Below are 144,179 nucleotides of genomic sequence, written 5' to 3'. Positions count from 1 at the left end.
CAGTGTAGGAGGCAAAACAGAGAGAGAGAAAACAGAAAGAGAAGAGAAAACGGCTAAAGGCCTGATGCATTCTTGCAGCTCTCATTAGGGAAAGACAGACAGAAACAGCAGGGTTAGGTAAATTGGGGGGGGGGGGGGGGGCTGAGAGTCAACAGGGCTCTAAGGTCCAAACTCAAAGCCTCCGGATGTTAACAGACACACACTCAGTTTCTGAAGAAATGCAATTCATTGCTGTATTATTTCTACAATAAATATGCTGGTAGAGTCAGCAGCTGCTTAGTTTAGCATAAATATCAGAAATGCTGGGAAAATGGCAAAAGCACAGACACTTTCTCTAAAGCTCAATGCTTGTGAAAATGTTGTGCTTTTATAGTATATATGGTTTATTCTGCAAGACTGGGAACTAGCGATTGAAACCATGAAATCCTTAGGTCAAAGGGTCAGCTTTGTACATTTCTGTATAACCAGATTTTTTTCTTGAACCAGTGTATAACATCCTACTTTGGCTCCAGCCCTTTAGGTCTAAAAAGCTGTCGGTTGCTGGGGAAAATTGGCCAACCCTCTATGAGTGGTTGCTGAAAGTTGATGACGGTTTCCACTCTGGAATTGATTGCTAAAGCCCCAGTCACGCTGGCCTAAAGACCAGTCTTTGACCATCTTGTAACCACTGGTTGCTAGGTAAAAAAATAGATTTTCCCTGACTTGTTTGTAGGTGGTTGATGGAGGTTGCTTGTTGAGATTGGTCTGGGAGGGGGATATGGTGTTGTACTGAAAATGTCCATGTAATTGCTTTGGTCACTAGCATATTGCCATAGTCACTTGTAGTTTGCACTGAAGACAGTGACTTGTCTACAAACACTCACTTATGTTATGAAACCAGTTTCGCCCCGGTTCTTTTTATTCCTCGGGCATCCAGAGACGGCACCGGACTCAGTAGTCATTTTCACAAAAACCTTTATTCATCTTCATTCATCTTCAGTTAAGCATGCATCTTACATTTACAGATAAGGTGGAGAGTCTCCTGCAGAGCTTCAGTTCATCCTTTGTCATTTTTTTTTTTTTTTTTTTTAATAAATAGGACAGGGGGAATGAATGAGAGAAAGAGGGGGAGAGAAAGAAAGAAAACCAAAGGGGAGAAGAGACGGTGAGAAGGGGGGGGAAGAGAGAGAAGAAAAAAAAAAGAACTCCTGGGTCACCTGTATGGAGAAAAAAAAAAAAAAAAACAAACAAAAAAAACAAACAGAGGAGACAGCAAACAACAAAGAGCAACATAATAATAGAGAAAACAAAGCACCATCACAATAAACTAGCTAGTCATAGATATCAATATTTACTAAATAATAAACGATATTGTGCAGCACGCAAGATAGACAGCGCACAGTGTGCTTTGAGGCAGCAGCCAAGAAAGCTTTAGTCCGCGTCTGTGAATACCCATGTGTACACCTGTGTGCATACCTGTGTGGATCAGCATGCTTGCATTCCAAAGGTTTCTCCATGTAATGATCTGCTAGGGAGTGTGGGGGGGCCACAGCCCCGTCCTCCAGGGTGTGAAGTGGGTATGGAGGAGATCAAAACTCCAGACATCCAGAGGCCCCCAGAACACAAGAGACCATGGAAGACCAACAGAGGGGCAGCCGCGCCACTGTTCCAGTAAGAGCTGAGGAGAGTCCCAGATGAGGGCTCGCCCAGCAGCCGCGGAGCAGAAGTCAGGGGGAGTTGCAGTGACGCGCCCGTGAGCTCCGCCGGCAGCCAGCTGTGCCTGAGTGACCGAGCCCCAGGCCGAGAGGCCGGGGGCACCCCACCTCCAAAGGGGCCCGAGCGAGCCCCAGGCCCCAGGCCCCGACAAGCGGCCGCCAAGGAGTGAGCCGGTGTGTACCCGGACGCCCACCCCCAGACACAAAGAACCACCAACACACCGACACCTGAGGGAGTCCGCCACCGGCAGGGGAAGTGGTGGTGGGTGGAGATAGGCCTCCAAACCTTGGAGGGCCTGAGGTGTCCCCAGAGAGGTGGCGTCTGATACCCAACCTGACATATAGACACAGACATACAGGCACACACAGACACAAACATCCATTCCCACCCTCATGCTCTCATATGCACTCACTCCACACTCAACCAACGTGGAGACAGACATAAAGAGACGCTGTACACACGATCACACTCCCCAAGCGTACTCTACAAACCGGGTCTAGGTACCCTTGCCCCTGGAGGGGGGAATTGCACCCAGACCCAGGTGGTGTTACCCTTTTCCCTGCGGTGGGGAGAGGCAGACCATCCCGACTCCGCAGCAGCAGGGAGGCCCCACATCCCAGACCGCAGTCGGACGGCCAACTCCTCCTCCTAGCCCTCCCGCTCCAGCAGGCCGCAGAGAATGGGGGTGGGAGAAGACTCCAAACCTGAAGCTCTGCCATCACGTAATGTCGCATACTGCTGTTTCTGATGTCATTTAGGAAAAAAAAAAAAAAAAAAAAAAAAAGGAAAGTCTCCTGCAAACCTACTTGTAAGTTTATAACAATTATGAGTTTTTATTAAAGGTTCAAGCATCAGCATCAGCAATCCCCAACTGTAGCTTCCTGTCTCCTTTAATGACAGTGTCCATAAATTCCTTTCCCTCTAAACAATTACACACGTTCTTAGGCCTATAGCTAAACCAACTGAAACAGACAGACAAATCCTTCCCTATTCCTCCTATCTACTGCTGGACCCTCTTATCTAAGCAAATTTAACACATTGTATTCTAATAATTATTTTTCTTGTACTCACACTTAACAGTAGTCACCTTGTGAAGAGCACACGCAAACCGCGAATAGAGACGGTTCAACTTTAAAGTAAAAATGGTGCCTTTTGAAACATGCTTCAGTGATAAGGCTCTCTTAATCTTACCCTCTCTGCAACTTATTTCACTTGGCAACAACCAGCAACTTCCGGCAACCACTCACTAACCGGTAAGGGGAAACACATTTTACCTAAAGTCAGGTGGTTGCCGACCAGTCACTAGGCCTGTGTGGTTCAGGGTTAATAGCAATGGTAAGTGTAATTTGTTACTTTTTACAGAGCCTGGCTAGCTTAGCTAATATGTCTGTAATAAGTAACTGAAAATACATTGATATTAATAAAAATGGTAATAAATGAGCATGTTTATGTAAGTTTTAATTTGTTAGAAACCTGACTTCATGATGATACTTGAAGTACCACTTCTTTGGTGAAGAGGACTCCTTCGTAGAGGATAACGCATGGGTATGATCATCGTATCTTGAATCTGAAACTGCAGACACAAATTAAAATTTGCTTTCACAGCACATAAACACATACAAGTTCCTATGGCCAGTCTTTAGCCACATACATGGGAACACATGGGAAGAAGAATTCTGTTTAAGTCACCCGCAGTTAATGCAAAATACAAAAAATTTAAAAAAATTAAAATCATAAAATAATGTCCGTATTTTTGGGGGGCCATTAATAAGGTTTTTGTAAAATTTTGTATAATATTGGTAACATGACTCACTGAAAGTCTTTCAGCAATAAGAGCAGTCACGGCTTCAGAAATTGTGAAGGCTAAGCTGAGCTTTTAGAGGAAATAAAAGTACTCCAGCAGCACAGGCAATAGCTGCTGCAGACTGTGCATGTACAGTATAGGCTTTCAAGCTGTCATGACCCTTGTTCCCTCCAGCCCCTTAGCAGAATGTGACTAAAGATTATGGTGCTTGGAAGTAGCAGAGTGGCGCCACTGCATACTTGCAAATTGGGATTATTACAGAACACCCTCGGTGCGCTGAAATATAGATGAGGTGGATGAGCATTTTGGCACTCAGAGTTGGGTCAAGCAGCACCAGTCAAGCAGCTCCTGTGATGCTCAAATGTAATGACATGCACAAAAGCAATTTCTTTGTTTATGTAATGCTGGGAGCTGATTATCAGAAGCAGAGTGACCTACGTTTTTTTTTCCAGGGTTGCAATTTGCATATATTATCACTGAAAACAACAACAACATAGGAATAGACATAAGAGCAGAGAAGCAGAAAAACCCCAACACATTCCTCTCTTGGTCCAAGAGTACAAAAGCAGAAGAAAGTTCAACATTACTGAAGCAAATGTATGGCTTGTATAAGAAAGAAGCATGAACAAGACTTGCTGCCTTTCACATCCACTTTAGCAAATCACTGTGACGGCGGCTGATAAAGAGGAATGGAATGTAGCGTGAGAGCTGAGGGATGAGGGACAGGAAGTTAAAAAGCCAGAAAACATAAACAAAAATTTCCTGCTTCTAATGTTTGCTGAACTAAGTGAAACTGCTGAATTTGTCAAATAGGCATATTAGATTAATAATTCAAGGCGGCTGGTAGACTGGATGTTTGGAGGATGGTGTCAGGAGGTGACAGGGGAGCCACGTTACAGGCTGGAGTGGATGTCAATGACGCATTGAAGGGAATAGCTTCTGTGTGTGTGTGAGGGAGAGACAAAGGAGGAAACACATGAGACTTGTTTGGTGAGAACATGAGACACATATAGTGAAGAAGGGGTTGTGTGCTTGTGAGATTGAGGAGCATGCACAAACACAGAAATACCCACACTTGCAGAGGGACTCACACACAGAGTTTTCAAGATTTATTAGCATATCTCACTCACTACGGATTGGGAAGCTAACTCTGTGTGCAAACCATCCCCACCCCTACCATTCTGTTTGATGTTGATGTGGACTCACGTTTTCTCTCATCCATAAACCAATAAAGTCTTAAATCCCAACAAATCCGGGGACTGTTATCGACCAGTGGACCCAATGCTACACTTCCTGGGCGAGATATAGAGATGTGAGGAAGAACAAAAAGCACCAAAGGAGAGAAGCAGAGGGCTAATTTGATCTCTACCGGTGATTTCCTGGAGAGGTGAACAGCTAAATTCTGTGATGGCGAGGAGTAGGTAGAAGTTAGGAGGATGCTTGCGTGGAATGAAAAACCCAAGCATAACTGCTTATGTTAACAAAATACATCTAAAAGCATTTTATAGTCTCATAACTTTTCTAGATAGCTGACTCATAGCTGACTTACAGTAGACACTTTCATCCGGTCCGGCCGCCATGTGGAATAATGGCAATGGGTTGGTCAAGGTTAGCCGCCCATGTCAACTAAAAGTGACTCAAATATAACAACTATGCCACATCTCTGACAAATGGTGCCCATGTTTGTTTTGTTATTATTGGGCAAAAATCACTGATAACCACATGAGCCACTTCAGGGTGACATCCAGATTATATATTGCAGAGTGCACTGCATGCTAAAAACACTCCCCATTATATTTGGGAGTTTCAGACCATATTTGCTATTTTACACGTGGGCCATTTGCGACTTACATCAAATCATTGCCTACATGCACTATCTGGGCTTAATGGCTTTAGTAATTTTGTAGCAACTTCAGTAAAATTGTCATGTATTGTATCTGCCAATTTGCCTGCATACAGATGCTGTGCTTTATCGTCTGTAGCGTCTCATCACATTCACATACACATCTTCCACAAAATGAATTGAATACAACTGCCACCTTCTTAGATGAAAATGTTCATCAGTATGCTGCTGATGTGCTGGACTTTACAAAAAGTTGTAGGTGTTTTGATGCCCATTATACACAGGTGAACTGCATCCATCTCAAAGAAAATTATTCTGAACTCGGTTTCACCTTACAACATTTATAGTGGTTGAGAGATGAATACACAAGTCAGAGGTTATCAAACTTTTTGAGGTATTTTGAGGAAGTTTTAATTGTGAATGTTTTGTGTCTTCTTGATATAAAGCAGAAACCAATTAGTCTCTCTTTTATCTGTGGACAAGTGATAGTGATCATAAATCATCATTAAAAGATCACATCTGAAAACTCATTTCAAGTATGTTTTCATTTTGCCTAATTATACCTCTCATTAGAACTGTGTATATACCCTCAGATTGGACCTGATCTCTCTCACACTACTTCTATTTACAAGAAGAAGAAAAAGCAACACAGGTACAGTAAATTAATAAATCAGAGCCAGTATAGATACAACACTAGACCTTGTTAAACCAAAGTATAATCAAAATTAACAAAATTAATTTGTTTTACAGTGTGTTTTATGATCTATGGTCAAAAAGTCTTTCAAATGAAGACATACTGACTATTTATTCCTACTGTGTGAAATCTCTGTAAGCAGTCCTATGATCGCAAAGAGGAATGTTTCCACATTAGAAGCCATTGTGAAGCAGGCTAACAGATATATAGACACACCAAAGAAATCAATGTGAACAATAGATTGCAGTGTCTCAAAGTCACGTAAAGTCAAGCCTGCTTCCAGAGACAATGGGTAACTGCAGCCACAAGATGGCAGTAAATTACTGAATGGAAGCAAGCAGACAATAGGAGATGACTAGATGAACTAACTTTGACTGTGGTAGGTTTTACTTCATGTTTTAGATTTCACATTTTTGATTTCAGAGGGCAAGCACTGCTTGCCTTGATTGCCCCAGTGAAGAGGCATGAGAGTTAGGGGTGGAGTATGCAGCATCCTCTAGGGCTGACAAAAGGCATTTTCTTACCACTTGGCTTGGTAAAGTGGCCTGGACCTGGCACATATCACAACTGTTACTGGGTGGTCAAGTACTGTGCATCCTAGAACAATTAACATTCCTTCACAGGTTCAACTGATAGGTCTTTGTTTTTGCTAGACAATATTATCATCCTATTTATAATCAGAATAAATTATGCATACATCTTGCTAACCTACTTAGCTAGTCTTGATGCATTCTCAATCATCCAGGAAAGTAAATCTCCAAAAGTTGATTCTGTTCATCTGGACGTAGCGTTTTGTGGGAGAAACGTTTCGTTACTCATCCAAGTGACTTCTTCAGTCTCAGCTGACTGCAGGTTTCCCCAAATCTTATAAACAGTATATTTGCATAATGACTGAAACCAGCCCACTGAAGGAACAATGGACTGGGAGGGCAGTTCCTTAATCTTAATTATGCAAATTATGCAAAATTTATAAGATTGGGGAAACCTGCAGTCAGCTGAGACTGAAGAAGTCATTTGGATGAGTGACGAAACGTTTCTCCCACAAAACGCTACGTCCAGATGAACAGAATCAACTTTTGGAGAACTACTTAGCTAGTCACTTCTAACCTCAGATCATAACTCTCTAGCTTGATCAGTCATACCTAGTCTAAAAAAAGAATCCAACAGGGTCAAAACAGTCAAAATACCAATTCAAGGCTTTAAAAGTTCTGCATAGGTATACATTTATCTAACTTGCACACACTATTTCTCTAGTATTGTGCAAGCTGCCTCACAAGGTTTATTAGCACTTAAGCCATTCGTAAATTGTAACACCTGTGCTTTTCTTTGTGGCTTTCCTTTCCTTTTGAATAGCAAACTAACAGCTATTGGGAGTCAACTGCATGCCCTGGCAAACATCCAGTGAAGTTATTAATTTTATTGGTACCTTTATCTTTTATTCATATCCACAAAATCACTTTGGAAGTCCACCAGGCTTGCTCATTATCAGTAATGTAAAGAGCTGCAGTGTATGTCTAATTTGAATTCAGGCCACCAAGCCTAACTAAATAATGGGGAAAATGTCTTTAGATATATATGGATTTTCAAGACTGAAACCTATTTCTAGAGTCTCAAAGGAGGTAAACTATGGACAAAGTTCACATGAGAAACATCTAAAAAAAAACCCCAAACATATATTCTCATTTGGATATATCTCAGCTAAAAAGAAGGGCTGCAGTATGGTGCAAGGTGTGGATGAAGTGTATTTAATGTGTCAGTCGAGGTGCTACCATGCAGGGAAGATTTAGGAAAGATGTATATGTGAATTATTTAAAAAACACACAGAAATACACACTTATTAAAACTAGATAGCTGTCAAGTGTCCAATGCAGTAAGTCAAAGGCAAAGGAGGATTTCAAACATTCCTCCATAATCCCTCTTAATCCAAACACTAACATAACAGTAGGAAGTTCAGTCTAATTGAGAAAAGGATGAAAGCCAAGGAGATCCTGTGTGGGAAAAGATATCTGGATTAATTGGTATTGTAGTGCTTATGTATCTGTGTGTGTTTGATTGTTCAGCTGTTTGTATGGGGTGTGTCTGTGTAACAGTGTATACGCGTAGACCTGTGTTTGTGTATTTGACAGGATAATTGTTACCGTATTATATCCCTATGTGTGGAGCCGCCACCTCATCAGTGAACGTTCAGTCATAAGAAGCATGTTTGATTGGATTTTCTTGTTTTAATCACTCTGCCTCTATTTTTGCTTATGGTAGCGGTAATTACAAGGATGGATTAAATTTAAATGGCAACATGTTAAAGGCATGCAATCACCGCCATGAGCACCGTAAACACAGAGGGATCTAGAGGCATCGTTTAAAATGGAAAACAACACACGCTTGCATGCACGTGTGCACAGATCAACTACAACACTGAAACTGCTTGTTGTTGTGGATGGCACATATCAAAGTAAAACCCAGATGAACTTCAGGATCAAAGTTTCCCAACAAAGATTTCATTGTAATAGGATGCTCTACTGATGCACTGAGCATTTCTCCTTCACTCATCTTTTTCACTCTCTGTATTTCTCTTTCCTCTCTTCTTTTACCCTAACTCCAGCTGGTCTTGGCAGGTGGCCACTCCTCTTTCAGCATGGTTCAATCAGAGGTTTCTTCCTGTTAACAGAGAGCTCTTCCTTCCCACTTTCACCAAGTCCTTGCTCATAGGGTAAAAATTTCTCTCCTGTGTTGTTCCATCATAACAATGTTCCAGGATCAATATTCCAACTGACCAATCATGTTGTCCGAGCATTCAGTTAGCATTAGCCAAAAAGTTAGCTGATGCTATTAAAAGCTATCACTATCAAACCTCAGTAATGTAAATCTGACAAACAGGAAACTTAACTTGGTAATATAGTTATGATATTGTATAAATTAATAAAGAACAAACCTGAAATGCTTTCAATTTGTTCTAGAAGAGCATTTTATAGAAACATTTTAATCCTTTTTTTCTTGTTCCTCCACATTTCAAAGATACAGTCCCGATCAAAAGTTTAAGACCACTTGAAAAATGGCAAAAAATCCTGTTTTGCATGGTTGGATCTTAACAAGGTTCCAAGTAGAGCTTCAACGTGCAACAAGAAGAATTGGGAGTGAGACAAAACATGCAATTTATTGAAAACAACGCTTAAACTGTAACAGGTTGTTTTACAGCTGAGCCAACAATGCAAAATAGGATTATTTGAGTTTTCATTGGTCTTAAACTTTTAATTGGGAATGTATGACATCAGAACAATGTGACTGATAAATTGCAATGTTGATCCTGGATAAACATGATGATGATGCAGGACCAACAGCTACATGGGGATATCAGATAGACCACTTATAGGGAGTCATGTGATTGTTGGGCTTCTTTATAATACTGTGGTCTCTTTGGCTTACAACATAAAGTGCTTTGATGTGACTGCTGTTATGAATTGGCACTATATAAATAGAACTGAATTAAACTGAATTGAATACAAACATATGGACATTTGCTTTGGCCATCAAGGTGTTATAAAGAGTCCTTAAGCAATTACTTTTACACAGCTCACAGTGGATTCATGTCAAATTCATAAGCTTGTTGATTTCAAGCAAAGTTACAAGTGATGAATTATCATCATAAAAACATAATAACAAGTAATGACTGATATAGTGTTTTAAACAGATTATCCAAATAGCATTAATGTGGTCACTTTGATTGATGGACTAGCTACTTTGAAGTCTTTCAGACACATTTGTCTTTCAGACATTTGTCCTTGGTGATTTAATATAAATTGCCAACAAAATAGCAAATATAAGAGTGAAACCATGCATGAAGATTTGTGGATTACAAAATGAAAAGCAGGCTAACTTGTAGGCTTGATATTAAGTACAGCGTTTCCCTGGGGTGTATGTCCTTATTATTCCCATTGCTCCCCATGCTTTCTACATGTTCCCATTGACTCAGGCTCTACTACTTTTACTGTTGATAAATGTGACTGACTGAGCAAGTACATTAGGTCTGACCTTCTTTCATCCTTCTCAGAGAAGGATGAAAGAGGCGCTTTCAACGATGCGCGGCAAGACAGCAGCCGTCAGTTTAGTGTGTTGTTAGTGTGCATCTTGGGCGTTAATGTTCCCTACAGTTTATTGCTTAGTGAAATGGCTCCATTAATGTCAAAAGCCACAATAATGGTAGGCAGATGGGCTGCCATGTGCTAAAACCAGCTAAAGGTGTTGAATGACTGATAGACACGAAGTCAAAATGTCTACCTGGCTTTATATGTGTGTGCCTTTTTGTACACATAAAGCCTTCATGTGTGTGTCTTCTTAATATAATTAAGCGTGTTAACACTGTGTGTGTGTGTGTGTGTGTGTGTGTGTGTGTGTGTGTGTGTGTGTGTGTGTGTGTGTGTGTGTGTGTGTATGAGACCATATGTGCGTCCTGAGGGATGGTAGGCAGTTTTGAGACGTGCTCACCTCGATTCAGCTGTTACACTCTGCCGCTCCTTGGGGGACACACTAGTGAAGGCAGAGTGCTGTGATGACAGTGCGAAATGGCCACCATGCTACAAATAGCTTTGCTTGGCAAAAGAAACTTTAAGTTAGTTAGCAGTGGCCTGAAGGAACGCTGAACTTGATGTGAAATATATCTGCCTCTGCAACTGCAGCATGCTGATGAAAAAAAGAGAGAAACAAGGCACAATGCTGTTTGTGAGAAATGATGTGACTTCTGAGACTGCTGACACTGATACTTAGGATCATAAGGGTATCTACCCATATGGAAAAGAAATAGTAAAAACTTATATGTGATTACTCATGAAAGTGGCCACTTTCTCATTACTTTCATACATTGTTTTAGTAAGTATCCAAAACATACAAGTTTCATTATATAATTTTACAAGGGATCTTATATCTGTTTTCACTCCTATATGCTTTTCATACAAGTTTCACACAAGACAGATACAAACTTTATAAGATTTATAAATATCTTTTCCATATGGGTATCTATCTAGATATAAGTATTTACACAAACACACATATACTCTATCTACCCTCTTCCCTAACAATAGTCCAGCTGTGGCTCAGGAGGTTGGGCAGTTTGTCTCCCAATTATATGGTTGGTGGATTGATTCCCCAGCTACTATCCTTGAGCAATACAAGGAACCCCCAGTTTTCCTTGATGTATCCATGGAGTGTGCAGGTATAGAAAAAAGTGCTTGTATGAATGCAGGAGGCTGGGTGACTGAGGCTTGTAACAAAAAGCAGTATATATATGTACAAGTATTTAACATGCACATCTATATCTTCATCATGGTAAATGGACTGATTCTTATATCCCGGAGTACTCAAAGCACTGTTTACAACATGCCACATTCACCCAATCACACAAGCACTTTCTCTATATGTAGTGCTTTCTAACTACATTCATACTCCGACCGATGCATCGGAGAGTATCTTGCCCAAGAATACTTGACTTGCAGACTGGAGGATCCAGGGATCAAGCCACCAACCTTCCGATCAGTAGGTGACCTGCTCTACCTCCTGAGCTACAGCCACCCGAAGACAGTGCAACATCGGTGCTCAATAAGTAAATAAAACATGACTCCTGCAACTAACTCTAGCTGAGTCCAAGAATTAAAATCATAGAACTGAAAATTAGTGGAACAAGTTGAGTTGAAACTGAGATATTTTATGTAATAAAGATCTTGTGCAGATACATGCTGCAGTTAGTGATCACATTTCAACACAGGAGCTACTACATACTGTAGACTAATTTGAGTACTTGATTCAATTCATTTCAAATCAGTTAGATTTTATTTATATGGCGCCTCATCACCTCAAGGCGCTTTATATTGTATGGTAAAGATCCTACAACAATACAGAGAAAAACCCCACAATCAGAAGACCGCATGCTAGCAAGTCCTTGGTGACAGTGGGAAGAAACCTCTAGCAGAACCAGGCTCAGGTAGGGGCAGCCATCTGGGGGTGAGGGGAAGGAGACAGGATAAAAGACACGCTGTGGACACTTAAAGTTTGACTTGTCGAGCTGTCTGACAGTACCTTAAATGGTAAAGTGATCATATAATTCAAGCCTCACAGGAAACACTGTGGGTTTTACCTCTGAAACTGATGCACAGGCGTCAGTATAGCAACACTTTGAAAAGCTTTCTTCTAGTTCTGGGAGTTTATGTGTCCATTAATGTGTGAAAATGCTGCTTAGCTCCAATGGCTATTCAACAGGTGGCCGGTCTTTGCGACTGAGCTAACTTTAACATATAGCTTTGGTTTTGTGATCACAGGAATCGCAGGAGGCCGGGGCCAGATTTGCACATCAGATGGGCACAAATTCTGCACGACTGTGGTATTTAGGTGCAGCGGTAGTTTCAATGATCCAGCATACCCCTCGTCTGGGATGCCTTCCAAGCTTTAACGAATTCTGGTTTTCATTTGAAATATTTGCCCTCGTTACGCTGCAATTAAAGTGGATGTTTCTCAGTTTCGTGCAGCTGCTTCGATTCATTGTCTCGGACTCACAAACATCGCTCTCGGTGCAACTCTGACACGTACGGAGATCTGCAGCCAGGCGGGCGCAGGTGCTCCTTATTGTCCTGATGAAACACTGCTGTCTCCGTGCGCCTCGCAGCCACTACGTTCACATCCTGTGTGCTGGTAAATAACAGCACTCAGACATTTTTAGTCAGCAGGTGGCTAGTTGAAACAATCTTCCTTCTTCACTTTGAAAGAGAGTGGGAGTCCAGTTGGTGGTGGTGCGAAGAACAGTATTGTGGGTAAATGTCACAGAGAGCCTTCTGTTCCATATCTGACTAAGTGAACGAAGGAGAAAAAAAACACTTTGTGTTGGCTATGACAAAACAGGCAGATAGAAAGAGCTGCTGATGAGTAGGACAACAAGCTGACTTAACAAACACATACCTGCAACTGCTGATTGTTTAGTGGGAAACATCTTTTTAGGGAAAATAGACTCCTGCCTCTTGCCTTAAGCATCATTCCATACTGTACAGTATGTCCCCTCTGTGCTGTGAGCACATGCAGAAGGCACACTGAGGACTCATCCAACCAGTGACTGTTGCAGACATATGGCTCACTTCCTGTTTTTGTGTCTAGTGCTGCACTCATGTCATGTGGGATGGAGGGCAGACATGGAAAGTTTCTCATGTTCACAACTTGCAAGCGCTGTTATGTTAGAATTATGCGCAGAAGTTGGCAGTGTGCTGATCCCAGGTCAGCTGGCACTTTGTTATCGCTCTGTAGTTACACTGCTCCACGACTATGCTCATCTCTATGCTTTTTCCTGTCAGAGGTTGACTTTAAAACAGCAACAGCGGGTTTAATAACTTGAAGTATGGACTTGAAACAGCGAGGTGATTTGACCTTTTAAAAATGACCAGCAAGAGGAAAAAAACAGGTTTATCAGCGCTGCTAAAATGTTCACTACTGCAACTGCGGTGCCTGTAATACAATTAAAAGACTGAAATGAAAATTTGTACGTTGTGTTGACTTATCTTAATATAAGAAATGTTAAGAATTCATCTAGAGAATGGGTGCTTTATGAAAAATAGCCTTGGTCCACTCCATCATTATGTTTATGGTCGTGCCCTTTCTGTCTTTCATTCTGCTTGTCTTCTCTCGCTCATGATATCTAACGCCAGCTTCTCAAACACTCATCACTTATTTATTTCTTCTTTTTAGCCCTCAGCCTTTATAACTGTGTATAGTTGGGAAGGGGGTTGGGAAGCGTATCTGTAACCGGAAGGTCGCCGGTTCGATCCCTGGGCTTTCTGTCCTGGTCGTTGTGTCCTTGGGCAAGACACTTTACCCTACTTGCCTACTGGTGATGGCCAGAGGGGCTGATGGCGCGATATGGCAGCCTCGCTTCTGTCAGTCTGCCCCAGGGCAGCTGTGGCTACAACTGTAGCTGCCTCCACCAGTGTATGAATGCGAGAGTGAATGAATAGTGGCATTGTAAAGCGCTTTGGGTGCCTTGAAAAGCGCTATATAAATCCAATCCATTATTATTCTGAGTCTCAGAGCAAGGTCAGATTAGAGATATGGTCAGTGCATCAGATTAGGCTACTAACCGAACGTTCAAAAATATTGCATTTTGTGGGACTGATTGACCACACGTTGCTCCCTTTCATGACTCTTGAGATATGGATGGAGATTCAAAGGAAAGGAATCAAAAGAGTATTCCTCTTTAGCTTTGCCACATTTACAGCTGTACAAAGCTGAGCGGCAGTCGACTGTTAGCGGAGCCTCTCTTTTCACATTGGTCAGCTTCACAGAAGTGACAGATCTGTCACATGACCCCAAAAGACTCGAACTTGCTAGTCTTTCTGTTGGGAAGTGTCCCAGATTCAGCATCGGTTTTCATCCCATTATGACACACCGGTCAAAATAAACAAAACGTAGTCTTTTCCGACCTAAACTAAAATCCCACATTGTCTGTGTCAGTCTATAAGTTGGATGATACTACATATTCTGAACCCAGCATTAGTTTAACTCTGTTGCTCATGTTCAAGATCAGTAGTGACCCAGCCTGATCCTCTGTCAGCCCAGCTTCATCTGACCCCAGCCCGTCTGCTCCACACTCGGCATGCCCCTGTGTGCTCTCATCCCCGACTTGCCAATCTGCTCCCTCAGCCAGTCTGTTCTTCATCCAGCTAACCCCTGCCAGTTACCATCTCCCTGTTGCCCCCTGTTCCATCTCTGACTTTCAGCCACGACATCACTCAGCAATTAGCTGACACAAAACACGATCAGATCTTGTCTGATCTGATTTTTACGGTGTACCCATGCACAAATCCATGCATTAATCTTAGTCTAAAGAAGTACTTTTGGTTTCTGTAGAAGTGCAAAGCTTGCCTGGAAACCAGACATCTGCACTTTGAAACCCAGAATTTTACAAAATTACAAAATCAGTGCATGAAGCACAGACGCAGCAGAAGTCAGGGGAGCACTTGAGGTGCATGTTGCACACATGAAGACCATAAGTGGGTGCAAAAAAACATGACAGTACAGACGCAGTGTAGCTGCCAGCTGAATGCTAATTTTGGCCCATCCTCTCTACTGTTATTAGACTTCCCTTTTAGATAGAACTTACAGCTAGGGCTGGATCCGGTGACCCCGAATTCTCACTTAGGCATAGGCTGCTGGGGGCTTCCCATCGTGCACTGAGTATTTCCTGTTCACTCTCAGTGTGTTTGTACACCACTCTGAATTTACTCATTAGTCATGGAGGATTCCTGCCCCTCCCTGAGCCTGGTTCTGCTGAAGGTTTCTACTTGTTAAAAGGGAGTTTTTCTTTTCAGCTGTCGCCAAGTGATGGCATACAGGGGTCTTCTCTGTATTATTGTAGGATTTTTACTTTGAGATGACTCTTGCTGTGATTTGGGACTATATAAACAAAACTACATTTAATTGAACTGAATGTCCCCCCCACTGCACCCCACTGATACTCTTTCATTAGAAACTTCATACTGATACTTCATACTTATACTGATACTATACTTATGTACTTGTATACTGAGCCACATCTCTAAGTCCAACTTACGGCTAGACGATGAGGCAGAGAGTTTTTTAAAAAAAACAACAACTTTTGACTTAACTACCCCACAATTATGCTTTGGACAGAGAAACCAAAAACAAGCCGGTGACGAGGCAACACCTCCATACCTAGAACCACACCGTCGGCACGGCTGCGAAGTTTGACAGTTGAATTAGAGCACACTCTAGTTTAATACCGGTTTTGTCAGCTGTCTGGCAACAGCACAGCACCTTTGAGACTTTGGAAAAATCTCGACGTCTCGCTCCCTGACTTACCAGCAGGGCACATGTCACAAAGGTTTAAAAATAATTCTTTTTAGTATACTCTATGGACTGCTTCAAGTGAGTCATTTGGGTTCAAAAACGTTTCTCTGGAACTTGAATGAGAAAACGGCAGCTTTTAGTTCAGGAAGGAAGACAATTATCATTTTAATTTTCTCATCACACCCGGTCTCCACCTCTCAAATATTACCCACAGAACTCACTAAGTTACGTGCACGTACACCACTGTCGACCATGATTAGCCAAGCTGGCACACTTCTTTACTGTCTTTGCTATCGTTGCTGCTTCACTGCTCCACCATCGGGGTCTCTCGCAGACTTTCATTGCCGTGACTGCGGGGTAGACATGTAATAAGGCCAAATGTGACATATCTTTTAAGGTGTATCAAAGCATTTTCATGTTGAATTTGAGGAGCTGCGGTCAATCAAGCAGTGCGCAGGCCATTCTGTACTACTGTGTCTCATCTGATATCAGAGAAATAAGAAAACAAGGAATATGAGTAACATTATTTATGGCATTAATGCAACAGTTGGGATACATCTGTGACCGGTCAAACTGAGTGGGTGAAACCAAACAGTCGCATTAAATAAAGCGAATCGTGCTCATTTTTGACCCCAGTGATTTGTAGAACCATCAAAACACGCCTCGGCTTGGTGAGCGAGCGAGGAGCGCTGATCCCGGCCAGCTCTCCCAGTCTGTCTCACTGGCTGCAGGCCCAGAGGGCAGGACACAGGAATAGATGGGCCTGTCGCCGCTTCTCTGCTGCCCAGATGGCTCGCGCTGTCAGCGGGCCCACCGCCATAATGGGTGGCACCCTGACGTCAGGCCATGATTCGATACGCCAAGTTTCATTTGCTCCTTCCCCCCAACACCTGTGGACAGCGTGGAGAAATGAAGTGGTGGCGATACTGGAGCCCGGCCAAGTGTGTGCATCTCTGTTCTCGTACTCGTCTCCTTTTCCGAGCCAAGTCTCATACTTGCAGCAGGAGGATGCAAGTAGGCTGATAATTTACATTAAATACACCAGGTTTAATGATATTGCACCATCTTCTGAGCACGTTATTGTCATTCAGTTGTAGATGTTCACATCTACATTCATGGGCTGCTGTGGACACAATTTGCACAGCAACAGTGAAACAAATTATTCTATGTGGCCTGAAATCTTACATCAACTCTACATTTCCCATCAGCTCACTGGTAAGTGTTGATTCACAGAAAGGAGAATGAATGTTGGGAATAAACCTGTTTCTACAATAAAAATAAAACATAATTTTTTCCCAGATTTATGAGGTTCTCGCTGGACGTAGAGAAAAAGCCTTTTTATGTATGTTTGTGTGTGTTAGAGCCCTGCCTTCAGTTCAGGAGATGAGGCTCAAGGTGAGGAAGGAGGGGATGACGTTTTATCCAGATGCCGGTCACATTGTCTCTTTCCTTCACGCTTTTGCTTTGGTGGTGAAGAGCACCCTTATCAGGTGATAAAGCACCACGTGAATGCTTATGACTTCTCTTCTCTTCTGCCTTTGGCAATAATATATATGTGGCCATCTTTATCCAAATACATGAAATGCCATTAAGTGGATCCACAACCTGAAACCGGCTCATATCTATTTTTAATTAATTAATTTTAAGTTTATGGAAGACATGAGTTTGTTAAAAATGTAATTACACCCTAATCAATGTATATTTACTCTCAAACCCAAAACGTTAGTAGCTGTCTCTTTAAAGCTGCTGAGTTATGTGGTTAAACTGGAGCTTCTGGGTAATACGTAGCTGTTTCTAATGAAAAGGTTCCTTCCTGGGAGCAGAGCAGACGTGACCAGATGTTTAATTCAAACAAACCGCTTTCTTTTAAGCTAATAATCATATCACACAATTATCAGGACGTATGCCACAACCAGACAAATCCTTTTAGAGAGCAATTCTCAGTCTGGGTCTAATTTTTGATAAAACTCTCAGTGCTCTCATTGTTTACAGCACAAATCTCCCATTTACTGCAAGTCCCTTCAGACTTGCGCATGAAGTAATTTTAGAGAGCCAAACAACGTGGATTTAAGTCCTCGAGTATTATAATTCAGAAGATTTGTGTTGTGAAATTAGTTTTTTTCATTACAACAATAGGAATGAGAGCCCTATCTATGGGAGCATGTAATTTAACTGCCTCGGCTGTCACCGCTTTGAGCGTAAGAACTGTGATGAAGGGTGCCGAGCTGAATGTCGTTTCTTTGCTTTGCCGACTGGTTGCTTCACCTAATGCTCTGTCTGCTTTGTAATTTTCCTCGCGCATCCAACAGCACGGAGGACGGCCAAATTATTCTTGCCACCATGTAATGATCACTTCTTGGATTCCATTAGGACCCAAAATATAAAATAACCTGGTGATTTATTGTTCTCACTTTTGAAATGTCAGCCCCACCCCTCCATTTCACGCTGTCACCCTGCATGTAAGATTCTCACGGGTGTTGGAAAGCAAGTGACCCATGACCCGCGTCCTCTACGCCCACTTCTGATATGCTTTCGTGTGAGAAAAACAGTGTTGTGGAAAAGGCTTCAATGAGCGTGTAGTCTGTTTTATAGGTACGTGTGTGTTTCTTTTCTACACCTGTAAGCGTTCCAAGACACTGTGACAGCACTTTACATCAAGAAACAGGAACTAGCTTTCATCTGTCACTCTGTCACAGTAAAACAAATGTGTAGGAACTGAGCAGGAAGCACATTTGTACACAAAGCTGCCATCCTATGGGAACTTTGTGTGTCTGTGTAAAAGTCTTTATATTATTTCAAAGAAATGACACTGAGCAACAAAAAAGCAATAAAAGTATTGGACTAAAAGCTTTGTGTGAGGAATGTTTGGAATATTTGACTAGAATTCCACTTACGTTTGAGGTGTCTGTACTTTCATGTGAAAATACCACATTTTAGCACAATCCCTGCTGACGTGGTATGTCTATGATCCCCCGGATTTGAGATTAAACTACAAAATGATGGATTACAATCATCATTATTCACCTTTCCCTTTGAGCCAGGCATGGTTCTGCTTTGTGGAAAGGTTAAAAATGGGTATTTATGTGAAAATGGTACTCTTAAATACTGGATCAGTGTACATCACAAAAACATGGATTACATTTTGCCATGAGGGGTATTTTAAAGTAACATGGCATAGGGGTTTATAACATCCCTTAATCTTGTTTATACATTATATGGCCAAAAGTTTTTACTTGACTTTACATCGAATTTAGGGGTTTATTTAGAGCATCCACTATTAAATATTCCACAGTTCACTGTTAGTGGTTTGATAACAAAGTGGAAGCAATTGGGAACGACAGCAACTTAGCCATGAAATTGTAGGTCATGTAAAATTACAGAGCGGAAACAGCAGATGCTGAGGCGTGTAGTGCGCAGAGATCACCGACTTTCTGCAAAGTCAATTGCTACAGACCTCCAAACTTCATGTGGCCGTCAGATTAGCACAAGAACAGTGTGTATCGCTGAGCAGCTGGATCTGAGCCGTAGAATGCATTGGTGTGAAGCACGCTGACATGTCCTCTGGAGTGGCTTCTTTGTCTGGCAAACCAATGGATGAGTCTGGGTTTGGCGATTGCTAGGGGAACAATACTTCTCAGACTGCATAGGGCCATGTGTAAAGTTTGGTGGAGGAGGATTATGGTGTGGGGTTGTTTTCAGGAGTTGGGCTCAGCCGCTTAGCTACAGTGAAAGGAACTCTTAATGCTTCAGCATAGCAAGACATTTTGGACAATTTCATACTCCACACTTGGTGGGAACACTTTGGGGATGGCGCTTTCCCACCTTCCCAACATGACCAGTTCACAAACAAAGGCCCATAAAGACGTAGATGAGCAAGTTCGGTGTGGAAGGACTTGACTGGCCTGCGCAGAGTCCTGACTTCAACCCGACAGAACACTAGATGTAAAAAATGTTGTCGCTCAAGCTCATATGCGTGGTTTTCCACCTTGTCACACAATCATGACGTCTGTTTTTCAGCAGTAACAGATTCTAATATTTACTCAAAAAGAATTTGAACAGTCGATATGTCTGATACATTTTCATGTGAATCGAGGCGTTGCTTGATCATGTCGCCCTGGGTCTCTATTTTCTTCCATGTCATAAATAACCAGTCCTCGAGGCGGGTTCAATCTCACATCAATCAGACCGCCCGAAATGGACATTCATTTGCTCCGACCTGAACGGCACGATTGTGCTCATGCAGAGACCCTGCAGAGCCGTGGCTCTCAACCTGCGGGGAAGGCACACCTGGTGGCGCATAGAGCCGCCGCAGGGGGTTGCATGGACGACCAGCAGAGAAGCAAACTTTAATGAAAAGGAGTACAAGGAAAATAAACAAGACTTTGCTGATGGTATTGTGCTGACCTTTCCTTCGCTAAAGTTTAACTTTTCATCCCTTTGTTCCGCTTTCTTTTTTATTGATTGATTAAAAATGTGCAACTGTTTGCAGGTCATATTGGATGAAGTTTTGCTGGAGAGGAAGAAGAATAGTCATCAATATATTCTGAGGTGGTTCATGTATTCAGTCTCAGTTAGGCCTGCACAGTCTGAGGAATATCTTGAATGCTGGATTGAATTGGTCAGTGCTGTAATCAAAGTTTGTTCATAGCTGTACAACTCCAAGGTTTTTGTGGATTAAAAGGTAAGAAAAGTGTTTCTTAGAATGTGTTTCAGGCAGTGATGGCGATAAAAATACGATATAGCCGCACCAATCTCAGTCGCTATAAAGAAGCTGGTGTTTTCTAAAGGTGATGGACATCCTGTGTCTTCACTGATTATTGGAGAAGTTCTTATCAAAAGTGTTCTTTTGATTATGATATAAATTTTCTGCTTTATGACTTCCTCTGGAGGTTCTCAGAATATCCTCAATTTGCTCTGAAGAGTTGCCAAGTAACATCCTCTGTCCCTCAAAGATGTGCATGCTGAGAACGTCACCAGGTGGCGTCCAGCTGAGATGTTCTCAGAAAATCAAAACACTAGCTGAGACGTTCCCTTTTGGATTAGTGCGCAGATAGCACCTGCTTCCTGCTGTCCAACTCCATCATGGGGCAAATTTAACCAACATTGCTTCTAGACTGAACCTAGATCTGCTTTAGTGAACCATTGCTTAAACGTTACAGTTTTATAGGAGTATACATTCAGCGCCCACTTTATTAGGGACACATTGTTAGTCCAAGTTGGACCCCTTCTTGCCCTCTGAACTGCCTTTATTCTTTGTTTCATCCATGCAACAAGGTGCTGTAAACATTCTTCAGAGGTTTTGGTCCATGATGACACAATAGCGTTGCACAGTTGATGCAGATTTGTCAGCTGCACATCCAGATGTGAATATTATGTTCCACTGTATTCCAAAGGTGGATTGAGGTCTGATAACTGTGGAGGCCATCAGAGTCCAGTGATTGGAGCTTTGTCACATGGTACATTATCCTGCTCGTAGCAGCCAGGACAAAATGAGGAAACTGCAGTCATAAAGGGATGGATATTGTCAATAATAGTACTTGGGTAGGCTGTGGGTTTTAATCCACGCTCACTTGGTATGAAGGAGCTCAAAGTGTGTAAAGAAAATATCCCCCACACCCTTTCACCACTAGCACCAGCCTGAATGTTGATGTAAGGCAGGTTGGAGCCATGCTTTTATATTGTTTACACAAAACTCTGACCCTACCATCCAAATGTTGCACAAGAAATCCAGACTCATCAGACCAGTTAATGTTTTCCAGTCTGCTGTTGTTCGATATTTGTAAACTTGCGCAAAACGCATATTACAAAGTCAATCTAATAAGAGGGAGCCCTCAGCGCCAACTACATATATTTTTAATTTTGCATAAGATACTGGGATATTTATAATTGGAGCTATTTTGTTCTTTTTGTAACTTTGTAATATTTTGTATGATTTAATTTAGTTACTTACTGTTCTGTCTTGTAGCAACTGTGAGGACATAATTTCCTAAGGGGTTAATAAAGTATTCTGATTCTGAGCTAAGAGTGACATCCGATGTGGTCTTCTGCTGTTGCAGCCCATATGTTCCGCATTCAGAGATGCTCTTGTGCATACTTTGTTTGTAATGAGTGCTTATTTGCATTCCTATCAGGTTGAAACAGTATGGCTGCTCACTACATTTTCTCTTTTTCAGACCATTCTCTAGAAACCCTAGAGATGGTTGTGTCCATTCCAATCCCAGTAGATCAACATCTGGTACCATCTGGGTCAACTACCATGCCACATTCAAAACTACTTAATTATCTTTCTTCCTCTTTCTGAATAAATGGAATTTAAGTTTGCAGGTCGTGTTGACCATGTTGACGTGGCTAAATGCACTGAGTTGTCGCCATGTGATTGGCTGATATTAGGACTTGAACACGTGTAACAAAGTAGCCATCGACTGTGCACCTTTAAAATGTTTTCTACGTGTACTATTTCTACTTCCTAAAAAGAAAAATACGACTTGTTTACGAAAAGAAACTGGCCTATCTTGGTTATAAAAGTCTAAAATATAAGAGGAGGAGTTCAGAGATGGCTCAACGTTGTTTCCTGGGAGCGGATTTCAGAAGTGTCCAAAGTTCTTGTATAATACAAATTAACACTACATCTCACTGCCGTTTAGACACATGCATGAGAAATTGTTTGTGTGAGCTGAGCTTGTAAAGTGGTAACGGCTACAAATGAATGAACACACAAAAAAAATAAATCACAGAGTTAGTCACTGTTAGAGAAAAATCAACATTTATTATAAAAATACAATTGGCTGTCACAGTAATATTGTTCAGTATGGTCATTCGTTAGAATTCAACACAGGAACAAGTCAAAGTTGTGTAATGCCATCCCCCAACACATACATATATATATATACACACACACACGCACACATTTATGGAAGAAACATGCACAAAAACAAAATTTAGACACACATCCTCAAAACAGATAAAAGAACAAAGTGGCTGAGCTCGTCTACCGGGGAGGATATAAAAATAGATAAGGACATAAGGTTCCTTCTCAGACAGGAAATGAAGGAGATGGACTCAGTCGTCTTTCACACATCACACTCATTATCCATTCCTCTCAGATGCCGCCTCCTCCCTCTATCGCACGCCGACTTTTTGGAAAAGAGACCGAATCCGTCAGTGTGAAATGAGGTCAGTGATCACATCGCCGATGGAAAATCACCTACAGTACCCACCAGACCAGGGCCGAACACGAACGAACACACACACACACACACACACACACACACACACACACACACACACACACACACGAGGAGTAAGTAGACTTTCTCTCCGACACTTGCAGTCTCTCTCCGAGACACACACAGATGTGTTGCTAAATGGTTGCCATGACAACTCTGTTAGGTTCCCAGTCGGTCAGGGAGAGTGTGAGAGTCTGTGTGTGGAAAGTGTAATTGAGTAGAGTGATTTAGGGCTCACAAAGAAAGTCATTTAGTTTCAGAAACGTCCATTTTAAAAGACAATTCCAGGACCGTTGGCTCCCAAATAAGCCTGCAGGGAGTCGAGCGTTAACGCTGTGACTAAACGGTCAGGAAATACTGTCCTCCTCCTCCCGCGGACACACCGCAGCACCGTCACATCATCGGTCTGACACCTCCTTAAGTTTGGCTTTCATCGGACAATTGCACTTCATTTCTTTATTTACGTCTCCGGGTCTGGTTTGCTGCGCAGACGCTGACGTGTGCGGATTAAAGCGAACTAGGTGTGCTTGAAGTGTGAGCTGCCGCATCCTAAATTTCGACTCAAGCTCCAGCCTAATGATGAAATATTTTCATCTGAGCCGCATCACAGCGTGAGAAAAATCACAGTCAGTTTGATCTATGCTTCAATAAAATCGTAACTGGGAGCCACGGGTGGATATTGCAGCACTCGCACTACAGAGTCATTCATGGGTAATATGAAGCAATCTTAAATTTTTCGAGAGATTCTGATTAAATCACGAGTTATTATAGAAACTATTTATGGTCCCAATTCCTTTGCCATCCAATTTATTTACATTGTGTAATCACCTATTCATTTAGATTCCCTTGTTAGTGGCAGGTCCACCATTCCACCACGCTAGGCTTTAAATTGCCTTCATGAGCACATGAAGTAGCGCAGCGTGTAATCTGTACAGACGTATGAATATGAATGCGAATATGCAGAGTGGAGCTTTAATGTCCACTCCCATCTGAGCAGGTTTCGGTTGCAAGTTAGCATGTCTGTGGCGAGCTTATGCTGGAATTAAAAATGAAAATCAAGCTTCAATCTAAATTCTGCATTTGTAAACAACGACTACAGCATGAAACATGAAGTCCTGGCCAGGACATCTTCTTTGTTTGGCAGTTTTTCCATTTTATCACACAGATATCAACCTCGCTGTTTACTTTCTCTCCAAACCTGAGCCAGAGCTGCAGCTCAACTGTATAAATGTTCAAACATGGGCAAGTCTGTTTTTTTTTTATTCTAAGGTGGTCACATGGTGGTGTATTTGTTTACTGTGCCAATGAAAAACCAGTAAGCTTAAAACTAGTCTTAGTTAAAAGTAAGATTGTCAGTTTTGTTGTAGTTGACAATGATAAAGAACAATCTGTGAGGTCAGCTTATATTAAAAGACTCTTGATAACTGTTAAAAAGAGGGAGGGGGGGGGGGGGCTACAAACAAAGAGATGACAGATGTACAACATTAAACAGAAAACACATACACACATCATAAGGTGATGTTAAAGATTGCATAGGATGTCCAAAAAAGGCTTCAGACTGCAGGAAGAGCAAAGAAGACAATTTAGGAACATTAAAAGGAAAATTCCAACTTTTCACAATTTTGAACTGATTACATTAAAGAAACAAGAGCTGAGGTGGACCTTTCCCCCCCTCAGTCTCATCCTTTTTACATACTCTTGTTGTGTCCTACATCTCCCATCATGCCTCTGGAATGTTCCAAAGGGAAACTGAGCAAACAAAGCCCAAGCCCGCTTCACTGTTTTAAGTTGGAATCTTCTTTTAAAAATGGAAAACTCTGGATGTGCTCAAAGTCACACACATAACACATGCACTGGACCGCACAGACAGACTGAGCTAGTGCCTGAGGATGTGATGCTACTTCAGATACAGGAGGACTGCACTTGTCAATAGAAGAACCCACGAGTCTTAAAACACATTCAAAGATCTGTGTGGCGCTTTTAGGAGAGTGGGAAGCACAGATAACATCTAACCCTCCAAGAGATGCTTGCAAGAAAACATTCAGTCGAGACAACATAAACTGGAAGATTCTGTACACGTGACTACCTGTGACTGACATTTTTGCTGGCTTTGAATTCACTGCTTTTCTTCTCATAACTATTTAAATTATGTTGTTTTCACTTTGATGAAATTAACAGAGTTTTTGATGATTCAGTCGTTGGAGAACCCAAATCTGGGTCTGGTAGACCATAAGAATAAATCTCCTGTCTGATTAGAACAAGTGATCTCATAATACTGTAGCACGTTGCAACAATGTGCTGAATGTAAAATATACTAGTCGGTTAACAAAACACCCAGCTTCATCGTTGTTTGAGTGTTCGCTCAGGCCTGCAGGAGTTTCTTGAGGTCCTCGTCTAAGCCTCGAGCCCTCAGCTGCTCCAGGCTGTAGTAGCGATGGATGACGTTGTCTGCAGTCACTACCACCACCCTGACTCCGTGGGTGTCCTCTCCCAGCTGGCAGCCGATGGCCGAGCTTACGACCATGTCCAGGCCACCGTGGCAGCCCCCGGCGTTACGGTGATAATGACCGGAGAAAACCGCCTTCACCCCTGCAGCGAGGAGGGACAGAGAGGTAGTGGTGAATGGTACGGGACGCTGAATTTACAATAAATTGGAGGCAGAACAATATTAGATTTTTCAGGCTGATACTGAATTATGAATTTCTATTTAGATTTTTAAAAACATTTTTCTATGATATGGTGAAAAACAATTACAAATATTTCACAGCTTTTAGAGTTTTATTGGCAAATAAATCACATTTATCCAAAGAGTCACTATTTACAGCCTCGATCCTTCTTCTTCATAACTTTTACAATTCTCTGTGGGATGCAGAACGTTAGCTTCTGGGTCAAATTCTAGATTAACCAATCCTGCCTTATCAGTGCTTGAAGTAGATCAGTTTGTGGGCTTCTGCCTGCCCACCTGCTTTCTGGGGATTGACTACAGATTTGATTAAGATCTGGAAAGTTTTCTGGCCATGGATGCAAAATGGAGCCACTTGGTTATCTCCTTTGCGTTGTGACAAGGTGCTCCATCATGCTGGAAAATGCACAGATTGTCACCAAATCACTGCTGGATGGCTGGTAGAAGATTGTCTTTGAGGGCATATTTAGCATGGTCAATCCTTAACAAGCACAAGCAGCCAAATGTGTCATGAGCGTCGATCACTGAAAAGGCAGGAATAGGGTGGCATCATTTAGGTCTATGATATATATATATATTTTAAAGTCACTGTTTAATAGCTTCCCAGCATTGTATTTTATATACCACTTAGCAACATCTCTTGACTGATTGCTTGCTACTTTTTTTAGCTTCCTCTCTGGCCTGTGTGCTGCAGATGCCTTCAGTTGCTGCTTGTTTCTGGGTCTTTCTACATTCAGTTTTGTTTTTAATAACTGAAAAAGATGCTCTATTGCGTTGAAATCATGCGAATGACTTGGCCTTCATAAACTCTTTGGGTTGCTTTTGCAGTATGCGTTCATAGTGCAGTGCTAGCTGGGTTTTTTCAGGACTGTGGAGGCTCTCATGTGTTTTCTGGAAACATTTGATCTAGTCTTCTTGTTCTTGAGTGTAACCAGTGGTTTGCACCTAGATATAAACCCTTTGTATTTGCATTTCTGACAGTGTCTCTTGGCTAGTTATTGTGAATAGATTTTTCTTAACCAACGACAAAATTCTGCGATCATCCACTGTAGTTGCATGATCAAACAAACAAACAAAAAAGCAAGGGAATAAAAGCAGAATAATCTAAAAGGTGAGATGAATCGGGTAAAGAATCAGTGATGGACAGCAGGAAAAAAGGGGCAAAAAAGGAAAAATATGATATGATGTAAAGACTCAAAACTGGAAATTTACAAAGGGAGGAAGGAAATGAGAGAAAGGAACAGACGGAAAAGCAAACTGTGGAAGCTTCCACTTGTCACATAGGAAACTTTCATTAGGGTGGTTACGATTTTCAATTTGATTTCAATTACAAACAGCATCATTATATAGAATGGTGAGGGTTTGGCTTGGCCCTGCGGCAGTCATGCTGTGTCACTTCAGTTGAAATGAATGCACACTTAAAATGGCATGCCAAACAAGCCTCAGTTTGAATGAGGGGTGCAAGATAAGTTGTTTTTCTGTGTGAAGGTTGTATTTGTCTACAAATTTGTTTCTCGTTTGTGGGGAGAAACAATTGTACTTTTAAGCAAGCTCCTCTCATTTCTGGCCAATTTTCACTTGAGCGAGGGGTAAACACAAGGTCAGAATGTGAATTTGAGGGGGAGAATTTTAGATAAGAAAAGATAAGGTGACACTTGTCACTGGATTAATGCTTTAATATTAGGATATAATAAGGTCCAATACAGTAGGTACCCAAATTTTTAGACATTTCCAAAAATATTTAAGCTACAGTTCTATAACGAATAAAGACTCAGAATGAATACTGGCTTAACGTGAGCAAAAAGTAATTATTTTTGGTCAGGGGACCAGCGGTAATTGGATTATTGATTCAAAAACTCTTAAAAGGTTGTAAGTGGATCCCAAATGTAGTATTCACATTTGAAATCTGCTCTCAGTACAAGTGAAAAAGTCTATCCTTAGGCTTAAAAAAAACAACAGAAATCCACCAGAGAAAACAGAGAAGATTAGGAGTGGTCACATTAACAATACAGTACATTCTAAGAAAACAAAATGCTGGATGGCCGTGGACAAACACAGTGGCGTATGATCAAAAATGATCACAACATGGAGCTCAGAAAGGACATATTAGATGCTGCCCATGCCAACCAGTCGCCAACCAGTCACCAATCAGTCTCTAGATGTATGTGACACCAGCCTAAGATCAAGGATCAAGGAAAGTATGAAGACTCCATGGAGTGGCTTACAATGGCAACCATAAATCGTCATCTGTAAAACACTGAGAAGCAAGTGTGACGACTTTGGTATTTGTGGTTTCCAAAGGGAATCTGTCAAAAGTTTATAATCGATGATGTGGTACAAACTATAAAAACTGTTTCCAAGGACACAAGCAGCTTTAGAGTTATACAGTCTGCTCAGATTAAGCAAACGCAGCTAAGGTGATTAGAGATGCTCCATAGTAACAGTGCACAGTGATCTAAAGCGAAAGCAACACAGGAGTTGCAGGAAACATTCTGTCAGGGTCAAATCAATCACTTCATCACATTTTGCTAAGTGACACAAAACTAGTTGCCTGTGAAGAAGCCTCAAAGTACTCAAAACTAATTTGTGGTCAAGTTAATAGGTGAAATTAAACTTTAAAATGGGGGACTGTGAAAAAAACCATGGTTGTAAATCCTGAATGTTTCACTCAATACTTCAAACCCCTGAATTAATTTTCTGGAGCTAAATGTACTTGTGTTTGCAAGTTGCACACGTACGTGTAGGTGAGAGGGAGGGTTGAAATTAGTTTACAGCCGCCTTTTGGCAGAAAACGCGAGCTGCTCTATTTTCCAATGGCAAGTGTTTCCATGGAGGGAAGTCTGGCTGCTCGCTGCCTCATCTCTGGAGAGACACCCGGCCAAAAAAAATAATGAAAACTGGCAACAAAAGAGGATAAATTTCAGCCTGTTCATGAGAAAGACATCGGTCTGTCTCAGAAATCTGCACAACAAAGACAAGGAAGATCCCTCCCAGAAAGCTCTCATGTATCCACCGCTGATACTACTTCGATGTCAGCACCGTGAAATTGCCCTGAATCATCAAGTCCGCCATTCTGCATAATCAAACAGCAGCAGAATACAAATGTGACCTAAATATGTATTAATATTCGGAGCTGTGAGAGGACAGCGGTTGCACATTATGGACCATTAAATAATTAATCTGCCGTAGATGAGAATGGATGATTTAAGGCTTGTATGGGTGTATGCCTGGGCTAAATTCATTTCCAATAAAAACCTGGAGCAGCGTCGTGTGTGTCCAACCCTTCAGTGACTTGTGGGTGGGCCTGCAGCTACATCGTCATGGACCACACAGATTCATTGAATGTGTGTATATCTGTGTGCCCAGGAATACCAGCCTTCATGTAACCTTGCCACTTCTCGAGGTGACCGACTAACTGAGCAGGCTCAGAACTGTCTAGTCCTGTGTTTGCAAATGTGTGTGTCCTTGTTATTTTATTTAATGTGTTTTACATAAGAGCTGAAAGGCCATAAATGCCCTCTCTGACTGTAGGGCAAAGCATGTACTCATTATTCTGTATGATTATCAGTATGTGTGTGCTCTGTGCTGAAGGCTTCCCATGCTAGTGTTTTTATATCTATCCCACAAGAAATTATACAGTTCATCTACATTTATTCAGACCCCATGAATGACAACAAAGCGAAGAAGTGACAGAAGTGTGAACCAGGGGAAATGTTTGATTGCATCACCTGATGACTCAGTTATCGAGGCCGACTGTGGAAATTCTGGATTTGCTACAGTATCCACATGAGAGATGCGACTTCTTCATCACCTCAGAAAAAAAAGACTTTAGAAAGATGAGATGGTGGGAGGAAGACGCTAAGACGACAATAGTGAAGAAGTGAGAGACGAGGATTAATCCTGTAATAATAATGACGAATGAACCAGCGGGAGAAAGCAGGGAAGAAAAAAAAAATCTTTTTGAAGCTGAAATGGTTTCTCTGAACCTCCTCTGAAACTTCCAAAGATACCATGATTAATGCTGCTAAATAAAGTGTGTGGGAGCGTGTAAGTGTGCATATGTACATGTGTCAGTGCGTCTGAGTTCTGTCGCCACATCGCTGATGATCCGTATCCCACACATGCCGCAAAACACCACGCAGCAGCAGTGCGCTTCCTTCACATGTATGTGAAACATTTGTGATATATTAATATAGTGATGTTCTGTAGTCCACATTACTATTAGAAAAGCCATTTTTTACAAAAGCTATAGTAAGACCATTGTAGAGGCATTAAACCTTAGTAAAAGTTAGATGACTGATTCATGACTGATTTATGTTACATTGTACCGTATTTTCCGCACTATAAAGTCACGCTTAAAATCGACAGAGCGCCTTATAATCCGGTGCGCCTTATGTATGAATTCTGGTTGTGCTTACTGACCTTGAACTGATTGTATGTGGTACACGGAACTAAAAAAATCTGTCAAAAAATGTTCTAGTACGACTTTGGAAAGCTACGAAGCCGCACCGCTTGATGGATTGTCGGAGCATTACGGCTACCGTAGTCAGGACCCTCTTGGACTCGGAGTAATCTGGGTCCAAAACGCTAACTTTCTTCCACTCGATAAAAGTTAACGCGAGGGTTTCTGATGGTTAGTGAGAAATGCAATCACATGGCAGGATGCTGTAAACGGACCAAACTTCAGTCAGGAGAACACCTGAGATAATCCATGAACAATACGAGGAAGCCTCAAGAGAATTCAACATTAATGAATCAATGGTACGGAAGTGGAGGAAGCAAGAAGAATCAGTTGAATAACATTTGACTTTTGTTTCGATTAACCTCAAATCCGAACTCTTTCATGGCATGCATTTTTAAATTCTATTTGCTATTTGCTATTTGGGCTGTTTGGGACCTGAAGAATTACCAGATTTTTTTTTTTACCTAATTTTTGTTTTTGAGAAAAATGAGATGAGGACATTCGTTGTAAATTTCGATAGAACAGTGGCAGTAAAGCGTACTCGTAGAGCAAAATCTTATATTTTGGTCTAGACAACCCAGAATGTGATTTCTACATATGTGGACGCCAGGTCGTAGGAGGTTAATGCGCCCTATAATCTGATGCGCCTTGTGTATGAAAACAGACCTGTTCATAGACAGTGGGCCTCATGGTCCAAAAAATACAGCAGTCAAAAACATTACATTTAGAATGTACAGCGGTGGTCAGTCTGTTTCTGCTCCTGTTTGCTCCAGAGTCCAGAGATCTGCCCTGGAATTTTCCCTATTTATGTAAGCTGTTTACCTCAGCTGTTGTCATGGTCCTGGGTCGTTGACCCAGCGTTTTGTGTTTTGTGATTATTTCCCTCTGTTCTAGTTATTCTGTGTCCTCCCCCCTTGTGTCCGGTTCGGGTCCTAGATTTCCTGTTTTGTTCTGAAAGTCTGTGTCTGTTGTCATTGTGTTCAGCTTGTCTCCTCCGGTCCTCATGTGTATTAGGTTCAGCTGTTCTTCCCTCCTGTGTGTGATTACCTGATTACCTTGTGTGTGTATATTTAGTGGGTGTCGGTCTGTGTTCGTTGTCGGCTCGTCTGCGTTCTATGGTGTTCCGTTCCTGTCTCTGCGTCTCTCTGCCCCGCACCCCTTTTGTATGGTCTCAGGTTTGTCATTTAGTTCTCCCAGTTTAGGTTTCTTCAGTTGTTTTGTCATACCTCACTGCCTGTTTTTGCCACTCCACCACTTGTAAATAAACATCACTCGAATCATCAGTCACTGCCGCATTTTGGGTCCTCCTTTTCCTCCAACACCACACGGCTCACCCCGCCAGCCGTGACAGTACGAGCCGACCACAAGATGGATCTAGCAGCTTTGTCTGGAGAGAGCGACCTCGCACGCATCCAACGCCTGATGGACTGGGTAACCCACACCACCAACGCAAGGGCAAAAGTGGTGGGGTTAAAAGCCATCGAGGCAATCCTGGAAGGAAATCCCTACCTCTGCCAGCTTAAGGGAGTTTCAGGCTTAATTTGCAACCTGCATAAAGCCCGGGGGGTGGTGCGAGCTCGGGAATCCACAGACTTTGTCCAGCAGCAGCGGACTACGGCCGCCCCGGAACAGTCACGTCAGCTTCTCCCGCCGGAGGTTTTGCCCGGCCCGCCGGAGGTTTTGCCCGGGAGGAAGCGACGATCGCGCCGTCGGCGCGTCACCCTACAGCCGGAGATTAGGACTTCAGAACTGCCGGCTGTGTTGAGTGAGAAGGACCCTTTTTCTGTTTTGGACTGTGGAACAGTTTATCCAGGGGCTTTGTTTGGTTCAGCAGACGACAAGGAGAACTGTTTGTTGCCTGTTCATTCTCCTGCTGAGCTGTCTTTAGCTCGTTTAGCTGCACAGCCGCAAGCTCGTTTAGCTGCACAGCCGCATTCAACTCGGCCTCCGGTATCCCCGCTAGCCCAGTCATCCATGCAGTCTCCGTCTTCACAGACTCCCTCTGTACGGGAGGCTGCGTCTGTGCCTCCCATTTTGGACTCTTTTTCTAGTACGTATTATTTGCAGAGAGACAAACACGTTAAAAATGCAATCGTTCCTCAACAGCTGGCTAGTTTAGAGACTGTTACTTGCTCCAGGGCCTCACCAGAGGTTAAATTACAGCCCTCAGCTGACTCTGGACCCCTGGAGGCTAAGAACCCAGCTGAGGACTGCACCCGGCTGTGGCTACCTGAGCAGGGTCGGTGCTCCGCGCAGCTGCAGTCCGTTTTGTCCCTGCCAGAGGCCCGTGCGCCTGCTGGTTCCGACCCGTTCCTGCCAGAGGCTCGTGCGCCTGCTGGTTCCGCCCTGTGTGTTCCAGGGGCCCCGGTGCCCACTGGTCCAGAGACTGTTTTCGCTGGAGGGCCCGAGGAGCCCGTCCGGCCTCCTGCCTCGCCAGCTGGAGGGCCCGAGGAGCCCGTCCGGCCTCCTGCCTCGCCAGCTGGAGGTTCAGGGGAACCTAGCCAGCTTCCTGCCTCGCCAGCTGGAGGTTCAGGGGAACCTAGCCAGCTTCCTGCCTCATCAGCTGGAGGGCCCGAGGAGCCCGTCCAGCCGCCTGCTGCATCATCCGCTTCTGCCTCGCCTGGTCCGGCCTCTGCATCATCCGCTTCTGCCTCGCCTGGTCCGGCCTCTGCATCATCCGCTTCTGCCTCGCCTGGTCCGGCCTCTGCATCATCCGCCTCGCCTGGTCCGGCCTCTGCTTCTGCCTCGCCTGGTCCTGCGGGGGCCACGCCACCATCGGGTCCCGGACTGCCGCCTCGACATCAGCGGTCGTCTGCTGGGCCGCTAGTCGGGCATCATCGTCGATATGGACGACCTCCCAGACGCTGCCGCTGCCTGCCGCGCGGCCGGCCTCCAGACTTGTGGCGCCGTTGCCGTCCGCCTGAACTGTTTCCTCGTCGCCGCCGTTGCCGTCCGCACGGTCGGCCGCCTGAACGGTTTCCCCGTCGCCGCCGCGTGCACGGTCGGCCCCCTGAACGGTTTCCGTTTCACCACCACTGCCCAAAAGCCGACCACCGCGGTCGGCTTTTGGGTCTGTGTCGCCTACGTGGCCGGCCTCAGAAGAGGAATTGGCCTGGACTTCTGAGTTGTCAGCCTCCGGGCCGGCCTCCTGAACTGTGTTTTGTTCTCGTACTCCAGCATGTGTGTTTTCGTTTTGGACAATTCCCTTGGTTCGCTGGAGCTTGTTTTTGTTCGGTGTTGGTCCCTCCGTCCTGGTCCCCCGCCGCCCGCCCTGGGTTGGTCGTCCGTTTTTTGTTTTGGGCTGTCGGGAGCCAGCCCTTGGAGGGGGGGGTACTGTCATGGTCCTGGGTCGTTGACCCAGCGTTTTGTGTTTTGTGATTATTTCCCTCTGTTCTAGTTATTCTGTGTCCTCCCCCCTTGTGTCCGGTTCGGGTCCTAGATTTCCTGTTTTGTTCTGAAAGTCTGTGTCTGTTGTCATTGTGTTCAGCTTGTCTCCTCCGGTCCTCATGTGTATTAGGTTCAGCTGTTCTTCCCTCCTGTGTGTGATTACCTGATTACCTTGTGTGTGTATATTTAGTGGGTGTTGGTCTGTGTTCGTTGTCGGCTCGTCTGCGTTCTATGGTGTTCCGTTCCTGTCTCTGCGTCTCTCTGCCCCGCACCCCTTTTGTATGGTCTCAGGTTTGTCATTTAGTTCTCCCAGTTTAGGTTTCTTCAGTTGTTTTGTCATGTCTCACTGCCTGTTTTTGCCACTCCACCACTTGTAAATAAACATCACTCGAATCATCAGTCACTGCCGCATTTTGGGTCCTCCTTTTCCTCCAACACCACACGGCTCACCCCGCCAGCCGTGACAGCTGTGAATGCAGAGTGATAGGAGTGCACTATTATTTAGTCTGGAGGAGGATGTAAAACTCTGAGACACGGTTCAATGAGTCAGAGAAGCTAACCAATGACAATACTGAGGTGAGTTATTGAGGATATGCTGAACTGTTGGTAAGCTGTTATTGCTGCTGTTAGCTACTGTTAGCTGTTAATAGCTGATATTAGTGAGATTATCTTTGAAGTGGATCTGAAATTGTTGGACACTAGGGCTGGGCGATATGGCCTAAAATCCATATCGCGATATAATTTGAAGCACGTGCGGTAACGATATATATCGTGATATATTCTTTTCTTCTGTATAACGCATTTTCCACACTATAAGGGACACTTAAAATCCTTTAATTTTCTCAAAAATCGAGAGTGTGCCTTATGTATGAATTCTGGTTGTGCTTACTGACCTCGAACCGATTTTGGCAGAAATCTGTTAAAAATGTTTTAGTACAACTTTGGTAAGCCGCACTGCTTGATGGATTGTCAGAGCATTACGGCTGCCGTAGTGAGGAGCTTCGCGGAGCAATCTGGGTCCAAAACTCCGTTCGCTTCAGGTCCCAAAGTCAAACAAACACTGAGAGTTAAAAACGGTCGAAATTCTTTTATCTTTAATTAAATCATCAGCGTTGCTGCTTTATCGGGTGCAGCAATCAAGTTTAACATCCTGGCATCCATGAAAATAGAATTTATTAAATTTAACGGAGTTACAAGTTAACAGGACATTAGCTCGCTAGTTTACACGTAAACATGACATACCATGTTCTGACAGAAATTTTTGAAACTAATTAAAACGTACAGCTCTGCTATCACTTCCAACATAAATGAAGACAGAAAACTAAACAGCAGTGGCGTTTGCAGGGTTACTGAAGTTTGACTACTTGGTATATAATTTTGTGCTACGTGACTGCTAGCGACACAGCTATGTTAGCATAACATTAGCACAGTGAAGCTGGAGGATGAACGCCAAATTTTTTCCACTCGATAAAAGTTAACGTGAGGGATTCTGGTGGTTAGGGACAAATGCAATCGCATAGCAGGATGCTATACACGGGCCAAACTTCAGTCAGGAGAACAACTGAGATTATTCATCCACAATACGAGGTTAGTCATTAATATACTGCAACAACATGGGAATAGAACAGATGTGAGAGAATTCAACATTAATGAATCAATGTTACGGAAGTGGAGGAAGCGCAGTTTTTGGCTTTCCCCATATTTCAAAAGTGCTTCATCTCTTTGCTATGACTGTCGTCCGGCATAATTTGCAGATGATAATGGTTGTAGCTGCTGCGATGCTTTCGACCAAAACAGTCGCAGCTTGATGACATCATCAACACGCGCTATCGCGGTAGAGTGATATAGTCAAAATCTATCGTTGGCCAAATTTATATCGTTTATATTGCCCACCCCTATTGGATACTGTTTGCTCTAATGCTTAATGAATAAACGCTCAAAAGATGTGAGAATGTAATCAAACTGTTTATCAGAGGGAAACTGTGATTTTTAGAAAACTCAAGCCTAACATTAGCTGGCACAATATTAGCTTATAAACAGCTGTTGTTGTCAGCTATCTGGAGACGGGAGGGTCACGTGTCTAATCTGCTGACAATAAGTCATTCTAACAATATCTGGAATAAATGAGCACATGTCTGCAGGTTTTTGTGTATTATAGGCCTGCCTTCATTTTTGGAGATGAGGCTTGAGGTGTAGAAGGAAGAGAATGAGATTTTTATTAAGATGCCAATTTCTTTGGTGAAGGGAATCAATCCCATCTGAGATGATAAAACATAGGTATGATCCTTCATATCTTGAGTGTGAAGGTGCAGACACAAATTTAAATGTACCTCAACAGCATGCAAACACTCATAACTTCTCTTCTCCTCCACCTTTTGGTTTACTACATGTGGCCACAGACATAACACAATTAGTCAAAGGAGATGTCTTTCCCCGCCACTTTATTCAAATATGGTTGGGAAACATGGTAGCTGCCACAAACCGGTGCCGACTCCTATGTATTTGTATTTGTCATTTTAACTTTATAAGAATGCATCAACTTGCTGGATTATGTAAATGCAGACTACCCCATGTATATTTGTGAATAGTATTTTCTTTTCTATTTTTCTATTAAAAAATCTCAGAAATGATTGACTTTAAGGTCCTACTCACATTTGCTCTGTGCCAAAGCCCAATTTTACTCCTAACCCTAAAGCTTCCCAAGTGTGCTTCATTTTAGATTATCGCTCCTTATTATTACACTCTGCTTTTTTTAGTGTTGCATTTGTGGTGACGTATCAATTATTTAACACAGTTTTATTATTCTCATCTAAAACCATTTTCAGTCTCTGTCGGATCCGCTTCTCTTGAGATTTTACCATGTCGATGGTAAAATTTGTTTGCCTCACGCGTTCATTAAGCAACTGATGCTGTGCCCTCTGGAGGATTTTTGTTGCCCGGAAGCCTTAACTGAAGAGCTCATTTGCAGACCCTTAGGAGTACTCCTGTTTTGTCGGCATCTGAGGCTGAATCTCAGGTGGTTCCTGTAGTCCGCCGTAAGACGGCGGACTACAGGAACTACAGGACTACAGGCAACGGGCAAGACACTTCACCCGTTGCCTACTGGTGGTGGTCAGAGGGCCCGGTGGCGCCAGTGTCCGGCAGCCTCGCCTCTGTCAGTGCGCCCCAGGGTGGCTGTGGCTACAATGTAGCTTGCCATCACCAGTGTGTGAATGTGTGCGTGAATGGGTGGATGACTGGATATGTAAAGCGCTTTGGGGTCCTTAGGGACTAGTAAAGCGCTATATAAATACAGGCCATTTACCATTTACGTGCTGTTTGCTCATACTGACGTACAACCTTTAGGCAGTCCTCGCCAAAGTGGGTTAAAACGTCTTGATGCATTCTCAATCATCCAGGAAAGTAAATCTCCAAAAGTTGATTCTGTTCATCTGGACAGGGAGCACCTTTAAGACCGATTGTCTGCATGATCGACTCTGTCACCTATAACATCTCCAAGTTTCTGGCTTTGATCCTCAACCCGCTGGTGGGCAGCTCTGAACACCACATCCAGAACATCCTGGATTTTGTTGAGAAGGTGAGAGATGTCATTATGGAGGCAGATGAAACCATGGTCTCGTACGACGTTACATCTCTCTTCACTTGCATCCCAGTCACGGAAGCGTTGGAGGTAGTCCGTAAGAGATTACAGGATGACACCAACCTCAGCAACAGGACCACTCTCAGCATCGACCAAGTGTGTTTGCTTTTGGAACTGTGTCTTCATTCCACCTACTTCACATACAAGGGTCAGATCTACAGGCAGAAACATGGGTGTGCCATGGGCTCCCCAGTTTCACCCATCGTGGCCAATCTGTACATGGAAGAAGTGGAAAAGAGGGCTTTGCTATCCTACCCTGGAACACCACCAAGCTATTGGTTCAGATATGTGGATGACACCTGGGTGAAAATCAAATCTCAGGACGTACCACATTTCACGGATCACATTAACTCAGTGGACCGACACATCAAATTCACCAGGGAGGATATGAAAAGTGGCAGGTTAGCCTTCTTAGGCTGTGAGATTTCCATCAGTAATGGGGGACATCTAAAAGCTGACGTGTAACGTAAACCTACACATACGGATCAGTATCTAAGGTTTGACTCTCATCATCCACTGGAGCACAAACTGGGTGTCATCAGGACGCTACAACACAGAGCGAACACCATCCCCACTGACACAGCGGCCAGTGAGGCAGAAGAACAGCACATCAAGAAGGCCCTGAGTAAATGTGGTTATCCCAGCTGGACTTTTGTCAAAGCTGGAAAGGCACCTAAAGAAAGCTCCAGCCGATCCATGAGAGAAGAACAACCGCTGCCCAAGTGAAAACCTGTAGTGATCCCATATGTGTCAGGAGTATCGGAGCAGTTGAGACACATTTTTTCTAATCACTGGGTCCCTGTGGCTTTTAAACCCCAAAACACGCTGCGCCAAAAATTGGTCCACCCCAAGCATTGGGTCCCCCGACACAAACAGAGTAACATAGTGTACGCTGTTAAGTGCCAGGAGGATTGCCAGGATTTATACATCGGGGAAACCAAACAACCTTTGGCGAAGCGGATGGCACAACACAGAAGAGCTACCTCGTCAGGCCAGGACTCTGCAGTCTATTTACACCTACAGGCCAGTGGACACTCTTTCAATGATGAGGATGTACACATCTTGGACAGGGAGGAACGCTGGTTTGAGCGCGGAGTCAAGGAGGCCATTTACGTGAAAAGGGAAAGACCATCTCTGAATTGAGGAGGGGGGCTAAGGGTACATCTTTCGCCATCTTACAATGCTGTGATTGCAGCCATTCCCCAACTCTCTGTGAATGGTACTCATGGCCATTGATCAATGGTCAATGGTCATGAGAATTTGCATAATTAAGATTAAGGAACTGACCTCCCAGCCCATTGTTCCTTCAGTGGGCTGGTTTCAGTCATTATGCAAATTATAAGATTTGGGGAAACCTGCAGTCAGCTGAGACTGAAGAAGTCACTTGGATGAGTGACGAAATGTTTCTCTCACAAAACGCTACGACCAGATGAACAGAATCAACTTTTGGAGATTTACTTTCCTGGATGATTGAGAATGCATCAAGACAGTTCTCAGTAATGCGTCATGGAGGCTACTGAGGCTAGATGCATATCTTGTTCTAGTCCAACTAAAGCACTCCTGAGAATCCCTTTAAACTGGTCAGGGTACGGTTAAGTGGTGACACTGATTAAGCAAAGTGGGCTCTGGAGGTCAAATGAGATTGACCGTGGTATGGATCACCCAGTCCGAGTCGCTTAGATCAAGTCTCACACTGAAACACACAAGTCTTTTTGCACGACGATCAGACCTCTTTTAGGACACCAACATACAACAGGCTCTTTTTTAAAAGCTGAGACTAAAAAAAAGCTGTTTTTTAATAGCTGAGATTTGATGTGAAGTGGTCCAATAGAAAACATGGATGTTTTGGAAATGGATCAGCCTACCCTGTGGGATTGTTCCAGTGGCTTTCACAGAGGAAAACCAATTTCATAGAAACAATTTAGATAAGCCCCAGTCACCTACCCTGACCCGAATTCGTTTGAGTGTACCCCTTTCACAGAACTATCATTATGCGGTTTTAGAAGTCAAAGACTCCATTCGGGCCCTTGTTTGCTAAAAAACACTCAGAGAAAAAGATGGCCTGTCTGAGACAGAAAAGCATCTTCAATCTCTAAAAGACTATCTGTATGAATAAAAGATAAATAACTGGGGAAAAAAAATAGAATAAAGGCGTTGAGAAAATGTCTCTGTAATGCAGTCAGAGGATGAAGCTGACCTTTGAAATTGTCTGTCAAAAAGTGAATGTCTGGAAGGTGGGAAAAAAAACAAAAACAATTTAACCACTTCAGGATTGAGTTGAAGGGCATGACGTTCCCATTTAGCACCAGCAACAGCAGTGAAATTAGCAGTGGAGACACAAATTCACAGCTAAGTTAGCAGCTTTTCAAGAATGTACTGAAGTTGCAGTCATATCAACCATTTAAGCCGATTTAGACATACACAGCTATGGTACTATTATCTGTTTTTTCAGAAATACAACTAAAAACTTGGTTGAAATGCTCTCTGTGGTATGATTAACAATTAATGGCACTAAATATCATGCTTCAAGCTAAATGCTAGTTAACATTTGCCAATAAAGGTTTTGTTTGTTTTTTTCTGTATTTTTGTACTTGCAGGCTGGGTTATGAAATGGTAATGGCGCTAGATGAAAAGTTAAGCTTTTTTATTTCAAATTCTTTAAAAATAGTTCACAAGATTCCTTTCATATAAACCATTCATTCTGCTTCGTTACCCAATCATTCATCCCACTGGTATAAAACATGTTAACCAATAAACTAAACATCACCAATAAGTCATAGTAGTGAGTAGTAGTTCTGTCCTGACACAACCTGTCTGAATTCCTCCTTCAGTCACTGACTATCAAGCAGTTTTCACATTTGAACTTCAGACAATTTTGGAAGCAGGAAATAGTCTGCTTCAGACATATTCACACTACTGTAAATAATATGTGTAGTTTAGGAGACTACTTGGATAAAGCTTCGGGAAGCACCACACACGATGCCCATCCATTAGTGGGTAAATGCACTGAACTATTAGCTGTACAACCAGCCCTCAAACTGAGGTTTGATATACTAGGAAACTGACAAGTTAAAGCTGGCAAATGTCCAATCTGACTGAGAGAAAGGTTTAGGGCTATGGTGTACATGTGGCAACAGTTTCTTCTACCACTATGAGTGTGTTATGTCTCAACTACCAGTCCTGATTTAAACCTTAATTATACTCTGTCGCTGACACATCCACGGAGAGCTGGGAAACCATGACCGACTAGTCATTCCTATTAAACTTTGAAGTTCATTGCCTGGGGTGCATGTGTAGCTGTTGAATTGTAAAATAAAGTCTCCGTGGATGAGAGTGCACGGTCAGGCAGGAACATGGATATGTGCAGGAACGCTCATGCTTGCTGTCCCATGATGAAATTTACACTCCTCAGACCTTAGTGTACTTGTGGATTTGGTAGGCAATAGTGTTCATGAACTACCCTTGTACAACTTGCCTCACATGCCTTTTTCTTAGTGATCAAAGCCAACAAGACAAGCCGTTTTCAATTCATGTCTGACCAACCCTACATGTTGATTTCAAGTGCTTTTAAGTTGAAGATAAATTAACTTCTTTAGAACTTTCTTGAAGACGTGCTACCTGCTGCGATTGCATTATAATTGATAATGGTGTCATAGGCCACCACTATTATAGGTTTAATAACGCCCTATCCAGGTGGACATAGAAAGCCTTTCATCCTTTCTGAAACCATCTCTCTTTTATTTTTTGAGACAACCATGACCTATATGACTGCAAACCTACACAGATAAAAAGATAAAAATGATAGATTGAATAGTCTCTACAACGGCCAAATAGGAGCTCCACATAATGCCTGAAAACATACTCCAGAAATGGAAGCTACAGTGTTTCAAATCTCCAGCAATGAATTTACAGGCAGTCTTAAAAAAATAACACAGCAGTTGATTTCATGAATTGTCCACCTTCAACCAGAATGGGGATGCCATAGCAAACAAGAGCCGCAATCCTCTGCTGTAATAAAAACTGGAGAGCTTTTGAACTTCCAGACACTGCATTTGGCTACTGCTGTCTCCAGGATAATGACAGCTGGCACTCTTCTGAGCAAATGGTCTTGATTTGACAATGACAAAATACAATGCGCTACTGATTCCACTTCCTTTCACTCCAATCAAAGTTGCGTATCACCTTCTGTTGATTGTTATCCGAAGTGCCTCGAAGTTAAATTGGCGTGGGTGGCCTGGTAGGATGTAAACCCTTAGCTGGTGCCATGGCTCTAGGCATTGAGATATATTGGGAACAAAAATCCTCCTTCTTCCACTGACAATACCACACTAAACCCATTCAGCCACAAATAGAACATAAAACTGTGCTCAGTCGAATTGTCTTGAGTTTCCCGTGAAGCTATATGGTGACAGGAAGAGCAGTAAGCATTCAAAGGATGTTAAATAGCAGTATTGCATTTACTATAGGAACATTAGGTCCAATTTCACCACTTTTTTTTTTGTCTGTTTGCCATGCTTTGCTGCATTCTTTCCTTCTCTTGCTAAGTGGGTGCCCTCATGAAAACACAGGCTCTTTGTGCTGATAATTTCAAGTCTTGTCTCGGTCTCTGTGGAAATCCCATTTACCTGTCAGTCTTCAAACAGCACCACGTCTTTTGTGCTTTTCTTTGTGATAAAGACTCCCGTGTGGAGACTGGACTCTGGTTTGACAGACGGAGGTGGGGAGTGTGGGGAGGATGGGGGGAGACAGAGAGGTGGGGGATGGACTGTGCAGGAAATGCTCAGAGTAAGCAGCCGGAGTGATGAAAACATATTGAATGCAAATTTGAAGGGGTTGCAGAAAAATGCACAGGAAGGAGACTGGAATTCCAATATGCACTGTATTTTGTGCTATGACTCGTCTATGCTGTAATCACCTGAGCTACTTATTTGGTTAGATCCATCTGAATATTCTGAAGAGCCTTGTGCTTTTAAAATGTTAATAAGATGCTGACCGCGTAATAATGGAATAAAAGAGGTAAAGAAACATCAGTGCACACTAATTAGGTTTGATGTTTATGATCTTTCTATCAATCGCTCCTCCTCTTCATCCCCTTCTTGCTTTCCATCATCTCCCTTTCATCTCTTGATCACTGGTTATTTGCAGGTTACAAGATTGGATTCGCTAATTGCGAGCCAAGTTCCCATTTGCCACTCAATCGCCTCCCATTGGTTAAAACCTCCAAGAGAATCATTTTTCTTCCAACCTTTCTCCCATTTCTCCTTCGTTCTCTTTTGACACAAACTCCGAATGTAGTTCTGAACAAAGCTGTCATCTGCACATCTGTGAGAATGGCAATGCGTAGGAGTGAACATCCAACATGCGCGCTTGTATTGAAGGGCGGTTGTCATTAAAGTGCAGGTCTGGGAAATAATTCATCATGAAACAGAAGCTGTTGATAATTTGCATGACAGAGGGATACAAAATGATGTAGCATGGAGAAGCATCTTACAGCTCTGGTTCCCCATAAATCACTCTGAGCCATTAGTCACCACGAAGCATCCCCTTCCCTGTGTCCTCCAGCTACACACTGGCACGGGATTAAAACAAAACAAGAAAAAGAACACGCAAACGCATGCAAGGAAGAAGAAAACTTGTGGTGAATGAAAGAGAATGCAATAAACAAAGGTTTGATGAACAGCATGATTAGAGACAAGACATTTGGGTTTGCTGATGTATCTACATTTTCAATTGGACACCATCAGCTAAAGCTCCCAGGTGTCCTCCCTGACACAACCACAGAGGAGAGTGTAGACCTGGTGACACTGGAGGCACGCAGTCACCATTAATCAGCGATTGCTGTTATACATGCAATGTGTGTGACAATCGATCCTGGTTCCTGGTTAGAAACTGATGGCAAACCTCTGTGACTCTATCCTACCCCCGTCACTCAAGAGCCAATCGACAGCCAAAAAACAAGAGAACGTCTTGTTTTGCATTGCTGCGCTGGTGCAGTTTTTCCTCCCATTATCACCAAGTGTGATTGTTGGGGTTTCAATGTATTGTTGTAGAGTTATTACCGGACAAATAAAGCCCTTAAAGGTGACGGTGTTTGGGAGTTTGTGGTACAGAAATAAAACTGAATTAAACTGAACTGAAACTGTGCACATAAAATTATAACCTGCTGGGCAAAAAGGGTTTTAAATGGCTTTTGGGGCAAATTTAACCTGTAAGAGATTTGACCGAGTCTATAAGTGCAGTTTCTATGACCCAAGTGCATGCATTCACCCATCCATCTATATTCCCTATTAACTGCTTGCCCCAATTCAGTGGGGATGGAGTCTATCCCACCTCTCTTAGGGCAAAAGGAAGGTAGGGCACACCCTTAATAGGTAGCTAGTCTATCACAGGGTGAACACAGACAGCTTCAGATTAGGTGCAGGAATTGCTAAATGGTTGATGAAAGTCACTTGAAAGACTTTGATGCTGCCAATTCTCAAGGAGGGAGAGCAATAACTTAATAAAATAAAACCCAAACTTGAAAAAAAAAATCAGCTACCAACAGTGGACGCAGCCAGCCGTTATTTGTTCAACCGTCCATTGTCATTAACTGTAACTTTTGCATCTGTGTGTGTATATATATATATATATATATATATGAATGATAGAGCCCAGAACATGATATTTTGAACTCACTTTGAAAAGTTAACAGAACAATTGATGAACATATTTGATTATTGAGGCGTAGCAGAGAGAGGTGTTTTTTCTCCTGTCCTCCTGATTCCAGAACCACAGCAAAACCACGGAGGGGTTGGCGAGAATCCAGGAACCAACCACCAGAAAGGGGAACTCAAAAGAAGCACAGAGCACAGAGAAACCTCTCAGAAAATTTGTTGTTTAGGTTGTATAGAAGATTAAAAGCTCGTTAGACAGAGGTTATAATGTGAGTATAAAAGTAATGAAGAGTAATGAGAGGGACTTTAGTAATAGTTTGCAGGATTTCTATGTTATGTAAATTGCCCAAACACAGTGTTCAGGCCGGATATGCTCTACCCGTTAAAGGGGGAGAAGAAACCAGGAGTAAGTTTTAAAGAGGAAATGGGTTAACTCTATAGAGGCCGTTTCCAAAGATTGACAAAAATAATCTAGGACCTTTTACCAGAAAAAGCTAATTATATCTGTTTTTAGTTCACAGTAGTTATTGAGGAAGTCAGTTAATTAGGTTAACTAATTTTATTAGCTAAAAGGGGGAAATAAACATATATTCTTAATGCTTATTTTCTGTTTATATTGTTTTATAGAGCCCAGTGTAGGAAAACGCCCTTGTGAGTTAGAATGTAGGCCAAAAGTCACAGAGTAGACTGCACGTCTTGTGCAGAAACAGGAAGTATAGAAAAGCGGAACTAAGTAATCTGTGTGTCGGTGTGACGCAGTGCAGAAATATATATACGGATTTAGCTGGCAAGAATTCAGACCTGAGCGTGTGTGTTCGTGTGTTCAGGCCTCCATTTCTGGAAATGTAAAATAAAGATTATTTTATGAGCTTGACCACTCTGAGTCCAGTCTTTCTCTGTCACCAAAAGAATTCAAAAGAATGGAATTTAATAGTGGGAACTCACTTCCCACAGCTTCACAGAGCAGCAGCACTGGGGTGACATGAAAGCCTATGGTAGCTCAGCACAAATAATCAGTGCTAAACACAATTTTTAGCTGAAGCGTCCACTGGCAAGTCAAAAGAGTCTGCCCTTTATTAGTAGTTCTACCATTCACTATGCTATTAGCACTACCTTTCCTGGATTCTGTTTCAGTGCAGTAGTACCTGAAATGATACATCTTGACCTATGCAGCCCTGGTATTCATTCTGAAATCCCAGTGCTACATCCTTAACAACTTCCACCTTTGGATGCGTTAGAAAAAGAGACAAAGACAGACTAAGAGAGCAAGAAACAGAAAAAGCAGAGCATTACTCAGGCTCATGATTAAAACAATGGGGTTAAAGGCTTAACCATGCCCTCTTATCAAATTCCCAGTGGGTGATAAATGTGTCTTCACTTTTGAACAGAGTAAAACCCTTGCTGATAAAGACAACCAACGGCAAGAGAGAGAGACTGTGAAAGACAGAGAGGCTATGCAGAGCAATACACTGCTTATCTTTGCTTCTAATTACCTATTGTACAACTCTTCAGCCGCTAGTAATGCTGGGAATTCCAATGAAATTCTGTATTTTAATTTTGTTGGGTTATTTTTTCCCCCTCTACACGTAAACAGGTTTGGAGGTGAAAGGCAGCAGAGAAGTGTGTCTGTACATTCATCCATCCCAGTGTGTAAGTGAGCTCATCCTTAATGTAGAATATAAACCTTGCAGGAGGAGAGAGAAGAAGGAGAGCAAAGAAATCTAATTACAGTACTCCATCTATAAGGAGAGGCGAGGCTGAGAGCACTGCTGGGATTTTGATACTCCACTTGCCGCTGAAAAGTAGACAACAGACCCCGGCGATGGGAATTCAATCTTCTCTGAGGAGTTTCTGGGTGTGCGTAAAACCTGTTTTCTCTAAATTCAACATCCTCGATGAGTGTAAAAGCCTACAATTTTTGCATGTCTTTCTTTCTCTACTTGCAGTATCTAATTCTGTCTGCGCTGGATTTATGTACTGTGGAAAAAAGGAAAAAAGAAAGAAAAAGAAGCAAAAGTGAGGTACTTTGACATAGTGTACAGATACACAGACCACACTTAAAGATATACAGATATGCAGACATCAATGAACATACTGATACTAGTCCAAAATGAACAGTAAGGTTAAATTAAGGTATTAAGTATTTAGGCCCCTGCTTGTCCTAAACATGATGTGCATATAAAACTTATACTAATGATCACAAAGTAATGCTTATTAGCCAAAAGCTGAGGCTCCAGACTACTCTAAGATATTTCACTGTTTTTGGTATCTTGGCTGTGTGAGCAGATATCCCTAATATGAACATCTCATGCAAATGGAGAGTGTTAGGTCTAAACATTTAAACTCAGAAGGTTAGTGTTCTCCAGTTCCGATTTGCTGTGCATTTTTCACAGTTTTACCATGGCTTGGCAAGTAGCTGCCAAGTGTTTGCAGTCAACTTGGCATATTTGATGAAAACTACTCGTAACTGTGGCAACCTACTAGCAACCGAAGCAAATGTACAGTACCGTTTACCTTTTTGCGATCAGCAACCACTCCCCAGCTGGAATACAAACTTCTTTGACCAGTGATTACCAAGAGGTCCACTGACTAGTCTCTAGGCCTACATTGATAGGGGTTTAGCAATCGAATTTACAGTGGCTGGCAGCAATTTCCAGCAACCAGTTTGCAACCAATCGCTGGTTAACATTTGTCCCTAGTGACCGGTGGTTGTCAGATGGTCAATGACCAGTCCAGAAACCTTTATGGGTTAAGTCTAAAGGAGTTGCCTCATAGTTTTAAGGTTTTGCCCAATTACTACCAATGAACTGAAACTAAATCGTAGTGAAAAGGTGTTCAACCAGGTATGCCATAATAGAAGATAAAAACATAAGAGCAGTGTGTCCAACTTGTTTTGTTTCATAATTTTAATGAAAAGTCTCCAAAGCCACAAAAACCTCCAGACTTAATTTATCTGTACTTTTGAAATGACTATGTTGCAAAACTCCAAACATATTAAATAGAGAGAGTGAGCTCACATTTAAATGCATGATTTAATATTAACCAAATCACTGTAAAAATCACAAACCATAGTAATTGCTTATGCAATTAAAAACAGGAATTTCTCAATACTAGTCCAGAGGGCGTCATCACTGAGACAGGGTATCATTAATACGAGCTGGAACGCACTTAACAGTTCCCAGTGTGGAACTCCTCGCTCTGATGAGCCAGAAGAAGACTAATTGGTGCTGCACCTTTCCCATGTGCATCTGTGCTGCTGAGATAACGTATAGATACTTAATGTACAATATGTCACGCATAGAAAAACAAACCACTGCACACTAATTTATATGCATAAATCACACACATACACAGACACACAAACTGTGCCGAAAATAAAAAATAGTTGCTCAACAACCACAAGCACACATGTTCTGTGAGATGACGAAGCGGGGAGAAAGACGACAAAAAGCTCTAAAATCTATTAAATGAGATTCTTTGTCTGCAGGGGACTATAATCGCTCTTTCCATCATATGCTACTGAGTGGTTTGGGGGCTGCAGAAAACACAGCGGCAGCAATAACAACATCACAAGTGCTGAACCCAGCAGACGCCACAAAAAGACGCCTTTGGAGTGGTCGGAGAAATCTGTTACACACAGCAATGTGTGCTTTTAAGGAGTGAGCTGATGCCAAAGAGACCTTTGTCTAACATCCAGTGATCCTATTACAAGGCCTGTAGTTCAGAATTACAAGAAGGGAGAAAGAGAGAGAGAAAAAGCTGTCCAAGTCAACATCTTCATTCTTGCCAAACTGCTATTTGGCTCAAATATGAACTTGGAACTCCCACCGTCCAAAGACATGCAGCTTGTGGGGATAGGTTAATTGGATAATTCAAATTGCCACTAGGTGTGAATGTGCGAGTTAATCTGAGTGTGAATGGTTGTCTGTCCCTATGTGTTAGCCCTGCGACAGACTGGCGACCTGTCCAGGGTGTACCCCGCCTCTCGCCCTATGACAGCTGGGATAGGCTCCGGCGCCCCCCGCGACCCTGAAAAGGATAAGCGGTAGCGAATGGATGGATGGATGGATGAATGGATGAACTTGGAAACAAGCACCCAAGAAGAATAACCTTAACTAAGAATATCCAAGTTTTCCAGCAAAGTTTATGTGTTACTAATACAATCAAACATCACTCATTAAAAGTTTTCCAGCTCTAAATAAAACATGCAATACTTCAGCTGCTTTCCTGTCTTCCAAGGCAAAGCTAGCTAGTCAGAGCTAGTTTCTTGCTAGAGCTAGCGAGTGCTGGCTCTAGCAAGAAACTCATCATTTCCAACTGCTCACTTAATGAAAATTTCAGAAGAAAAATGGCGTCCTTGCTTTCTGTGTCAAAGCTGAGCTGTACCTCAGTATAAATTCCTCAGAGAGAGCGAGAGAGAGGCATGGGAGAGAAGTGTGTTTTTTGTGTGTGTGTGTGCCTGAGGTTAATGATGCTGCCCTTTACTGTTATGACAGTAATGATCACCAGAGTGCAAAGCACATCTGGAAGCCTCAGATCACACAGTGTAGCAGTAAGGAAAAACCATAAGGGGAGGGGTAAGATGTGTTAATAACGCACTACAAAGAGGGGGGAAAAAACTGATCATAGCAGATCTACGTCAAAAAGAGACATAATTTATCACACAAGAGAGGAAACATGGCCCGTCAACTAACAGACAGGAAGAGTAGTAACACAGTTTCCCAAGCTCTCTTTTTTTCTTTTGTATGTGTTAATCATATAGTGTGATGATCTGACAGTCGTTTATATCCATTTTGAACTCGCTCCACTGGGGTGTTTAATTATTTGTTGGCCCTGCAGGAAATTTCCAACAGTTCACTCATTTTGAGGCAGAAATATCAAGTTCGCAAAATGCTACTAAATACTATTATGCTACTAAATATTTTATTAATAATATTTTAGTCGCTTGCTATAACGTGGTTCACCTTTCGTAGATTTTTTTTTTGTTTGTGTGCAATTTTGCATGCCTTTTGTTTTGTTTTTTTACAGTGCATTGTGTTCTGCATCCCAATTGGCTGTAGACCATTGTCAATCAATCAATCTCGTGCTGTGTCTCCTGTACAGTACAGAATGTGTTCAGCTTGTGAAATTTACATAAATCTTCAATCGCTAGCAGTGTGACTTTGAAGTGCTGCACTGTATGCTTGTAAGTTTTCTCCCCAACAAACACAACAATGTCGGCGAAATGTTTTGCACAGTCAAAGGACCCGTGGTAGCACCCAAAACGGTGGAGGAAGATGCTAACCATTGCACACAAAAAGTTGGGATTCTGGACATGCTAAAGGAAAGTAGAAGTTATTGTATTTTTCGGACCATAAGGTGCATTAAGCGAAACAAAACAGTCAGGTAAGTCAAACTTTACTCAACTCATTCTTCTTGCTTCTTCCACCTCCGTACCAGTGATTCATTAATGTTGAATTCTCTAGCAGCTGCTCTAGTCGCATGTTTTGGACCTAAAACAGGGTTTGATCTTTGGTTTCATTCTATAATACTGGGCTTATTTTTCTACAAAGGTTTGAAGTTTGAGTGTTTAAACAAGAATGAAAATTTTCATGCCTGTCTGAGAAAAGTGTATAAAGTGTTGTGAGGGGTTTTACAGCCTTAAAACATAATAATTTTAAAAACGAGGGACCACTATAATACTACATTGTTTTGCTTTTCCGTCCATCCATCTGTGGCTTGGGAACAACTCACTGTCCCCACCAGAAGAGCTGGAGAAGGTGGCCCAGGAGAGATGTGTTGGCTTCTCTCTTAGACTGCTGCTTCCACAACCCGAACCCAGACTAAGCAAACAATTTAAAAGTTTGTTAAAATAAATAATAAATCTATCCATCCATCCTCTTCCCCTTATCCTTATCGGGGTCATGTGGGGCTGGAGCCTATCCCAGCTGTCATAGGGCGAGAGGCGGGATGCACCCTGGACAGGTCGCCAGTCATCAATCAAATATAAAACAAGACTATTATAGGCACAGCTATGCGCAGTAAATGCTAACATTAGCTTTCTAACATGCTCACAACAGTAATGTTGATGTTTAGCTGGGATAATGTTGAAAATTCTGCCATCTGAACAATTGGAGCTCACTTAGACACTGTCCTCTTTCCAGTGCCTGTTATTTTCTGCCCTGGTAGTGACCCTAATGACTACAGTATCCATGACACAAATGCACAGTAGCAGCTCTATCACAAACTGACATGGAGCCTCAGTGATCACAGTCAGTCTCTTTTACAAGCATGCCTGCAGGACAGACTCCAGCAGACTCTAAGTACAGACATTACAGCATCAGTCACTTCTTGGAGGAAGGAGACCGTTAAAGTGAGAGAGATTAGAGGAGAGCAAAATGGAAAAAAGTGTGTTCTTCATCAATAACTGTCTAATTTCTATTATGAAAGAGTTGTTTTTTGCTAAATCCTCTGATTCCAATGTTGGGACTTATATTTTTTAGCACATCTATCAAGAACTAATAGAAATAATAACATGGCTATGTGTTTTCTTATCTTATAGTCAGAATGACTTAGAATCTTCATAAATATGTCAAAATGAAGGATATTTCTAAAGTACATCAAATCAAATCTCTCCATGTGAGCAGGAGAAAGAACACATTCACAGATATGTTCAGAGCAGAGATCGACTTAATTGTTATGCATACATTTATTTATTTATTTATTTATTTATTTAGGACAGTGCATGTTAATGAACATAAATGTAAAAAAAAAAAAATTACATGAATGTAAACATACCAGATTATAGTCAAGGGCTAATTTCCATCTGTTGTCCTCAAGCATAAAAAATAGACATAATAATTCATAAAAATTCATCATTCATTCATAATAAAAACTCCATCACCAAACGTACACATACGCACCATTCTGTTCCCAAATAAAACATTAAAACTATACAACTCATACATGATCACACACTTGATTTGTCCATAACCAGTTTTTAACCTTTGCCTTAAACAAATTGAGTGTAGAGCATTCTCTAATGGGTTGAGGAAGACCGTTCCACAGATGGCCTCCCTTGACAGAGAGGACGTTCTGCCCAAATGCTGTCCGTCTGTGGGGTATAAACAAGTCTCCTCGGATTGAAGCTCGAGTGGTCCTGTCTGAGCTTTCTTTATGCCTAATGAACTGCTTTAGTGGTGGTGGAGCAAGGGAGTGTAAGACTTTATACAGTGGGGCAAAAAAGTATTTAGTCAGCCACCGATTGTGCAAGTTCCCCCACCTAAAATGATGACAGAGGTCAGTAATTTGCACCAGAGGTACACTTCAACTGTGAGAGACAGAATGTGAAAAAAAAAAAATCCATGAATCCACATGGTAGGATTTGTAAAGAATTTATTCGTAAATCAGGGTGGAAAATAAGTATTTGGTCAATAACAAAAATACAACTCAATACTTTGTAACATAACCTTTGTTGGCAATAACAGAGGTCAAACGTTTACTATAGGTCTTTACCAGGTTTGCACACACAGTAGCTGGTATTTTGGCCCATTCCTCCATGCAGATCTTCTGGAGAGCAGTCATGTTTTGGGGCTGTCGCCGAGCAACACGGACTTTCAACTCCCGCCACAGATTTTCTATGGGGTTGAGGTCTGGAGACTGGCTAGGCCACTCCAGGACTTTCAAATGCTTCTTACGGAGCCACTCCTTTGTTGCCCGGGCGGTGTGTTTTGGATCATTGTCATGTTGGAAGACCCAGCCTCGTTTCATTTTCAAAGTTCTCACTGATGGAAGGAGGTTTTGGCTCAAAATCTCACGATACATGGCCCCATTTATTCTGTCCTTAACACGGATCAGTCGTCCTGTCCCCTTGGCAGAAAAACAGCCCCATAGCATGATGTTTCCACCCCCATGCTTCACAGTAGGTATGGTGTTCTTGGGATGCAACTCAGTATTCTTCGTCCTCCAAACACGACGAGTTGAGTTTATACCAAAAAGTTCTACTTTGGTTTCATCTGACCACATGACATTCTCCCAATCCTCTGCTGTATCATCCATGTGCTCTCTGGCAAACTTCAGACGGGCCTGGACATGCACTGGCTTCAGCAGGGGAACACGTCTGGCACTGCGGGATTTGATTCCCTGCCATTGTAGTGTGTTACTGATGGTGACCTTTGTTACTTTGGTCCCTGCTCTCTGCAGGTCATTCACCAGGTCCCCCCGTGTGGTTCTGGGATCTTTGCTCACCGTTCTCATGATCATTTTGACCCCACGGGATGAGATCTTGCGTGGAGCCCCAGATCGTGGGAGATTATCAGTGGTCTTGTATGTCTTCCATTTTCTGATGATTGCTCCCACAGTTGATTTTTTCACACCAAGCTGCTTGCCTATTGTAGATTCACTCTTCCCAGTCTGGTGCAGGTCTACAATACTTTTCCTGGTGTCCTTCGAAAGCTCTTTGGTCTTGGCCATGGCGGAGTTTGGAGTCTGACTGTTTGAGGCTGTGGACAGGTGTCTTTTATACAGATGATGGGTTCAAACAGGTGCCATTCATACAGGTAACGAGTGGGGGACAGAAAAGCGTCTTACAGAAGACGTTACAGGTCTGTGAGAGCCAGAGATTTTCCATGTTTGAGGTGACCAAATACTTATTTTCCACCCTAATTTACGAATAAATTCTTTACAAATCCTACCATGTGAATTCATGGATTTTCTTTTCACATTCTGTCTCTCACAGTTGAAGTGTACCTCTGGTGCAAATTACTGACCTCTGTCATCATTTTAGGTGGGGGAACTTGCACAATTGGTGGCTGACTAAATACTTTTTTGCCCCACTGTATATTAAACACACTCTTTTAAGTTTCACTAAGTTATTGAAGTTCAGTAATTTATGTTTTTTTTAACACATGACAGTGGTGGTGGGAAGTCGGTTTTTTGTCAAGTAGTTTTAAACTTCTTTTATAAATGTTTTCAATAGTTTTAAGTGTTGTTGGACAAGCAAGTGACCAGGACGTCAAACAATAGTCCGTATGAGAGATGATCATTGAGTAAAAATAAGTTTTTGCAACATTCATATTTAAATTATTACGTATATGATTAAAATTTCAATTGTTAAATTTAAGTACCTGGGACACTATTTATGTGACTCTTGAAGGATAATGTTGGGTCTAGAATGACCCCAAGATATTTAAATTCTGGAGCTAATTCAAGCGCTACTCCATCCAGGAATATGTTTGACTGCTTCAAGTTTAAGGGGCGTTTTGAAAACTACATACAGACAGTTTTTGAGGTGTTCAACATTAGGCATGAGTCCTCCAGCCAGCTATGCATTAATGCTAAAGCAGCTGTAAGATCTTTTGCCACCTGCTGGACACTATTTGCTTGCGTATATATAACTGCATCATCCGCATACATTTGAGTAAATATATTTGGACAGACTTCAGGTAAGTTATTGATAAAAAGAGAGAACAATAAGGGCCCAAGAACAGATCCTTGAGGAACCCCTGTATCACAGTCTAAATATGGAGATTTAACCCCATCTAACACCACACACTGTTTCCTGTGTGAGAGATATGAGGCAAACCACTGAAGAGCCTGACTGGAGATATTAAACTGAGTCAATCTGGACAACAATATCTGATGGTTTACAGAGTCGAAAGCCTTCTTCAGATCTAAAAATACAGCTCCAACACAGGGACGCTTGTCCAGCAAGCTCTTCAAGTTCTCCACTAACATACACAGGGCAGTATCTGAGGAGTGATGTGCCCGAAAGCAAAACTGCAACGGATGTAATGAGGTTTTCTAGGTGAGCAGTGAGGAGTTTAACCACCCACTTCTCAGCCATTTTAGATACGACCGGGAGTATGCTTATGGGGCGATAATTAGCAATGTCAGTCTTCACACCTGCTTTGAGAATTGGTGTAACTGCAGCAATTTTCCAATCTGTTGGAACAATGGAGTGTTTGAAAGACATATTCAAAACATGAGTTATTGGACGTACAAGCAAATCCATATGTTCCTTTAGGAAGTTTGTGTTAATACCATATACATCAAGTGCTTTTGATTGTTTTAAACCTGTAATTAGTTTAGCAACTTCAGTGTCTGAAATATGAGTGACGGTGAACAAATTTTGACCAACATCATTCACATTATCAGAGCATACGACTGAGTCAAAGCTCTGACTGATCTCCTTAACAGATGAAATAAAGAAAGTGTTTAAGTTACTGACAATAGATAGAGGCTCTCTAACAATAGAGTTATTTACATAAAGTTCAATTGTATTTTTGCTTTTGTTTGAATGACGGCCAAGTAATTTATTTAAGTGTTGCCAGATAATTTTACCATTACCTTTGGCTCTTTCAATTATATTTATAAAAAATTTTGCTTTGGCCTGTCTCAAACTTCTTGTTACTTTATTCCGCATTGAAGTAAATCTCTGTCTATCCAGAGTTAGACCTGTTTTCAGGAACTGCTTTAGTAATTGATCTCTTGTTTTCATTAAATTCTTGCACTCTTTGTTTAACCAGGGCAAATTAGATGTTGTCTTTATTTTTTGTCGACCTCTAATGGAGTATGTTGATATAACATATGCAGAATTATGGATCATCACTACACAATAAAGGCTCCCAGTTAACTGATGCTAATGCTTCTGCTACATTTTGTCGCTGACTTCTTGGTATGAATTCATAAAAGGATCTCCTATTAGATGAACTTTGAAAGTCATTCTTAACCCGTGATTTTATAAGTTTTCAAGAAAATAATATAAAATTGTGGTCTGAAATACCAGTGATAAAATTATAAGATTTAATAATTCGCTCGGGCTTATTACTGAAAACCAGATCTATTTTAGTTTTAGAGTGTCTTGTTATTCTTGTGGGTTGTTCAATGTGTTGAGTAAAGTTCAAAGTCTCCATTATGTCCTTGAGTGTTTTTCTGTCCTTTTCACAGTCCCAGTTGACATTAAAATCTCCCATTACAATTATTTCATTAGACTTATTATTTATAGCATGATATTTAAGTAATATCTGTAGTTGTTCATAAAAAATATTCTTTGCGGAAGGAGGGCGATATAAACAGATCAACGTAAATGACATTTCTGGGGAAAGAGTGATTTTAACAGAAATATGTTCTATTTCGACATCTATTGGTGAACTAAGTAAAGAGCAATCCAGGTGTTTTTTTACATACACAAGTATTCCTCCTCCTCTTGTTCCAATTCTATCCCTTCTGAATACTGTGTATTCTGGAAAGACAACCGCAGACTCAGAAGAAGAACTTGTGAGCCAAGATTCAGAGATACCCAAAATAGAAATATTGGAATTGCTTAGAATATGTTCCAGTTGCTCATGCTTTGGTAACATACTGCGAATGTTAATGTGTCCACATAGAAGCCCCTTTGGTTTATTTTTAGTGTCCCAGATTAGTTTAGCCTGATTAAATGTCTTGCAGATCTTTGTTCCTCTGTAAATTTTAATAGCAGGATTTCTTGTCCTTTTGTTGACAATGCTATGAGCATTTAATGATGAGAAACCCTTTACTGGAGACTGTAGTTTGGGTACAGCAGGTGGGGGCCCAGGCAGCCGAGATGGGGGCCCAGGCAGCCGAGATGGGGGCCCAGGCAGCCGCGTTGGGGGCCAAGGCAGCCGAGGTGGAGGCCCAGGAAGCCTAGGTGGAGGTCCGAGCAGCTGAGGTGTAGGCCCAGGCAGCCAAGATTGAAACCCAGGCAGCTGAGGTGGAGACCCAGGCAGCTGAGGTGGAGGCCCAGGCAGCTGAGGTGGAGGCCCAGGCAGCTGAGGTGGAGGCCCGAGCAGCTGAGGTGGAGGCCCAGGCAGCTGAGGTGGAGGCCCAGGCAGCTGAGGTGGAGACCCAGGCAGCCGAGGTGGAGACCCAGGCAGCCAAGATTGAAACCCAGGCAGCTGAGGTGGAGACCCAGGCAGCTGAGGTGGAGGCCCAGGCAGCTGAGGTGGAGGCCCAGGCAGCCCAGATTGAAACCCAGGCAGCCGAGGTGGAGGCCCGAGCAGCTGAGGTGAAAACCCAGCTAGCTGAAATGTAGGCCCAGGCAGCTGAAATGTAGGCCCAGGCAGCCGAGGTGGAGGCCCAGGCAGCCGAGGTGGAGGCCCAGGCAGCTGAAATGGAGGCCCAGGAAGCTGAAATGGAGGCCCAGGCAGGCCTAGGCTAACTAGGCTAATTAGTTGTAGCCAGTCCAAATCACTGATGTTTGAATTAGGTCCAGGATTTAGTTCTATATCACCAGCCAAAAGTAGCATCAGAACAAGTTTCAGAATCTCCAGCGACAGACGTGGTATATTTGATTGTTCATGTTTACCTGGGGGTGGTCTAGCATGACCACAATCCAAGAATCTTGTGAACAAAAGATGTTGACTCCATTTGGCTGGGAAAGTGGTATAATTATCCAGCTTTCTTGGACATGTCGAACTCCACAGAAGATAAAAATGTATAAAAACAAAAAGACAAGTTGATGTCAAGATCCAGGGGTTTTTAGATGGTTTTTTGGCAAACGCACAGGACCTGCCAAGCTGTGTGTCTGCACCCTAGCAGCCATCTTGTTCTCCAATCTGGAAAACCAGATTTTTTCGTTTTTTTTTTAGATCAGACACATATCTATAGTTCATCTTTCTTATACAACAATCTGACTTCAGACTGATTACTGAAAATACCCCTTGACACCCCTGACCTGAAAAATTCTCAGACAGCGCATTCATCTGAAGAAGGGAAAAAGGCTTATACTCATGATAAGAGTATAGATAAGAGTCAGAGGAAACATGGATACTGAGTATTCTTTGCCTTGCTGTAATAAAGGAGTATCACACATCGCACTTAAGCGCCTGAGAAAATCATACCATATATTTAAAAATCAGCACGTCTGCACGTCTGTTGTCAGTATGAATCTATGTGCTCGTAGTTCATGGAGCGCTTGCTCTGTATGTGGCCCGTGTTTATAATTGCTAGCAGGGCACAAGAGTGCGGGTAAGAAAAAGGGCACCAGCTCATTCTACAGCAATACCCTCCTGCTCATGATAAGAAAAAGCTTGTAGAGACTGCCCTTTAAAATTTTAAGCAGTGTTGCCCTGGAGGAGAGATCAATTATGAGAGAGAAGGGTCATCAGACCAAGACGGGCCAACATGGTTAAATATGTGCAGAAATAATGGATGGATAATGAAATTAAAACCATCCACCGTCTGTCACCTTGATGCATGATTGAAAAGCTCGGCACTGAGTGGTGGCTGCTGTCAGTCAGCAGCGCAAAGCTGGCTGACGCACCTTCGCTGAGATTCTGCCTAAAGACGTGTTGTCCTTGAGGGAGGGTTATTTTTTTCTTTTTTGCCCACTACTTTTGTATCGTTCTCTTATAAGCTTACAACAATGGATTGATTAAGGATTTATTCTCCTTATAGGAAGTGAATGGAATAATTAATTCAATTATGTCTGCATTGTGTGTGTGTGTGTGTGTGTGTGTGTGTGTGCCAACAGCTCTTCCTGAGGCTGCTGGATAATGACATATTAATCCTCTGGGCTGGGATCTTAACTGTGCTTCAGTGAGATATGCTTAAAATGAACAGGTTTAATAGGAATAGCAGCTAAGGCGTATTAAGACAAGAAACTTAAGACCACTCACATTGGCCTAAATCCATTATTCTAAAAGAAAAGAAAAGAACAAATAATAATGCTCTTATTTCAGAGCTGTGGAAGCCAGAGATGCTTGACATTTAAGATAGTAAAATTGATTTATCTATTCTGCGACTTCTAATTCTAACCAAATGCACAAACCTGAACTAGGCTGCCAATTTTTAACCAGAGGAAATCAGAAAACCCCCATAATTTTCTGTATTCTGGTCTCCTACCTGCTTTCTTGAACCTGTCCAGCAGGTTTTGCCTGACTGTCCTCTGCAGGTTGAAGTAGTCATCCTCTTCATCAGGACTCTTTAGGTACAGGGGAATGTGCTGAAATATCAGGATGTGTTTGGGTTTAGGTTCCTAAATGGAGACAGATGTGAGCGTTGATTACATCACGAGATCTCTAAAGACAGAAATTCAAATGATGTGCCCACATGGCTTAAAAAGGCTCAATCACGCTGGGGTCATGCCATCCTACCGTAGAAGAGGAGGAGGATGCTCTGCTCAGCTGCGCCTCCAGCCAGGCCTCCTGAGCCTCCCTCAGCTCAGGGCAGGCCGAGGCGTCGAAGAACAGCTGGGAGTTCAGAACCAGGCAGAGAACTCCGCCCACCTGAGACGGCAAAAGTGTGAGAAAAAGAAAACAAGAGAGGAAAACAACAACTTGAATTATTTCCCATTTCATCTGCCGTCCCTACACCCAATTTAATATTATATTCCTATAGATTATCCAAAACCTAACTGCTGAAAATAAAAATGTTGGTGAATGCGGTGTGGCAAAAACACTCCAACCATGCAGAATTTTAGCAAAATACCTCTGGCATGCATTTTAAACTACATGTATAAAACTCATTAGCCATGTCCCAAATTGCAAGGCCTTTAAGGAACCATATACTGTCCATATACTATGCATTCTGGTCTTATGTTAATAAGACTCTAAAAAAACTTTGCAATCCTAATTAGTAATGCTTTTAAGTTTACCAACTGTGTGCCCATGGCACCACATCAAAGTTTGTTATGTTACCAAGAAACAGTTGCTATAACTGAAATATGCATCATCACAAAGCTCCCTTGTACAACTTCTGGTAAAAGAGGTCTAAATGGCCACCATAAAAACTGGACCACACCGTGATATACATATATTTTTTAACTGCAATATCAAAGTACAGGGAAGTCTAATGCACAAAAGTAGTCTAAATGACATTAGCTATACATGCTGAGGAAAATAGAACCAAAACATATTTAATGTCACACACCAAAACAGGTGCAGGGTTTTTGGTCCTTTGCTATTCTTAATCCTGTGAGAGCAGAGATGGTGTTCGCAGGTACCCGTCATTATAATATTCCATTCATCCAACAACCACTGCTACAGGCTGCTACTACTAATTATGGTTTGTGTCTGCTTACCCAGAAGCTGAAATAGTCATCCCCCCACTCCCTGCAATACTGCTCCACTGTGCTGGGAGTGGGGGTGTTACCCAGGTCATGGTTTCCACTGACAAACACCAGAGGAATGGAGGGATCGGTCACCTTCAAGGCTGCCTTCAGATCTTTCTCCTGACCTTCTCTAAAGGGTGTACCTAAAGGAAGAATAACAGAAAACCTATTGTCAACATGGCATGTGTTACTGTCACACATATGATTAAAGGTAACATAAAACCAAACAATTTACGACCTGGACCTAAAAAAACAGATGTTTGATTAAGAAAAGCATTCTACTGTATGCGGGTGGAAATGAGCCAAAGACAGCCTAAAAGTGTGAATGAGGACAACGTGAGAGTGAGAGAGAGATTATATGGATGATGATGAGAGCGCTCAAAGGATGATGAATGCTCAGTACAGCTCGACTTCATATCACCATGGTTACTGACATGATTAGTGGTGCTCTGGCGGTATCCTCTCGGTCCACATGTTGCAGGCAACAGCTGTGTAGACCGCTTTCCAGATTCAGGTTTGTGAAGACATACGAGGCTATTTGCTTTAAATACACCTCCCCCCCCAAAAATTTTAAAAGTGCTATAAGCCTGGAGTTCACAAAAAGGGTAAACATCCAAAAATGGGTAATGTTCTGAGCCAAATTAATTCAATCCCAGAGTGTATAAAGGGCAGAGAATGGGTGACTCTCAAATCTATTTATAACTTTGAATTTATATCAAACAAACCCATCAGCCCCTGCTCTTGTGTTATCCCCGGTCCTCTCTCTCTCTTCCCTCTCATATTTCTTTTCATTTTTATTCATCTGAGTAATTATTTTACTGGCCTAGTTTTGGAGCAAATCTTTCCTCGGATATTTAGATAGGGCTCATTACATAAGAGCCTTTCCCCAAAGAACATCTTATTCGTGACAGTGGGAGAAAGTGTAGAGTTTAAGAAACATTAAAAGGGAAAACATGGACTGACGTTTATACAACGCTCTTCCAATCTTACTGACCACTTAAGGTGCTTTGTAGACTGCAAGTCACATATCGACTTAATCTACGCAACAAAAGCACGTTATCTACCCTCAACTACGGCTAATTTAGAGCTAATTAACCAAACATTAATATTTTCAGACTGTTTGAGGAGGTATTCAGAAAGGTGCCAGCCAGAGTTTGGACCATACGCTGTGAGGCAACAGTACTGCCACTGGACCACCATGCATCCTGGAGCTGTCACTTGGTACTCCTCTGCAGGTAAAGCTTCCAAACGTAAAATATCTAATATACTTGTTGTTCATGATCATGGAGTGAATAGTCCTTTTGGTTGGGCCCACTTTCATAACATCATTATAGTACCACTAGTAATACTTTCAGTTTTCTTTTCTTTTTGCGGACATGGTACTATTGACCGTGTAGTCAAATTACTTCTGAACTATTGAACAGCAACACCATGTCGCTGTGGATGAGTGCAGGTGGAGAGTTTGACATTTATTTGGAATTTAATGCTAAAATGAGTCCAAATTCAACTGTAGCCCACTGAGCTTCCTTGTAAGTATGATAGATTTTTATTCATTGTTACTCACCAAAACAAATGAGTTGTTAGTTTTGCTCCAAGATAGAATTTAATTGCCATCCTATAAGATATTCCACAACTATCACGAAAACAAGCAAAAAATTTAATTTGTGCGAAACACAAATGACATCAAAATAATTTAGTTCTGCATGAATAAAACTGCCTTACAAATTATCAATAAGTAGATAAGTGGTTTTTCTCTGATGCCAGCACAAACTCAAACTTGCTTTTTTCGTTCCCTGTTGACCTGATATTTTCAAGTATAATCCTGATGAAAGGAAATGACAGCTGAAGCCACAACAAAGCGGATTAATTATTTCACAATATTTGACCGCTGCCACAATTACATACAAACAAAGGCCGTCTCACTAATGAAGTTTAGATGAAAAACCGGGGGCGCAAAGATTGTTAGGCAACTGTTCCAGCTGATAGCACTCTCTGCAACTTTGCTGCTACAGACAGATTACAGTACCTGATTTTCTTCGTTTATTTACAAGTTTTAATTTGCATGAGGTCATTTTCTTTAGGATTGGCGAACGAGAATCAGTCTACTGTATATTTTAGCACCATGAATATGCCCCTTAGGAAGGTACCTGACCTTGTCAGCTGCTCCAGTGGATTTGCTCAGTGGAATAGCAAAACATGTTTATGCTTGACATCGCCTAAATGTGAATACATAATAGGTAATCAAGGGAGATTCCACATTAGATACAATTGATCTTTCCTCTGTGTGTGTGTGTTGATGTTGCATACTCTTATCTTCGATTACAAATGCCAAAAAACAGTTAGGACGCTTTACAAAATGTAAATAAAAACAATGTCATTCACAATAGATTATTCACAACACATCCAATGCAACTACATATTTAATCCCTGACATATCCTAATATAAGAAAAAGTGCAATTTCAACAGCAAGTCTCAGTTTTGCTACGTGACAAAGAAATGCTGCTGTAATAAACGAAAGAAATCTGTCAGCATGTCTTTTTGGGATTAAATTGTAGAAGATAAAAGGTGTAAATTTACAGAACAGGTTTTACCGTCAGAGATGCAAGCTTTTTATCTGAATGCTAATAGCAAGTCAGCTAGTCTCTCTCCTCTTAGACCAGAAGACGCGGTGTCCATGCTTTCCAGTTATCCGCTTTGCCTCGGTCCATTTTAAATGAGTTTGGATCTAGTCAAGACAGCAGTGTTTCTGGATCATTTTCACATAAAGCTTCTTCTTTGTATGATACAGCCTTAACCTGCATTTGTTGATGTTGCAGGAAACTGCTCACTGACTGAGCCTGCGCACAAGATCACGGGAATACACTTCTGATTTTCGACCCTGTCAATTATGCACAGAGATTTCTCCAGATTTTCAGAATCATTTGAGGACATTATGCTCTGTTGATGATGAGAGATTTCCTTCATTTGTAGATTCAGTTTTTCTCCAAAGTGGTGAACCTCTGCCCATGTTTACTTCAGAAAATCTCTGAGATGCTCTTTTTTTATACTCGATCATATGCTGACATGTTAACAGTTAAACCAATTAACTGTAAAATGTTCCTCCAGCTGTTCCTTTTTAGCAGCACTTACTTTTCCAGTCTTTTATTGCTCCTGTCCCAATGTTTTTCAGACGACTTGCTATTATTGATATTTTTCATGAAGCAGTAAAATGACTCAGTTTAACCATTTGACATGTTTTCTATGTTCCACTGTGAATAAAATCTGTGTTTGTGAGATTTGCAAATCATTCCATTCTGTTGTTATTTACATCTTGCGCAGTGTCCCAACATTTCTGGGACTGAAGTTCTATCGAGCACTTGAACAGGCTTGAAAATGTAAAACAACTGATAAAGTTTGTACAGCTAACTTTATAATTGAGTACTACTTCAAGTTTCCACCGCTGTTTTGGATTTATTCGACACTCGCGTCTGTCTGGAAACCTCATCTGTCATGCACGGTAGCAGATGCGAGAGTCGAAATCGGAAAAACGCACAGATTTATGAGGTGGTGCAGAAATGGAGGCTTTTTCCAAATATGTTGTAAAACATCCAGTGTCTCTGTGAGACCGGAGAGAACGACAACAATAGTCGAAAAATGTTGACGTCCTCTGCCCTTTGAGATTGACTGTCACGCTGTGCTCGACTACCCTATGCAACGTTCACACTTATCAAATGTACTGGATTTTGGGCTCAACAACAGCATCTAGCCACACTTACGTTTCTCCTGATAAATAAATGTGAATAAATAGCACTGGTTGCGACACACAGTGGCAGGGACGCTGTGCTGCCTTCTGCTTCCTCACACCACCACCTGCCTGCCCTCAATTACAGCCATCTGTTGACATAGTACAAGCATGAATCAACAATCTCTGTGACACAGCTCGAACCAATCCTCATCCAAGCCCCATCTGCATTTAAGATATCTTGCTCCAGCTAACAGTGATGTGTTGTGTGAGTGACTGCAGTAAGATAAGAGGCCCAGTGAAACAACTGCAGCTCGTTTGGATGAAGATGTGTTGCTGCACTTGAAAGGAAATTATTTTTAAGTCACAGATGGTTTTTTTCTGTCTGTAACAGCAAACAGGAACAACCACTGTGTCCTTCAATAGACCACAATCTCTCTCTCGGTTATTTAGTGTAAATCTTAATTTAGAATTATCTGGTTACATTAGCCGTGCATTACGTTCTTCTTCACTTCCCTTTTAATAGCACTATATGTAATTTGCCCAAATGGACGCATAAAATATGAAAGAAGTGGTTAAAGCAGATGTGTTGTGCATCACTAAATGAAATAAATGATAAGGATTTTTCATATATAAGAAATAGCGAGAAATTCCATTTCATACAAACATTTTTAACGCCAGCACTGTCTTGCCCTACTTTCCTCCCTGCAATATGCAGCACATGTAGGGTATACGCAAATAAAAACACAATGCTGCTCTCCACTCCCCGTGGGGCTCTAACTGAAAGGCCTTGTTCACTTAATGAGATTGCAACACTGATTCTTAAAACCTGACAGGAGACTTTGGCAGGTTCTCATTGAGCCTGTCCAACACTCTAAGCACTTCTCTCAATTTCCTTTAAAGACTGGCTGTCGAAGCTGCACTGAGTCCTCAGTGCCTGGGGTCTTGCTGTTGTATACATTTTCTACACTTGAACAACTGTATTTTGTGGCCTCTATATTTGTGACTAACTCAAGCATGCATCGACATGTTGTGCTTGTGCTGATGTGGCACTGGTGTTTGGCAAGATCTTAGTGAAGATGTTATATTAAATACTTCAGACAATCTCACAAACGCAAAATGAGGTAAATAGTGTTTAGTACAGTTGCCCAAGTACATATTGGCAACTGATACATCTGCCCTGTACAAACTATACTGTACTAATACTAGTCGACAGCCCCCTTAAATTTACACTCACAGGCTGATTTATTAGGTACACTTTGTTAGTACTGGATTGGACCAGTAAGGAAAGCCTTAATGCTTCGTGGCATAGATTCAACAAGGTTGCTGCAGATTTGTTGGTTGCGCAGCCACAAATTACATCCCAAAGGTCCTTTATTGGACTGAGATTTGGTGACTGTGAAGGCCATCCGTTTACAATGCCATGTTAAAGTGACTAGTTTAAGAAAAACTAAGCTTTGTGACATGGAATATTACCCTGCTGGAAACAACCATCAGAAGATGGGTACACTGTGGTCATAAAGTAAATCATGACCTTATTGTGTCTACATGCCTAAATGCATCGAGTTGTTTCCATGTCATTAGCTAATTAGATATTTGCATTTACAGGTGTTCCCAATAAAGTGGTTGTGAGGGTATTTTGAAAGTTTAGCTGCTGGTAACCAAGCTAACATTCAGCTGCCTCTCCAGAGCATCTCTCGTTACACCATTGAAAGCATCATGGATGGGACTCTAACTAAGCAGGCATGGACTGCTGCTTGTGATAATAGATCTGCTTCAAGCTGCAACACGGGTGGAGAACAGCTTCATAAGCAGGACAAATAGCTGCAGTCCAGAACCATGAAGCCGGACTCCATGAACACAAGTAAAGTTTTTTTGAGAAGCAGCCACAGTGAGTATTTTTACCATTAATTATGGCTGAGAAAAAATTCACAGAAAAACACTTTAAACTCCAAAACTTGTGAACTATCATCTGAAACATGCTGCGATTTCTTTGCTAAAGATAACCTCAAGAATTAATTTTCTACAGTTTCAATCATTTTTAAGCCTGCACTGGTTAAAGGTAACATTGTCTCTTCACGTTTTCTCTGTGCATTACAATTAGTGTGATTAGTTTGTTCTTCCAAAAGCGCAGACTCATCAGTACTAGTGACCTTACCTAATGCTGCCTTACCAAAAAAGATGAAGATGTGTAAAGCTTGCAACTGAACTCAACAGGTGGGATCACTGATGGACGTGTCTGAAATGAATTTCTTTGAAAGGGCAGCAGGCCTAAAAGTTATAAGATAGTATTAGGGACTGAGTGGAGCTCTCTGTCACCCAAAAAGCAGTCCCAGATCTGATTAAGACAACGTTATGCCTGAAACGCAGCAGCCAATGCAAAAACACAAAAGTGTTTATTGCTGTTCCGACCTTCAGGCCCAGAGGATTGGCTCACGGAAAGAATGTCTAGACTACTATATTTAATCACACTGCTACCATAATTTGGACTCGGATAAGGCACCAAAACCCTGTTTTTTTAATTATTTGGAGTCAATCAACTGGTGATTGAAATCAGCCAGATTCCACTTGATCCACTGTGAGGTCAGACTTTTACCACAAAACAGAATAAACTAACAATTAAGTCACCCAAGAAAACTGCAGTTAGTTAGGGCTGCTCGATTATGGCAAAAATGATAATCACGATTATTTTCACTGAAATTGAGATCGCGATTATTTGACGATATTTATTTAACCCTTTAAGACCTACTATAGAACCAAGTCCGCCAGAGCTTATATTATTTTTTTACATGTTGTAGTGCCATTTGTGGGAGCATTTCAAGTTGCTAAATAACTGTTATAGCCCATATTTTAATAATATGTATGCATTAAGTCCATAGTAACTACATTAATTGCAAAAAAGTGCAATAAATTACAAAAAAAATTGAAAATCGTTTTTTTTTTTTTTTTTTTTACATATATTTCTACTTGGAGAAATTTAAGAGGTTTATCCCTCAAAACTTTAAATACAAAAAAGTTGCAAAAAATAGTTTACAACAACAGGAAATTTATTTTGAGTGTCTTCATAGTTTTATTTTGGAGATACAGCAATTTTTATATACTGCAGGAAAAACAAAAAAAACAATCCTATGATGCAAATTTGCAAAGAAAACAGCAGGTGCATCAAAATAAACTATTTCCAGCAGTGCAAGCATCCCAGAAACTATTCAGAAAAGTCAAACATGACCAGTAGAGGTTTTTAAGGCCTACAAGTAAAAAACTACATTTCCGCGAAAATGACGTCACTTCCGGTTTCGGCCAGGAAATGGCGGACATGCGACAGTTCGCGCTGACGTTTGTTTCACTGTGGGAAGTGTTACGAACAGCTGATCGGATCGGCAAAGCGTGTTTCTGGAATATTATGTTTTTGTTCCTGCAAGCGCTTTTTATGCAATTTTTGCAAAGCTTTATGTGGAAGGAAACCGTGACCGAGGACAAGCTGATGGCATAAGATGTAAGTACAACTCCTCCGGTTTCATATGCAAAACAAATTATTGCGCTAGCTTACATGGTCCAGGTTCTACAGGGATTTAAAAATAGTTACACAAAACGGAGCATGCAGCTCTGACCGGATTTAAAGGGTTAACAATGACTTTAAAAAATAATATAAAATAGTGTGCAACACCACTGAAGTTTTTTTTTTTTTTTTTACCTCTCTTTTCAACCAACAGCAGTCACTCTCCTCTCCAAATAACTTCTGCTTAGCTTTCCGAGCTTCCCTCGGGTCCTCTTAATCAGCGGTCTCCAACCTTTTTTGCGCCACGGACCGGTTTATGCCCGACAATATTTTCACGGACCGGCCTTTAAGGTGTCGCGGATAAATGAGGGAGGGGCTAATAATCGGCTCAGTCATTTTTAATGATCGTTGAAAGCCCAGATCGTAATCGTGATTAAAATTCGATTAATTGAGCAGCCCTACAGTTAGTACACCTTTAGTTTCCACAAATACAGAGAGGGGACAGGGAAGTCCCAAGGCAACCTCTCCTTCACCTTTCAGAGTTTTGCACACAGGCGTGTACATGCGTACTTAAACATTTCTCCCTGCTGTATTATGCGTAACATCCTTCAAGAACCCCCAGAGACACAGCTTGAATCCTTTGTAGTGCTCATTAGGAGAGTGTCAAGTCCAGCATGTTTCTCTAATCTAATCAGCTCTATATCTGGCTCCCCCACCCCCACCACCTCCCTTTGCTGTCCCCACCCCCTCCTACTCTTTATCCTCTTCATTTGTCAGCTTTGAAAGTAAGTGAGAGAAAGACACGGGAAAGTGAAATTAAGCGAGGGAGAGGCGGCAATGGCAGACAGAAAATTAGGTGAGATTGAAGGAAGTCCTTGAGAAGAGAAAGCATCTCTTGGGGGTTTAGTTGGGATTGTGGAGGAGAGGAGACAGGGAATTAGAATCAAGGAACGTGCTATCAGTAAAGGTCTAGATGACATGATGAAGTTAGATGAGACACTTTCTACAACTTTTCGTTTTGGGGAATGGGTCGCTCCTTGTGGACCACTGCGATGAGACGCAAACAAATCCATCAGTCTGCCCAAGTCTTTGATAAGGAAGATCATTTGTTATACCAAGACATCACCACTTAGCCCGCAGTTTTCCTACAGTATAAATTTAAACCTGAAACTGACACTTACACCCACACACATACATTTCTTCCCTAACAATTACAAGACAGGACCTTTACACCCTCAACACACAGTTAATTCACATAGATGCTTCACACAGATTCATCAGAGGCAAGAATTAATCAGCATGTTTGCGTAAGTGTCAGACTTGCAAATGAAGGTTGTCAAAATAGGGTATGAGGCATGTTACCGCAGCGGTTTACTAAAGAGAGCAGACAGATAATAGAGGAAAGAGACCGAAAAGAAAAAGACACTGTGAGGAGCAACGGCGAAGAGAGATGAAATCTGTAGGAGCAGAAATACAGTTGCCAATTTCCTGTCGCCGACAGGCAGCGGTGTTGACAATGCCGGTTGACAGCCAGCTTCCCCTGGCCGCCACACATTCATTCTGTATTGTAAATAAACAGTTTAAGGGGAAATGTCAGCCGAGAGACGGAAGGAGCAGCTTCGGTTATAATACCTATTTCCCTCCTTCCTACCAATGCGGCGGCCCAGTTGCCAGCCGAGTGACAGACGTGGCGAGTAATGAGGATGGCACGCACAACCTGCTCTGCTGGTGCTGACAGTAACAGCAGCTGACGCCGCGGCGTTTAAAGGTCCCTGAGGTCTTTAGGTTTAAACCTGATGCTTACACTATTTACTGTACGACGACATGCGAAGTAGATCGCGCTTTGACCTCCAAATGCGACTGATCATAAGGGGAGATGGCAGGAACATGGAGACGAGTGTGTGTGTGTGTGTGTCGGGGGGGGGTAAACTGATGTGGACATGTTTTTGGTTTAAATGGTGCAGTCATGGGGATAATAAGGAGACTTGGATGCCTACAGCCAGACTCAGCTAGATGATAGTGGGAGACAGCTCCGGGAGGGTTCATGACTGTGGCTGTGCAGCTAAAATTGGTGGTCATTACGACCCAGAAAAAGAAAAAAAAAAAAAAAAAAAGATGGGGGGGGGGAAGAGTACCTCTGTGACTAAGCCAAACCACGTCTCTGCTGAATATGAATAGTTTGCTTCGAGTCAAATTTTAGAAAATGGGGAGCAGAAGGACATTTTACTAATGGCATACTGCTCCACATATAAATATTTTTATTGGCTTTAATATCTTACATGGTCTCCAGGATTAGGCAGAATAAAACTTTCATCACGATCCAATCAAACATGTCACCAGAGCCCAGAGAGAGAAAGAGCAAGAACATGCAGAGATGGAGGGAGACAGGTTTGCTTGCTGATTTCCCTTCCTGGAGGCCAGCCAGGCAGGTAGGCGCCACACTTTAGACCCCTAATTTTCATGCAAAGGTAGTCTGCATTGCTTAACGGCTTGCGGCGCTTTTTTGCATCAAGCATTAAACCTGCAGTGGGCTCTGTCAGCCCGTTCCTCATAACCTGTTGTAAAGTCAGACTGCACACTCAGAAAATCAAGAACACAGAGCCATCGTCTTCAGCTAAAGTGTAAATTTGATGTCTTTACCTTAAGAGTATAATAATTTGTTTTCTATTTAAAGGTTATGTGGTGTAAATCATCCTACGTTCTACTGAAACAGACAAGCAGAGGGGAGGACTGGACGCAGGACAAGTCAAACCTGGTGTCTCGGTATCAGACAAGGTGGGCAACACAGTGATTGTGGCGTTTCCACATTCAGGCATTTCTAATGTAACCAGCTTTTTTCAAATTCAGTTGCGATTCAGAAAGCATCAGGTGACAGGATTGGGGGGAACCAGCTGCCACTGTGGCAAACACACACACACACACTCACAGGTTTGCTGTGCTGCTTACAAGATAGCTACAATCTTTACCTCAGAGAATAGGACAGAGACAGAATCAAGTGCAGCCCATTCACATATACTGTTTATAGCCTAACAAACCTTCATTTGCAGCTAGCAGACTTCTACTGAATAATTCAACTAAAAAAATAAAAATAAAAAAAAAGTGAAAGAAAAATCTTCTCTTCCTGCAAATAGCTTGAAGGCACCCAGGTGTTTTTTATAGATAAATACTGCATGCTGTCACAGGGGGGTCTGATGTGTTCAAACTAGACTTCATGGGCAGAACTAACTTTCTTTCTTTTCTTTTGCCTTCAAGCTGCAAGAGTCGTAGCACCGCAACACAGCGGCATCTTTCTCGCACGGATTCCTTTAAATTGGGCGAGAATTTAAAGCCTGTCTGGTCTGATCGATAGCCGAAATCCTAATCAGCATCAGCATTGTGAGAACAGACAGAAACCTTCTGCTTTTCATAGATAAATATCAGCTACTGTCAAATGGGAATACGTTGTTTACAGACTCTGGCTGGGAAACAGAAGAAAGCTAATGCTCAAACCTACCTCAGTGAAAACTATTCTGAGGCTGAACAGTCCCAAAGCTGATGTTCTTCGTGGAATAAATGAATTAGAGCAGGGTTATCTCAATATATATGCGTTTACATTCAACATTTGCATAAATATCACAAAACTCTGTTTCTCTTGAAAACATCTAGAGCAGTGGACACAGATGTAAGGTGCTGCATGGGGTGGGTTTAAAACTCAAGACAAACTATGATATACATGTTCACTCACACATAACTAATAACCACACATGGGAAATGAGTCTGAATTTGAAAAAAACATGTCTGTTATATGCTTGGCAGTTGCCACTTTAATATTAGCAGAGACGCATACATGTGCTGATTTTTCAGGTCAGGTGAGCCCTGCACTCTTTGTGACCATGATTAACAGAAAAAGCATAACTGTTTTACCATTGTGACTGATGTATTTCATACTGGGTTAAAGGGACTTATCGGGGATGTCGAGGCTTCCCTCATATCATAAGTTAAAACCCACAGTGGGAGAAGTGTAAGTAGAGTCAGATCTGCCTGTTTCGTACAGTAACACCAGTCAAACATCAGACCGAAACGATATGTTCACAGTTTAGATCACAATGCAGCAGCTGTTTTAAACTGAGTAACATTTCAGCTTATAAAGGCAAATATAAGCACACAGTTTACATTATACAGAACTGTGAAAAAAAACCTTGAACTATCCCTCATTTCTTCACACTTTCTTCTGAGAGCCTGAGTTGCAATTTTTTTTAAAGTGGTCCTGAGCAATTGTTCTCCAGGCTTTCTGAAGGTCTTTCAGACCTTTTCCTTTGGACATTTGCTGCTTTTTCACTCATTTTCATTCCAATGAAATGATTGGTGAACCAATGCTGTAGGGCTGCTCAATTAATCGAATTTTAATCGAAATTACGATCTGGGCTTTCAACGATCATTAAAAAGGACTGAGCCGATTATTAGCACCTCCCTCGTGCTTTACTCTCGCGCTGCTCCGTGTGGCAAATCGAGCGCACCTCTCTGCGTTTCGAACAGGCATCACAACAATTAAGAGGAGCTAACAGAGGGAAGCTCGGAAAGCTAAGCAGAAGTTATTTGGAGAGGAGAGTGACTGCTGTTGGTTGAAAAGAGAGGTAAAAAAAACCCTTCAGTGGTGTGGAAACATTATGGGTTCGTGGAGTCAGACGTGGATCAAGTAGACATAGTGTGTAAACTTTGCTACGGTGTCGTAGCTGCACCACAGAGCAACACTGCAAAGTTCACTAAACATAGATATTTACATTTTTCATTTATTTTTTATATTGCAAACATTTGCACTGTTATCAGTATTTGCACACTATTTTATACTATTTTTTGACAATCTTTAAAGCCATTATTCAATACATTGTTATTGTTAAATAAATATCGTCAAATAATCGAGATCTCAATTTCAGTGAAAATAATCATGATTATCATTTTTGCCATAATCGAGCAGCCCTACAATGCTGTGTCCTCACATAACTGTGCAGAATCCTTATTTCTGACAGCCTTTCACAAAACATATTTCTTTGTCTCCCAAAGAATCCCAAAGTAGCTGAAAACATTGAATATGGAGCCTCTCAGCATGTTGTGCACATCCCTAAAAAACTCAGAAAACTGAAAAAGTGAAAAAGAAAAGGAAAAAGTGATACAACAGTGGGTGTCTACAACCATCTGTAAAACACAGTGGAGGCTCTGTCATGGTTTGGGGTTACGTTTCAGACAGTGGTGTTGAGAATCTTGTCAAAACAGAAAAGCACAGTGCACCATGAAATAGAATTAGCCAGCAGGGGGCGACTCTTGTGGGTACAATAAGAAAGTCTATGGGAAGACTTTCAAGAGCCCGTTTTTTATTACCTCAATAAGCACTTTATTGCAGAGTCGATCGTCTCAAACACTACTTTCAAATCCTACTAAATACAAAATGAGGTTCATTTTGTGGCTTATGGTTCCCAATAGTCAAAAAGGACAATAAAGCAGGGTATTAGTATTCAGTGTCCCTCAGTTGCCTAGTCGGATCCACCCCTTGTTCTTCACATCTGCTTCAAAGATGCCAAAATGGCAGATGTCTCACATCAACTTAGACCAAAACAGTCTAGACGGATCACTTACATCTTAACGAAGTCATTTAGTTTGTATTCTTTCCTCAACAAATACGTACAGAGAAAATTACCAAATGAAGTATGAAGCAAGCTGTATTGTTGAAATGCTGTTCAGTGCATGAAATCACAGCGTGTGGTTCTCAATAACATGCTGTTATCTGTAACCTGGGAAAGACATTTTGAACACTTTGAAATACGTGCAGCCTTTGAACAGGCTGGAGTGACATCCCAGATGCGATGGGATAGCACTCCCAGGACCGATACTGTATAATCTGGTCAGACCATAAGAGGCTAAGCGGAGCTAAATCTCATGCAGTTCGGCATCTGTGAGTTCACATTATGTCCCCAAACATTCGCAGATAATTGGCAGTCAGACTGGTTGATGCTGCTATCTTGTTTTTCCTGTCCATATGGCTGTACATCCACTGGGAACCTCTCATCGCTGCTGTGGCTTCCTTTTTTTCCCTCTTTTGGCTGTTGTGCTTTCGCTCAGTTAAGTTAAAAGTAATTTAGTGTTTAGCGAAAGGCGATGCACTTCAGAGTTTCATTACGAAGGAACAGCAGGAAGGACGCTCTGTGCTTTCCCTAAACACCTGTTGAAAAATCTCTGAATCCTTGAAAAATGACAAAGACTGCCCGGTAAAACTTTACCGTGTGAAAAACTGTCAAGCCTACCTCTTCATTTTTATAAAATATTACACCACTAACACAATCATTTAGTAACCTTGCAACATTTTTAAAGAACTGTAAATGTTTCTTTGTTGTGCTCTAACCCCTACCTGGCATGGCGTGGACCAAGTCGCCGCACAGCACCATGAATCTCGGCCTGGGTCTGAGTTGGTTAATGGCCTCCACGGCCTGCTTAGTGAGCTCCACTTCCTCAGCCCATTCTTCCCCCCCGCCGTCACAGTCGCCGTCCCTCCAGGCCTTCATAAGCCCAAGCTGGGGGTCTGCAGCTTGGATGAAGAAAAATGGTCCAGTCCATTTGTGCTCTGCGTCTAAAACGAAAACAGAATAAAGCTTCTTTTAGCTAAAAGACAATGCAGGTTAGACAGCTTTTAGGAGTGCCACTCTTTTGTCTTCCACTCAGGACACACTGCACAGCATGCCAAAACATGTAAGTTTGATGCTAACAACTCATGGGAATCAACTGCAAAAATACTATTTCATGCCTCTTAAACTGTTACCTCATGTATTATTTGCTGACTCAACTAAGAAATACAGAGCAAATTATGTGCTTTTGTGTTATGTCTGTTTTAAAAAAAAAAAAAAAAAATCTACTAACAGATCTTTGCGAAGTTGTCTGATTCATCCTTTGAGAATAGATGCTTTTTTTTAAATAACTGAGGATTCACAGAACAAATAAACAGAAAAACATTCCTGTGAAATTGGTCGAGACCAAGAACTGGACTGAAAATGAGTGAAAAAGCTGCCAACATCCAAAGAAAAACTTTGAAAGACCTTCATAAAGTCTGAAGAACTACTGCTCAATGACAACTTAAAAAAGAAATACAGGTAAGTCTGGCTCCTTGGAAGTAAATAAGTGAGGGGTGGTTTGAGATGCTTGCACAGCACTGTACATATATATATATATATATATATATATATATATATATATATATATATATATATATTAGGGGTGCAACGATACACAAAATTCACGGTTCGGTTCGATACTTTGGTGTCACGGTTCGATATTTTTTCGATACAAAAAAAAATGTTCATGCCTTTTTAATTTGTCATTTATTAAAATTATAAATATATATTTTAACACAAAAGTACAGTTTTTAAATTTAGCCCTAACCCTTGTGCGTGTTGTTTTTTAGCTCGTCATATTGCAGCCACAGAAATTCTTTTGTCCATGAAACCATAAAGCTGCACTTTCTTTTTGCCTTATAGTCTGATTTGTCATAACTTCTCCGTTTTGTGGTAAGCTTTTCTTTGGCTGTCACTTCTTCACCCTGACCTGTCTTATTTGGCTCAGCAGAACTAAAATATATATCTGTCTGTGAAGGTTCTCAATCATCCAGGTCATCGTAGTGAAATATATATCCTGCCGCACTCACATAAGCTCAGCGATTCTCTGCGCGATCAACCTCTCACATGTTTAAGCTGCGGGAGTGTATCCTCCACTTTGTTGCTTGAGTTCCATTAACCAAATACATTTGAGGCAGTAAACAGTCTGCAATACCCCTGAAGCTTAACTGAATCTACTTTTTCTTTTTGAGTAGTCTGTATCTGCAAACAATGACCTGCACTGTCTTGAACTAAATATCCATCTATCTGAACAGCCTACACTGGTTTACCTGGAAGCTTCAGCTGTTGCATCTAGAGGCAAAATGAGAAGACAAGCTGATAAATAAAAAACAAAAGTTTACATTTTTAATTGAATCCCCCCCCCCCACTAATTAATTTATTTATATATATATATATATATATATATATATATATATGCATGCACTAGAGCTGGGCGATATAAGATTTTTTTCATATCACGATGTTTTTTTCATTTCAGGCGATAACGATATCTATCACGATATAAGCCAAATAACTATATTTGTAAGATTTAAATGTGCCGTTGCTCACAAGTAAAATGTGAAATAATCAGCAGCTTGTTTTTATTTAAATATTTATTTCCCATAATAAGTTCAACAGGGTAGATGTACTTAAGGAACATGAGACTTTTTCAGATAAATAAAGGCAAATATTGCAAACTACACAAAAGGCAGCCGCTAAAGCGTTTAAGTTTCAAAATAGAACAAACGAAACAGACTAAATTGTCAATTCCACTTAGAAACAAAATATTAATTCTAAAAATAAATCTTAGTTTGTTTTACAGAAGAACAGACAAAACTGACTAACTTTTGTCAATATCAAATAAACTGAGAACTAAAAGGAAATTCTCAATCTCTCCTTGTTGTATAGCTGAGCTTTTCAAACAGTTTTAACAGTTACTTTAGTCTGACAAAAACCGAATGACGAATTAGCGCTTCCAGTCAGAGACTGAGGCTACGTCCACATGTACACGGGTGTTTTTGAAAACGAAGATTTTCCGTTTTCGTTTTAAAAAATAATCCCGTCCACACATAAAGGGAGAAATGAAGTGAAAACGCTGCTATGAACATGCCAAAGCAGCAGGTGGCGCTAGATTCCTAACCGTGCAGAAATGTTGGCCAATCAGAAGTCTAGAAGCCTCGGTGGGAAAAAGTAAACAAAGCTGGTGCATAGAAGCAGAACCGAGTCGTATGTGTGGAGGGACAGTAACTGTGTGTATATGTAAGCATTTAAACACTGCAGAGAGTAGAATTAACAGTATTGTAGAAATTAATTTCACCGAAACAATAACGTGGCGCACAGTGTGACGTCAAAAAATGCGCACACCTTTGACGCTGCGTTTTCTCCGTTTTTCTCGTCCACACGTAAATGCAAAAACGGAGTTTTCAAAAATATCCACCCTGGCCGGAGTTTTTAAAAATCTTCGTTTTCAGTGACCAAAAACGCCGTTTACGTGTGGACGAAAGGTGCAAACGCATAGAAAAATCTGCGTTTTCAAAAATACCCGGGTACGTGTGGACGTAGCGCATGCACCAGTTTATTGTATTTCCAGACTTGCTTTCGGCACAATTTACAGTGGACGCTACTCTGTTTTTTGTCAGACTTGAAATAGCCAAAATACCTTCACACTACGGAACTTCTGTGGCTCTTCCGTTCGACAATCTCTCCGGCATTGGAACCATCATCTGTTTTCTCTTCGGTAACCTTCGGTCACGCTCGGTTGATTTCTCTAGTCGGCACACTCATTTCCTCCATTACCCGGGCGGTACGGTGGCTGGCTGCTTCCCAAACAAATACACATGTGCGGCTTGGCACTTGTGCTGTACGTAACAAGTCACGTGACGTGACGCTGCGGCTGTGATTGGTTCGGCTCTGCGCTACTTAATTTGGATTGGCTGTTCTTTTTTTTTTTCTTTTTTTTTTAAGAGGACAAGAGCGGCGAGGTCTATCGCGATAGTTTAATTTTTCTATCGAGAAAAAGTTATATCGCGATACATATCGTTATCGTTCTATCGCCCAGCTCTAATATGCACTCAAATCGTTTTGCTATCTCCTGGGTATCAACTACTGGTTACATCTACAGTAAACATTGGTGTTTCTATACCAATAAACTACATGATGCTTTAAAAAAAATAAAAAATAAAAAAATGTAATGAGCAGAAACATTAAAGCTTCATGAATTAGGTGTGACCACAGCATTACTCATTTATCAGTGGAAGGCCTGCTGTGAAAACCTCATCATATTCATTCTTGGAATTGGCACAACACTTGATTAGTTAAAACCGACGTGGATCAGGATGTAGGACTGGGAATTAAACCTCGTCGGCGGGGAAGAGACGTACGTGCTCTCTCCCTGTGAGTAACCAATGCTAAATAATTAACAGCGAGATACACGTTAGAGGATGAATGGCAAAGAACAAGTGTTTTACATAATCCTGATATTACGCAACAGAAGGGCCCTACAATCTAGTCACTCTCAAATATTCATTTACAAGGCAAACAGTGCCCACCTTTCCATGAAAAGAGACAAGCAGACACTCAGTGAGGCTTGGCTGATGGTAATGACAAGGCGTGACATGAAGGACGCCCGCCAAAGTAATATGGAAACGGAGGCTCGCCATTTCCCCCGAATCAGACAGATACTAAGAGCAGGTGTAAACAACAGCTTTCTACTCCACTCGCCGAGTTTCCGGAGGACGTGGAAGCAGTACCACTGTAGTTATGCACTGCTCTGTCATCGTGGAGAGCCCGCATCTGCATTCTGCACAAATCCCCTCACTCTCACTCAGCGGGGGCTTGTAACTGTTCAGCATCCTGTGTTTAACATGCTCTCCATGTATCACTCTCCCAAATGAGTCGGCGATAATTCTGTCCTCCAGAGAAACTCGAGCGAAGATAAGAAAAGAAAGAGCAACAAAAAAGAAAAACAAAAACTGCCTTGCTCCTGGGAGGAAAACTCGTAAAATCTCAACAATGACGAACTCGGTGTAATTGACATTTATGACACATTTTGCTTTTATGATTATCATCATCATCAACTCGATTACTTTAGAATGCCTCGATCCAAACAAGCCCAGCCTTGATCTCAGCTTATACTACACAGCGAGTGCTGTTGATGAATTTTGAATTCAACCTGAGGCTGGCCATATTAATGTAACAAAATTTAGAAGCACCTAATATATCTTTTCCAGACTTTCAGCAATATATAGAACGCAATGCGAAAGTCTTAAGCAATCCCTAACGTCTTCATATTTTGCTCCCAATGAGCCAGACTTTTCTGGGTTTTTTTAAAAGTGGTCTTGAGCAACCGTTTGAGACTTTCAGCATTCAAAGTTGTGCTTTGGACAACTACAATACTACCATAGGCTGTTAGCTGGAATAGGCTGTAGGCTAAGTGGAATAACTTGAAGAGAATGGATCGAGAGAGGCACCAGCAGTTTGTTGCAAAAACCAAAAACCTATTAGCCAAAAACTTGGTATATGTTGGCATGGTGTGCAGTGTGCCCATACAAAACTTTGAGGAAACTGGAAAAAGGCCAAAAGTAGCAGACATTAAAAAAAAGACTATCTACAGCAGGGGTTTCAAACTCCAGTCCTCGAAGGCCGGTGTCCTGAAACTTTTCCATGTGTCCCTGCTGCAACACACCTGAATAAAATTAGCAAGTCATTAGCAAGACTCCATAGCACCTGACTGCATGCTGAGGTGGCAATTCAGCCATTTGATTCATGTTACAGCAGCTCATGAGTGAATGAACATGGTGCCTGATCTACAGCATGAACAGTATCCAAAAGAAACAAATCCAAGAATCCAAAAGAGCAAAAATCCAACAAAGATCTGACATGGGACCTAGCCCTTCAGTTCATCCATCTACTTCACTGAAGCCTCATCAGAAATAGTCTCTATTCAATGATGTTTGTCAAGAAGCCATTCCTAAGGAAGGGTGAGGTATGCCAAATTATACAAGAACTAGACTGAAAGTCTCTTACAACAGGTCTCGTGGAGTGATGAATCCAAGTTTGGTTCAAATCACCATCAACATGTACAGAGTTGGTAGGGAGAGACATAAAGCAGTGAGCATCATGGTTTGGGAATGCATTTCAGCCAGAGGTGTTTGTTTCTTGTCAAAACTGATGAATTATGAGTGCAGAAAAGCACCATCAGATTTCAATCCACCATGCAATACCATCTGGAAAGTGTCAGACTTCCAACAGCTTCATTTTTGAGCATGAGGATGATCTCAAACACACTGCCAAATATGGACTTTTAAGCTTGTTAGAATTGTACAAACTGTTTTCCTTATATACCATTTTCCCATGGATGTTTGCAGATGTTCCTTGCATAAAGATAAAGAAATGTGTGTGTCTCAAGACTTTTGCATAGTACCATTGCTTAAAAGCTGGGGGAAGGGAGCTAAGGCTTGTTTCAGACAGAGAGCAGTGAGGGGCCGCCACTGTTTGGATATGGAAATGAGCATAAAAGTCCTCCTTAAGTTTGGTGGAAAAAGCCTAATTTTATCTTAGCGGGCTGTGACAGTCTGTCAGCATTTTTACTTCTTGAGAGGATAAAGACTAAAGCTGCATTTTAAAGTGTAACTTGACCCCCAGCTCTGAGCCAAACACCACCCATTGCACAGTTTTGAAAAATCCTCAAAAGTTTGCAAGAGCAGGGAGAGGAGCTGTGGATGTGTGAGGCCGGGGGTACTCAGGGGCCACAGAAAAATGGAGAGTGACATAAAACAGCACATACTTTCTAATGATTTTTCCTCTCCTGAATCTCCCCCATACTAAATCTAAAGGGGATATTTAGTGTGGTGAAGGACCACGGTGTGGAATTAAATTGTGCCATTAGATCCAGCCCCTGTAATGCCCAAAGTCAGAGCTCACTCACTCTGGCTCTCTCTTCCTCTCAGGTATCAATAGAGTGATCTAACATCTCTAAATAAATAAAACCACTAAGTAGAAGGTTAGTAAAATGTGGAAGCCCCCTATTGATGATGATTTTATATTTGCATATGCAAAATGAAAGTACTTTCACTAAATTCCACTTAAGACCAGTGTATGGAGAAGGTGTGCCAGCCAATCCGGATTAGAGTGCATTGCTAGGTTACCATGTTTAAATAAGTTTGACAGAAATGTCAATATTGACACCGGCACTGAAATGTTTCAGTTGTTGGTACTTCTACCCGCTACCTCATTTCCCAAGGGGTCACCACAGTGAATAGATCTGCATGACTTGGCACAGATTTGTTTTACACAGGATGCCCTTCCTGACAAAACCCTCCCATTTATCCTGCACCACCCTCTCAGACTGTGTTTGCAATTCCTCCTGGTGTCAGACTGGGGATCTTCTGCATGCAAGGTGAATGTGTTAACCAGTACACCGTGGAGCCACCCACTGAAATGCTTCAGGTACACTTTTATAGCTGTGAACTAACCTCCTAAAACCAAAAACTTTCACATCTTTGAACTCATTGTTTGACAGAAAAGTTTTTAATTTTGCACCAGCTTTAAATATGCTTTGATGTGAATTTTGCTTCCTGAAAATATCAACTTTGGATGGGATATTCTTGGCAAAGGAAAAAGGCAAGTTCAATATGCAAACATATGTCCCTTAAAATGCTGGTCCTGCCCCTGAGTACTGAATAACTAACAGATACAAAAGATTTAACTGACCTCATTAAAATAAATAAATAAACCTTTTTATTAGATTCAGGACACTTTATAGTGAAAATGTTTTTACTCTGTGAAGCCAGGTATGTGTCTATTTGAATGGCATATTTTAAAAGAAAAGAAACTGGCAGTGCTCTCACACCCAGAGATAAGCAGCAGCCTTCTTGCAAAGTCAAACACCAATCGCGCTGATTTCGGCCACTGCGTGGACTCCACATAACAAAACTTATGACCATTTCAGATTAAAGTGAATGGGCTGCAAATAATAAAATACTGAAGATCTCAATTTTTGTCCCCCAGTTTCCTCATACTAGCCTGCTTCCAGCAGGGGGTGCTAAATAAAGTAAAACAAACAGGAGGGGCAGCAGCTCATAAACACATAGCTGTGGGCGCTGTGATCATGTTTTCAATATTTGAATATCTTAACGGCAGGACTACTTTGCCACTTAAGAGTAAACCATCTAAATCTAATACACCCCTCAGTTTCTTCCGAGGCACAGAAAACACTTTCGACTGAAAGAAGTCTGCCTAAACCTTCCAGGACAGGGCTTGATTTAGCTATAAATGAATGACTAATTAGAGACTGCAGCCGAAGTCAAGCATGGGTTTTATTTGTAAGTTGTGCATGAATGAATACTCAGCTCTGTAGCTCTTCTGCACCAGAGTTAGAAACAAATGCAAATCGAAATAGCCGCAACCCCTGTGTTTATGGATTGCCCCGATTTGATTCTTTGCAAGAACAAGATTGCCACGCTCCCTACTTTTAATTTTGTAAACACGAGCTAGCTAGCTAGCTAGCCACTCTGTCTTCCTGTGGTTGACAGTGTCAGCTTGTTGGTTAAAAGAAAGCTACGCAAACCTAAGTGACAGCTTTCCCTCTGTCAGAATATTAACCTGTCGCCACCAACAACCTGTGTCACCGGTGCTGCCAAGTTAGCTCACAGAAGTTGGCTAGCCGGCAGAGCTAAAGAAGCTAAAGGCAGTCAGTTACCTTCAGTGAGTCCGCTGAATGTCCGGTGTTTTGCCTTGAGAAAGATATTCTCACTCTCAGCCATAACACCCGCTTGGTTAAACCGTCTCCAGAGCAAACCGGCAGGTCCGAGTGGGATGGTTATGTAGCTGTTATGCTTCTCCTCAGCTGTTCCTGCGGCTAGCTAAACCCGAGACTCTCGGCGATCGACTAAACAGCCTTTTTGTGAGTGTGTATGTGATCGTCACTGCAGCGGCCCCCAGTGTGACTACCAGTTAAGGCAAGTACAAGCGAAAAAAAAGTCAGTTTAACAGGTTTTCCCGCAAACTTTTAAACCAGATACAACCTTCATGCTTACTGTTTAACTAGTTTCAACGACAAGAAAGAGAATTATGCTATCGTTTTAGCCACAACTCATCGTTTATAAATCAGAAAACAAAAGGGGGAAAAATCGATCAAGTCATCAAACATTCGCATCTTCTTCCGATAAACCTTTACAAAGCAAACATCTGCATCGTCCACACCATTACGTGTTTTAGCTGTGTGTGAGAATGGCAAAATAAGAAACCACACGAAAGAAGAACCTTGGACAGAGGTTAGAGTCTTTCAGAACCACGGAGAGAGCCACGTCCACCCGTCCTCCTCACCGCGCTGATTGTCTGCATACTTTAACACTAGCTGAATAAGGGCAAATCAAAGGTTTTTTTTCTTGCTTGCCAGACAGTTTGAATACATCGAAGGTCCTTTAGAAATCGGTTTTTTAACCAGAGAATGAATCATCAGAGGTGACAGAGGGGCTTGCATGTGGAAATATATTCGATTTTTATGATTTTTCATTGCACCTAACCTTTAATGAAGGCAGTTTTCACTTGAAACAGCATCTGTTTGAGATGAAAAAGAATTGCATTTGAAGAATTTACATAATCTAGTAGGAAACAAGTAATGGATGGATATTTTTTATTTTCATGTCTGGGTATCGGCTTTATCCATCTCCTGTGTCAGTAATTGGTAAAGTTAATAATTCGTTCATCCATTAATTAGTCATATTCATTCATTCATTCATTCAAATATATTGGAGTATCTAACTCATTATTCAGCCACCTTCCCCAATCAAACTTAAACCCCCAAACCTTCATCTAACAGCAGTATCTTCTGCACATAGACATAAACAAAAAACTTCCCAAAATGATCCCACAGCCCCACACACATGATCCACGAATCCAAGCAAAGCAAACACTACATTTGCATCCACTGATGCCATGTTCTCCTCCTGCCCTGCCCTGTCCGGTCGGGTCCATACACATCTAAATGAGAACATATGTTTAAAATAATATATAAAGGATAGATAGATAGATAGATAGATAGATAGATAGATAGATAGATAGATAGATAGATAGATAGATAGATAGATAGATAGATAGATAGATAGATAGATAGATAGATAGATAGATAGATAGATAGATAGATAGATAGAAGAAAATTACTTTGTGTTGCGCTTTGAGCGCCACAAAGAAAAGACTGGGAAACTCACTCTACAAGAGTCCGGGTGGATTAATATCCCTACAAGCCAAAACATTCATAACTTTATTTTTGTTTTGTGTTGTTTTTTGTTTGTTTGGTTGGTTGGTTGTTGTTTTTTTTTTGGAGGGGGGGGGGGGGTGTCTCTATTTTTTGGTAAATTATTGAATTTTCCCTTTTCCCGAAACAAATTCTCAGCTTTCTCTTGTTTCGCCTGGTTTATTGATACAAATTGTGAGGATTGTGCTCCGAGGCAGACAGATACGTACATTTTTCTTTTTAAAAAAATTTCATTTTATATTTTTCTGTTCCGAGCACCTTTGGCAAAAACCACAAGAGTGAGACATTTGCCTGTGGTGGAATATCACTCGTTACGGGGTTGTGTCTCTTGGTTATGGTCTTGATGGGCCAGATTGCTGTCTCCTATAGATGTCCCCTGGGATCTATAGGTGTTGTGTGGTTTTTTGTTTTTGTTGTTTCAAAATGTATCACCTGTTCTTAGAAGCTCTGCCAGCCGCTGCCTATTGTAACACATTAAGCTACTTGTGATTTCAGGATTTCTCCAACAATGGCAACCTACGACTGGAAGTATTAAAAAAAATGGGGCTCCCACGACTTTCCTCGCAGAGCGTAATAGTGATGTGCATAGACGCTTTTATCATAATATTTCACAATAAAGGCTCTCTCTCTCTCTCCCTCGGAGTCAGCCCTTGCAATCTCCCTCCCTCCCCCTGTTTTCCTCCTCCTCTCCGTTTGTGTGTGTGTGTGTGCGTGTGTGCGTGCACCAGGCTCTCCCACCCTCGGCTCTTCTATTCGCTCACTGCGCTCTCATCCTCGGTGCGGCTTGTGTCTCTGCCTACTCCCGTGCGTAAGTGCGCACAGACAGAGGAGTGAAGTGATGCACTCCCGAAAACGCAAAATCTGAGCCTGATAAAAAAGACAAAAACCTTTTGGGAAAGGCGTCTAAATGCGCACTCGCTGGAGAGGAGTTCAGTTAAGTCAAGTTTAATCCACATAGGGTTTTTTGTTTTGTTTGTGCTTTTTATTCCGCGCGTTTGTTTGTGGATAAAGATACGCGAGCAAAGATGTTCATCAGCGCGGATATTTCTGGACTTTTCGGCATATCATGACCGTGCGCCCTGTCCCCTCTCTTCAGGTCTTTTCGTTTCCGCGCGAAGTTGAACGGAGGAGAGAGCACAATGAGAGGGAAACACTTTCTCCCCTGCTTCTTGTTGCTCAAACTTATGGCTCTCGTGTGCAAGGCTGGCGGGATTCCAGGAGCGCTCGGGGGATTCGTAATGATCGCCACCTCGAACGGCTCCACGCCGGAGGAGAGCGTGTCCGAGCAGACCCCGCACACGGAGGAAAGGTGTCGGGGTTACTACGACGTGATGGGCCAGTATGACCCGCCGTTCATCTGCAAAACGGGCGTGTATTTGTACTGCTGCGGTACTTGTGGCTTCCGCTTCTGCTGCTCCATCAAGGAGTCGCGGCTCGACCAGGAAACCTGTACAAATTATGACACCCCGATGTGGATGAAGAGCGGGCAGACACCCTACAAGAAAACGAACAAGCCTCACGACAGCACCAAAGACAAGACGAACTTAATAGTTTACGTCATTTGTGGAGTAGTGGCGATTATGGCTCTTGTGGGGATTTTCACCAAGCTGGGGCTGGAAAAGGCGCACCGACCCCAGAGAGAGAATATGTATAGGTGGGTCTCTTTCTTTCTTGGTTTCTCTCTCTCTCTCTCTTCTATCTGTGTGTGTCTATCTCCCGCTTCCTCCCTCCCTCCCTCTCTGCCCGATTCTCTCGGTGCGCTTGTTTACAAAGAGACTTGCAGTAGTAGCCTACGCGCGCAATGATCTGGAGCGCGCAACGTGTGGACGTGTGCTTGTCGTCTTAACAGAGCACCCCACCACCACCACCACCACCACACACACACACAACACACATAAATTTATGAAATTAAATTAAAGAAAAAACTCAAACCCTTGACCTCTTCATTAGGGTGGGGGTCTCCTTGTCTCCCTTTAGTGGAAAGACTTACTGCAAAGTTGACCACCTTTGTCTTATGACAAACCCCTTTCTTCCCGATAAGAGTGCTCTTCTACAGGTTTGGGTCACTGAGTATCAAAATGATGTGTCTTAGGTTGTGATCTAGTCATAGAAAAGTCTAACTAAGTGTCGAGAAGCCAGACCAATGTTGTCCACAAATTAGAGGTTAGCTCATTTTGGTCTAGAGCAAAGACTTGGAGAGCGAAGAGCAAGCCAAGGCCAACATGCAAAAAGAACATCGAAGCTATTTTGGCTTCACGTGGTGGCCTTGGCATCACACTCAGTCTAAATTTTCCTTTAATTTGACACCTATCCGTGCCATAAAACATCATAGATGAACTTGTGCATGTTACACTTCACACACGTGGTTTCCGGGCAACAAGAGCAATGTATCGCATCTTCTGTTATTAAGAGTCTTTATGAACAGGAACTGATACCGCATATCCCTTCCACTCCAGTCTATCCATCTGTTGTGGCACAGCGTAACATTATGAGCTGCTCTCCTCTCATGTGAGGGGCGGAGGGGTGTCTTTCAGTAGAGTAAGGTGGCATTGCACTCCATTGTGTATCACTCTTGACTGGAGATCATTTGCTTGTTTTTACACCTTCATAGTGTTGCAATTCAGTAGGTGTGAGTGAATGTGCAATAATTACAGTAAAAATAAATAAATAAAAGGGAACAACTGAAAGGAAATCTTTTCCACTCATCGTGGAAACTAATTTTTCTGGTCAGCTGCACCTCATAATGTGAGGTGCAGCTGAAACGACAGTGTGCACCGGTACAGTCGAACTGAATAATTAAATTAGCCATGTCATGCACAGTTCCTCATGTCTGCACGCCTCATCCATCTCTCTGTCTGACAGGGTCGTCGCCAATGTGCTGCAGGGCGGGTGTCCAGGTGAGCAGTATCGCGGGGAAGAGGCCCTAGGGATGCATTCGCAGCACTATGTCGCCAGGGCCACAAACATCCGTGAGTTTTTTTTCTTTTTTTCTTCTGGCAGTTCTGGACAGCTCATTATTGGTTTTTGTGAACTGTGTGTATAAGTTAAAGCAGCATATGGAGGCGTGGGTGGAGTGCGTATGCGTGTCAGCAAATGCATTTTTTTTTTTTTTTTTAAAAAGCTGCTTATTTAAAGCGAGATTGAGTGGATGCCAGTTGGTGTCAGAGAGCCTCTGCGAAGTCATTCGGAGTGATGGAAGGATGTGAGAGTTTGGGATCAAGTGAGTCGTCGCAGCCTTGAAAGCAGCCTCGTATCTGGCCGATGGTGCAGAGTCGGAAAATCCATTTTTAAAAAAAAGAAAAAAGAAAAAGACACGACCATAAACGTTGAGAGAAAACGCACATCCCTGCAGGGCTTGTTCTGTGTTTTTTTTGTTTTTGTTTCAAATGACAGCACTGGCTTTTGTTTTATCTCACACTGGCCAGATATCCATCCATTTCATAACAGCCTAGAAAGAGAATACCTCCCTGTCTTTTCAGCCGTTATTCACCGTTTTATTTTGGTTCATGCCCACATGATATAATGAGAGAAAGAGGCAAGTGGAAGTGTGTGTGTAAGAGGAAGTAGTGGTGGTGGTTGTCTGTTTACATATGTGTGTGTGTGTGTGTGTGTGTAGGGATGGTATAATACAAAGCGTATGAATGCCATCTATTTCTTCTGTGTCCCGTGGGCTGCTACAGTATCAAGCTTATTTGCTTTTAGAACATCGAAGACCAAAGAGATGAATGTGCACAAAACCCGCACATTCGTACATAAATGCATGCAGGGCAGAGAGTACAGTAGATGACATATAACACATACAGGGACAGCACACAGCATTTGGGCTCACTTAAAAATTGCGTCACCTTTTTATGCCAAAACAAAGTAACAAATCTAGTCTGGTATTCAGCACAGAGACACAGAGTGACACAGAGTTCCCTCTGCCTCATTCTTATTATCTAGTTATACGCGAATGGCACCTTGTAGCATTATAACTGACTGGGAGCTGAAATCCTCACACATCCAGAAGCCTTGCCTTTTTGTGCATTTGCGTGCATCTCCATACTTTTGTGAGTCCAGAAAGACAATTTATTCCATCAAATTTGACATTTACACTTGATTTCTAAAGTTTTTACAAAAGTAAAAAAAGAGCCTCCTCTAGCAGCCTAAACCTGTTGCAGCAGGACTAAGAGAGGGTGCAGAGTCAATCGAGTCAGCCGTAACTAGAAGCTTTATCAAAAAAGACAGTAGTTTCAAGTCCAATCTTAAAAGTGGAGAGGGTGTCTAGTTCCCGAACCCAAGCTGGGAGCTGGTTCCACAACTCCCAGCTTGGGTTCTGGAAGCTGGTCCCACATAAGAGAGGCCTGCCTCCCGTTCTACTTTCTAATACTCTAAGTAAACCAGCACACTGAGAGAGAGGAGATCTATTGGGGTGATGCGGTACTATGAGTTGTTTAAGATAAAAGGGTGCTTGATTATTATTGAACACAGAGACAGCAGTATCCATACATTCCTAATTCACTCCTTTCTCTTTACATCTTTAAACGCGTGACACGTCACAGTTACAAATGACTGCTAATGAATCAGGACGTCCGCATCAAAGGCAGCGGTCAGGGGGTGCGAATGCCTGCATCTGTTTGGGAGAATGAGATAAATGCGCAATCCTGCAACGACAGGGTGACATAACCCCACTCAGCGTGAAGCGCTACACCCACAGATGCCATCAACATCGTGATGAGAACACATCTCATAGAAAAATGTGTGGAGAAAGAATTAAAAAAAAAAAAGGTTGCATTGATTTCTTTATTTAAAAAGAAAAGGGTCGTTTTTCGGGGGAGGGAGGTGGGAGTCCTAAAAGGGCTTCCATGAAAAGAGATGAATAACACTTTCAGTAGGTGTCAGGGTCCACTGGAGTCCTTTTTTTCTCCCTGTCCACACTGTGGGAGAGAAGAGATAGCTGGGTGGCCTATCACCTAAGTGGCCAGGAGGACACGGCTGTGAAATAGCGATTATTATTTGCAATGTGGAACCCGCTCCCCTTAACCTTCTAATCCTCTGGCTTGTGGGTAATCATGTGGAATGTTATTAACCTCCACGATCTGCCAGGACACCCCCCCCCCCCCCCCCACACACGACAACCACCTGATTGGTTTACGGACCCCTCCCTCAAACTTCCATAAGCATTGCAGTCGATTTATTAGGGTTGCAGGAATGGAGGTGAATTAGGTATGGATTTACTCAACGTGTTATTCTTATTTAAATGATTAACAGAAGATAAATAGATTGAAAAAGGGCAAGGCGATTTATCATTACAAGTGTCACTGTGAATGTGAAGGACAGATGGAGGGAAGAAGGAGAAGAAGAAGAGGAAGACTGAAGACAGTGGTAATTGCAATGTAAAGATAAGTACTCAGGTTAAAGGGACTGTCATGCACTCTGTGCACATGAAGCGAGTCTGCTCAAATATAGCGAAAGATTGTGCTGGAAAATCTATTTTAGTGCAAAAGCACTTATTGATTATAGCTTATGGCCAGATTGCCCTATTAATGGCATGATTGAACCTGGTCTGGCAGGTCTCCTTTGTTTATTTAACAGAAGAGAAATTCCTTTTTCCTGTGTGACAGCCAGAATGCCAGTTGTCTGTGAAGGAATCATTGATGACCGCCACTGCTGTATCATTTATAAGGTTCAGTCTATTTGAGGAATATCCCACACAAGTGTGAAACACCCAGAATCAATCAGCAACACACAAGTCCGGGGTTTCTGTTTATTATGTCCACCCCCAATCCTGCATATTAAAAATGGAGATTGAGGTTGCTTCTTGAACCAGAACCCACCAACCTATAAATTACCCAGATGGGCAGGTTTGTTGACTTTTTTTTCATCCCCCCGCAAAAAAAAAATAAAATAAAATAAATGGAGACTTTGTTTGAATCCTTAAAAGGCTCCTCTTGTAGCATCAAAGAGACAAAGAGGGGAGGGATGAGGAAAAAAGAGGGGAAAGTAAGGACAAGAAAGAGGAGAAAACCATAAAAAGGGACCTATTCATCTTTATGTTGTGTTTCCTCCTACTGAACATGAAATCCTGCTGTCTACATGAACAGATTTCCTTACCTGGATGATTGAGCGTGCGACGAGTCAAATGATCTCAGTGGCAACATCCAGACGTACAAAGGCAAAGATCACTGATGAATGACAGAGCTTTCTACTGGCCATGTTGTCTACATTTGACATAGTTGCGACCTTTGCTGTTCCACTTAATGAAGACGTTAGTTGTGAAGTTTTACCGTAAAACAGCAGCGATCCTTGTGACTTCTTTCTCTTGTCATTTGGGATAACACACTCAAGAGCTTTAGGTGGGCATCACTGTTGGTATTATTAAGATAAAGCACACACTCACACACAAACACAACATACATATCTCTCAGTATTCACAATGCAGCTCCCCATTTGCTGGCTTAATTACCTTCCCAGTAGTTATAATCTTTTCCTAAACATTCTGGAAGGATGAAGGATGAAATTTTAATAGGTAATTGCTTCTGAGATTGCACAGGCACGAGAAAAGACCCCCATCTGCAAAATGCTCCGGCTCCGCGTTGTGACTGTGAGTGTGTGTACGAGTTTGTGTGTGAGTGAATGAAGGTGCGCGCAGGCGTACAGTGTGTATGCAGGCAGCACGTAAATGTGTTTTTCAAGCGCTGCACAAGTCTGTCAAGAGGAGTCGTACGTATCCTTCGTTAAAAGTAGGTGACTGTGTGACCTTGTCTTCGCAGCTGTCATCCGAGCCTTCAGCATGTCACATCTGATTGCAGAGTGCCAGATCCGAAAGCAGAGCCTCAGCTAGTGAACCTACGTGCGGGCCGTAGAAACAAGCAAAGAGAGGCTGTGAAAGAGAAAATGACAGAGCTATAGGTAGTTATCTGTGAGGCGTCACTCCAGCTTGGGCTCCGTTTGAAGCTCAGCTTCTGTCCTTGTGTTCAAACAGGCGGGAAAAGCGCAGTCGAGGTTCCATCCCCGAGTTTGTCTTTTAGGCTCATAGCCGGCTGGAGTGACAGGAAAGCTTCCACTACATCTGCAGTTAGTTCTCTTTGATCCAAACCACTGAGTAAAAAATTGTCCCATTTTTAACTTGACTTTGCTCTGTCATACTCGCAGAAGCAAGTTTAGAGGATATTTTTATACGTACAATTAAATAAGAAGTTACCTATTTTTTTTTTGGCAATATGCTTTTTAACTTATTTCAGTTTGAAGATGGACTTGTTTTTCTGTTTCCAAAAAAGGAGTCTGCAGTGTGTTGGAGGTGTTGGACATCACAGGGGCTGAACTTTGTCACTGATTCTATTTTTATGGTAGGAACTGAGCTGTGGAGGGTGTCAGATTTGGTGAATCCTTCATGGATGAAGTGGTCTAGTCAGCTTCACCGAGTGAGGACTTCTAACTCGCACTGAGGTAGTTTTTGACCAAGTGTGTTGCTTGGAATGAGAATTAGCACCTCCAAGTCTGAGGCCATGGTTCTCAGTCAGAAAAGGGTGGAATGGCCACTCTAAGAACAAGGTCCAAAGTGGAGGAGTTTAAGTATAAGGATGCTGTACCTGTCTGTTGAGGTGAAGAGCGGTCGACCTACGTTCTGGCCGTCAGGGGCACCTCCTGGGTGAGCTGTTATGAGCATGTCCCACCCAGAGGAAGCCTTGGGACAGAACCAGAACACGCTGGAGAGAGATTATATCTCTCAGCTGGCTGGGGAGAGGGATCCAGACCTGTGTGAGCAGCAGAAAAAGGATGGATGGATAACTCTTTCTGTGAACATTAAACTAACCTTTTATGAATTTATAACTTAATTAAATTCATAAAAAAATCTCAAAAGCAACAAAAAACAAACACACAAACAAACCAAACAACTTTAAAAAAAGGAGCAAGCTACATTTTAATAAAATATGCTATTGCTAATTAGCTAGGTATCGCTAGGTAGCTATGTGCGTGCTCTATCCTTCTGCAGTCAACCACAAATTATAGTGCACAAATAAGCTATTTCATTTTTGTGTTGCTAAAATTAAGTATATTTTATATATATAAAAGTATTGTTTAACAAGCTTTGGTTGTAGTGGATTCTTTACTCTCTGGGCCAAGCTGCTAACTGTCTCCTAGCTTTAGTTTTATATTTAGTACATAGATCTGAGATTCCCGATATCATCCTGTCTCTTTAGCGTAAGCAGCTGTCACTGTGCTGACAGTTGTTTCTACCCAGGAAATTAAAGCTTGGCAACATCTGTTTACATCTGAGTCACCTACCTGTGAGGACAAACATGCCCTGTGTGATTTTTTGCATTTAGCTATTTTTGTCCTCTTTAGCGCTATAAATTTCAACACGTTTGAAGAAATCAAATTAGCTAGTCAAACCCTAATGCTGTGTCACATGGTAATCAGCAGAGCTGCATCTTCAGGCCCATTTGGATTCATCACTCATGTGTGCCGTTTGCCACTCGGGTTTATGGATGACTCATAGAGAAATGATAAGGCACAAATGTCTGCAATCTTTGGCACAGCTCCTCTTTTGCTGGCTGTCACATAAGACAAGCCTCTTCATGATACCTTGCATTAAGTGTGATTTAGGTGGTTTGAAAACCTCATTTGCAGCCTTGCTATGGGGTTTAATAAGGTTACAGAGACCAACAAACCAGAAGCAGAGAGAGCTCAGATTCTCAGAAAGTGCACAAGTGTCTCCTCCTCTTCCTCTCCAGGGCCTCATTCCTGCACCCTCTCGCTGCCTAATTATCTTAATGTGAGGCCCCTCAGCAGCCCTGGGACACCATTAGACTTCTGCTTATTAGGACTTGGGGGTGGTGGGGTGTCTCAAAGGCAGCAAGCATCGACCAAACAGTAGACACTGACTCAGAGGGAGGCCAGACAAAAAGGTGTCAACACTGACTGAGGAGGGAGACTGGGGCTGGAAGGAGAATAAAGGCAGAAAAGGTTTTAGAAACTGAGAAGATATGCAATGCAGAGAAGAAAGTGTATTTTTAACTTCTTTTATGAAATCCTAAAGAAGTAGCCGGTTAACCCTAAGCTGTATCACACTTCTCTTTACCGAGCACAAGCTTCTTTTGGAGACGGTAATTGGAGCGAGCGCTCGTTCTGCAGAGAGAAGAAAGCAAAAGCAACGTTTTGATAGGCAGTGAGAGTGTTTTAATTCATGCCACCCATCCCTGTTCATTGTGGTGTGATATAATAAAAAGCAAATTTAAAAATGGAGCGAGGGATGGAGAATATCTTAACGTCTAATCAGCCTAACACCACCACCCTCCAAAACCCATCCCTCTTTGCGAATATTAATCAGTTCATTTACTCTCAGGAAGTCACATCTTGCATTTGACAGGTAATTATGTCTGCGCCTGTGTGTTTGCGGGTGCGCGCATGTTCATGTCTGCGCTCACTCGCGTGTTCGTCACACGTCCTGTATTTGCATGTGGCGCTGTATGTCATAACCTGTGGTCAGCTTCGGCCCAGCAGCGAGTGCGATGAGGGATATTGCGTCCATCCATCTATTTCTCTCTCATTTACACAAGACTGTCTGTGATGATACAGCACTCGCGGGCGGCCGTGGGATATTCAGACAGGCTTCCAGGCTGCCTGTTTGAACAGGTGGTTTTCGCTGGTTTCTAATTAACTGCTACACTGACTCTTCCCAATCAACTCTTCGAATGAATCAGACAAACCTTTTGCAAATATTAGGATTATTTTCAGTTGGATTGATTTGAGTTAATTATTCATCAGGATAGGATAGGTGTAAACAGTTTCCAAACTGCTTTTTTTTTTTAACTTGGAAGGGATGCTTTAATCAGTGCGTGTATCTCGACTGCAAGCAGTGAAGCTACTGAGAAGATCGCTCTGTTCTTTGTAAAAATAACAAGCTTAAGGTCTGTCAGATTTACTGTGAAGCAAGCTGTACCACATGGTGGAATTACAAGTCTGTTTAGCTCCCCCCCTCCAACATGTTAACTGTGTTACGCTGAGTAAAATCCTCTGTAATCTGCTGCCATTTTCATCGTTTTTCTTAGTCTACAGTTTCTACCACTGTTGCTACTGTTGTAGTAAAAACAATAGAGCTCTAATCTTCTTTATTGCAAAAAAAACAAAACAATGAAAGAAAATATATTTAATAAAAGAAAAAAGCTAACCTAACCTAAACCCCACAAGAAATAATCCAAATAAATAAGAGAGAACTGTGTTTTCAAATCAGCATCCTTACACAAATTTAAATTCAGATCTCCTTGTTCAAAGTCTCAGGATTGATTGATGCCTGTTTTGTCTCTACGCTGTCTCGTTAGACGTGCCACCATTGAAACATACGTCATTTCGCTCATACGAGGTGTGATCAGAGGTGGCAAAAGTATAGACATTCTTTACTAAAGTATAAGTACTGCAGCTTTACTTAAGTTCGTGTGTTTTCACGGCTCGGCAGCGAGTCATGCTCGTTTTCTTTATTTCATGTTGTGGTTTTAGAAAAATGCGACAAACACATTTCAGACAAATCCGGGCTAGTGCGACAAACACACTAGCCCGGATAAATTTGAAAACAGCGTTCTTGTCTAAAAACGCTCCGTGTCCACACTATCGTTTTCAGTCATTTCCGAACAGTTGTTCATCCACACTGAAACGACTGAAAACGCTTAAGTTCCTGTATTGCGCATGCCTGAAACGTAAGACTATTCAACCTGCGTCATTTCTGTCTGCCGATTATTTACTTTCCGGCTCTTTGAAACGGGGCAAAATGTCGAGAAAAAGCAGCGAGTTTTTTAAATGGACTGACAATGAGGTGGAGTTGTTGCTGCGAGTAACAGAAAAGTACAAAGTTGCAAAAGCGAGTGAGAATTAAAGACTTTAAAGAAAAGCTATGTGGACATGGGTGTGACTTTGTGCTGACCATTGGGGGGGGGTGTCCAAGATCTCAGTCTAAATAATGATTAAACATGCAACTATTTTGCTGGTAATACCTGAAACAAGTAAAGAAAATCAACAGCCTGTTTATGCAAGATAATTCATAATTTTATTGAGGGGGTTATATTGGCTGGGTCTGATTATTGGGGGGGTCATAGCCCCCCTAACCCCCCTGGAAATGATGCCCCTGTATGTGGAGCGTGTACAAGCTGATATTAATCTTTAATAGGGCTGTTAAAAAAATGCGTCACTGTTTCCAAAAGCCTGCGGTTACGCTGTCCACACTGCGGCGCAAAAACGCCGTTTTCAAATGTATCCGCTTTGGAGAGCATTTTCCAAAAAGCTACGTTTTCCTTGACCAAAAACGTCATCTGGGTGTGGACGTAAGGCCAAAACTGAGAGAAAAAGATTTTTTTTTTAACGAAAATGTATTAGTGTGGACATGGCCTAAAACAGAAAACACGAGTCTTCATTCTGCACCTCTGGACCACTTTGAGCGCTGTTGATAGTTTTAGATCTACCTAAACTCTCACCAACATTGCAGACTCCTGTTCTGACCACAGACATAAAACATAGATGTAGCTTCAGGGCTGGAAAAATGAAAACAATGCAGAAGTTAAGAAGAACCTGCATTCCATCTGAAATCCACCACCATAGATGTGCAGTCCTGTTGAGGTCCTTGGGAATATGGGTTTCAGTTTGTAAACACTGAGTTTATTGGCTCATTCGCTTATTTTGGGTTGTATTTTATAAATCTTGGCCAAACTGTGATTCAGGAATGGATTTTACATTTATCGACAGATTTGTAGAACCTTCTGATCGCTAACTTATGCAGAGTTATTCAGTTAGGCAAAAGGACATGTTAAACTTGAAGTAATTAAAAGATCACTGAATTTAAAATCTTGATTATGGCTTGGTTATGATTATAATTAGTGCAGTCAGAGTACTCTTAAAAGGAAGTTTAGTGTGGTTCATCTGAAAAAATACAAATTAAAAAAAAAGGTTGGTACCACTGAAGTATGTCAGAGAATATTTACAGTATTGTAGGAACTGGCCATTCACTTCTTTCTGTGTACGTACCATGAAAGTCTTGGCTTTGAAAGAGAACAGTCTGTTTCCATGAACCGGCCAAAGCAGCAGATCACTTTACATGTCCCCAAAGTACCGGAGGCTCTTTTTTCTTTCTTATATACACACATGCATATGGAAACCAAAAGGCGCCCACACACGTAGAGCCTCCACACACACACACAATAATTCTGTTCCAGGCCTCAGTTTCACATGCCTGAGTTTTCACATGGCCCAGGGGCAGGCAGCACATTTGCTTGGCTGGCTGACTGATGCCACCAGCGTCACAGGCAGGGAAGGCTCTTGCTGATAGCACATTTGTGGCCCCCACCATTCAAAAACACCATTCAAACTCAGGGTTGCGGTCTCAGGGAAGCTAGCTCTACCTCTGTCTCTCTCTTTCGCCCGCAGGCATCAGTATGGTCTGGCTCGCTCACCAACCTAGCCCAAGGAGGTTAGGCCACATTGGCAAACTTCACGCTGTAAACCCTCCCATCCTCATACACACATATGGACACACAAGAAACAGTAACACACACAAACTCATGGACAAGCTTACAGCCCCCACCACCCCCCACCCATCCTGCTGGGCACTGGCCCATGGATAGGGGACATGTGGCTGGGCAAAATGCGTCACGATGCTGGGCTCTCAGTCCGACAGATCCTGTGCCTGTCTGCCTGCTTGCAAATTACCAGCCTGGAACGCCTCACAAAAACAGAGAAGGAGTTTTGTTTTCTACCCTTCTGATCGCCGCAATCGCCCTGCTCTCAGCCTCGCTCGGCTTCTGGCCACTGTTGCCTTTTCTTTTGGCATTACTTGTCTCTTATGGCAGTAGCTGGTTGTAGAAACAAGTTTCTTTTCTACTCCTGGTGTTGCTTCTGTGTGTATTTTCTACAAAAAATTCTACCAGAGAGCGGCAGAGGTTTGTCGATGTCTGAACCACTTTACGGTATATCCATCAGCGTTGGCAACCCCTGATAAATATGTTCCGATTGTTACACCACATCAGTGTTTTTTTGTCTTGTGAAATATTGGAGTCCACAGCTGAACAACAGCTCTCCTTCCTTGAAGGACTTAAACCTGGAGATGAAACTGTTTTTAGAAGCTTTTTCTTTCAGAAAAAGGTCAGATGTTGTCTTTATTTATTTTGCCCAGACTGGCGCTGTTGGAGAAACACAGTCAGAATTACCTCAGTGTCACAGAAAAGAGTCAAGGAGAGCACACTGATTGAATGCATTATACTACTACTAAGGCTTTCAATCAACTAAAAGTTTATCCTCGAAGAGGAAAAAGCATTAACTGTTATGCTGGATTGCAGCACTTCGGCATTAAAAGAATATTTTAGAGTGCTATAAAATTGGATATTCAAGCTTCCCAAGAAAATGCTTGCAGTATGATGTACCTATCCTGTGTTGGTCTGCATGCATCTTAAAAAAACACTCTTATTTCAACCACAGTATAGTTAAATACAGCTAAATAACTCATTATTGTTTAGGTGTGGAAGGGGAATTGACTTAAAAACAGTATGATGATGAGGAGCTGGGATGAGGTGGGTTGCACAGCAGCTTGCAGATGTAGCAGCAACGATGGACTGGATGAACAGCTGTAATGATGTAGCCTTGTATGAGATTAGTGACTTGAATGTGTAGAGATGTCAGCTGATGTGGTCTGGCTTGACTGGATGAACTAGCTCAGGGGTAGTCAACTCCAGGCCTCGAGTGCAGGTTTTAGATACCACCCTGGGTCAACACACCTGAATCAAATGATTAGTTCATTGTCAGGCCTCTGGAGAACTTCAAGAAATGCTGAGGAGGTGATTTAGCCATTTGAATCAGCTGTGTTGGATCAAGGACACATCTAAAACCTGCAGGACACCGGCCCTCGAGGCCTGGAGTTGCCCACCCCTGAACTACCTGAACACATGCTATGATCATCATGTGCAATATCAGTTTCAAAGCTGATAGTTTGGATTCCTTCTTTCCAACAACAGTCTTTGGTCGTTTGGTAGATCTGTATATCTAACACTTGCATTTGGATTGTTTTCCTTCATTTTCATTGACCGCTGTGATTTGTCTCATACATATTTGCAAATGGACCATTTCAGCATCTTCTCGTCAGATTCAGATCACAGGCATGACACTGTGTCTGCACACAAAGCAACTTAATGAGCTTTATAATCCCAACATGCCTTATCTTATTGGAAAATTAGTGAGCACACTGATTTAAGTGGCAGCCCAGTAACGTCTAATATACTCCAGCCTTCCTGTGATAAAGTATTCAGTTTATATTTAGTTCTGTCATGAGTAGAAATGAACTGCATGCAAATGCAATACTTTCCTTGATTGTCTGCCTGACAACCTAATCGTAGAAGTTTGCATGTCTTTCCACATAGGATAATTATCTCCAATTTCACAAGAAAGGTACTTTTTTTACTATACAGAAATGGAAATTGCACAAAGTTCTGCAGTGAGTGGAGGGATGTGACAGAAGCATAAAGGAGAGGAATCTAGAGGGAGACGCACCTTAGATGTCACTGTCAACCTCACCAACAGGCAGCGATTGAATCAGTCCTCCCAAGGAATCTTGGGAAATGGAAGCAGAGGGGATCTGAAAGTGCTTTCTTTCCTCTTTTTCTGATATGCAGAGCCTGCACAAGTGCGAAAGACTGAGCAGAAAGAGACAAATAAAGTAACAGAACAAAAACGAGAGGAGAAGAATGCAAGAGCAGAAGCAAAGATGAGAAAAGAATGAATGTGGTAAAAAAAGACAGCAAGACTGTAGTTGACAGCTGACGTGTGAGGAAATCTATATCTGAGACCATCGATCTTTTTAAGCCTTGCCTGGTATGAAAGTGGAAAGACACAGAGCAGATAGGATTCAGACAAAGCTCCCTACTGCACTTCACGTCCAAGAACACAATGGTAACATTTCTCTGTTGTGGCAATGTGGCTTCGGCGTTTTGACATTCATTTACTCCTGAATTGGTCGAAGTCCCCATTTGCTTTCGCATTGGCCATTTGGTTTCATGTCAAGTGTGAACAAACAGTATTGATGTCACTGCAAAGGGTTTATCAGACTTTTATAGCTTGCAGGTAGATGTTGAGGGCTCCCTCACTGGTGGTCAGTGAGAAAACTGTGATAATAACAATCATATTGGTAACACATAGGGGTTAATTTTCTGTCAGAAGTAATAGCTGAAGTGTTGGGTGGAGGGGGGGCATCCATTGGTTACTTAGCAACCTTTTGAAATAGGCATACTATCCATCCATCCATCCTCTTCTGCGTACCCTTTCAGGGTCGCGGGGGAGCTGGAGCCTATCCCAGCAAACTGGCAAACTAGAAAATACAGTGTTTTCCTGCATATGAACTCTTTAAAACTATACAAAATGAACTTTGTTCAGGGGCTTTCGAAGTTATAATCACCAAGTGCTAAAGTAGCCATCACATAAAAATGCAAACATTATTTCTAATGTGATTAATTTGGTGCTTTTTTACTGTTACATTCTGACATCTGTTATAATTGCCACAGTCAGGAAGGTTTAGTAAATTAGGATGGCTAAAAGTAAAAAACAAAGTTTCTTATTCTGTGCTGCTGCTATCATAATATAACATGACCTTCTGATGAAGGAAATTTACACTATTGCTGACTACATACAATGTTACCAGGGTACACCTTTTGCCTGGGGGGATGACTTTGAGAGCTTTGAGTGAATTATTTGAGATCATCAAATTTTGAAAAGGTCTCCTTGAAAAGAAGAGTGAAGTTAGCAACCCAAGGAAATCTTGTTTACTTGGAAAAATAACTATACCACTTTATAAATACTTTTGAAATAAGGAGAAATAATCTACTTTGAGAGGTGTGGAAAGAAAAAGGGTAAACAGAGCAGGACTATCCTTTATTGAATAAATACAAGTTGTAATTGTGAGTTGTCACAGTTTGCATTTTGCAAAAGGACAATATCTTTCTTTGCATGCATACATATCAAATAGGGCTGCCACAAACGATTATTTTGATAGTCGACTAGTCACCGATTATTTTTGCTCTTATATAACTATCATTAGCTTACAGCTTTAAGTGTTTAAGGTATATGCTTACTAAAAATAAAGACAAGATGATAGTTCATAAAATTTTAATGAAATTTGCAGATTGTTTCGGTGGAGTTTAATAAACGCAGCCGTCTGCTCCTTGCTATCTAAAATATAACAGGACACCGGAGTATATTCTCCAGCATCTCACACTTCTGATAATCAGTTGTCTACTTGACGTCTCCGAAAACGTCGGAGCGCTTTTGAAAATATGTGGTGTCTTCATAAACTGAGCAGATATTTGAGGTTTACACAGCTACATTCTCGCCTGAAAATATGTTAAACGTTTATTTTGTGACCCAGAAAGAATAATAAGAGTAACATTAAAACTAACTAGCTGCCGCCATTGTTGGAAACTAAGCAGGGCCGTGCTATGAATTCTGGGATAGGTTGGGCCTCGAAGCGACCCACCCTTCAAATCTGGGGGGAAAAGGGCGCATTTATCGGCCGCATTTGTCAGAGTCTTCGAATTTGGACAGTCTTTGTGGTGTTGCTGTAATGTAATCGGCCTACAAATAAGTGCACAGGAGGATGCAGTTCATAAATTTGGACACAGTTACGATACCGGACACTGCTTCTTCTTCTTCAGGGTTTAACAGCAGCTGGCATCCTTGTACATGCAGTGCTGCCATCTTCTGTTTCAGTCCGTTATTACACTCTTAAATCCTACTACTTATTCTTGTGTCTTTCGGGATCTTAAAGAGCTTCAAATGATGTGTCAACTATTAAATTAATCGTCGACAATTTTGATAGTCGACGTAATCGTGACTAGTCGACTAATCGTGGCAGCCCTAATATCAAGTCAATCCAGCTTTGACTTTTACAGCCTCTATAACATTAGGAGAAAACAGCAAAGACTTTCCTATTAGTGATACAGGGACAGGAAGGAGGGTCTTAAAATGTAACAATTTTGTATCAAATAAAAACTCTTAACTCTGAGGGACAGTTACAGAAACTTATATCATTTCGGAAATTTTTGGGAGGCCGTTGGTCCCATTTATGAAATTTGCTTTATTGGTAGTTTTGCATGTTGTAATCCTGATTGCTGGTTCCCCAAAAGTTGATTCTGTCCATCTGAACATAGCGCTTTCATTGAAAATCCATCTTGCAAACCTGATTCCTTAACTTTTCATCTCTCATGCAAGTGACAAAACATTTCTCCCACTTAAAACGCTACAAACAGATGGACAGAACAAACTTCCTGCCGAATCCTTACCTTATTTAGCACGGTGGCATGGTGGTTAGCACTGTTGCCGCACAGTGAGTTCTGATGGTGAGTTCAATTCCACCATCAGGCCAGGGTCTTTCTGTGTGGAGTTTGCATGTTCGTGTTTGTGTGGGTTCTTCCCGGGTACTCCGGCTTCCTCCCACATTCCAAAGACATGCAGTTAGTGGGGATAGGTTAATTAATTAATCTAAATTGCCCATAGGTGTGAATGTGAGTGTGAATGGTTGTTTGTCTCTGTGTGTTAGCCCTGTGACAGACTGGCGACCTGTCCAGGGTGTACCCCACCTCTCACCCTGTGACCGCTGGGATAGGCTCCAGTGCCCCCCGCGTCCCTGAAAAGGATAAGCGGAAGCGAACGGCTGGATGGATAGAAGCAGGTAGTTTTTCATTTTGCAAACCTGACAATGCAAGGGATTGAATTAATTCCATCATTATCATATAGTAACAATGTCACAACATGTTAAAGCATCAACCAATATCAACTTAACATCATGTTAATACCACAAATCAGTCTCTAAACATACTAATGCACAGATATATGATTTTACTGCTAGCAAGTTATCATTTTGTTATTAATATATTGCTATACTATTGTATCACATGTGCCTGAGCTTTATTTCTACATTATTGCCCCCAGTTTCTGTATCTTATTACCCAGTAATATACATTTTAATGTAATATCATTCAGCAATAGCCCCTGTTACTTGCATCATCAGTGGTTGCAACTTGGTTGCAGGGGAATTCAATGCGATAAGCCTGTGGGATTGTTACCTCAAGAAAACAAGTCTAAATAAATTAACCCAATTTCATTAGAAAACATGCTTACTTATCTCAAGGTAAAGGCATTAAAAAAACTGCAAGTGCAGCCATTCTTGACTTCAGCCGAAATCCCAGATTAATAAAAGAATTCATAAAATTGCCCAGCAGCTTTTGCATGGCTAGAGATGCGAAATATTAACTATGAAACCTGCATACCAAAAGGACTTTACGTAAGAAATATAGAGAAACTCAATTTAGAAAGCTAATATTCTTGCATTAACTTTCAATGGAGATACTGTGATAACATTTGTGGATATGGCGCGAGCCTAGATTATCTAACCGCATTATTTAGAAGGAAAACTTAAAGTGGTTACACCTGAAATGTTGGTAATAATTTACCATTGTATGGAAAAGTTGTGCAAGCGCTATTAAGGCAAATCTGTTAAGACTAGAAGAAAGTTTAACCAAGAATGTTTGTCCCAAATCCTTCCAAAATTCCTACCTTTAAATCATTGCCATCGGTGCCACACATGAATACTTTTTCTGTGATCAGAAAGGACACATGCAACATTTAAAAAGCACCTTTTATTATTATCTGACAGTAGTTAAAATAATACAAAAATAAGGCAATAAGAAAAATGGATAAAAGCACCCAGAGGTTTCTTTGCAAATCACGGAAGTATCGGAAGCAGTGACAGAGTGGCATTTGATTTAATTAATAAAAGTAGTAGAATATCGTTCAATTAATCTACTCTCACAGTAAAAGTTGGTACAGCTTTGTTTTCATGCATTAGTGAAATGTTACTAAGGTGAGAAGAAAAAGCAATCTTGGCGAGGAGACATGCATACTGGCATCTCTGTTAAAGTGAATTAGTAATGATTCAACCTCATGTGTGAATCACCACTAATAACTTAGATTTCACGCACGATACACGATGATGGAGAAACAGAAAAACAAAAAGTAACAACCTTTTGTTTTCATGTGATAACTGAATAATTTGTTATTGATTCAAGAAAACAAGCTTTATTATCTGCGATTGCAAGTCAAATTAAGTTGTTATCACGGAAAGTGGTGTTACCTGAAGACAAATGTAGAAATTAGCCAATCGTCACAAGATGGAAACACTAAAAAGTACTGAAAGAAAGGCCATTCTTAGCTTCTTATAAAACCCAATTCGACTCTTTATGCAGTCTTAAGTTGTCATTTTGTCCCTCAAGTCCAACTTACATCCTTGTCGGAAGGTCTCTGATTTTTCCCATTTTCTCTTTTTGTTGTCAAAGGGCACACGTGAATGCTGGGTGTGTTAGTGCGGCTTTACGCTCTTTGTAGTTTGGGTGGACCTAGACATTTCACTCTTCTGCCTGTCTGTGCGTCATGTTGTTTCAGCATCGTATTGAATTTCATCTAGCTGTACCTGAGTCACGGACTCCAGCTGTATGTTTGTATCGATTTTAATCTGCTCCCTCAATACATTCCCGCCACCAGCTACTTCCTCTTTCCTCATATCATACTTCTTCCTTTCTCATCCTCTCCCCCTCTCTGATTGTGTAGATTGTTTCACAGGGCCCTACCATGCTATAAGATCAAGAAGAAAGCCATAAATGATGTATAAGTCATTCCATGCAACAGTGCCCTCACAACAAATTAGATTTATGTATGAGGGCCTCCCTTGACCCAGAGTATCTATTTCCTGGTACTTTGCTAAATTACATTGCTTTTTACATTTATTTATTTATCTCTTTGGCCATTTCTACAAGAATTATTATGACCTTTAGCTAGTTTTTAACATCAACAAACTAAGCAACTGTGAGAACAAGTGCATATAAAACGTGATCTTGTGGTTCTCAGCTTTAGATTTAGGTTTAAACTGTCCCCCAGTAAGAAAATTGAGTCTGTAATATGGGTGTAATGTCATAAAAATATCTCAATTTAATCCAAAACACGATGTTTTTCCTCTCCCTAACTAATTAGGTTTGGTGCTCTAAACTGTAGTCCCAATGGCCCAACAAACAATATGATTGTTTAGTTGGAGGACTTGCTGAAACAGAGCAATGAGCTTGTTGTATGTGCTCGAATAAATAAAATAAATAAATAAAGCCATAGCTTGTGAGCTAATTACTTAAGACTGAATCATCTGTCTCTACTGACAAGCAAAAGAAAACATGCAAAAGTAATAAAAATGCTACAACCTCATTTATAGTTGATTCTGTCCCCACTGTTTGGAAGCCAGTCTCGGTTAGGCTAAGGAGCAATCTTCGGAGCTGAAAAATGAAGCCAATGTCATAGTCTTAAAGAGTACAGTTTCTCTAGGTGGCACTCTTGGCTGTTTCCAAAAGGGTGTCAATATCAGTAGATTTTAGTATATTATCAGTCCATTATTTGCACCAATTAGCATATATGTTTGCCCCTACAGTTTTTTACTGTAGCTTGCTAACCTAGCATGATGGGTTTAGCTAATAACTTAGCACTTCAATCTTTCATCCACATAACTTTAGTCTAAAAAAGCTCTTCAAAATGTAATCAAAAATAACCAAATGGAAAACCGTCAAATTGTTTTTATGTTTATTTCATAAGATTGGGGAAATTAAACCCAGCCATATGTAACCATAACTAGCTAACCATAACTCATCCTAGCTTCATCTTTTGTAACATAAAAATAAAAATATCATCTTTGTCATTACATGTATGTGATAAGCTCTAAGAACCATGCCGTGGCACCTGTTAGCTTAAACTGCAGTCTTGTACCACAAATTCCATTAAAGATCAATTATGACTGTCATTTATAAGCAAATCAGCCAGAGCAGGCAAACAGCTCAGCTAATATTAGCTCAATTAGCTAGTTGGCTGCAGCTATAATTTACAATTTTTCTTTCACTGTATACATTTTAGTGTTGTTATAAACCTTACAAACAAATAGGTTGTGAGGCAGTCCACAAAAATAAGAAAAAGAAACAAAGCAAAATGCAGGGGACGGCCTATCAGAGCTGCCCGTGTACATTATGACTTGCTGCTATATAAATAAAACTGGACTCAAATTAATAGCTGTTTGCAATGACAGTCGTAATTATCTTAAAAAACATGCTGCGCAGTACACATCTGCAGCCTGCCACATATGCAATAGTTCTAAAAAGAAGCTCAAAGACATACTGAAGCCTCCTTCATTGGCTCTGGCTGTACAGCCGGAGCAACCCAAGAGTGGAGGTTTTCATACCAAGTGGTTGCCTTATGATTAAATTTGCAGCATGTTTTAAAGTTTTATAGAATACTATTGGTTTGAATATCAATATACAGTCCGGAGACTACTGGCCTGCTTTTCCAACCACTAGTCTGGCTACCACCATTACCATCTCAGCATCAGCTCTGTCATGAATTATTTATCTTTTCTGATTGCATTTGCCAATGAACATCTCAGGTTTCTCCATCACCACGTCCACACTCCCACACTGTCTACCCATCTGTGTTTGATGGAATTCCTCGACTGCTTTATCCACGAGCGTGGCCACTGCGGCAACATTTGTTTATAGCGGCGCTTATTTATTTTTCTGGGATCATTTAGTAACAGCAGGCACAGGGCACACAAGTTGATGGAGGTAATAAGCAGGGGAGAGAGAAAGGAAGATGGAAGCCAGAGAGAGGGGGGAGAGAGAGAAAGACAGAGTGAAGCTAGCTAAACCATGTTTTTATGGAGGATAATTTTCCTCCCCAGAAGGCAGTGATTGGCATTAATTACCTAACAGGTGCTAACAGCGATGAATCTCATAATTAACCAGTTTAGATTTAGTTCATTTGGAAAGACATGAGAACGAGGCTGTGGGTGGAGACGAGAATGTGTGTGTGTGTGTGTGTGTGTGTGCGCGTGCTGTAGTGTGTCTGAATGCATAGGAAATAACAGAAGTGAGAGACAAAGTGAAAGATTATGCCAGCCAGACATATACAGGATAGAGGTACTTTAAATCTGCATGCGAGTGAATGGTGAGTGTCTGGTTGAAGTTTTCTGTTGCTTTGCAGGATTCATATTGCTGTTCTCATTTGATCCTCTGAACCACAAGCTGCAGTATTCTTGTTCACACCATTCTTATGTCAGTATATCAACAAATCAGTTGCACTTAAAAAGTCAAACTATTTCAAAGATGGAAGAATCAACAAGCCTGTTGCACTTTGCCATTTCCAACGTTCACTAGACTGAATTCTTACAGCAAATAACTGATCGAGAACTTAAATGTCCAGCAACATGATGTAACTACTGGAAGTCAGTTTGGAGACAAATTACTGCGACTATGCATAACAAGCTTGCATTCTTGTTGATTTGAAATGTGTGTTTCAAAGACAGGGACCAGGTATGTGACCACTTGCTGTTAGTTGCAGCCTTTAAAGTGACTTTGATGCATCAAGACAGCAATAAAATAGCAAAGAATTGGAGTTTCAGTTTGCAGGTCAGTTTGGCAATTATGTGGAATCTGTTTATGATAACATGACGATTAACTGTGACAAACGGGCAAAAATCACAAACCTGTTGCCGACTGCTACAAACCTATTGTCATCTACATTCACATGTAATACTTACAATTCAGCCAGAAAAAGCCAGAAAATTCAGAAATTCCTCCACAAATGGTGATTTAGTTGCTGCAGGACGGCACTTTACCTGCAATAGGTGTTATACAAGCATCCTTTTACATATGAATACAATCAGAATACAACCAGTTGAGTTCTGAATTGCAAAAAGAAGCGTTGCAGTTGCACTCATCAGCGAATACGAACTCAGATTGATTGCAGGGTGTTGGAAGTCTGAGTGTATATCAATTTTCAATTCTCTTTAAGAGTTATTGCAGTCAATCCAAGTAAGATGGTAGTGGTTTGAGGACCGGTTGTCTCTTACCAGAAAACCTTTAGTGCGACTTTACTTTACCGTGACTCAGCTGTAAGTAGACAGTGTTTGTTACTTATTGATCTGAAAGAAATAATGGCAACTAAATATCATTTTGTGAACCTTCTCTGCATCAGTGGAAGAGGCTTTCTGCCTCCTCTAGCTGGTTATATTTGTTGATTTTAGTGTTACACCTGTTATGAGCTTATCCTCCGTGATATATCACACCTGCAGGAGATCCAAATAGCCACCGAGAGAAATAAAAACACTGTCCAGTGAGGGTTTGGTATCTCAGTCCTGACCATTTGTTTCACTGGAAAGTGGACCCAGCACCAAGCAGAGTGTGAGGCAAAAAGGTCCCGATCTCAACATAGATGGCGCCCTTATTCTACAGTTATAGTTATAGTGCTTCCTAATGATGAGATAAAGCAAAAAACTTGCCTATTACCACTTTAAGCTGTATTTGTTATTCATGCATTATTTATATTGGAAGTCAGAATTTACTTGCAAAGCTTGCTGGACTGCATTTTATTTGATTAAGACTGCTAAGCAACAACTGCCACCCTATGCACAGGCGTCTTACGTGCTTTTAATGTGCTATTAGTTGAGACATTTAAGCTGATTGCAAAAGACTTTAAGTAGATTTGAATTGTTAATGAAAACCTCTGCAAACTCAAAGACTATTCTATAATATTATTTTGTAGCTTGCAGCCAACAATGAATTTACTACCATAGAATGTTGTTTTTTGCTTGCTGTGCATGCTGTTTCATGTTAGCATAGTCTACATTTTGTCAATGCTGTGCCTTTAGTTTTTGTGGATTTTTAGAGACGCCTTCAAATAAACCAGCAGCAAGAAAGCTACTTGTGCCTGCCTGTGCTTCATGGAAATATAAATCTAGCTGTACGTGTGTGTTACTTGTTGGAATGTGCAATCTCCCCATGAAAGTGATTGTCCCTTACATGCCTCAGGGCTAGTTTTGAAGGCCCTCTGGCAGTTCAGGCATTGCCTAGCAGGATAGGGGGCTGCATTTGAGGAGGGGTGGGTCACCCATATGGGGATTTCCTTATGACCCAATTATAACCCCCATGCTGTTACACAGAATCCATCTCTTGCCTGCCTGCCTTCCTGCTCTGCAGCATTCGTCAGGCAGATGGAAGTGTCTTTGTCTGCTCGCACCGGTTCCCTCACGCTCCCTGTTGCCAAGGCACAGAGTGGTGGAGAAGAGCCGACAGTTACACTGCCACTCTGCAGGATCATTGCCTTGCACATACCCTTGCATGAATGGCATCACATGGCATTCAGCGGATCCTTGTGCATGAAATAAAGGCACATGGAAGCGCGAAGGCATTCACGCGGAAAAATCCGCTTTAAACTGTTGCATAAATGGACACTCGCGAGTGCAAACACCCGTGTGACAAAAGAGCGCTCATTCGCTGGAGCAGATGTGCAATAGCATGTGCACGCTTACACTACGTCTAGCTGCACCCATCAATATACGCTGCTATTTCTGCTTTTCTTTGTACAGTTCTTACACAAAGACACAGTGACACACAGGCACATTTATACGCTGACAAAACACAATGACGCACACACACACACAGAGTACACTTTGCACCCTGCCAATGCTTGTGTTCCCTTGCTTACAAATGGAGCGAGGCAGCCGGTCTTCCTTCAGTAACCTACTTTTTCTCTCGCCTCTCCGTTTTCGCTTGGCTCTCTGAGGAAGTGTGGATGTCGTGCTTGGTTTGACTTCTTCGGCGCAGGCCATCGATAAGCTCTGCTTTTAGTTTGTGTTGCCAATAGCAGAATGTCACCGTGGCATCTTTGTGGATGAGGAGACGGGTCCTGCGGTGAAATGTGGGACTCACTTGTGGGCTAATATCCTCCCTCGGAGCAGGGAGATCCCTCAGGACCACTCCAAGCTTCCTGAAACAATATTCCTCACTTCGTAAATGTGACATCTTTAATAACTGTGAGGAGAAAGGTATCAGATGCCCTGGTAAGTACACAAGTGTAGAGGAAAGCATGCTGACTCGTTCCCTCTCTGTTTGAGCTGCTAAGACACAAAAAAGAAGCAGAGACGGGCAGATAAATACTCAGGATGCTTCTGACAACAGATGGACCGAGAGAGCAGAGGACTGTGAGAGGAGGAGGAGGATGAGGAGGCTCTCTTCGCAGTGAAAGAGAAGACAGATAAACAGGTACACAAATAAACAGGCGCATGGGTAAGAGTGTGTTGCCTACCATGTGCTGATATCAGACAGGCATATGGCCACAACACAGAGGCAGCGATAGAGAAGAGATCACTATAAACACCGAGGCTCTCAATCTGGCCCTGCAGCAGCCCTTTTTTAATTCTTTTGCTAAACTAATGCTACATGAACACTGCAGCATCCATTCACAGTGACTTTAAGGAAATTACGCTTCGACTACGCAGCCAAGTGCACGCACAAACCACAACATATCGCAGCCACGGCGAAGTGGAAGAGCTCCCCGTCACATTGCCCCCGGAGAGCAGAACAGACGGCAAAAATTTGTGTTTTTAGCTAGTGCGGGAAAGGGCCATGAGATGAAAGGCTATTATGCACCCTCGCGTTGATTCGCTCCATTATTCATACGTTGTCTTGTGGCTTTTTTTTTTTTTGCAGAACACATGCAAAACATGAAAAAGCTTTTTGGAAACTTCCGAAGGCCATAAAGTTCTGAGTCTGCGATCACAAGACACATTATATCTGTAGATTATGATTTTCAAGCGTTATTTTTTGTCCTTGATGTCTTTACTTTATTTGTTGAGCAAAAAAATCAAAGAAACACTTGCTAATATCACTCTGGGATGGATTAGACTGTGTGCAGTCCTTTTTTTTGTTTGAGTCAAACAATTACTGTCATGCTTTTCTCATCCCACTGCTGCTCGCTGCAGGAAATCTGCTCTGTGAGAGGAAAGCTGCCCTCTCCTCTGCCTTGTCTTCGCAGGCCAAGAAAAGTCCCACACAGCTGTGCTCTGATGCTTAAATCTGCCAGGGATTCAGCCCAAGGGCCAGGTGCAGCAGACTAAAGCTTTTAAACATAAAGCTTCTCTTTAGCAGAGCCAGTGGAACAGACTTTGGGTCAGAGACCGCAGGAGGAGGGGGGCTGAAATTTCAGAGGTTACACTTAATTAAACATTGTCAGCTTGCAAAACCTCGGTTCCTTTCTGTTTGCAGGATTAAGTGTTAAGGTGAGGAAAGTATCACGAATCAGCTACCAGCCTAACAACAATTAATATGTCTAGATTAAGGCCTTCATGATTGCAAAAGCTTTAACATAGATCTTACTGCCGTTATTCAGGGTGTTTTAGAGGCTTTTCTTTCTGTTTTGAATATATTCTAGTGATGTGTTTTCCTGTCTAATTTGACAATGAGAGAAATTAAACCTTAGTGAAAACCAGAGACCTCACCACAGCACAGATGGATGTGTTTTTTGTCAGACCTTCCTTGCCTCCATAATGTCAGCTTTTCTCAAAGTTTCACAGATTGTACTTTTTAGGTTTCAGAGAGAATTTAAGGTCAGGTTTCCTATGCGTGGGGATCAAGATGTGTAGTGAAGTATTAGTGGTGGAAAGGCGTAGATTTGTTTTATAGCTGCATATGTATTTGCAGGAGTTTTCCTTCTAGGCTGTGGGTTGAAATGTTTCTGGTAGCCACTTTACTAAAACCTTGCCTTTTTTCAGGACAACAAGTTGACAGTGAAACTATATTAATCACACAGAATCAAGTTCTTGTCAAACGTTTGAGAAATAGCTCACAACATAGATCTAATGTTCGTTTTAAACACAGCGGTCCTTACCTTTGAAAATAATCTCTCCTCTTCCTATCATGTCCTGTCTTTCTTACATTTTTGTCCATCTCTGAGTGTCGGACATTAATCTTTTTTTCTACTCCTGGGAAATACAGCAGCTTTACATTAGCTAGCAGACACATTCTATGACAATGAGTTTGTTCGGCTGATCATATTTGTTGAGCTATTTAAAAAGTTGGATTTGAAATTACCTGCTACTTAAAAAAGCAAAAAACCCTGCTCACTTTGTTTATGCTCACTTCTCTTCTGGCTAGCTAGATGCTGAAATACCGCAGACACAACTTTATTACATGTGCACGGTGAACATGGGAAGTGTTGAAGGTGTAAATAAGCCACAAGATGTCATTATTTTCTTATTACTGAGCAAGTATTTCCGTGTCATCAGTTACAGTGAGTGGTTTTGCAGTTTGAACTTGGATGGATGACTCAGTTACTGAAGCTCAAATCTACCTACAGGTACAAATAAACTAACCTGAATCTGAATTCATCCAAAAACAAACAAATATAAAATCCAGAGAACTTAACCTCTTAAGCCCCAACACCCCCTGATACGGGGGCAAAAGGCAGGAGATCAGCATGGGGCTTATTAAAAAGTCTCAGTTTGGCTGGCAGATTATTGCACCCTACAGTAATCAACTTTCATGTATATTTTTCCTTTTCTTTAATTGTACATGTTAGCTAACATATTGAAAAATATCATATATACCAACAATGTCATTCAGGAGTCAGTCTTTCCTTTGACTTTAACAAATATACAAGCATCACACGGCATGCAGAAAAAACATCAGGCGCTCTTTTAAATTGAAATGGTGTGGTTGCACAGCAACAGTAAATTTGTAAACAACTGAATAGTCAGAATCTATTGGTAAATAAATAAAGTTTTCTATTCTTCGACGCACAACCGTTACAAATACATTCCAGGGTCACGTGATCGATGTGTTTGCAGTAAAGCACCTCTTCTTTAGATGAATCCTGTAATCCCAGCTACCTGGATTCCTTCATTGAAGGTTGCCCCCACCTCCTGGACCCCATGCAACCACCTCGGTCCTTCAGTGTCACATTAGAGATTTTGCTCCAGCATAAGAAAAAATGGATTCTCCTTCAGCTGCCTCAGAAACATATCCTGAAAATCTATGCTCATACTGTATTGTTATTGTCAGACTGCAAATAACAAGCTGTGCATGCAAAGGTACTTGTAAGAATCTATTGATACCAATTTCATTATCTGTTCTTCTTATAGCACCATTGATTTCCCTACTGAGTCCCGATTGCCTTTCTCTGTATGGATTGTGGCCGCCTCATGCTTATTAGCCTTACTTAGTAAATCTGGCTCTTTAGTCTCAAGAGAAGCCTCAGGATCAGCATCAGGGTTATTTTTTCCAAACTTTGGAAAGTCAAAGCCTGAATCTTACTCCTTATGACAAGCGAACTGAACTTCATGTGTAAAAATCAATGAACTGCCCTTTAATTCTGCTGTAACCAAAGGCTCCGCAGTACAATACTGCACACTGGGCTTTTGCTACAATTATAAAACTAATCCCAGCTAAATATCACATTCCTTCAGTTTAATCGCATATCTTTTAATTTACTTTTGTCAACATAAATACCACAGCTGCTTGACAGATCCTTCCGAGCAACTGTTGGAAAGCAGTGTCATGTCTGTCTCTCTCTCGGTAGGTTCTGGGTCGGCACTGCTGACATGTTGTCGGAGTGTCAGCCCCCCATGGAGACGCACATCATTATCATCACCATCTTCCATTGCCTCCCTCCCGATCTGTCTGACTCTGTCTTGCTTTGTCTCTAACAGCGTGTTGCCCTCAGTTGATAGAGCGGCAGCCCCACTGCTGACTCATAACACCGCATGAGGGGGGTGAACGGTATGACCCCAGTAAGTCAAGGTGGCACTGCCAATCAGGAAGGCAAGAAAGACTCAGAGTGCTTGAAAAAGGAGACTCACGGGGGAAGAAAAGAAAGAAGTTAGAAGAAGTCAAACACAAAGGACACAAGAAGTTTTTAAAGGCTGACCTCTATTTGGCAAAAACATCAGAAAGAATCAGGGAAGATTTAGAAATGGAACACTTTTCAGTGAAAGACAGAAAATCATCGAGAAAACAAAAGATGTCATTGTGGATGCTCCATTTCCTTGAGTGGTGCTCCGTCATCATGATGAATAAGGGCTGCCTTTTGTCAACCATGTGCTTTAGTGGAGCAGGTATTTATTCCTTTGTTTACAACAAGAGCCTGTCTCCCTCTCTCCGTCTGTGGCCTGGTGACTGATGAGCCCTGTCACAGGGAGGAACACCCAGCCTGGAGCCACAGAAGATGACTGCCCGAGGCTCGTGTGACAAAAACCTGAACTCTAACAAAAAACAAGTAAAAAATGTTTTTTCTTTGATAGCCTTTCAGGAGGTGAGGAACCATGTGGGAAAAAATAAGACAGAAAAAAATGACAGACTGTTTTCGGGTTAAATTTGTTTTACCTGTTAGCACTAAATTGATTGTTTGAATCCACCACACCAATATTTTTCCCCTCTGATTTCACAGCTCAAGGTCTGTATGCCTCACCATACAGAATTTATTGACATTCTGTTCAATTCAATATTATACTGTAAGGTAAAGATGCTATAATAATACAGAGAAAATGCCAAAACGCAGACAATCCCGTGTGAGCAAGCACATAGTGACAGTAGGCAGGAAAAACTCCCTTTTAACAGGAAGAAACCTCCTGCACGACCAGGCTCAGGGAGTGGCAGCCCTCTGCAATGACCGATTGGGGGTGAGGGGAGGGAGACGGGGCAAAAGGCAAACTGTGGAAGAGACCAAGAGATCCAAAGTGGTGTATAGTGTATGATGGTGTGAAGAAACACTCACTGCATCATGAGAAGTACCCAGCAGACTAGGCCTGTTGCAGTGTTAGTAAGGGAGGGTTCAGAGTCACTTGATCCTGCCCTGATAATAAGCTTTATAGAAAAAGAAAGTTTTAAGCCTAATCTTTAAAGTAGAGAGGATGTCTGCATCATGAATCCAAACTGGGAGCTGGTTCCACAAATAAAGGGACAGAAAGCTGAAGGCTCTGCCTCCCAATCTACTATTAAATACCTCAGGAACCACAAGTAAGCCTGCATCACTTCTCATGATGCAGTGAGTGTTTCTTCACACCATCATACACTATACACCACTTTGGATCTCTTGGTCTCTTCCACAGTTTGCCTTTTGCCCCGTCTCCCTCCCCTCACCCCCAATCGGTCATTGAAGGGGGCTGCAACAGGGGCCAGCAATTGTTGTGCCACTAAAACTTAAGCATGCATGAGCATGACTGAATGACTGCAACACGACATTAGGACCAACAGTTGTTTCAGGAGAAATACTACACCGGAAGATCCTACTGGGGTTGCCTGTCATACTAATTAAAGCTTATTAAACTGTAACTGTCTACACAAAGCTAATGTACTGTTTGAGTTCTTGCTGATATGAAATTGCAGTTATTAGGCAGTACTCTGCAGCTTCTTTATATTCCAAACAATTTTTTTTCCCTTTTGTTTTCGACCCGGTGTTCTCCCAGACATCTGTCAGCACCCAGCGGTTGCAGAGGCCTTGTGGTTTTAAGCATCTGATAAGCTGATCTTTTTAATCTGGATGTGTTATTTTGCATTTCATTTGCTCACTTCTGTCCAAAGTAGACGTCACGATTCCGATTTCTTTAAGTATGCAGTGAAGTCTGTGGCGGTAACATGCCGGTACAAACGACTGGCCGCATCTGCCTGAATGCAGAGTGAAAATGTCTCACGGGACAGCGATGGCCATTATTTGAATTGCTGGATAATCTGTGTGGGATTAGCTCCCGCACAGATAACCTTTAAAACACAACTCAAGTGGACTGAGATAAGCAGCTATCAGAGTGACATCTTACTATAGATTCAGTGACTTTCTGTAACAATGTCCTGTGAGACTGCAGTCAATGCATTGTGCTTTGACAAGACAAGACAATACAATAGGCAGACAGTGGTTGAATCTTACTGCAAATGTTCCACCAACAGAAGAGAGGCAGAGAGAAAAGGAACAATAGAAATCGATAGCTCTTCAAAATAAGGGAGGTATGACGGAAAGCTCTAATCATAAAAGGGTGCAGGGGAAGTCATTGTGCTTTCAAAGGCTCAGGGAGGAACAATTTGGGTAGATAAGCTATTCCCTCTGCTATCATTTCCCTCCACCATTTCCCATGACAGACTTTTTAATAATAGTGTTTCTCTGCATCACACTCTTATCTGTTTAATGGTCAGTTCTCACGGGATTTACTCAGAGGTATGTGCTCAGCTTCGGAATTGGAGTCGGCTTGCATATTTCTCTGGATCTCATAAGGATTTCATGACGGCACCTCTCTCCGTCGTGCTCCCTTCCTGAGTTCTCCCTCATCATCTCTTCCTAAATAGCAGTTCTCTAATGAGCAAAGACAAAGCTAGCAGCATATGGTGATGATAATGAGATGAACAATGTTTGGAAAACAAGGCCATATATAAGGCTGAGGGGTCTGACATGTTGCTCGACAGAGTGTTGTGCACTGAATTTTGTACAGCAGCCTTCAGGCAAAGCTACATAATATATATTATTCATGACAATGCACGCCCAAGTCCTAAAGGCATTGTTTCTGGGCAAATGAATGACTGCTGATGCAGTGACATGCTTCTACTGTAACATTCTTTTATCGTGTTGCAACAGGAGTTTTCACAGTCCTGAAGTCTGAAAAGTGGAGGTTCTGAAATCTCAAGTAACCCTTGGTCAGTGCAACCAGACAAGTTCCAGATATGTTTATTTGAAAAGAGTTTAAGCTGAATTGAATCTTTAAAATATTTAGTAATTTAACATTGAAAAAAAACTACTATTAATTAATGTTTATGAACCAATAGTAGTTTATTGCACAGTCAACTACAACCACTCATTGTACCACTCATCCACCAGCCAGGAAGTAGCATTGGATTGCAAGCACTGATGTGCATAAGTGTGTAAAAGTGTCCTACGCTCTGCTGGCTCAACAACTGCACAGTTCCAGACCTCGTCTAGCATTAACATCAGCACAAAAACCATGCGCCGTGAGCTTCATGGCATGGGTTTTTGTGACGGACCAGCTCCTGTAGGGTGTAACGTGTAGGTGGCCCAGTACTTTTGTCCAAGTATATTTACATGAGAAACAATCTCACAGACATAAATACCTGCCTTTAGTGCTAAGTAACTAATAAATAAAATTTTACTCACCTATCTATTTTCATACACTTATGCATTACTTTTAGCTAACTGTTTGCAGTCTTTCTATGTATACCTTTCCTACTCTATAATTACCCCTGAAATACCTGTAGCTTTTACTACTCACTCCTTGACTTTTGAAACACCTCTAAAAACTGTGTGCTGTTTGCTTGGCTCTGGCAGCGGCACAAAGTCTAAGCATCAGTGTCAAAATAGTTTCTTTCTGTGAGCTTTCTGGCCCTTACACATCAAACTCGCCTCCCCACTGCTGACAGCACCAGCAGGTAGCAAGACCCATGGAGGCTCGGACATCTGTTCTTCTCTAGCTGTCTGACTCTTCTAGTGAACTTTAATGTTTATGCGGTATTATCGCGAGCATCTGATGGTTTTCCTCCCCCCGTGGCCACCAATCACGAGGGCCTGACCCATTCACCTCAGGGCGTAAAAACTTCCCTCGCTCGAGCCCTCACCTTACCGCCCGCCATTCAAAAGGGGGGATTTTACAGCCGGCTTCCAGTGAAATTCCCATGAGCTCAGCAGTCGTATAGAGAGGCCCCTGCTTGCTCTGTGATCCTCGCTGTCCTCCATGCTGCAGGCGAGAGATATGGGCCCGGAGGGATGAGGTCAAGACAGATGCAGCTTCTTATGCGCTGTAAACAGACAGCAGGGCGAATAAAGCGGAAGCTCTCGCAGTCTCACACATAACCTGCTTACCATTTTCAGTGTGACTAAATATGCATATGCAGAGAAACACTGAGGACCCCACACACACTCTCTCACTTAAATGCGAGGATGTGTGTGCACGCTCCGCGTGGATGATCTCTGACAAGGCAAGAACTCCTAACAAATGATAAAGGAGACTTTTCTTTTTTTCCCAGTTTATAGGGAAGCGTATGGCACAATTTTCACATCATCCTTATGTCACATGTTAGATCAATCCAAATATCCATAGTATCGATACCAATACCAGTATTGGCATCGGATCAGTGCTGTTCTGATTGGAGCGATAAGTTCAGTGTGTCACCCAATTAATTGTGTTGAATCTTTTTTTTTCAAACATGCATTTGCAAAAATAGTGTTGACTGTCACGTCTATTTTATTTATAACCTAATGCATGTTTAAACAAAAGTGGACCCAAAGTGCTTTAGACAGGCACATTTACATTCAGGTCTCCAAAACACATAGTTTCAAAATACATGAAAAGCTAAAAGGAGTTATTTATAATTTATATTATTGTGGAAAGTAACAAATCACAGTGATTTTGTGGTAAATAAAATTTGCAGCATTGCACAGCACTAGGTCTCAGTTTCACAAAGCAACACAGGCAGCAGCAGCTTTGGATAACTGCACATGTCTCATCTTTCATTTTCAGGCTCTATTTACACAGGTTTTTCCATTGTCAGTGTAGACTTTTTCTGTCAACATTGAAAGTGCTTTATCCTGCCATGAATCATAAAATTGACTGTTTGCCAAACCGGAGCATGTCTTTCAATAAAACCTGTGCTTTTTAAAAAATGTATTTATTTATTGTGACTGTGCCTTACAAAGCTACTAGCATGTGACCTAGAACAAACTCATAGGAGGCAAACAAGACACGTGAAGAATCAGCAGAGAGAGAGATGAACAGACAGACCAACAGAGCAGCAGGCAGCACAACATAGGTTGCATAACAATGACTTTTTTCCTTTTTTTTCAGTACTGTACAGCCGGCCTGCCTGTTGATATGTGGGCGCGGGTGACTGCGGGACAATGCGAACTCGGCGTGTGCTGGAGAGCAAATACTACGCGAGAGAATGTTGTTGCCATGACAAGAGATAGAGAGAGAGAAAGAGGGGCAAGCCAGAGATGGAGAAAGATGAGTAACAACAGAGAAGCAGAGGCTCGAGCCGAAGCAAAGAAGAGGGTTTATCCACTTGCAGAGCGAGGAGAAAGACGGAATAATAGATGAGTCAGCTGCTTACACTTTTTTTTAGTGCCGAATCAAACAGGCGGTGAAATTACACTGTACAACCAGTAGCGATGGAGCCGAGCCAGGCCAAGCATGAGATAGATAGAAACACTCCTACATACATGTGCTATGGCTCTTTATTGATATCCGTGTCTGTCTTTATCATTTTTTTAAACCCTTCCTTTCCCTTGCGCACGCACAGCTGTACAGCACACATCAAGGGACGCAACCCGATGTGTGTGCTCTTATTTCCCCTCCTTCAATGTGTAGAAGAAAAGAATACATTCTCGTCTGGGAAAGCTCAGATACCGTTTGCACCCCGGGAGGATTGCCTCACAGCTCCATGCTGGATGTCTGGCTTCCTGCGAGGGAGAGAGAGAAAGAGAGAGAGAGAAGGCAGCTTTGAAATCGCCGTGCGCGCTCGCTGTCGTGCACTGCTGACTGCACTGTCTGTTACCTGGTGGTCATAAGCTCATCATCATCATCCACATGCTGTCTCATCAGCGCAGTCACACTCACTGTAATCCTGACAGCTCCTGCGCCTTCGCCCTGCAGTGTAAATTCATGTAAATGTCAACTTCTTTAATGCCAAAATGAAAGGCTCAAATGGTGGCATACATTTCAAACCAAACGCAATCGCACCCCCCTCCCGCGCAAGCGCTTAAGCGGGCCCTCTGTGACACCTTCGTGTAAATAAAATCCCTTTCTGACTGTCAGTGATTGATGTGACGTAAGAATGATTCAACCTTAAGCTAATTTACAGACAGACCTTGTTACAGTAGATTTGCAAGAAGCCATAGTGTTTGTGGGGAGAGAAAAACAGCAGAAGCAATAAATATTTTATATTGGTCTGTAATCTTGCACAGTCAGACATCAATCTTGTCAAACTCGCAGAGGTCTGAGGAGAGTCGTGAAAACTGACCTATACAACAACTGGCTGTGATATGGAACACCTGCCGTTGGAAACAATGCAGGCTACCTGTTGGATTCAATTATAAGTCGGCGCTGTGGGCTGCCTGCATCAACAGCTCTTTCAAAAGAATTTCTGCACTTTCCCTCAAAACTGGCACAACATCGACTGAACACAGCTTGCAGCAAACTTTTTCAGCCCCCTGCGCTAATCCCACCAAGTCCTCCAGCAGGATGGTATTGGATTTTTTTTGTTTCTTACCTGTGTTTCTTACATTCATGTATTTTCAGTTCAAAAGGGGGGAAAGCAGATAGGTGGAGTGGAGAAGGCATTGACTTACCTTACTTTAATCCTGGAAGCTTGTGTTGACCTATCTCCCAGGAACAGTTATTTTTATTTATTTATTTTAAAGTTTTCCATCTAACATGCTGCTTACTTATTTCTCACTTGCTTTTAGGTGAGATTAAGACTGTATATGAAAGATGGATGTAGAAACAGTGACATCATCCAGCCTTCTGGGTGGGGCCATGTTTGTTGTGGTTCTTTTGGTTTTGTTTTTTAACTACAGGGTAGGGTGCTAGGTCATTTGTAAACACTAGTAAGCTTAGTTAGCAAGTTGGAAACGTAAAATAATAATACACTGCATAACACAGATATATCCTAATAAGTGTTGGCCAAATTAAATACTAACTAATATCTATTAAGTTGTATTTATTCTACAAATGTGAAGCACAAATCAAACATAATGACAGATTGTATTATTCTTATTATTATTATTAAATATGCTTCAACAAGCACCAACACCACAAACATGGTAGAGAGTTTCAGTTTAGTGACTTACACAGACGTAACTTATGCATTAGTAAAAATCCAAATGGTAAAGTTGTTACAAAAGGAGAAATTTGCTATAGAGGCCATTTTGGTAACAGCTACCTTAGATTAAGCTAACCTCAAGGCCACTTGAAGCTAGCTTTTTGGCGACACTTTGGTGCTGAAGGTTGCTGCTTGAATATAGGTTTCAAAAAATACTTGCTTAGGGCTAAGAAAAGCTCTTGGTCTTAGCATTGTTTTCAATAAATGTGATTAATTATTGCTAAATAACAAAACAGTGCTAGATATCTCTTCTACTGACACCCCCAAAGTGTAGCTAAATTCATCTTCATGTACGCTGGCAGAAAGCAGGCCTTTATCTATGGTTATAAAAAGGGGCGTTTGAAGGAAAACACAAGTGTAAAATATTCAAAAATTTAATTTAAAAAAGGTCAAAAGCACAGCAGCAAATACCTTACGTGATTCATGGCTCCAGTGTATGCTTTCATTCCACATATGATTTTTTAGACAGCGTTTTACAGAAAGATATATTTCACTAACCTTTTCTTTTCCTCACACACACAGGGTAGTAGCACATGGCAGCAGCAAGGCATTTCTGTGTTCTTTTGGTCAATAGCGAGCCACCTGCAACAGAACACCAGTGAAATGAATAGGGAAGCATATGTTTTCTGTTATTGTTACTAGAGTAAAAGCTCCGGGAGAGGATTACATCCCCATACAGGATTATGTCCAAAGTCAACAATAAATACTTTCATTAGCATCCAAATTGGCTACTTCAGACACCACAGAGGGTTTTTAGTTATTTATTTATTTGCATCATGACAGTGGGAAGACTTGCCAATTGTACAATAATTCATTTCCCAGTGTAAAAGTAAAAGGTAGGTTCGAGACTAAATTGCAGTCTGCTATTTTAGTCCAAATAAAAAGACCTACTTTTTCTTTTAAAAGTAAAATGTAGTTAAAATGTAACCATTTAAAGCATAAAAGCCCTCTCGAATCTTCCATTTTCACTGTATAAATTGGTCAAATAACGGGCTGTTAACTCATTAAAAGGTCATTGATTGTGGTTGCAGTTTATTCAGCATGTCCTCTGGATTTCCTACTAATTGCACTCAAACTGCAGATTTTGCAATCAACTGTGACCACGTCTGCTACATGCACATGCAATTTACCAGTTTACCCCCTTGGTAAAATGGGTATAAAATAGTTTTCTTCCACTGGCACCACCATCATTCTAATCTTTCTGCTCTTAGATAAACATACTTTTTCTCCTGGCCTTTTTCGTAATCTCTAATATCCTCTATTTGTGCTTGAGGGAACTTTAACATCAATTTTTCATATATCTATCTTTTTCAAGACTCACTGAATTTTCCAAATAGTTGTGAGTCGATTCAGTAAAAATACTGCAAGATTTTTTCCTAATTTACACTATTGATTCCCAACTGCATCTGATTTATTCTCATTTCTTTGTATGTTTTGGTTGCTGTAGCATTTGGTAAATCTCTGAGCAGCAGGGGAGAGGAAAGAAAACTGGCTGTCACTGGTAGTAAAAGTCTGTCGTGACCTCTGAGAATCAGTTTGCTTTGGATCAGCTTGGTGAAGCACTGTGACCACACCACCAGACTCCCACTGCATCCCCTTTTATCATCCTGACAGACATCCCGGTGACAGCTGTCAGTCATCCTGGTGAATGGGCTCACGGTGTGGTGTCACCTGGGTGCCTCGTTTGTTTCTGAAGTTCATGTGTGTGTTCTTTTTCACTAAGATCATAAAGATGAGAGGGTTTGATTGTGATGCATGCTGGTTCACAGTAAACTAGGGGAGAATAATAATGGGATCTATCACAGCAGCACTGTATAATAGATAATGTTTATTTATTCATTTTCTTGAATGAGGCAAGGTTGCTCCCTATAAAGGCAGACATTTTCTTGTAAGTAAACAGTCATAATGATGAAATCCTGATGCAAGTTTCCATCCCTGAGCCTGGTTTGGAGACAGGTTTAATTTCTCTTAAAAGACTTTATGGGATGGCAGTGGAAATGCTAGAGAATCATCCTGTTTTAAAGAGCTCTGTCAAGTTAATCCTGCTGTCACTCCTTTAGTTTGTACACAGCAAATAGGAACTATTAATAATTACTTCTGCAAGCGTCAGTTCCCAAATTAATAAAAAAATATGGTGAATGATGCTGTTGTTGCTGCCACAGTTCAACTGAAAGTAACAACAATTAATCATATGTGCAGTCATGCAAACTCACGATAAGACCTGTTCCTTCCTTGGATTAACCCCACAAACGGCGATAGGGAGATTAATTAATGCTACTATTATCCCAATTTCCTCTCAGACTCCCAGGTTACTTGCGGTTGCAAGAATTTCCAAAAGTAAAATGGGAGGCTGTGGAACCAACTCCCAGTTAGGTATGAAGAGAGAGACACCCACTCTTACTTTTAAGCTCAAGCTTAAAATTTACATTTTGATGAAGCTTGTAGTTAAGGCTGGATCACGTGATTGTGAATCATCCCTTAAAGCTTTTTATACCCACCACATGATGCTTTGCGAATGGTACCTTGACATTAAAGTGACTTCACCGTGCCTGCCGGTGTTTCTCAGCTGTGCGCCTCTCAATTTTTGTCACCTGGCTTGAGCTGAGATGAAGTCACTAATAATAGTTTACCACCACTTTAAGGATATATCAGTAAAGAAGCAGAGAGACACAGATTATACAGAGGAAGATTTTTCAACACTTTGAAAAGATGTCAAAGCTTTATTTCCAGCTTTGACTTCTTCACTTACTATAACAGTGCAACACCTATTGTTACTTCAGCAGCTACCTGAGCCATAACAGCGAGCATGAATGGATGTGCATTAGGGCTGGGCCATATCATACCGTTCACGGTAATACCGGTATAATGTTGGGCAACGATAAGAAAATGAAATATCGCGATAGAATATGGGTAAAACGCGCATGCGCAGTGCCTTTGTTTTCATACACACATGGCGGAAAAAGCATGGCGGCAACGCAGAATGAGAAGGGTGAAAGCGGGTCGTTGAATGAAACGGATGAACCAGAATTGGTTTGTAAAAGTGCTGCAACTTCAGTGGTGTGGAACTGGTTTGGCTTTCGTCCATCAGATACACAACAAAGCACTATTTTTGGTAGAGCATGCTAGCGGGCCGTCGTTATTACCGTCCTTTGATTTTTCTGAAAATCAACAGTGCCCCTTATAATCCCGTGTGCCTTATGTATGAATTCTGGTTGTGTTTACTGACCTCGAAACGATTTTATGTACACGGCGCTTGAAAATCTGTCAAATGTTTCAGTACAACTTTGCTAAGCTACGAACTCGCACTGCTTGATGGATTGTCGGAGCATTACGGCTATCGTAGGCGGGAGCCTCGCGGAGTGATACGTACGGTGCTTCAACATAATATTACCGTATTGTGTGTGTATAACGTCTTTTTAAGTTTTGTGGATATTATACATGGTTATGCTGAGGATGTGTCGGCCAATTTCCACTGGAAATGCCTTTTGGTTAAACTGTCAGCAAGGAATTTGCATTTGCACTGTTACATTTTTATATAACTTTAATGCACATGAAAAACAGCTGCTTGTTTAAGGGAAAATACATTGATGGGGTTTTTTTTTTTTGCACTAATAAAGTTGTGGAGTTGTAAAATATGTTGTCTAGTGTCAATTATATCATCAGTTATATTGTTATCGCACATTTTCAAATGTATATCGTGATAGATATTTTTGGTCATATCGGCCTGCTCTGATGTGCATGTGTGATGGCGTTACTGGCAGCACGTGAAGCAACCAATGCTGCAGATATACTGGGGCCATAAGTTATACCACGGCATTTTCCATGATGCACTAAGCACTTCAGAGAGAGACACTACTGAATGTCTGCTCTCTCCCTTACTTTGTGTTTTGTCCTGGGTGCTCTGAATTTTCATCCTTTCCCCTCATCCTCCAGCCGTTTGTGGCAGATGGCTGCACCTCCCTGTTCTGGTTCCTGTTAAAAGGGAGTTCTTCTTCCACACTGTTGCCAAGTGCTTACTTATAGGGGATTGTCTGAGGGTTCGGGTCCTCTTTGTAATATTTTAAGGTCTTTATCTTACAATATAAAGCCACTTGAGGCAGATGTTGTTAAATGGCAGCATATATAAATAAAAATTAAATTTGAGTAAACCAAAGCGTTTACATACAATCACAATTTTAGAAGGGCATGACTGTTTCATGGAGCTGAATGAGCTCATGGCAGAGGGTAGGTGCACCTGTGCTTTGATGGGGTATTGAATTTTACAAATGTGCTCCTCAGCTAGACAAAATCCATTATGAAATGAGAAAATTGTTGACCCCAGCCATTTTGGCCTCACATGAAAAATAAAACAGCCTACCAGCTTTTATCTTGAGAGAGAGAGAGCGAGCGCTTCGGGATCATAACTCAGTTCTTCGCTGCTGTTTCTTCCTTAGTCATGGTTGTCTCTCTCCTTCTCTTCCTCACAGTTTACCCCTCCCGCCCAACACAGCCTCACTTTTTGCAGTGAAAGTCATCTCGCCTTAAGTGAACCCGCATTGCCAAACCGTTACAGTAAATCCCAAAGTATTTAACCGACAAGCGCATCATCGTCATCTGTGTATTTGGCAAGTCCAATAAATTTCTCAGAAAATGACTCAACCTTGCATTTTCCAGGCCGCTGTTATCTATCCAAACTAGGATGTGGGTCCATGTTTCATTTCACACAACACCGTGGGACATTTCATCACATCAAGGAATCTCGTGTCTCAGTCTTTTCTACAACGCCTCACACTGGCTCTCACTTTGATGCTCTTTTTAATTGTCTCCACTCTCGCCGTACCTTGTCAGTCACAGTGTCTGTTAAGAGTGCGTGCGGTTTGAGCCTGCGCCAGGGCTTAAGTGTTTAATTAGTAAGAAGAGAACTTGCTTCGCTTTGACAATTGAGCTGAGCAGATTTTAAGGACTTTGAGCTCACCCTGTGACTCGAAACCTCGGCGACGAGATGAAACAGGGAGAAAATGACTCGAGGAAATCGATGTTGTCGGGCTGAGGCTTCACAGTTTCCCCACCTCAGTTTGCCATCTGTATGAACACCTTTAAGAGGTGCTAAAAGAAAAGCGAGAGGGGGACTTGGGAATATCTGTCATGATTAGGCTGTGTGCAGGCAGGATGAGGACCGAAACGCAAACTCACGGGAAAACAGGACTGAACACAAAATATAGCTTTATTGCTGACAGAAGATAAAGGCAATACAAAATAATATGAAACTAAACTGGGAAGTTCCAAAGGAACTGACTCACGAGGAAACACACGGAGGGGCGCACAGTCATGAGGGAGAACACGACACTGAACTGCGGGAGACGCGGACATAAATACACAGAGGGTTAACGAGGGAAGTGGGAACACACGGGGAACACAGCTGACACAGATAATCGTAACGAGACACGGCAGGAGTGAACACAACATGACGCTTACTGACGAGAGACTGTCAAAGTAAAACAGGAAGTACACAGAGGTTCAGACAGGAGGAGAGAGAGCACAAGGAGAGCACGGACATAACCGCCTGGGGAAAACATGGAATAAAACACAAGGAGGGGAAACGAGGGCTCACAGATACATAGAGGGGCACACAGGGGGTAATCAAATAAGGAACATCTTAACAGAACAACCTAGGAACCAAGGCATAAATACAAAACACACGAAAACTAAGAATACTGGGCCAATATGGCCCAGGACCATGACAATATCCATGTTTTCCTTGTCTGTTTGCCCTGTATTTTTTACCTTAATGATTTCCTTTTTTTGTCTAGCTCCTTTCGAAATTTACAAACCATCCTCATATCTCTGTCAGCATCGTTTGAGACGTTTTCTCTCTTTTCTCCTCACGTATCCTCTCCATTTTCCGCATTTCACTTTTTCCACTCTAATTCCTCACTCTTGCTCTCTTGTCTCGTAACGTTTACTTTCCTTCTCAAATTATCAAGTGACAGCATTGGGGCTTTTAAGAGAATGTATTCACTTAGTAAGTATACCTTTGACTTCAGTAACAGGAATTTGCAATTATCTGTCAGGCTCAGTGCAGCGAGAGAACAATTCCCACATTGTGTTTTAACATTCGGCTGCAGTTTAAAGTCAGACTGTGCAGCTCTGGTAGAGCAGTTGCCCATTTCTCAACCCACTGCACATCTTCTGAAATCTAATTATCACTTATTTAATTAGAGGAAGACATTACAGTTAGCCAATTCTGCAATACTGTAATTAATATAAGACATCTGCTACTTCCTACACCATAAGCATTAAGCAATAAATAAATAAATAAGGGAAATGCAGTCACATGCTTCTGTGCAATATAGCAATAGCGAGATGAAGTGCTAAAAGTTGCCCCAGGATTTATGAAGAGATTAGTGAGTCATACTTAACTGAAAGTAACCAGACAAATTGTTAAATTGAAGCTAATTAAAGGTAATGGATAAATGTTTAATTTGGCCGACTAAATATAAGGGATATGTAGTTGGCTGAAAATAATGGATAAATGGTTGAAATTTGAAACACTTAAAATAATAATATGCAATTGAGCGAATGACTAAACATAAAAAAGCCTTAAAAACATCGACATACAATGACTTTCTCTGTATTCAACACAGTTTACATGCTGGAAAAGAGTAGGATGAAGTTTGCTTATTTGATTCTATGCCCCTTAAGACTATTCAGTAATTTACAATCAATGTTCGTTGATATACAATCAGATAATATACATGTATAACTATAGACACACATATAATACACACAAAAAAACAATATAAATAAACCAAAACAACAAAACTACATTTTTACATCAAGCTATAAACCGTGTGATTAACACTCCTCTTAATCCCTGTATTTGTTAAAATAATCTCTTTATATTTGTTTTTTAAACTGACTTTAACTGAGAATTTGTTCTTTCATGAACCTCTTTGAAATCCTCTTATTGTACTTTAAAAGTTTCTTCCCATGTTTTAGGAAATTTACTGAATTTTTCTTCCATTACTTATCTGTATTCACCCTCTGCATTATGGACGGGCCCCAGGGGTCCAGGCTGGTCCATAAAAGTGACTGAGCTACCTCAGCTGGATACAACTGAAGTCATTTGATAACTATAAGTAAAATTAAGTCTAATTAATTTTGTATTGAAAATAGGAACAGCCGTGCCCATGTTAAATATTCTGGTAATAATTGTACTAGCTTGACTGAGGAGGGCACTGATTTTGGAGCATGTGCATGTCAGACCTTGGGATGTCGTCTGGCCTTTATATAAAATATGTCTCTTAGGAAGTAAAGTAGGTCATCATTAGCTCATGAGGCTCACTTAAAACTTGAGAAGAACAAATATACTATGCACTTACTGTGGGTTCATTATGTAGTTTTAAAGGGTTTTCCAAGTTTGCTACCATGTTTACCACTATAAACATGGTAGCATTAATCTGCCCACCTTTGTTTTCCTTTGTTTTCTTTCGTAATGAAATAGCAAAGTGAGCTGAGTCTAATAGCCCCATGTCAAAGTTTGTCACTTGTCCAGTCCATCTATGACGCAGTCTAGCAAACTGATATAAAACCCGCCTAATGCTTAGTTTAGCACACTCTAACTAACACTGAGCAAATCCAGATGCGGCTCCACAGTCGATATTCCTTAGCTAGACCCACTTCTGCTAACTATAACTCTAAAATGTCTGTGTTATAAACAAAGAACAAAAAATGCTGTTCTGTTGGCTGCAAAAGCATCCCATTAGAACTGATGCCTGTTGCTTTCGAAGGACAACAGTTGTGCTGTGATTTCAGCTCATTTACATGTAATAAAATCACTCAGAAATCTAAAAAGAAAAGAATGTGTTATTGATGTGACTCAGGCTGCAGTCACGAAGGTGTAGAGACTGGTTAGCAACCACCTGGTGAGCACCAGTTGGTAAATCTCTGCTGATTTAGAGAATATGCTGGAGTACATGTGATCAAATGATTCTGGAGGGTTGGCATTTGAAATACAGTCAAATGATATGAAAACAGAAAAAGCTCTTTTTATGATAAAAAAAGTCTAAAGGTACCAATAAATGCTTGATATATTTCCTTTAAGTAACTTTGCACTCACTGAAAAACTTTCAATCCTATAGTCCAACAGTCTTTCAAGCCTAATAGTCTTTGGCACCAAAGAAAAACGATTACAGGTCACCAGAGAACTTCAATCTATACATCTAAAAACCACAAACCAGGCGAGAAATTTGGGTGTAGTGATGGATGCAGACCTAAACTTAGAAAAACACATTAAGACAATAACAAAGTCAGCTTACTATCACCTCAAGAATATATCAAGGATAAAAGATCTGATGTCTCAACAGGACCTGGAAAAACTAGTCCATGCATTCATCTTTAGTAGGCTTGATTACTGTAACAGCATCTTTACAGGTCTACCTAAAAAATCAGTCAGACAACTACAGCTCATTCAGAACTCTGCTGCTCGAGTCCTCACTAAGACCAAAAAAGTGGACCACATCAGTCCAGCTCTGAGGTCCTTACACTGGCTGCCTGTCCGTCAGAGGATAGACTTTAAAGTTCTGATGCTGGCCTATAAAGCTCTGAATGGTTTAGGACCAAAATACATCAGTGACCTCCTGACCCAGTATGAACCATCCAGATCCCTCAGGTCATCTGGATCCGGTCTTTTATCAGTTCCCAGAGTCAGAACCAGACACGGAGAAGCTGCATTCAGCTTTTATGCTCCTTATATCTGGAACAAACTCCCAGAAAGCCTCAGATCAGCTGAAACACTCAGTTTATTTAAATCCAGGTTGAAGACTCACCTGTTCTCAGCTGCATTTGAATAAAGCACCAAATCCACACTTTAAGCTTAAATTTCAAAACTTACATTTAACTACTGATTTTATCTACTGTTCTGATTTTATCTGTTTTGATTTTATATACTGTTTTGTTTGTTTGTTAATTAGTTAGTTAGTTTATTTGCTTGTTTTAATCAATTTTAAATCATGCTTTTTATTTGTTCTTGTTTCTAATGTCTCTGTAAAGCACTTTGAATCACCTTGTTGTTGAATTGTGCTATACAAATAAACTTGCCTTGCCTTGCCTTGCCTATAGTCAAAATCAGGAAATGGTGCTGTAGTAAATGAAAGAAATGTGACTTCACAACTTTTTGGGCTTAAGCTGTAAGAAATATATGTGTAAACTTACAGAGAAAGTTCTGGTAGCTCATTGGCCAGACTGTCTTGTTGTTATAAAACAGAACATTTTGATAAATTCACAAACACTCTCCTTTTTTTTTGTTCCTTTTTAATCTTGTGGACCCGTTGTAAAAAGGAGACATTTATGTAGCAGATAGGGAAAAACAGCAACTTTTCTGTCATCCATTGTTTATCTATTGCAGACTTCTTTGAGCTAGCATGAATGGCGATGGGGGAGGTCTTTATCAGGCAAAGCTGCGAAATGTATTAAAATGCATTTTAAAGCCCAAACTTAGACCCTCATTCACATTTTCCAAATCTCTCCAGGGGGCCAGACTTGAACCTGTGCTGGGCCCATTCTGGGCCCCGAGCCTCATATTTGACACCCTTGTTCAAGACATTGAACAAGGGTGTTTAAGAACATTAAAGCAGTTCTGAGACAGACAGTTCTGAATCATGATGAGTGAGGCTACATAAAGGACCTCTGAGAGAAGTAGCACAGTCCAACTGGCAGATTTAGACTAATTCATCAGATGTGCAAAGAAAATCTCTGGACTAATAAAGACATTTTTTATTCCAGGAGGAATATTTCAGTTGTAATGGTGACATAAATGTAAGAGCGTGTCATGGAAATCTACTGGTAAAATCCCAAAAGATAGAAATGAGTGTATATTAGTTGAGAGCAAGGCACAAAATATCTCAGCCAAGAAATCATGTATTAAAAAATAATAATTTAAAAAAAGAAATTAGGTTATGTAAGTAGATTCTGGAAAATGTGAATGAGAGTTTCACCAATCATTTGACCAGCGAGGGCTCCTCTGGTGCTGGACTGGAGCTTTAAATGTTATTGTAACCTTGCGCTGTCTCATGTCCCTGTTCACAGAGGGTGGCCAGATTAACAACAACGTGGGACCGGCTTCAAACATGGGCCAGCAGCACCCTTACCCTGCCCTCGGCCAGCTGTCTCACGTCTATGAACAGCACCAGCAACAGCAACAGCTCCACCAACAGCAGCAGCAGCAACAGCAGAACAAGGATCTCAACAAGTACGCCTCTCTGAAGGCTGTAGGTGAGTGACTGCCAAGTTTCTTTTTTTTTTAGTGGAGGGGAGTTTAGATGAAGGAGAATATTTTTACAGTTTGTGGTAGGCAGTAAGCCTGATGTTGTTCTGTTGGTAACTCTTACGACTATAGCAGTGTGTAGATTAGCAGTGAAACCTAAGGCTGGGCCTGCCTTGTTAGTGGAGTCATCGTGATTCATCCCAAGTTGGCAGTGAATTTCAAGAAAAAGGAAAACCTCCTATAAGTGACTTTTTTTGTAGTATAGTTTACTGAATGCTTTTTGAGCCCCTGAAACACAAACTCAAATAGCACCAGGTGGTTTTTTTACTCTGGGAAGGCTCTAAACAACAGCAAGCACACTGCACACATAATTGACAGTGGTTTTTTCACTGCATCGCTAACCTGGATGTGGTGTAAGACATAAACGGCTTATACATAAATATTTTTCTCCTGCTTACTGGGGATTTATTTAATGGGAAATTTACACCATAGCTACGCCGCAACCTCAAATTTCTTTTGAAATCGTATGCCGTGCACCTCCCTAGAAATGTAACTACACTTCAGGTCAGTCCGCAACTACTGTGACTGATCTGTTCAGTGTTGTTAATGCCTTCTGTGCATATCCAGCAACTTTTTCGCCACTGTTTTTGAATTTATCAGTGACAGAATAACAATCGGCACCTTAGTATAAGGAATAATAATCATAGCATCAATGTAGGGACTGAAAAATCTCAGCAAATTCCTGGATTTAGAATTCCAAAGCTATTACAATGGACAAGAGGAAATGTAGCCTATAGATTTACCAGTTTAATCAAACGTATTATACAAAAATATCACATAAAAACAGTGGCTCACATCCTTAGTGGTGTTGTGCAAAAAAATCCATGTTTAGCACAACACCACCAATGATGTGAGCCACTCACACAGGTACAGTAATGTCATAGGCTCTGCAAAAGTTTAGAACTTAAAGGGGAATAAATATAGTCATCTTCTATTCCACGTGTTCCTTGTTGGACTCTACAAGATGGGAACATCCTCACAGTTTAAGTTCCCAGTTCAAAATAATCCTTATTTACCTTTTAGAGGGCTTCGGGCAGCCTCCCCATTGTCTAAAATCAGTTTCCCTCCCCCTCACTTTAAGATGACCTTCTCCTGATGCTGGCCGTGTTTAATATCAGCATTTTATATTTTAAATGACAGTGGATACACTTTCACGCATGCAACCAAATCCAGTGAGTCAGCGGCTGTAGCAGCTGATCTAAAGTTGCCTCATCACCATACGTTCTTTGGCAGTCACATTGCTATTTCATAATCTGAATTCATTCGAGGCCGACACGCAAGTGCTTCCAGCGAGCGTTTGTCAGCTTGTTTATGCTAGACAGGTACTCTGCCTTCACTAGATTCAGAATTCAGCCCACTCACGACAGATACAATCTACAAATGCATCTAGATGTCTGTGTAAACAGCTACGGGATGCTATTTGTCTGCATTCGCTCCCTTTTATTTGAAAAATGACCGGATAGATCGTGTTTTGTTCTTTTTTTTGAAAAGCCTATCTGTCCAGCATGTCCAGCAGCACAAAGTAAAACTGATTGTGATGACAAATGCATCCTGTATTGTCAGTGGTATTTCCTACACTACTGTGGCCCTGACTCATCTCCAGACATGTTACAGTAATAGATTATCCTGCTTGTTTGTGCTGAGTAATACTTTGTGCCCCTGAAGCAAGAAGAAGACGTGTCATTATTATGGTAGCAGTATATGTAACTGCCAGCGAAATTGACAACAGAGAAAGACTTGAATGAGCAATGAATACCAAGCGGTAAATGAACGCATCATTTTTAAGCTTAAAGGATTACACCAATAAAAGCACAGGAGTGAAAATAGTGGTTAATGCTGTCATGCCTGAGTCCTGAACTTGGCAACTTTATTGTTTGATGGTCTATTTTTATAATTCCCAGAGAAGTGGCCGAATATAGACATCAGAGAATGCCTAGATATTTTCAGCACAGCCACAGTTGTGTTTGATTGCAGGAAATTGTTCAGTTATCTAAAACGCCAGCAGAAAACATCTTGGTGTCAGTCTGCGAGAATCCAACCATTCTTTCTTAACTCAAAATTTCGTGCCAATATTCAACGAGGAATAAAAATTCATCAGACAAGCCAATTTCCCCTGAACACATCCGTGCACTGCAACCGCAAACTGTGCTGCAGTTTGAGTGCAGCATACAAACCCACTGTTTCTCAAAAAGTTTTTTCCTTCGTCTTACTGCACACAAACCCAACAGATGGATGCAACACATGCTCTGGGGATTGTGCGCGGCATTGTGGGAAATGAACGAAATCTCTATCTGTTGGGAAAACAGATGAGGCAGGTACAAGAGAATTCTAGCAGTGTTATGGAAATTTATGCTATAAGAATACAAACTAAAAAAACTGGTTTTAAAACTGTTTCCTTGGAAATGTTAAAAATAAATGTAAAAAAAAAAAAAAGCGGCCTAAAGACATTCAGCCTGCATCTATATCCTGTAAGTCCAACATTAAGAGATGACCAATACCCAAGCATTTGTATTGTGAATAGTAAATTTTATTTTGTTTTCTCCATTAAGAATTATTCCTACCAGAGAGGCTGGTCTGACTCGTTCAGAGCCTGCTGATCTACTTGAATCTTTAGGGAATGGTCTGCAAAAGAGAAAATATCCAGTGAGCAGCAGTTCTCTGGGCTTGTTGATGCTAGAAGTCAGAGGAGAAAGGCCAGACTGCTTTGAGCTGATAGCAAGTGTCTGTTGGTGTCACTGTGCTTTGATACCCATTGTTTCCAACTGTGCAAGAATGGTTTGCTGAACAAAGCAAGCTTTCGCTGTAGTCATTTACCGTGTGACCAATATAGCCTCACCACGTTCAACCAGCGCATATAGTATATGTAAAGCCCAAGAGCAGGTGCACAAATTGTGGTCCATTTGCGAACCCTAGCTGTCAGTGCAGCATATATGCTTACTTTTTAAAAGGGGCCATTAGTCCATGGCGCTATAGTGCTGGGCTCACCTTAAATGAGTCATATGGATCTGCCCAGTTCTATCCCCACTAGCCGCAGGGTGGGCTATAGAGGTCTAGTACTATGTGGATCAGGCATCGATCAGGGGCAGAGGCCTTGCCCGTTTAATCCCCAGCTGCCAGAACTGGTAGACAAAAGTGGTTCTGATGGGGGGAGTTTCTACAAAAATGTAGCATTTTATGAATCTATTGCAAGTCCAAATCAATTTATGATTCATTTAATACACATCCAGTTGGCAAATCTAATAAAGGTCTTGCATGGTCTCTACCTTAAAATATAAAGCGCCTTCAGGCAACTGCTGTTTTGATTTGACATTAAAAATAAATAACGCCAAAATATAAATAAAACTGAATTGAATTAAACAGAGGATACACAATATAAGTTACTTTGTCTATCCTCTGCCGCTTTGCCGCTGTAACTACAAATCTACAGCCATTTCACATCTGCAAGCTGCTTTGTAACCCACCTTCATCCTAGCCCCCATATTCATGCTGTTCCTGATGTAATCAATGCGATACTTGTTGTTATTCCTGCTCGTTTCGGCCGGAGTGTCTTAATATTCCTGTCTTCTGCAGCTTTTTGTGGTAACACAGAAATCTTGTCACATATAAACTATTACAGATGTCAAAATTAATAAATAAATCATTTTACAAACTGAAAGGTCCTGATGACGTTTTTTAAAAGTCTTTTTTAAAAAGTATTAAAACTATATGTGCTACATGTTCAGTAAAGGTTCTGGGTTTAAACCTCTCATCAGCCAGGTTTTCTGTGTGGAAGTTGCATGTTTACCCTATTTGTGCAGGGGTCCAAATCCTCATGCTTCCTTCCAAATTCCAAAGACATACATATTAGGTTGACTGGTTACTCTGAACTGAGTGCGGGGTGACTATGACCATGAATGGTTGCCTTTTTAGTCCTATTAAGGACTTGGAAACCTGTCCAGGGTGGAGATGGGTGGCTGTAGTTGAGGAGGTAGAGCAGGTCGTCCACTAATCGGAAGACCGGTGCTTCAATCTGCTCCAGTCCGCATGGTGAAGTATACTTGCGCAAAATACTGAACCCCAAGTTGGGATGTGAATGCTAGACAGAAACCACTGCATGAATTTGTGTGAATGTTGTATGCATTATATAAGAACCAGTCCACATTAGCCCATTCACTATATCCCATTCCAGTATATCACGGCAGAGAACTTTAACTACAAACAGAAAAGGTTGACACAAACATCAGCGTTCAGTGTCAAACTTGTTGTAGAAGATAGGAGGCAGTTACGCGGTGTTTTATAAGAAACACAATGCAGAACTCAGCAGGATTCTCTGGCTTTTTATCTTTAATGAAAGCACGGATCTGGGTGCATTTTGGATTTGACAGCTTAAGAATTAGCTTTGCAAAATGAAATGTCATCACCCAAAGGCTAATACGACTCCAGCACTAATAAACAAGACTGGCCAACCAGCACACACTGGCACGCTTTACAAAACTTCCAGCCAGCTCTGTTCAGCCAAAGGAAATAACTCTGCCCACAGTTAGTCGTAATGACATCCGCCAGCAGTTGGGGATCATTTTTTTTCTTTTTTTCTTGGAACAGAAGCAGTTGTTTTCCTGTGATTGAGAGATGATACACTGCTTTACTATACTGTAACTTTTTTTGATTTGAAAGTTGGGGTATGTAATCCTTTTTTATTGTTGGCATGTACAAGAAAACTTCACACTTTTCCTGTTTAGGTTTCCAACTATAACTTCATTGATTTTATGATCTCTATGGTGAATTGTTTTTCTAAGGAAGTATTAACTCTCAGCAAGTTGACTTTTTTAATGTACTGACACGGTCTGAAAGCAGTGACAGCCTGTGGGCCATAAAATCAATATGAAAAGCTGTGCAGCATGGCTCTCAAATTGTCTGGAGGTAACATAAAGTTTCATCATTTAAGTTAATGTGATAAAATGTACAAAACTACTCATGAGGTTCATTAACAATAAGCACTTTTATTTTATTTGGGTTTTTACAAGCCTCTTTTTACTTTTCTTCACTCACACCCTCCTCCAGTACCTTTCTGTAGCCGTCGTACTCGTCCCTCCCACCGCTCCCATTTTCCCATGAACTCCGTTTTCTTCTTTATATCAGTCCCTTTATCAGCCATCTCCTGCCCTCTGCATTTTTATCTCATCTTTGCTTTTTGCTTCTTTTGTCTTTCTTTCCCATTATCTCTTCTTCACCCTGACTCCACCCCACCCTCAATTCATCAAGCTCCATATCGCTCCTTAAAGAACCATTGGGCTGTTAATCTTGATCCTCCTTTACAGGGGCTCATATTTGATTCCATTTCTATAATTGAACGGAGGTCTCTTCCCTTCAGGCTCATGGTTGACTGACAGTTTTCCATTTTCCAAGTGGTATTCAAAGATTCACCTATGAAATGATTGGAAACCTGTACACACAGGCACCCAGGATTCCAGGAGGCAAAATGCCATTACCTTGAGTTCAGTGATGGGAAATTGACATGAAAAATGCATGTGAGGGGGAATAACAGAGACAAAAAGAAAATGTGCAAGTGGCAATCTCGAAGGCTGAAACACAAAACGGCAGAAATGACAAACACTGTTTTTGCTAAAGTGGACACACAGCTGGCCCTAAAAGTAAATCAGTCAGCATAACCTTGATATTAAAATACACGGAGGTTAATCAATCTAATCTAAATCTGACCCCTTCAAACACCAAGATGGTGAGTGGTCCACAAACTAGTAAAGTGTAAAGTGAGCTTGTTAGTCCCCATAGGGAAATAGTTCCTCTGCATTTAACCCATTCACCCAGTGAAGCAGTGGGCAGCCACCAGTGCAGCGCCCGGGGAGCAGTGTGCAGGGACGGTACCTTGCTCAGGCGTACCTCAGGGTAGCCGTTCAGTGGAGTCGAATCCCCGACCTTCCGATCATTCCGATCATGGGGCCACCACGCTACCTACTGAGCTATCCTAGTTGCATCCAAGCTAGAGATAGGAAATAAATGTCAGCAAAAGAAATCTGAATAGCTAAATTATTCTCCTCTGATACATGTTCTGGTGTGCTCACTAACTGGAAATGGAACTAGGTCTTAAGCACTACTTTCCCAGCATCCCCCATAACAGCCTTTCCTCTTGTTCTTTAATTGCTTCTGCCATTTTAATGGCCGATGATCCAGTTGAGAAGGCCCTCACCTGTCAATCAATAGCCATCTCCACTGTCCCTCTGTGCATCTCTATAAGGTCACTTTATTGAGTTCTAACAGCAAACAAGGCAAAAAGCAACCAAGAACGATCCCTGGATGCAGGCCTGCAACTCAGCCTGAGTACAAATGACCAATTATGGCCCACTTCTATTGTACAAATGCTCTGCTGTAGTTAATGACTGTCCTACATCCAAGAAGATTCTCTTGTTCTTACATGCTGGCTAATAAGTCAATTTTCCAAATGCAGTAAGCACAGTAAATCCTAGGTAATTAGGGCTTGTTTTATTATTATCATTTTTTTTAGACTTGCACATAAGTGGACAGAAATCAACAGAACATCTAAAAGCATTAACATTTAGTTATTTGTCTTGTGTGTCTTTCTTTCTTTTGCCTTTTTGTCCATGCAAACGCGCAGCTACGTTAAGCGCTGATTTTGAAGCAGATTATACCCTCCTTTGTTTTTTCTTGTATTTTTTTAGCTGATTGTTGCAGCCGCACTCCACATGCACATTCATTTTAATGAGGACACTTGAGACACATCCATGTTGCAAGTGCCAGTTATATGCTAAGATGCCGGCTTTAATATACTGTGATGTAGAATACATTTAATAAGAACCTAATAATAATCATACAATTATGTTTTCATATAACAAATGAAATGACCACAGTAGATATTCAGTCTTACTCGAGTACTCAAGATATTAAAATGTCAACCGCCTAGCATCACTAAGGAAAAAGTCATTTGGCTTCTTTTGGATACCATGAATAAATCATGATCAAAATTTGATTGAAATCCATCCATTAGCTGCTGAGGTATTTCAGATTCCATAATCTCTCGGATTTTATAATGAGGCACACGTAATTTGCATCGCCAGCTTTAGTCATGCACTACAATTACCAACCCTTAGTCACTTTGGGAGATAGTACTGTTTTTCCGCGGCAGAGATAGTAGCTAATAGAAAGCACAGGTGTTGATTGCGTCTCAGTGATGCATGGAACACGGTGTTATTTTGAAGGAGAAAGCAGTCTAACACCATTGCACAGTTACAAAGAGTTTCTGGAGTGGGAAAAAAATAAACCTCACAGACAGAAAACTCCATTTAAACCCAGACTAATGGATGTTTTTTGTTTAGGATGGCAGCACTGTGACAGCAGGATCCACCCACTTATAGTGAATACTAAAAAAAGGTCTTCAAATTTGGGTAAACCATTGGAAATTTGAAAACGTTTTAGAGACTTCAAGAACTAATAATCCCCCCAGTAAATTGGCAGTAGACGACCTAATTGCCTAACAAAAAGCAGATTGATATACTGGTCTAAACCTAATAAGGTTTTTATGTTGCTGGCACTGTGGGACTTCACGAAGCAGTTCTCGGTTTTTCCCCCTGATGTATAATGTGTGCGAGTCTCTGCAGGACACTGCTTTTCTCATGCAGAGGCATGCTGAGCCCACGCTGCGTAGCAGTGGCATTTTTCCGTTTCCACTCACGTACACGGCTGGATGCATGTACCATCGAGCTGACTACTGCCGGATTGATTCACCTGTCGCCTGAGCAAGTTTGATCCCCAGCGGCAGTCTCACAGCGACTCAGCTAGTGAGGCTGTGGTCTCCCACCACTCCCACCCTTACCTACAAACCCCCACGCCTGCGCTTGCTATCCGCTCGCAGGCCCGCGTTAGTTATTTCTCTTCAGCGTTTGCACAGCGATAAACTAGATTTATAGTTACAGCGGTAAAGCAAACTCACTGAGTGTGTTAACTTTATCTTCAAGGACGTAGCGGCAACAAGGGACTGAAGAGTAATGACTCAACTGTGAAAGTGAATCTGACAAAAAAAAAGGGTCACATTCCGCAGTGATAAGAGAGACTGTAGCTTGGTGACACTGACTGACAGAGAGAGGAATAAATGTGAGCCATTAACGCTGACTGCTCCAAGGCTGAAGAAACACACACGGATACACACACACAGATATAGAAGATGCAACAGATAGAGGAGTCTGTAAGTCAGGAAACAGACACATTCTATGTTTTGGTTGACTTTTTGTTCATACTTTTGACAAACAATTCAACAATTCTTCTATACAAAGTATAGAAGACATGTTCTCTGGAGGGAGAAATAATACTTCTGCGTCTGGCAAACCGATTGGTTGCCAGGAGAACTGCACCTCTCTGACTGCACTGTGATGATGATTTGCCTGAATTTGGAAAACACTCTGTCAACTTTACTGTTATGTTATGTTACGACATTAATGTGAAAAATTTATACTTTAAAATATAAAATTTGCATCTGGTAGTTCGTTTAAGCTAGCTTTGTAGCACTTACCTTTGCTTTAATGATGAATAATTTCATGTTCGTTACCTCCCACACAATAAGATTGTTTACCCATCAAGATCAAAAATACATGTAGCTGTCCATACTTTAAACGTTTTCATCCTGGCAGCAGTGGAAGGTGAGCAATTTTCTACAAGATACATAGATGTCACTGAACTGGAGCTTTGGCGAGACATCGCCATTTTTAGGGATTTAAATTAAGCTGTCGGAGCAAAATACGGATCACAAGTCACCAACATTCATAGTTTCTCTTCATATCTTTGCTTTTCCTCCATGGATAGATGATCCAACTAGTCTTGTAGTACACTTTTGTCTTGCAGTACCAGGGACTGTCTACTATTGTCCATCATGATGCTGTAATGTTTTGCTGGCCTGGTTAGTTAGTCGGTCACATGACTGAAAACTATGGATGGATTAAGAATGGATGTCTCTCAAGTTCATATGTGTGTACACACGTGTAAAGGCAGATAACCAAATACTTTTCAAAACATTTTTGACTTGTTTAAAAATACTGAATGCAAAAATAAATGTCTACAACTTAGGCATTCTCAAAAATCCACTAGTTGAGCGTGCACTGAGGTCTGATTGAAATCTTTCCTTAATCTTATGACATAACTGTAATAAACTTGCACCGAGTTAGAAAAAAATCACCCATGTCATGCCTAGTTATTAGCCTCACAACTTTCTCCCAAAATTTCTTCCTTCTTTCTCATGTTGAACTCCTTCCCACCATGCAAAAATTGGATGTTTTCTTGGCTTTAAAAGGGAGGAAGAGGCGAGCTGGAGGAGAGATTCTAGGCTTTTCTTTTGATTTCACTCCTCCAGTAGCAGCACGGGCTTCTAACTTGCAGGCGTTAGCAGTGGTCCTGACACTCTGCTTGGTCAGTTAGGTGAGGCTGACTAACAAAGTATAGGGGTTTGTTATATGACCTTCTTATACTGTGGGTGTTAAAACTGATGCAATATCTATATTTCTGCTTTCTGTCTGTGTGTGCTCATAGTGATGTGTTATCTTATGGCTGATCAGCAAACTGCTGAAAGTGTTATTTTTTGATTCATTCAATAAAAAAAATCTTCCATGGTGGCAAATGGCCAAATTTAAGAAAGTATATATCGTTTAATTCAAGATTTAAGCTCTGCTCTGTAGCAGTTTTTTGTGCCCACTTAGTGTTTCATTGCTTCTCTTACTCTTTCTCTTCTTCTCCTTTAGCTGCCAAGTACAACGGCGAACTGTACAACAAGCGTCGCCTGATGGTAGAGATGCCAGCAAAAGGACTTCCTCTGCAGCCCATGGGCAACTCCCGACCATCCATGGCGTCCATGGGCAACATGTCATCAGTGACTCCTCAGATGACCACCAACCCCATGGCTTCAAACCCTATGAGCGCCAACCCTATTAACCACGTCATGACCCCAATGACTTCAATGACACCCATGACCTCGCTCACCCCAATGACTTCTATGACTCCTATGACTTCCCTCACCCCTATGACCTCCATGACTCCTATGACTTCTTTGGGTCCACTGACTCCAGAGCCAGTGGCCACTTATGTCACCGAGATGCCCAGCATCTCCTCTGTCTCAACCCTGCCGACAGAACGGCACATAGCCGCTGGAGGAGGAGGGGGACACAAGCCAAACGGCCAGAAACCCAAAGTCAGCCATGGTCACACTGCCCACAGCTCTCACAGCTCTCACAGCTCTCACACTCATCTTCACAGCCACAGTAGCAAGCCACCAGGACTAGGGGCTACCTCCCTGGCACACATGGCGGGGACCATGCCAGGTGGCACATCCCTGGGCATCTCCAGGGCTGCTGAGACTGTCATTGGCCACGGCTCAGCTACAATGGGCCGCCCACTGGCGTACAGTTCCAATACAATTGCGTCCTCACATGCGATGGGGCTGGGGCTGAAGGGCTGGGACGGGACTGAGACGGTGGGCCGGAGGAAGACCTACGGGCACAAGAGGCCTCAGTGTACCATCCTGGAACCGAACCAGCTCCACAGCACTAGAGGCCACAGCCACAGCCAACACTTCCTCCCCACACAGCCCTACTTTGTGACCAACAGCAAGACAGAGGTGACAGTGTGAGAGAGAAAGACAAGAAGAAATAAAAAGAGAGGAACAGGATGCATGTGGAGTGGTGACACGAGTAATCTCTGAGTGGAGATACAGTACCAGCTCTTGAGATGTTCAAACGTGCAGATCTTCACGTGTGTTTGTGTGTAGAAGTCGAGGGTCGTTGGTTTACTATGTCCGAGTGGTCCTTGTTTCACAAACAAAGTTCACGACGAAATCTCTCTAAAAGACCTTTGCTGTCAAAAGGACGGCCCCCGAGTAGGTGGCATCTGTAACCATACTAACAAAGAGCCTACAGAGCAGGGATGTCTTTACACTTGTGGTGATATTAGAATGTTGTCTCACAGCTAATATCTACTCCATAATGATACCGATATTGGAGAATTACAGTGCGACTGCTCTCAGATGGGAAACTGCTGATTTAAAAAAATGGATTGGTTTAACAAACCAAACCTGAGAAGCAATATAAGGGATCAGCTGTAGGCACTGAAGCATCACGGGTAATGAGAAATACAGCAATTACCCATAAACCTCGTGACAAAAGGTGTGCTCACCTGTCCAGCAAAGTACTGAAGGGTTTGGAAGAAAAAACACTTCCTCGTGATTCACACCCAAATCTCCCGAGGGCTTTCCAGCAGACACACACGATGAGGGCCCTGGGCTTTGGACTGCAGACATGAAGGCTTTGTACTGTGGCTTTTCACACGCACCTCCTTGAGCTGTGCGGCTGAAGGTCTCCCTTTTCCACAAGAAACTCCAGAACAGAGAGCGGATGCTGTGGCACTGGTTTTATTTTGTTCTGATCTCGTCTGCGTGATGACAGCTGACCCAGGGGAGGGACAGGGAGGCCGGGACGAAGCATCTGCATGATGAAAATGCACACATTCAGAAATACACGGACACGCAGAGTTACCACACAGTTGGGTTTTTAATTATTGATGCCAGTGAATTTAACTGGCATCAAAATTAAATAGGTTTGAAAATGCTCTTTTACGTGACACTTTTGACTTTTAGTAATGGCAGCTACATCAAAAAGACCAATGTAATCCATGCACACACAGGAAAAATCTTTAAGTTTTCAAAAAACATTAAATTGCACATTTAAAAAACATTTTAGACAACATGCTATGTGGTATATGAGAAGACTGATGCCACCTCTACATGTCTCTGTGTTAAATTTAATGCTAGAGGCAGCAGATAATTAACCTAGCCTAAAAAATAAATAAATATATGGAATGAATGTTAGAAACAGGAGGGGGAACCATTAGCCCAGTTCTGTGCAATCGAACAATAATGAAATTGCCTTCAGGGACCTCAAAACATCACTAATTAAGATGTTACATCTACTTTATTTATTCTGGAAAAAAAGAAACCTAAGAGTAAAAAGGACATCCTGTGGTTTTAAGTGGGGGGGTATATGTCAGACTTCACATTAGGTTGCCAGGCAACAAACTGTTGAACTATTCCTCTAAAAGAATTAATAAATAGTGCAAAAAAAAAAAAAAAAAAAACCCCAACCGTGTTCTAATGTAGCCGTGGTGAGGATGATCACGCTGGAAGCAGACAAAATGACTAATTTAATTTAGACTTTGTGTGTGTGTTCCTTTTTTCTGAGTGTGCAAAGATGAGACATGCCCAGACATTTTTACAAAGTGGACCAAATGTAAGAGTTTTGACCTCTCATCGTGTTAGAGTTTACAGAGCTCTGGGATTTAAAAAGTCCTAAAACTGCCACAAAAAGAGCGCAAAGAACAAACACCTTGCTGTCGCCCGCGAGGCACTGCCACGAGAAGCTAGTCTCGATCAGATCACTAACTGTACTCAAGCTCCAGCTGAAAAAAAGAAACCCGGCACAACCAGCTGTAAGAATCTATCTGGGTTACATGACTCAAACATAAAAATAAATCCCCTTAAATCTGGCAAATAGGCCAAATCTTCTAAGGGATTCTCAAAGCCTATTTGCTTGTTTTTTTTCATGTAAGATATATTAGCAGCAGCAGCCACTGTTATCATGTAAATCTTGTCTTCTAAAGTGCTTCATCCACCTCTATTAATTCAACGAATTAAGATGCTTTTTAAGTGATCAGACTGCACTAAAAATGAGAAGCATTTGGCAGAAGCGTAAACACAGTTGACAGCAGACAGCATCCCACTAACAAAGACAGATTGTGGGGGCATTTTTGGATAGAGAACAAGGAAGAAAAAAGCCGGGGGGTGTTTAAAGTAGGAAAACCTGAGAGGGAGAGGGCCACGTGACAATCTTGTGAGAGTAAAGGATATGAATATCAGCGTATACCTGAGACAGTTTTTTGCCGGCATCAGCTGCACTGCAAGCAGTTTGGGCACGTTATGGATGGAGGTGTAAAAGGAGAACCTAATACTGCAGTAATACTGCAGGTTCTAAGTCGGACACGAGAAGAAACACCTAGGCCAGCTGAGCGCATAGATAAGGGGCTCTGAGGGAATATTTTTCCCCTCATGCTGTGGAGCCCCCTGCTGCCTTCACGATCACGTGACTGTAACCCGAGGCCAGATTGAAGGCATGGAACAGGATTTAATAAGTCATCAGAGCATTAAAATGTGTCACTTACACACTTAACACACGCACACACACACACACGTGCGCACGCATGTCGCGAACACATTACAGGGTGGACTCTGCTTTCCTTGTGTTCCCACAGTGCTGAGCGGCAGGTGTCATCACAGCAGAGAGACCAAGAGTCGGTACTGTTACTGCGCCTGTTGTACATGAAAGACTGTGAAACTCCAGACCATGGCCCTTTGTAGCGATAACTGATATTATGCTTTTTATATATAAATATATATATATATATATATATAAATTTACATAGCCTTTCTCTCTTAATCTATTTCTTTTCATCCTTTCCTCTTCTACACTTTTCCCCCTCCTCTTATCCTTTTCTCTGTCAGTCTAAGGAGAAAGACCTTCAGAGTAAATATGTGAGAGAAAACAAAAATGGGGCTGCGATGAATCTTTTCTGTAACAACAAAGTTCAGGCACAGTAAGACTGTGAGTCATAATAAGTTACCTTGATAGACGTGATTGGTTTCCCCGTGCACACTGCACACATTTCACTGTTCACAAAGTGTGTGTGTGTGTGTGTGTGTGTGTGTGTGTGTGTGTGTGTGTGTGTGTGTGTACATCCAACCCAGGCTGATGATTTTGTGATTATTGTCTTTGAAGGAGTCAAATTCAAACAAAGTCATATTTAAAAGGGATTCAAAGGAATACAAATACATATATTTGTGTTTGGTGATGCTATGCAGGATCCCCCCCTTATATGTTCCTGTTTCCTGGCAGATTGTGTTGTTTAGGACAGAGTTGAGAAACAGGTCAGTGTTCGCTGGACGTACATTATCAGACCCAATTGGCTTAATCCAGCAAGGCAGAAATGTGGAAATGTGAACCCTCCATGCAACCTCTTGCTGGCAAATCTTTGAAAGCTCATCCAGCTCTGCGAAAGCAGCCAGCGGAACAATTCGTAGGACGGTGGAAACAGTTGGCAAACAAAAAAGCAACCAACAAACCCCCCACCTCCCCCATTGCTCATTGTAACAGCCAAATAAACCTGATATAAAGGAGGGAATTTGTTTGAGCTGGCTGTGTCATGGTTGATAGGGTCAGGGCCACAGATGAGTGGGTTCAGGAGGCAGTCATGTCTGACATTCCTCATCAGACGAGTCAGCCAGACAAAAAAATGCCAGAGCAGAAGGACACAGGTAGTCTGCAGGCTTAAAAAAGAGTTCATTTATTAGTGCTTTTTTTTTTTTTTACAGTCAGTACTGGCTTAACATACTGCAATAATCTATACGGTATTAAAACTGCTGCATAGGGAAAAGTAATTCAGTGCAAAGTGTGGAAGTTTTCATTAACTTGTGGGTTGATGGTGCTGACCAACAGAAAGCTGCACAGTACATCTTTTGCATGAGAGTTGTACTCTCATTTCAAATTCTAATCCTAATAGGAAATTGTACAAAGGTATTTCAAAGCAAAATATTTTACTCCCTTGCCAACTGCATTCGCTACATTTGTTTTAGACCTGCAAATTTTCGCTGGTCTTGATAGACGGCCATTGTTACAGTAAACTACCTGTGTCAACTGCTTTTTATTAATGAATGCATTGTTAGCGTTCTACCCAGCCTGCCCTGTAGGCCTGGTCAAAAGTTGTGCAGTGTGACATCAGTGCTGCATTAAACTAATTTATTGATGAACTGACAGTAAACAGCAGCGAGCAATGATCACAAGAACTAATATTGATAATCAATCTCCAACCCTTCACGCCCAACTGGTCGCAGCAGATGGCTGCCCCTCCCTGAGCCTGGATTTGCCAGATGTTTCTTCCTGTTTGAAGGGAGTTTTTCCTTCCCACTGTCACCAAGTACTTGTTCATTGTTATTGTACTACTTTGTTATTGTAGGGTCTTTACCTTACAGTATAAAGCACATTTAGTGGACTGTTGTTGTGATTTGGCCCTATCTAAATAAAATAAAAATGAATTGAATTGATGCTATCGTGTTGAAAGGGGCTAAAGGAAGAGCTGACAGGCAAGCAAAGAATAACTTACCCACTTACAAAATAACCTAGAAAAGTATTAGCAGCCACAAACTGAGTATTATAAGAGCTTGGGCCACACATGCGTCACTGAAGGACAAAAGGAGGTGAATGCGTCTGGGATATAAAAATTGGGGATTAAAGCCCTCCCTCCCCTCTCTTGTTTTTGGAGTTACCTTAATAACAAGTTCTCCTGTTCAGCAGAGCAACCAGAGTTTTAGATAGAAGTGCTCAGCAAAATATCTACAAAGGGTATTCAGTAAGAGACAGAAGAGGAGCTGCACTGGGGCCTGTGGCCAGGGGGCTTTATTAGTTCTCACTGTGGTCTTTAATCACCAAAACCCAAAGAAATGTGGGAAGGAACTTTGATGCTGCAACAGGGACTCCACAGAGGCGCACAAAGACAGAAGAGGGAAATTAATGTCAATAGTTGGGAGAAGCTTTGAATTATTGATACAGTAAAAATGGTGGTGCATGAGTGCTAACAGCTGTGAATCAAAGACAATTTGTTGGATCTCACACACACAAAGACACATACATATACACAATCTCTTCTTTCCAGTGTTTTGCGTTGCTCAAATTATTGATTATTACTGCAGCACATGCAGCTCGATAGATTCTCGCATCAAAATCGGCTATGTGTATGCACTGGAACATTGCGTTAGCTCCTTTGGGCTTTATTTTTACACTGTGTCCTATTTAAGCTGAAGATGTGAAGCATGGATTGTTCTTGATGTCAGTCTAAATCAGGAAAACGCAGCTGTCTGTATATATTAATTTCTTAGTGGCAAAGTAGTAAAGAAAGACCGCCCCAACCCCACCCTTTAATTAGAACAGATAAAAACGCGACGTGCTTGTTTCGCCGCAGAAAAGACAGAGCAGGGTCATCAAGACTGCAAAATGGGAT

The 144,179-nt window shown here is 41.6% G+C and overlaps 2 protein-coding genes across 2 annotated transcripts; one reads left to right on the top strand and one right to left on the bottom strand.

Annotated features, from left to right (window-relative positions):
- Positions 1-22,613: 22,613 nt before the first annotated feature.
- cpped1 (calcineurin-like phosphoesterase domain containing 1) lies at positions 22,614-81,106 on the bottom strand. The gene is made up of 6 exons (XM_085465705.1): positions 80,502-81,106; positions 72,565-72,783; positions 58,938-59,110; positions 58,012-58,143; positions 57,761-57,893; positions 22,614-25,682 (listed from the first exon to the last, which is right to left on the bottom strand). The coding sequence occupies exons 1-6, from the start codon at positions 80,563-80,565 to the stop codon at positions 25,456-25,458; spliced, it is 948 nt and encodes a 315-aa protein (XP_085321831.1). The 5' UTR covers positions 80,566-81,106; the 3' UTR covers positions 22,614-25,455.
- A 1,725-nt stretch (positions 81,107-82,831) lies between these two features.
- shisa9a (shisa family member 9a) lies at positions 82,832-140,216 on the top strand. Its single transcript, XM_085465704.1, has 4 exons — positions 82,832-83,712; positions 84,921-85,027; positions 127,853-128,038; positions 137,828-140,216. Exons 1-4 carry the CDS (start codon positions 83,198-83,200, stop codon positions 138,709-138,711), a joined length of 1,692 nt encoding a protein of 563 aa, XP_085321830.1. The 5' UTR covers positions 82,832-83,197; the 3' UTR covers positions 138,712-140,216.
- The last annotated feature ends 3,963 nt before the right edge of the window (positions 140,217-144,179 follow it).

The sequence above is a fragment of the Copadichromis virginalis genome, linkage group LG8 (assembly GCF_057382275.1).
Source record: "Copadichromis virginalis isolate Kocher_CV1m ecotype Utaka linkage group LG8, C_Virginalis_male_GT1.1, whole genome shotgun sequence".
Lineage (NCBI taxonomy): Eukaryota > Metazoa > Chordata > Actinopteri > Cichliformes > Cichlidae > Copadichromis > Copadichromis virginalis.
Note: the sequence above shows the minus strand (reverse complement) of the source record. Positions and strands in the feature narration are given on the sequence as shown.

What these genes read in the sequence shown, in the direction of transcription:
- cpped1 (XM_085465705.1), bottom strand. Translation starts at nt 80,565, where the DNA reads ATGGCTGAGAGTGAGAATATCTTTCTCAAGGCAAAACACCGGACATTC. An exon ending in ATGACTATTTCAGCTTCTGG is followed by an intron (nt 58,144 to 58,937) that starts GTAAGCAGACAC and finishes TTGCCGTCTCAG; the next exon opens with GTGGGCGGAGTTCTCTGCCT. An exon ending in CATCCTCCTCCTCTTCTACG is followed by an intron (nt 57,894 to 58,011) that starts GTAGGATGGCAT and finishes GTCTCCATTTAG; the next exon opens with GAACCTAAACCCAAACACAT.
- shisa9a (XM_085465704.1), top strand. Translation starts at nt 83,198, where the DNA reads ATGAGAGGGAAACACTTTCTCCCCTGCTTCTTGTTGCTCAAACTTATG. An exon ending in CGCCAGGGCCACAAACATCC is followed by an intron (nt 85,028 to 127,852) that starts GTGAGTTTTTTT and finishes CCCTGTTCACAG; the next exon opens with AGGGTGGCCAGATTAACAAC. An exon ending in CGCCTCTCTGAAGGCTGTAG is followed by an intron (nt 128,039 to 137,827) that starts GTGAGTGACTGC and finishes CTTCTCCTTTAG; the next exon opens with CTGCCAAGTACAACGGCGAA.